This window comes from Heloderma suspectum, chromosome 5 (genome assembly GCF_057233095.1).
Source record: "Heloderma suspectum isolate Gila_16-S chromosome 5, 16-S_ref, whole genome shotgun sequence".
NCBI lineage: Eukaryota > Metazoa > Chordata > Lepidosauria > Squamata > Helodermatidae > Heloderma > Heloderma suspectum.
In genome coordinates, this window is record NC_139462.1 from 220,244,308 (window position 1) to 220,388,486 (window position 144,179).

General features: G+C 44.3%; 1 pseudogene; it reads left to right on the forward strand.

Moving 5' to 3' along the window:
• The first annotated feature begins 22,309 nt into the window (after positions 1 to 22,309).
• LOC146345177 (60S ribosome subunit biogenesis protein NIP7 homolog pseudogene) lies at positions 22,310 to 107,979 on the forward strand (annotated as a pseudogene).
• The last annotated feature ends 36,200 nt before the right edge of the window (positions 107,980 to 144,179 follow it).

Sequence of the window (144,179 nt, forward strand, 5' to 3'; positions counted from 1 at the left end):
TCCTCATCATTGCATCCTGCTTGTTAACCAGCCTCTCACTCTGGCCCAGACACTGGCAGTGGTGAGAAGGAGGAGGAGCAGACGCCATGGCCAACTTCTTCACTGGCTCCTTGCCTATCAAGCAAGCAAGCAAGCAAGCAAGTGGTAGCAGTGATGGGGAGGAGAAGGAGGACAGAACTCTTGTCCTTTAAAATGGAGAGAATTTGAGCTGGCACCATTTCTAAAGCAGATGGGGGAGAAACTGTGTGATTCCCCCCACCCCAATTTTGCAAGGTGAAGATAATGTAGAGCAGAGGTGCAGAAGCTCAGCCTGGCTGCAAACATTGCCCCTCCGGGAGTCTCAGTCTGGTCTTCCACGGGTTGCCAGAAGACCAGGCCTCCTTGCCCAAACCCACCAATCTTTGGTTGGTTTCCCAGCTTTTGTGCAGTTCCCCCCACCCCATTCTAAAAGGTTGAAATGCCTCTGCTAAGGCTTCAATACTGGCAGGAAGGGTACTATTGGGGGTTTGGCCCCGCCCCTTTTGCCTTTGGCCCCACCCACCACTGGCATGGGGCTCTAGAGAGCTTCTCTGAGATGGAATCCATCTCTCAGGCTGAAAGAGGTTCTGCTCCCCTGCTGTCGCGGCAAAGCAGGTCCAGGAATGGGGCAACTTTGTCCCACTGCCTCACCACTCATTAAGTTCTCCCACTTTTGCAAATGTGTGACAAGCCCTCAGATTTAAGTCAAAGAGCCATAGGGAGGGCAAACAGGGGCCTTGAAGTTGCCTTCCAACAGTGAGCACCTGGTCACAGTCTTCTTCAATATGGGGAGATGTAATATATTTCTAGTTGAATTAGGGCATAACCCTATGGGAATAGGCAGCCGCCTCTGAGCTTGGAGGTGCCCTCCTATCCAGTGCAGGGCAGGAAAAGCACAGAGGGAATCATTCCCTCTGCGCTTCTCCTGCCCCGCATTTGCGGCTAGACAGCCGATTTCGGCTGTCCAGCCACGGGAAGGCGGAGCGGTGGAGGAGGCTGCCGGACGACACATAAGATGTGTCGTACCAGCATTTCTGCCTTCCCCTCCCTGGAACGCCACCCAGAATGCCCCATTTTGGCTATTCTGTGCTCCTCTTCGGAGCACAGAGCATGGAAGGGGGCAAAAGTCAATTATCCGGGAACCAATCGCGGAGCGCGGGCTCCGAGGTCAGTTCCCAGAAAACCAGATATCCTATGGTCGTCTAGCCACTGACTAGCAGCCATAGGATTGCTCCCTAAGAGTAATTATTTCTAAATTTGTATCTACTGTATATGTAATCCACAATATCTTTGCATTAGATAGAAGTTCACTCTTTTCTGACAGTGTGATTCCCATCCAAATTTGCAATAACATAGAAAAGAAACAACAGAGATCAAACTTAAAAGTATATTGAAATAAAAGAAATAATTCCCATTGATACACAGAGCAGTAATACACAGTCAGGTGATAGTAATACTCTTAATATTATTGACAGGCTGGTTGCTATTGCTCCATAGCAGCAAAGAAGTCACAGTTTCTTTCAGCTGTTAACAGGTGCACATAAGAAGAAAAAACAATGAGCTCACAGTCCTTTTATAGTTGTTGCAGGGATGTCGTGAACGTTCTTTTCCAGCTTCGTGTTTGACAAGCGTCTTGCTGTTCGGCCTCCCGAACTGGAGTTCATGAACCCTCCCTCCCGCCCAACCCTGCTCGGCTGCAGTTGAGCGATCCCCCGAAATCCCGGGCGCTATGGCGCACCTGTTTGCATGTTTCCCCCAGCTCTCGCCAAGCAGCTGCTCGGCGAATGGCTCCAGCAGCTATCCCCTTACGTTTTGCGCATTTGCCCCCCCCCCAAAGTGCGCATCTGGATATATGTGCATTTTCTGTGTGGGAAAAAAAATTGAGCAGTTGCCAGGGTCCTTCTGATTTTGCACATTACTTTGATTCCATATATGCGCATTTTCTGGGTGAAAAAAATTAATTGCGCAGCTACCAGGTCCCTTCTGTTTTTGCGCATTCAATACATTGAGAAATGCCACAGCCACAGAGAGATCCAGGTGTTGTGGGGGTGGGGAGGCATCGAGGAGGGGAATAGAAAAAGATGAGAGCAAGCCCTGGCCTTCCTACCTGAATGACGGTCGTTTCATTCAGATTGAAATGGGCCATTGTCCTCAATTTCTGCATAACAATTAGAAAGTACTATTCCTTAACACTTGCAAGTTGAGAGAGCCACCGAGGAAGAAGATGTGCTATTATGGGGCAAATCTCTCCTGAAATTGAGAATTTTACTCCAACATTTGAGAGATTATGTTCAAAAGCAGAAAATACAGAAAGAAAAAGATATTTCCTTCATTCATAAATCAATATGTGCGCATGTGCTTTTCAATAGGGAAATAAAATATTGTTTTACTGTATGCTTTTTGGTTGTAATTTTTATGAACAGCGGCCCAGAGAGCTTTGGCTATTGGGCGGAATAGAAATGAAATACATACATACATACATACATACATACATAAAATAAAGGGCAGTGTGGTCTTGGTCACTTGGTTGTGGTGGCATTTAGTGTGTTTGTGTTTCGGCTTGGCCGAGGTGACCACTGGGCTGTGAGAGAACCAAAAGGACAGCCCAAGAAATATGCCCATAATGGTGATACCACTTTCACACTAGCGGGAATTATATACTATATATATCTGGAGAAATGGGAAATTCCCTTTCCAGCTGCAGCAGGCATGGTGCTAGGCTTTGCAGCAGGAGGAGACCAACATACCTACATAATTCTTTCATCCAGTGCTTCCTTCCCAGTCATGCAGACTGGAAATGTGCACAAACCTCATTTTCTGTATTTCTGCTTCTTGCATTTCTGTGTGTCTGTCGCAGTGTGTAAGCCATCAGAACCCCCCCCCCCAAGAATACACTACACAATGGAGAGTGTGCATGTGGGGGGGGGTGCTCCTTGAACACCAGTATCCCTTGTATGGCTGGCTCTGTGATGAGATCCCAGTGCAGACAGGAAAGATTGCAGGTGTGGGAAGAGCACCCAGGACAAACCAAGGAGCACAGTTATACTAATACCATTTCCAACCTGGCTCTTATTGCACTGGGATGACTGCAGTGACTTACGCTGTACACCAGTCCCATGAAACCTGTGACAACCATATAAACATAAATGCATTCAGGCAAAAGTCATGACAACAGAGTGTCTCTTTACTTTGCAAGGTCAATTAAAATATGTAGAACAGGAATATTTTAATTGTATACAACTGCTCCATTAAGACGACAAGCAATATCATACCCATAATGCAGCCTGCACGTATGCTAATTGCAGAATGGGGAAAACAAAAGGGACTGCAGTTGTGTAACAGATGGACATCACTCAAGGGCTGTTGTGCAGTGCTTGGGAGAGGGAGAACTTGAATAGAAATCGCCCAGAGGCAGAGGCGAGGCTGAAATTGCGCCCATGCAAGTTAAGCCGGTGGTTTTGTTGTGCAAGATTTGGTTTTGCATATGGAAGATTGGCCAACCTTGAGCATTGCTTCATCACCAGATCCCAAACCCCACCCATTATTACAGAAATCAATGAGCAAGGCAGGGTGATCAGTCTTTACACATCTTCCTCCAGAAGTCCATGGTTTGGGGTTGGTTTCATACCACTCTGAAATCATTAAGAAGGGTAGCAAGCCGCAGCTGCACTGCCTTCACCTGCCTCTTTGTTTCCCTAAAATTGGAGGGCAGTGTGCGCACACACTCACACACACACACACACACACACAGAGAGAGAGAAGAGTTCAAGGGGAAACCCAGCAGTGTTCATATTTGGAATTGCGTATTTATGCACAGAATGAATTCCCTGATGGATTACTAACCACTAGAGTGATGTCTGAAGTCGCATTGTTCAGGAGACAATGGGGGAGTTGAATTTTCAGAAGGGGTACAGTTTAACATTCTCAAGCAGAGGTATTGCTTGGTAGGTATAGAAAAGGAAAGGCACCTCTTCCATTCAGACACAGCAGCATGCACCTAAATCAGTCCCCCCCCCCCCCGCCCTTTCCACAGCCAGGCATGTGAATGAATATCTGACTGACAGTAGTCAACAGACATTCAGTTATATCCCCAGGCAGTCAGCTAAAGAGAATGAATGAGGTACTCAGTCACCTGCCTCAGCCCGTCCTTTATCATGGAAATGCATTCTTAAAACAAGGGAGAGGTGATTTTGCTTATTGCCCTCAGTTAGCAGATGAGCAGTATTGCTGATTTCTGAGCCAGTGGGTCTTCCAAATTCTTAACCATCTCCACTGGCCAGTCCTAGATTCTTTAGATAAAATAAGTAGCAAACACAGGCAGACCACAGCTTTGGGATGAAATGGGACAGAATAATAAGAAAACCAGAGAGAAGGAAAGGAACAGCATAACTCCCACTTGGAAATGATGTGTGGTTGGTTTTCAAGAAATCATAAAAAATGCTTGTTGTGCCTCTCATTTTCTACTGCTCCAACTTGCTCCATTATTTCTTTCCCTTGAATTTGAGAGCAAAGCACAGAGGACAAATGTTAGGGTGCAGAATTGCACATATTAAGCCCACACACTCGTCTTTTTGGTCAAGGTGTGGTGTGGTGTGTCACACAAGAGCAACAGAACAACCTATTCCAAAAATTCCCATGTCTGCTAATCTGCGATAGCACTGAACTGACCCCTGACACACACACCCCAGCATATAACTGTGCATATTCTCAGACAACAAAAGACTGATGTGCCCAGTGCCCCGGAGGCTCCTTGTCAAATGTCAATGCATTAGCAAAACAAAGGAGAGGAGAGGTGCAGCAGGCAGCATCAATGAGTGAGTCATAGAGATGACTCATCATGCTAATGGCTTGTTGTTCAGTCATTCAGTCGTGTCCGACTCTTTGTGACCCCATGGACCATAGCACGCCAGGCCTTCCTGTTCTGTGCTCTCTCCCGCAGCGTGCTCAAGTCCATATTCATTGCATCAGTGATGCTATTTAGCCATCTCATCCTCTGCCGTCCCCTCCTCCTTTTGCCTTCAGTCTTTCCCAGCATCAGGGTCTTTTCCAGAAAGTTTCTCTTCGCATTAGGTAGCCAAAATATTGGAGCTTCAGCTTCAGTATTTGTCCTTCCAATGAGCACTCAGGGTTGATTTCCTTTAGGATTGACTGATTTGACCTCCTTGCAGTCCAGGGGACTCGTAAGAGTCTTCTCCAGCACCACAGTTCGAAAGCATCGATTCTTCGGCGCTCAGCCTTCCTTATAGTCCAGCTCTCACAGCTATACGTTACTACTGGGAAAACCATAGCTTTGATTATATGGACCTTTGTTGGCAAGGTGATGTCTGTGCTTCTTACTATGCTGTCTAGGTTTGCCATAGCTTTCCTCCCAAGGAGCAAGCGTCTTTTAATTTCATGGCTACAGTCACCGTCTGCGGTGATCTTGGAGCCCAAGAAAATAAAATCTGTCACAGCTTCCATTTCTTCCCCTTCCATATGCCAGGAAGTGATGGGGCCAGATGCCATGATCTTAGGTTTTTTTAGGGATGTACGAAAGTGACTTACCTTTCCGTGGATTATGTTGATGGTGGGGGGGAGGCATTCCATTCCTCTCCCCCGGAATCCTGGCCGGCCGGCTGTGCTCCGCAGCGATTCTGCGGAGCCACCGGCCGGCTCTGCCAGCAGCCGGACATCCGGCCACTGGCTAGCAGGGACGCAAATGGTGGCGGCCATAGCCGCCGCCATTTGCGTCCCTGCAGTCAGCCGTGATAGGCTACGTAAATGTTTACGTAGCCTATCACGGCTGATATTTTTTTTAAAAAAACACGCGCGTACGCAAATGGCGGCGGCCATGGCCACCGCCATTTGCGTTGTTTATTTTGGCACGTCTTAGTCTACGTAAACATTTACGTAGACTAAGACGACGAAAATAAGGGGAACGCAAATAGCGTAGATGCTACGCTATTTGCGTTCCCCTTATTTTCGCCGTCTTAGTCTACGTAAATGTTTATGTAAAATAAGACGTGCCAAAATAAGGAACGCAAATGGAGTACGCGCGTTTGTTTGTGTGTGTTTTTTAAGTCAGCCATGATAGGCTATGTAAAGATTTACGTAGCCTATCACAGTGTTTTTTTAAAATCTAGCCATGATAGGCTACGTAAATCTTTACATAGCCTATCACGTTTTTGGTTTTTTTTAACCTGGAAATGGTGGCGGCGGCAGCCGGTCGGAAGACCGGCCGCCGCCACCGCCGCCGGAGCCACCGCCGCCAGGAAGATCTGCCCAAGGTAAGTCTCATCCTGGGGGGGGGGGACGGGCCGTTCCGCCACCAATTTCAGGGGCCTGAATGCGCTGGCATTCGGCCTCCCCGAGATCCGCGGCAGAACTTTCGTACATCCCTAGTTTTTTTAATGTTGAGTTTCAAACCAGCTTTTGCACTCTCCTCTTTCACCCTCAACAAGAGGCTCTTGAGATCCTCTTCGCTTTCTGCCATTAGGGTGGTATCGTCTGCGTATCGGAGGTTGTTGATAATTCTCCCGGCAATCTTAATTCCGACCTGTGTTTCATCCAACCCGGTGTTTCTCATGAACTAATGGCTTACAGAATGAAAAATGGTTGGATTCATTCACTACACGGAAAGATCATTGTTCAATTGGGAAACACGGGGACCTGCCTCACATCATCAGCTTCTTCTTTTAGCTTGGGGGATGGGGTGTCTGTGTCAGCAGCAGAGCAGGCACTCCAGGCAGACCCTAGCAGGAAGGTAGGCAGGGAGGCTAGAGAGGGAACAGACTTGGGAGACGGAGGCATAATGTACTTCAGGATCAATACCCCCAGTAATAAAGTTAGCTGATCCGTCCGTCCAATCCAGAAAAAAAAAAATTAGCACGTCGCAGCAACACGTCAACATTCCTCATGTCACCTCCTCCCCAAAATCACTGCAATGGCAAACAGATGATTGAGCAATACTGTATACAAATGTTGTGGAGCTGTAGCTGAAAGTGCGCATTTAAGAGATTTAAAAGCACAATTTCGAGGAAAATGTGTGTGCACATCACTTTTGTGCATATTAATCGCCAAGACAAAAAAAATCAGTGAAGCCACAACCAGTTCGTGGGGGCAATCAGTGACCGCCAATCACTGAGTGCTTCGACGAACAGGAGGAGAGGCGAGCAACGGGGAGTTCGCACATCCCTAAGTTGTTGCAGTTTTCTTGTGCAGGAATCTAAATCTTCATTCTTAGTTGCTTGTGTCCTAAAAAGACGCAAAGCAGGCTTGTGAATAACATAGAGTCTGAAGGCCTTCCCTCTGTAGCAGCTTTCTCTTCTTGAGCAAGGCTGGACCACTGGAATCTTCTCAAAGAAGCCAGCCCACCCAGAAGAGTACTTATGGACAATGCTTCAACAGCTGGTTCTAGAAAGAGAGGGGGGAGGGTAATAACACCCCCCCCCCGCCAGCAAACACAGGTATGCTAGTTGTACCATTCTTTTAACTATGCCGGGAGCAACAACTGAAGCATGGGTTACATATACATCTTTAGTTCTTATTTTTAGAGAAGCGGTTCCTCTTTTTTGGTGATGTTTAAGTGGCCACTCTAATTTCTTTCCCTCACAGACCAGCAGCTCCTGGCTCCCTCTTTCAGAATTAATGGTTGCCTTCAACTGTCCATTGGGTTCTCTTCCTGCAACTCCCCCCTGCTGTTTCTTCGACAGCCCCTCAGGCCCCATACTGTGATTCTCCATGGTCTGTGTTGTACTATCTTCTTTGATTTCTGAACTGCCATTTGAGAACAGGCCTCATCAGAGAGAGCAGCGACGGTGTGGGCTGGCACATGTATGTTGATGTTATACCAGTATCTATTGAAACTGGTTGCTCCAGAGGCATTCTCAAGGGTGTCTGGCTGTCCGTCAGATCTTCACAGTTGGATGAGCAGCGATTTTCCCAGAGATGTGGAAAGCAAACACAATCCTCTAGTTCCAAGCTACTCTCAATGCATTGACATTTCAACCTGAGTTTGGAGGTTACTTTTCTTTTATTAATTTCTAAGGAATATTATTTCCCCACCATCTTTCTAAGCCACTGAGAAATATAACGCTCCAAGATGCAAGTCGGCTTTTGAATACTTATGTGCAGGGATTTCTTTTCATTGAAACTTTTAAAGAAAAAAAAAGTGGGAAGATATATTCTCGCAGCACAATATCAAAGGCTTATGAATGTACAAAATTCTAACTTACAAGGTGCTTTGTAAAGTCATGTCTATAGCTCAGTGGTAGAGCACATGCTGTGCATACAGAAGGTCTCAGGTTCACTCTCTGCTAAAAGGATCAGGTAGGCAAAGACCTCTGCCTGGGACCCTGGAAGTCTGATGCCAGTTGGAGCAGAGAGCACTGTGCTAGACAGACATATTGACTGACCTGGGGTAAAGTAATTTCCTATATTCCAAGTGGCAGCCTGTGCTGTATGTCAAGAACTGCCATTACTTTCCAAACATTGTCATATATTTAATATAGAGGAGACCTTTTGAATTCTTTCACGCAAAGAACATCTAATGACATATTATTAACATATAATTTGCTAATTATCTTTTCTTTACTTTCTTAATCAAAAGCTGAATGCTCCAAAATGAACATCTTTACATGCCCCATGATTAATTTTGACAGGTTTCTCATCTATCTATTTGCATAATAGATTCTTGAGAGTGCAACACTTATCCTTATCCAGTCTTTTGCTTACGTGTAGTATGATTTCCTCGGGGAACCAAAGCAACCAGACTAGTCCAGAATTGAAATGGCTGCAGTTTGGTTGGCAGTTCGGCTCAACTCAAAGTGCTGATTTTGAACGGAATGGTCAGGATTCTGGGTATCTAAAGGCCCATCTTTTCCCACATGAAACTGCCCACCATTTAAAATATTCCACAGGCACCTTTCCCATACCCCAATTGTGGAAACTTTTCAGTGGTGAAAGGGCCTTTTTAGTGCTGTCCACCCCCACTCTAAATTATGGAGCTCCTTCATAAGTTTGCCTGGCACCTTCATTGTTATCTTTTAGGTGCTGGGCAAAGTCCATCCTCTTTTCACAATCCTTTGCTGGTGTTTAACCTCCTGGTGGTTCCTCATGGACCTATGGCCCGATTGGAGTCCACCCAGAGAAGAGTCTTTAGTGTGGTGGCCCCCTTTCTATGGAACTCCCTGCCTCTGGAGGTCCGGCAAGAACCAACACGGTGTTGCTTCCGGTGCTTCCTGAATTTCAGGAAGCCTTCCTTGACTAACCAGCCATGGTTTTTATCGGAATTCTGTTTTTATTATGTATATAACAATTATTATTATTATTATTATTATTATTATTATTTTAACATGGAGTTCTATTCTTTTATCTTATTTTTGTATCTTTTATTATTCACCACTATGGAATCTGTCTAGATGTGCAGTGGAATATAAATGTTGTAAATAAATAAATAAACATACTGGAGTCTCATTTGTCAGCCTTTTTATCTTGGTTTTCACTGCTGGCCTTAATGGCTCATATTTAATTGGTTTATCTGCTGCTTTTTATTCTGCTGCTTTATTATTGTGCACATTATTATACTGCATTGTCTATTTTATACTTTTATTGTAAGCAGTCTTGGCATACTTTCTGTAAATAAATAAATAATATTTTTTGCCCATAGTTTTATGCCAGAAAAGCTGATTGTGTTGAAGTATGTATCTCAGCAGGTATATGTAGTCAGGTTGTCACATAAACTAAACACACTGCAATTGTCTTTATTCCCAAAGCAATGCTCCTTTATAAAGACCTCAGCCGGTAGAATATGAGCTTTATTGATTTCAGACTGATCAAATATTTATCATACAGCAGCTTACTGAGACACACTGGGAATTCTAATGGACACTTTACTTACATTTCACAGATTCCAGAACACCGTTTTGTGCTGCTGACCAGCAGGGAATGTGGCCACCTCTGATAGTCCTGGAAGCCAATTACCCAGATAACAGTTGAATAAGTACACACACACACACACACACGTACACTTATCAATGAGTTATCACCCAATAAATCTCAATGGCTGCCTATAACTATAACCCCCTGCACCACCCATCAGACAATTTCTGACCTGTTACATTACTGTCAGGGTGATCTAAGTGGAAAAATTAGGAAGGGACAAAAGAACATTTTATTCTGACATCAATGGACCACTACTGAAATGCCAAATTAAAATACACAATCCATGCAGTGCCCTTCGGAAATAAATCCTATGAATGTTTCTTTCTTCTGTGACTATCTCAGGATTGATTGATTGATTGATTGATTGACTGACTGATTGATTTATACCCCACGTTTCCACCAAGAAAATGGTACTCAAGGTAACTAATAATCATAGGAATGAATAAATTTAAAATTTAAACTCGGTTAAAACAATAATCACACAAAACACAACAATAATAGAATAAACACAGTACCCAATCCAATGGACTGGCTTTTATGCCAAAGACTTGCTTGAATAAAACATATTTGCCTGTTGACAGAAGTCCAGCAGAGAAGGAGCCAGCCTAGTTTCCTTCAGCAGGGAGTTCCACAGCCTGGGATTAGCTACCTAGAAGGCCCTCTCTCATGTCGTTTCTCATAGCAGCAGCATAAAAAGAAGGGCTTACCCTGAATATCTTAAAAGCTAGGCAGGCTCATGTTGGAGAAGGTGGTCTTTCAGCCTGTCTAGTCACAAGCTTTATAGGTCATAACCTATAATGGTTTCCAACTAACATTACCAAAGGACTGCTTACCAGATATAACATTTGACACTATGTACTACAGAGCTCATTAACCACTGAAATCATAAACAAAAGCACAAAAAAGCTGTATGGAATACTGTATGTCGCACAAAATATGGCTGCTGTTCTTGGATTCTTATTTTTGCAGTGTGTTCCCCTGTCAGTGCTTCCCTGTCACAATGAGCAAATGCTTCTCATCTCTATGGATTTCTTCCGATGCTTTCACACTGCCACGTGTGCTGTTGTGTAATCGTGAGCAGCGCTTGGCCTGCTTCTCAATTTCTTGGTTGGGGAAGAGAAAGGAGAGAAAGCTTCTTTCCCCAAAGAAGCCAGCCCCACTGACTGGGAGCGGAATAGGAATCTGAAGACAATTGGTAAAGAAGGGAGGGGAAAAAGCACTCTTCTAAAAATGGAGGTGGAGTCAAGGGGTGCTTAAATCATTTTGTGGCCATGACTCATAACTGGAAGTGGAGTGTAAGGAGAGACTGCATTACAATCAGCTCAGGGCCAAATTAGATATGACGAAATTACATGAACACAATTAACATACAGTAATGTATTTACTGAAAATAGCTGCTGCAGGGTCAAACAGCAGCACAAGGACAGGGGTAGAGAAGAAGAGTTTGACTCCTTACTGCATTCACCAGATGAAAATCACCTCCCTGAAGCTGATATCTGGATAAATATATTTATGTATTACATTTCTATACCACCCAATAGCTGCAGTTCACAACAATTAAAGCTACAAGGTGCATCATAAAATACAATATAAAACGTAAAAGCTTAGAATTACGATATAAAAGTATAAACCAAAATAAAACCTAGCAGCAATACAGAGATTTGAAATACAATAATAGATTTAAAACAACAGAGCTAAAAGACTAAAATGCCTGGGAAAAGGTCTTCACCTGGCACCGGAAAGAGCACAATGTAGGCACCAAGTGAGCCTCTCTGGGAAGCTCATTCCAGAACCGATGGTGTGCCACAACAGAAAAGGCCTTCTTCTTGGTAGCCACTCACTTCACTTCCTTTGGTGGGGGTTCCTGAAGAAGGACTGCTGAAGATGATCTTAGGGTGCAGGCAAGTACATATGGGAGGAGACGGTCCTTCAGATTGGCATAGGGAGGGCGAAATAGTAGGCTATGGACTGCATGTTGCTTTAGTGTTCATGTGCATCCATTGACCTATACATACATGTATCCACCCTCCTACTTAGAGATTTAGCTAGTGCTGTGCCAAATCCCCTCCTGGAGAAGTTCCGCAACCTCTTTGCTTCACTGCGAATGAGGAAGTTGTTTTTCTGCTTCCCTCACAGAGATAATGAGAATTTTGGAGAAATGTCTTAGTGTGCTGTGCTTAAGGGCTTACCTTACTGTAACAAGGTGGCTGAGGTATGCGTGTGCTCTTTCTTGTGCTTTCTGAAAAGCCCCCTAGCCTAGAAGATTTATCCAGGACTTCCTCCCTTGGGGCTTTTCCTGCTGCCTACTGAGAATCTGGAGCCAGGGAGGCCACAAAGCACAGGAGAACTGGGCCTAAGTTGAAAAAGAAAGAGCGCGCACACATGCACACACACACCTCAGCCACCTCTTTACAGTAAGGTAAGCCCGTAAGCCCTGCATGCGAAGAAATTTCTCTGAAATTCTCATCCCTTCCCTCAATTTTCAGATGAAGTTTCCTCCCAACCCCCAACCCCAATTAATGGTCGAAAATGAATAGATAGAAAAATTTGGCACAGCAGTAGATTTAGCTTCTCTGGGAAGAGAGTTGAATCCTGAAATATGACAACTCTAGCCGGTCATACTAATCTATCTATCTATCTATCTATCTATCTATCTATCTATCTATCTATCTCAGGGCATCCACAAGGGCAAAGATAAGGACAGCAATTTACAAAGGAGAAGAACCCCAAAACAGAGACTTCCACTGATAAATAGTGACAGCTGGAGTGTATGAGTTACAATCACAGCTAAGCAAGCTAGGAGGAGAAGAGCTTAGGGTTGCTTGCTTTTTTATGGCCTTTAATAGATGTGCAATGAGCAGAAATTCAGTCAGTGCAGCTTTTCCTGGCATTTGACTTAAGATGAAAGCCACAAAAGTAGTGGGGGTGTCCTTTTAAAAACCACAGTTTCCCTCTACAATAAAAATTATGTTGTTTGTTGCAATGGAGGGGGGGCGTGATACTTTTGTCCAGAATGGTAAGAAGAATGGCTTCAAACTGAATACCTGCCTACAGATTTTCAGGTATCTATTTATTAAATCTAGTCCTTTGCACCAGGCTTCCTTACATGCCAGCTGGGAGCATTAAGCTTCATGTATATTTCAGATAAACATAAGCAGAAGCAGATGATTCTAATCTCACAAGCACCAATATAAACAATCATGACATTAGAACAGCAATCAAGAGGGTTGCTCCACAACCACAGATAAAACATCTAATAAGACCTTTTATGTTTTGACATTTTGATCTGTGCAGCCTTAACATCTTAATCCCTTACATTCCTGTGCTGATGTACATGTTTACAGTCAAGATGGAACCACACATTATGGGTTGGTTTCAGATTTAGTCATACTTAACAGTAGACCTATTGACTCAAGTCCCATTGATTTAGGGCACAATCCTATGAATGTTTAGACAGAAAAGTCCTACAACTCCCAGCATTCCCCAGCCAACGTGGCTGTCTGGGGAATGCTGGGAGCTGTAGGACTTTTTCTGTCTATACATGCATAGAATTGTGCCTTTAGTCATGCTTGGAGTAGACTATGGCTAAATCCATAGGCAACACAGATATTGGTTGATTGTATGTCTATATACAGTAGTAGAGCATCTGCTTTGCATGCAGAAGGCCCCAGGTTCAATCACTAGCATCTCCAGGTAGGTCTGGGAAAAACCCATGCCTGAAACCCTAGAGAGCTGCTGCCCATCAGTGTTGACAATACTGGACTAGATGGACCAATAATGTCCAGTTCCATGATTCCTTTTACAGACTCCTTCTCTGTAGAAAATGCAACCACTGAGGCTGCAATTGGAAGGGGGAGAGTGTCCCACCTCTTTTCCCCTGATGGGGTGTAATGGCCCCAGGCCTGTAACCAAGTCACCAGTAGTTTTAGAGGGGCCTAGAGATCCATAATGCTTTCTGCTTTGGTTCATTATTAATGGAATTATCTTGCTAGTGGGCCTCTTGGCTGGTAAGATGAGTCAAAGGTCGATATTGCCGCCTCAGCAAATTCCATGCTAACGAGCTCTGAACCGGCATCCGGGCCTCGGATGCAGATGAGAAGTGAGGCTCTGTTTATGCTAAGCTACAGGTGTCTGTGCTGGGAAAGTTCTGATTGTTTTCCTTCTGAACAAGCACTGTTAGTCTCTGCTGGGAAAGTAGCAAATTAACGCTCACTAACGCTTGCTTCTGTCATGCTGCCTCACTGCTAATATGTATGGTATAAAAGCCATCTTACCCCATGGCTCTGGGTTCAGAGAAGCTGTCTGATCCAACCATTGGGTATGTCTGTGTGCTGTAAGTACTCAATAAAGTCTCCTTGTAAGTAAACCCAGATCTGGCTTATCACTTTTGTGGCACCTCCAAACCTTAGCAGCCCACGGCCAGGGCATACATGGGGTTAAAGCAGCTTGTCGCAGCTTTTGTTGGGAGATCTGCATAAGGAGAAAAGGTTAAGCAGCCTCTCTCCCCTGCTCTGGTCTACCCATTCCACAATAAAATGGCAGGAAAACATCACTATGGCATAAAAGTGCAAACAGCAGAAGCCCATAAGAATTCAGATTGTCAATTCTGAGCTGAATTTTAAAAGCACCAAAATTCAGAAGCAGCTATGCTTATTGGGCATGAAATAGAATATCCCCAGGAAAGTTGAAGGTGATATGATACAGGCATCATTGACCATAGTAGGCAGGCACAACTTTTCAGCCCCACTATATCAACTCTGTCTTAATAGGTTTTGCAGGAACATCTTGTGCTTCAGAGTCTTCAACATCTGTGACTGGAGTGAAAAATATCAGAGCAACAGGAAAGTGTGTGTACACAATAGGAAATTGCACTATATGGCACTATTATACAGCCTCCAATTCTGTTAAAAACTGTTGCCTGTCTCTAGCTGTAGGTCCAAACTACACCAGACACTGAGTCACACGGTTTTCCTCTGGCATTTTCTGTGTGTTTGTGAAATGGAACACGGGTGTGGAGGCTGAAATGTGAAGTGGGAAATCCACAGAGCAAGAGGAGAGGAGGGGTTCCTAGTTCTTTCCCTTCTGTTGGTTTTTCTCTGAACACACGCATCTTTCTTTTTGCCTCTCTGTGTGTTGAGGGCCAGCCTATCATGACATAGACTGAGGACAGCAGGTGGTGGAGCAGGAAGAGTGATGAATTGCACAAACCCCCTCCTGCTCCCACTAGGAAGGCCTGCCACCGCTGCTGCACCACTATATCCAGCAGGTGCTCTCCAGAGCCCCATGGCTCTCCTGCCATGGCATTTGCTGCAATGAGAGAGTGGCTGGCCAGGCTCTCTGGAGCAGCCACTCGCATCGTGCCACCTTCCCTTTAGCTTTGTTGCAGAGCTCTGACCGACCAAGCTCTTGTGAGATCTGGCTGGCCAAGCTCTCAGGAGACCTGGCCAGCCAAATGCTGCTGACAACCTCACAACCAGGAAGGGGCACAAGGAGAAGGCAGCAGCAGAGGGAGGGGCACCAGGAGAAGGTGGAGGGAGGAGTGCCAGGCTCATGTTCTTGCCTCATGTGGCGAGAGACCTTGGGCCAAAGATGGGTGTGTGACCTGGGTGTGTGTGATTTTTTTCAGTAGAAAAAAACACAGTAGGGGAAAGGGTTAAATAGATCCTTCAGGCAGTTAAGGGAGCATCCAGATTGCTGGGAAGGAGGGAGCTCATTGAGTAATCTGAAACCCTTGTCTCACGGTAGTAATTTTAGACCTGTGAAATGCTAATTTATGACATACATGGAATAGATTTTATTCCTCCAATAACTCTTACTAGTTTACTTTTCTCTGTTTCTGTCCCTCTGAACATGTTGTTTACTGTGAATCCAGGCCTTTTAACAATTATTTGTTCTTTAACCCTGAACCAATTCAATTATTCATCTAAGCATCACTCATAGATCTGGCAATGAGAAATGGGATAAAAATTGGATAAAATGGAAGGTGCTCAGAGCTTTCTCTGAAGATGAAAAGAAATGGTAGGTAAGAAAGAGGTGAGCCACCTATGAGGAAAGGGTTTTGTCTTGTGCAGTAAAAGGAAAGGTCATGGAGATGGCAATGTAATGCTTTGTTTGGAACAGAAGGCTACTGCAGTTAATCAACTGTGCAACTCCTTCATCTTCAAATTACACACTCAGTTACACCTACAAAAGAATTGCATAATCACACTAGGAACACTTTTATTACTTGTTATGCAGCATAACGACGGAATAATTTGAACCTGGCTCTTTGGATCAAAGCTTGAGAAGTTGGAGGCTGGCATTTAGAGGAGTCTCCTACAGTCAGGGCCAGAAATATCGGAATAAGGATAACTGTTTTGGCAGTTGGCCTCTGTACACCACCACATCGAAGTTGAAAGGAAACACACCCAGATGGGAGCGAAGTCAGGACTTTCAGCTGTAATTCAAGGGGTTGGTGGCCCATAAGTAATGGAACAAACCAACATCATTTCAAACTTAAGGATTGCCTTTAGTACCTGGATGAAAATCCTTTGCAATCAATGACTGCCTGAAGTCTGGAACCCATGGACATGACCAAATGCTGAGTTTCCTCCCTCGAGATGCTTTGCCAGGCCTTCACTGCAGCTGCCTTTAGCTGCTGCTTGTTTGTGGGTCTTTCTGCCTTCAGTCTTGTCTTCAGTAAGTGAAAAGCATGCTCTGTTGGGTGGAGAGCAGGTGACTGACTTGGCCATTGAAGAACATCCCACTTCTTTGCCTGGAGCAACTCTGGGGTAGCTTTTGCTGTATGTTTTGGGTCATTATCCATCTGCAATATGAAGCGGCGCCCTATCAGTTTGGCAGCATTTGCTGAATCTGAGCAGAAAATATAGCCCTATACACTTCAGAATTCATCCTGCTGCTTTTATCAGCCGTCAGGTCATCAATAAACACCAGTGACCCAGTTCTATTGGCAGCCATACATGCCCATGCCATAACACTGCCTCCACCCTGTTTGACAGATGATGTGGTATGCTTTGGATCATGAGCTGTTCCTTTCCTTCTCCATACTTTTTTCTTCCCATCATTCTGGTACAAGTTAATCTTGGTCTCATCAGTCCAAAGAATCTTCTTCCAGAACTGGGCAGGCTTTTTTAGGGGTTTGCTGGCAAAGGCTAATCTGGCCTTTCGGTTCTTAAGCGTTACCAGTGGTTTGCACCTTGTTGTGAAGCCTCTGTATTTACATTCATAAAGCCATCTCTTGACTGTAGGGATGTACGAAAGTCACTTACCTTTTAGCGAAATTGATTCTAGGTGGGGGGGGAGGCGCGCCATCCCTCCCCCTGAAATTCTGGCTGGGGGGGGAGGCGCTCCATCCCTCCCCCCCGAAATTCTGGCCAGCCGGCTCCGCTGCGCAGGGATTCTGCGGAGCCGCCGGCCAGCTCCACCAGCGGCCGGACATCCGGCCACTGGCTTGCAGGGACGCAAATGGCGGCGGCTGTAGCCGCCGCCATTTGCGTCCCTACGGTCAGCCATAATAGGCTACGTAAATGTTCCTTATATTTGCATTCCTTATTTTGGCATGTCTTAGTCTACATAAACATTTACGTAGACTAAGATAGCGAAAATAAGGGGAACGCAAATAGCGTAGCGTCTACGCTATTTGCGTTCCCCTTATTTTTGCCATCTTAGTCTACGTAAATGTTTATGTAGACTAAGACATGCCAAAATAAGGAATGCAAATGGCGGCGCCCATGGGCGCCTCCATTTGCATACGCGTGTGTTTTTTTTTCTTTTAAATCAGCCGTGATAGGCTACGTAAATCTTTACGTAAATCTTTACGTAGCCTATCATTTTTTTTGTTTTGATTTTTTTTAAACTGGAAATGGCGGCGGCGGCAGCCGGTCAGAAGACTGGCCGCCGCCGCCGCCGCCAAACCGCCGCCGCCAAGAAGATCCACCCAAGGTAAGTCCTGTCCCGGGGGGGCGGGGGGGCAGAGCATTCCGCCACCAATTTCGGGGGGCCGAATGCACTGGCATTTGGCCTCCCCGAGATTCGTGGCGAAATTCTCTGACATCTCTACTTGACTGTAGATGTTGACAATGACATGCCTACCTCCGCAAGAGTGTTCTTGACCTTGCTAGATGTTGCGAAAGGGTTCCTCTTCACCATGAGCAGAATTCTGCGGTCATCCACTTTAGTTGTCTTCCGTGGTCTTCCAGGCATTTCGCTGTTACTGAGCTTGCCAGTTAATTCCTTCTTTTTCAGGATGTTCCAAACTGTTGTATTGGCCACTCCCAATGTTTTTGCTATCTCTCTGATGGGTTTATTTTGTTTCCTCAGCCTAATAATGGCCTCCTTCACTCACATGGACACCTCTTTGGACCTCATGTTGGGAGTTCCAATGAACAGCTACCAAATGCAAATGTAACACTCAGAACCACCTCCAGGCCTTTTATCTGTTTGATTGGTCATGGGGTGCCCAGGAAACAGGCCACACCTGGCCATGCAGCTGCTTGTCAGCCATTCGTTTCATTACTTATGTGCCACCAATAATGGGTGTGTGTGTATGCCACTGGCTATACTTCCTGAATGGTTAGTGCCCCAGTTTTGTCAAACCCCTTGAATTACAGCTGAAAGTCCTGACTTCATTCCCATCTGGGTGTGTTTCCTTTCAACTTCAATGTGGTGGTATACAGAGGCCAACTGCCAAAACAGTTATCCTTGTTCCGATATTTCTGGCCCTGGCTGTACATACTTGCCACCTAAAGATGGAACTTTGTGGTGCTGCTATAAAGGTCTTGCTCAGATCTTATGGCCAAAGGTTTTATCATATGTAATCTACATTACTCTCCTCCCACCCACCCCTGGTGACCCTCATGATCAGGGTCACAATCAGCCCTTGGAGGGGTATCTCCATGACAACAGAAGGAGAAGCAAATGGTGGTTTAACCGAGTTTTTCAAGGAGCCAGCTTTGGTCCACGCAGGGCTCCACAAACGAGTGCACTGCACCATTCTAAGTCGCTTCAAAAGAACATACTTCTGGGTGGAGTGGGGGGATTGGAGTTAACATCATCAGATTGACAGGGGCTGCTCAACCAATAAGAGAGGCTCCTCTCCCCACCAGTCCAGGCTCTACCCCCCTTTCTCCTTCCCCTGAAGCTCCCATAATGGGAAGGAGTGAAGCTTTGTATTAATTACTTCCTTATAACAACAAAGCAAACAGTAAGGACACACAGCATCGATATTTAGGGAATAAGCTTCAGTGACCACAATGGGAGTTACTTCTGAGGAGACACCTGCTTCCCCAACCTATGCCCAATTCTGCCAATTAAAAAAAAAAAAAATTCCGTTTAAAACAGCATTAGCAAGCTGCAATAGTGAGATAGGGAGTACAGTATTGCCGAACAAAAGCGCTATATCACTTTAAGGTTTTCCTTCTGTAAAAAAGTTAGAGGCTGCCTGGAGCACACCTATACTTTGTAGGGATGTCCACCAGAGTTTAGTGGTAGGCAAGGTGAAGTAAAAGCCATGAGCTAGCTTAGAACTATGCCAGCAGTGAAAGGGCAGAAAGATCGGGGAAACACAGGTGGGGAAAACATTAGGGAAACACCCCTTGACCAGGTTTGTGAGGCCATGGCCAGGTGAAAGACACACCCCTGGGCAGGGAAATCATGCCGGAGTAAATGTAGAGGGGTAGTGCACACCACAACAGAAGCACAAACAAGCTGAATTAAGAAAACCATCACAATAAAATTTGTCTCAGAAGAACCAGTTTTTCAGCGTGAAGCTCCAGAGTGGCTGCGGGATGGCAAACGTCATGTGCCCTGCATGACCACCGAACGCAGCAACCTCGCAGTAAATTGCTCATGGAGAACACCCCCCAGTGTGTCCCAAGACGGCCACACCCTTTCCCCCAATTGCCAATCATTTGATGGCTTCCCAGCTTTTGCACATTTTTTATTGAAATGCTTCTCTGAAGGCCTAGTTTCTGGCAGTCAGAGTTTTAGGGCACAATCCCATCCCTGGGAGCTGTAGGAATTGTTTCTGTCTAAACATGCACAGGATTGTGCCCTTAAACTAAAATGGTATTTTTCATATTTTGGACCCATCTCCTTTGCCTTTGGCCCCACCCCGTTTTTCTTTCAGCCACCAAGAGCTTCTCCGAAATGGAATTCAGCTCTCAGCTGAAAAAGATTCAACACCTCTTATCTCAATACCCCACACTTCAGAAATGACAGCAACCTTCAAAATTAAAGTGTCTCTTTTGGCTGGTTCTAGCCTCATGACCAAACCTTGGTTTGGCCCTCAGGAATGTGCTGGGGGACCCATGTGATCTCCCTGTCCTTCCTGATTCCTTCCTTTACTTCCTGGTTTGTGGTACCCATGGTTGGCCTGATTTGGACGTCATGAGCAACCTGTAGTTACTGTAACCATTAAATCAGCTGCTGCATGGCTTGGGGAAGGAGAGGGGGATGGTCTCAGGGAAACATTAGCAGAGGAAAATCAGTGGGCATGAGAAGGATTAGATTCACCTCTCACTTGCCAATCATTCCCTTTAAGACCCTCCCATATTCTGTAATGTCAGGAAACATGAGGTTAGGGCCATGCATATTAAGGGTCCTTAATGAAAAATGATACTATGGCACCATGTTTTCCATTCATTTCCTATGATGAAGCACTTCAAACTTTTGATAAAGTTCCAACCAAGTACAGTTGCCTACATTTTTTCTAATTAATACGCACAAGCACACAGAATGACATACACTTACTCATGCTCCTTTTGTATGTTGTATAACTTGCATTTTTACTTTAGATGTTGAGCTCCTACTTAGGGCATTTTATTGTAGATGTTCCAAAAGCATATCAGTTATAGACTAAGATTTATAATTAGTGAATTCCTACATTTCTTTAGTGGTACCAGTGTATTATTATGTACATTCTTCTTTTTGTTGCCTTTATTTTGTTAACCTTATTTCAAAATAAAATAAAATTTCATGATAAAAAAACAAATGAATGGGACCTAATTACCACTACATCTTTGATGGACTGTGTGACCTTTTGCAAAATCAAACTAGATTGAACTGTGATCATTTGGTGGTAGGGATGTCAGAGAAATCCGCTCTGGATTCAAATGACGCCGGGGTCTTTGGAATCCGGCTTCAGGAATCTGCAGCGGATCAGGACCACTTACTTCCAGCCAGAGCTGTTCGCCTCCTCCCTGTCCTTGCCTATTGCCTTTTAAAAAAATGTATTTTTAAAAAAAAGGCGATTGGGAGGATGTGCCCATAGACTTATACGCAAAATAGAGCGGTGAATCTTGCATATAAGCCGATGGACACATAGACTTATACGCAAGATTCATGATTCTATTTGCGTACAAGTCTATGGGCACATCTTCCCGATCGCCATATTTTTTTAAGACTTTTTTTTTAAGGCAATTGGCAGGGACAGGGAGGAGGCGAATGGCTCTGGCTGGCAGGAGGAAAGGTAAGCGTCCCCAAGCCAGTTTCACACACACACACAGAATCCAAGCGGAGCAGAACCGCTCTGGAGGATTCCAGGGGGGAGGAACAGATCGCTTCCCCCCCATGGATTCCCCACTGGAACAGATGGTGGGGAATCCGTACACCCCTATTTGGTGGTGACCAATACCAGGCATACAGGGCAATTTCCCACAGAGGTGTGGGGTTACGGCAACCTTGCAGGCCCATGGGCACATTTGGAAATGTGAAAAACAGCACTGGGCACAACCATAAAATGGCTGCCATGGGTGTGCTTAGCTAACTGCAAGGTCAAGTAATCTGTCTAGACACATTTATGGGAAATTAAGGGCACAATCCTATGCATGTTTGGACAGAAAAAAAAGTCCTACAAGTCCCAGCATGCCCCAGCCAGCAATGGCTGGCTGGGGCATGCTGGGACTTGTAGGACTTTTTTCTAGGGCTGTGCACCTCTTCGGCCCAAGGCCCGAACCCCAAGTCAAAGCGGGCTGCTTCGGGTCACTTTGAGCCCTTTCCGAGGCGAAGCGGAGGGGGCACGAAGTGTCCTGGAGCAGGTCAGGGGGTCTCCAATGCACTCGGTGCGCTTCAGAGCTTTGGCACCCCTGGCCGAGCTGTGCTGGTGCCTCCAGGTGCTTACCTGAGCTGCCCACCTCCTCCACCTATACTGCCGTCATTGCTGCCGCCACCATCTCCACCTCCACCGCCATCATCGCCACTGCCGCCTTCTCCTCCTCCATTGCCATTACCGCAACCACCGCTGCCACCACCGTCATCGCCACCACCAGGTACTGAAGCCTGGACATGCACCGACTCTGATTGCAGGGAGTCGCCATTTCTAAAATGGCAACTTCCAGGAACTTCCAGGAGGTTGCCATTTTTAAAATGGTGCATGTCGGTGTCGGTGCATGTCCAGGCCTCAGGAGCTGGTGGCAGTAATCTCAGTGGTGGCAATGTTGACTGCAGCAGCAAAGGTGGAGAAGGTGGCGGCGAGGAGAAGGCAGTTGTGAAAGCAAAGAAGGTGGAGAAAGTGGCAGCGAAGGGGTGAAGGCAGTGGCAGAGAAGGCGGTGGTGAGGAGAAGGCAGCAGCGGAGGTGGCAGCAGCGGCAGACGAGAAGGCGGAGGGGGCAGCGATGTAGGAGGAGAAGGCGGCGATGGTGGAGGAGGAGGCGGCAAGCTAAGGAGCTGGGTGGTTGCATGGGGTTGTCGGGGGAACCAGAAGTGGGGTTCATCATCTGAATGATGATTACTGATTGAGGTGATCTGGGCAACTTCAGATCTATTGCCAACTTTCTGTCAGCTCTCTCTTTGCACCAGCACAGGCTGCAATGGGGAAAAGGCCCATCACATGTAGCTAGGGCAAAAAAGCCAGAGGCAGAAGGCATGGCCAAATTCAGGCTGATGGTCATAACACAAGGTCAGGTAGACTGCATGGACACTCCTAGCAACAGGTTGCTCAGATTAATACACTAGGTTGGCCCCAAGGATTTTGTATGGTTGGCATGTCCTAAGTGGCTTGTAACATCAGCTGACATTGTGGAAGCTGGGGGCGGAGCAGAGGTCAACCAATTCATTTCCAGCTGGAATTGCAGCCTTTGATTCAATTTTGCTGCCTGAGGCACAGGGCAGACCCAAGTAGGAATGTCAGAGAATTTCGCCATGAATCTCAGGGAGGCCGAATGCCAGCGCATTCGGCCCCCCGAAATCGGTGGCGAAACGGTCTGCCCCCCGCTCCCCCCCCGGGACGGGACTTACCTTGTGCGAATGTTCCTGGCGGCGGCTCCGGCGGCAGTTTGGCGGCAGCGGTGGCCGGTCTTCCGACCGGCTGCCACCACCGCCATTTCCAGTAAAAAAAAAAAAAAACCAAAAAAACATGATAGGCTACGTAAAGATTTACGTAGCCTATCACGGCTAGATTTTAAAAAAAATACCATGATAGGCTACGTAAATGTTTACGTAGCCTATCACGGCTGAGTAAAAAAAAAAACTGCGCGTAAGCAAATGGCGGCGCCCATGGGAGTCGCCGTTTGCGTTCCTTATTTTGGCACGTCTAGTCTACGTAAACATTTACGTAGACTATGGCAAAAATAAGGGGAATGCAAATAGCGTAGACGCTACGCTATTTGCGTTCCCCTTATTTTCGCCGTAGTCTATGTAAATGTTTACGTAGACTAGACATGCCAAAATAAGGAACGCAAATGGCGGCGCCCATGGGCGCCGCCATTTGCATATGCACGGTTTTTTGTTTTTGTTTTTTTTACTCAGCCGTGATAGGCTACGTAAACATTTACGTAGCCTATCATGACTGATTGCGGGGACGCAAACGGCAGCGGTTACGGCTGCTGCCATTTGCGTTCCCGGCCAGGCAGGATTCACGGCGGGAGGGACAGGGCGCCTCCCCCCCGCCAGAATTTCAGGGGGGAGGGACGGGGCGCCTCCCCTCAGCCAGAATTTCCCCCCTGGCCAGAACTTTGGGGGGAGGGACGGAGCGCCTCCCCCCCACCGCGAATCAAATTTCGGACAAGGTAAGGGACTTTCGTACATCCCTAGACCCAAGTCATTTTTTCTTCCTGAGACAAGTGGCAAGACAGTGACCCCATTCCATGTACATAAGCGGATTGAATTATCAGTTGGATTTTATTTTGACACTAGTGATGGCACAACATCCCCCTGAGAGCAGCAGGATAGCTTAAGGCACAGGACAGGCTCCGTCATCAACACAGCTCTGTCCTCCAACACCTTCTCTCTGTTCCCTGCCCCCCAGCATCTGCTGCCTGAGGTGGCTGCTGCCTCACTCTGTCTAATGGTAGGGCCAGCTCTATTGAGGTGGAACAGCAAATGGCACCCCCAACACAGCCAAAAGCCTAGGCACATACTTTCTAAGGCTGACTGAGTTATTTTGGCAGCTGAGGCAGAAAATCTGCTCCCTAGCAGTAAATAATAATAATAATAATAATAATACGTTAACTTAATTATTTCTTGCCCTCTGACTAAGGATGGAGCTGGCCCAGCCTTGATCCAGATGGCCCAGTCTGCCTGGCTTTCTGAGGTACCAGGTTGCTGAACATGGAGGAGATAGGGTACCAGAGGATGGCTGATGGAGGTCTGGTTCAAGACCCACCCCAGTGCCTTACATTTATTTGCCTTCGGTGGACAAAATGATTGGTAATGATTCCAATCCAGTCACAGCATTCCAGAAGGAAAAGCATTTCCTTGACCCGTTTCATGCTGTTTCTAAGCCAGGTTGTGAGATGGAGACCACTTTTGTAATCCTGGTGGAATGCCATGTCCATGAACCAGCCTGGGAGAGTATGATCCTGTGGATTCTTCCGGTCTTTTTGGCAGCTTTTGGTATTATCGGTCATCTGGGAGCTTGGGAATTACAGGTGCAGTGATTCTTCTTATGGCTCCACTCCTACTTGGTGGAACAGTCTCAAAAGGTGGTATCAGGTGACTTCCACATTAGCCCATCAGAATTGACTTCTGAGGTATCACAAAACTCCATCACGTCACCAATATTATTTAATATCTGTATGAAGCTGCTAGGGAAAAAAATGGCCAACAGTATAAATATAAATATATGCCATATTGGTGTGGCATCACCAATATGCTGTTATGGCAGCCAGCTCTGTTTTTCATTTTCAGCTAATCCGGAAATTGCAGAGATGCACATGAATTGGTCTCTGGATACTGTAATGACCTGGATGATGATTAACATGCTGAAACTGAATCCAGATTAGGGATGTCAGAGGATTCCACCACAGATCTCAGTGAGGCCGAATGCCAGTGCATTCAGCCCCCTGAAATCCGTGGCGGAACGAAGCCCCACCACCCAGCGAAAGGCTCACGAAATGGAGCTTTTACCTGGTGCCGTTCACGCTGCTTTGCAAATGGCATCTGCATCTGCGGCCACCATTCGCTTCCCCGTTTTTGCCGTGATAGGTTACGTAAATACTTACGTAGCTTATCACAGCTAATGCAGGGACACCACTTTCATCCCTGCGGAGGACATGATAGGCTACTCTGTCATCCCTAATAGCAGCAGCCCTCAAAGGAAAGGAGCTCAGAAGTAGTCTGGAAAGAAGGACTTTCCAAAGCTTCTTGACTAAGCCTATTTTAAAACCTCTGCATTAAATACAGGATTGTTATCTTCCATGTTTCTCCTTCAATAACATATAACATTTACTTTCATGGACATGAGAAAAGGACAGAGCTCCTGTTCACAAGTTAGGCTTGCCTAGCTCTGTCTGTCTGTCTGTCTATCTATCTATCTATATTTGCAAGCTCAGGTTACAATAGCTTTTCATCAGCAGTGACACTCGGTGAGCAAAATCCTATCCTGCAAAGAAAAGGGCTTTGTTAGCGCCACCTTCCTTTTGCCCACCTCCCTGTGTTAAGAAATGGCTAATCAATCAGCAGTCCTCAAAAAATACCATTAGTCAATCAGCAGTAAAGGAAAGTTCAGCTGCATGAGCCAAGTAGATCAATAACCAAAGGAGTTGCCTATTGTATTTTCCATGTGAGCATGTGCTGCCTATCACTTGCCTAACGAGCAGCCAGCCAGCAGTGTGAGTAAGTCTCCAGGGCTAGAATGAGAGATAATTGGGAGTAATTATAAATATTAGATTTCAGATACAAAGGCAGAAGCAAAGCAGAGATGGCTCACTCCGGTGACAAAACCATTTGTCCAACCACCAAAGGAACAGCACAAGCCCAGCAGAGAAATCTGTTCCTTCTTCAGTTATTGGCCTGGTTCATACCAGGCCAATAATTGAGTATGAGCTGCAGCAAGCCTCCATAAACCCACCCCAGCACCTTTTGCTAGCTTTATTTGGGCAGAATAATTGGGGATGCCACTACACTCCAGGCAAGCCTCCATAAACCCTTCATGCACTAATATAAATTGCTTCCTTTTCATATAACGCTAAAGCAAGGTTTAGCACGGTGGTAGGTGCAGCCCCTGAAGGCTTTTCCTGTAGTCCTTGGTGGGGGGCCCTGGTGCCAAAAACGCTGCCAAATTCCCTCCTTCGCCACAGCACTTACTAATGAGGCAGCCGTTATTTAGACCACTGCTGCAGCTGCCACATCTCCGTTCCTTCTTGCCCTCCAAATCACGCCAAGTCATGGTGCTGCCTCCACTTACTGCAGCTGCTTTCAGCTCCTCTCCCTTCTGTTGCCACTTTGTCCCCCTCTCTTCCCTCACTGGGAAGAATCAGTGAGGCTAGCCTTTGCCATGGCATCTCTCCTCTTGCTGCTGCCTTTCCTAGTCTTTGCTGCTGCTGCTTTCTCCTCCTCTCTGCTACCCGGCCTTTGTTGTTGTGTCCCTCAACGTCACCGCTGCTCAAGGCCTTTGCAGCCACCCCCCGCCCAATCTTTCTCTTCCTTCCCTGTTCCTCCCACTGTTCTGCAGGCACTCTGGTCTACACTCTCACAGGGCTATGATACAAGCCAGGGGTCCTCCAAAGGCATCCAGGAAGCTCTCCCCACCCTGCCCCCTTAAAAAAAAAAGTTTTTTAAAAACCTTGGAAAATGTTTGGGCAGTCTTCTTTCTCTCCCGATCTAGCCCCTAGCCTTGCTCTTTCCCTCTCCCCCTTTGCCTTGCTATTCCCCCCTCCTTCCCAGCCTCTAGCGTCGCTATTTCTCTCTCCCCCATCTCTTGATCTCCCCATCCTAGCCTCTAGCCTTGCTCTTACTCTACCCCTTTGCCTTGCTGTTTCCCATTCCTTCCCAGCCTCTAGCTTTGCTATTTTTCTCCCCATCTCTTTACACTGCTGTTTCTTCCCCTCCCAGCCTCTAGCCTTGCTTTTTCTCTCCCCTCTCCCCCTTTGCCTTACTATTTCCCCCTTCCTCCCAGCCTTGTTATTTCTCTCTCCTGCCCCTCTTTAGCTCACTTTTGACTAGCCAGGCCCCCACGGCAACTCCCAAATGGCTGTGGGAGCCATTTTGTGGTGGGGCCTACAGCAGTTTCTCAAATTCCCAAATGTGCCCACAGGTCCAAAAAGGTTGGGGACCCTGATGCAAGCCCTCTGAGGGTGGAGGGAAGAGTGTGTTTTGCAAGGTGCTCTGTCCTGCAATCTTAGAGGGCACGAGCAAGGGCCTTCTATCCTTGCTGCTGCTGGTGGTGACTGACAGAGTTTGGAAAGCTTCTCAGAAGTAAATGTACTTCCTGGAGGAGTTGAGGGAAGGGGATGACAAATTAAATTAACTGCAGAATTACAGTAAAACGAGGTGAAAAAAATGAAACAGGAAAGGAACACTGTAGTAAAATTCTGTTAAAAATACAAAGCTGGCTACTTTTAGCAAGCACATGCAGAGAATACTGAGCCCACAGAAAGTAAAAAGAAGATGAAGATATACTTCCACTTTTTGCTCTGCCCCTGCCCAACACTGATGATGGACACCCAACATCACAGGTGGTCCTCTACCCAAAAGACATTGCCTGCCCATTCAGCATCAGAAGGATGAGACTCAGGTGTATGAACTGCTCCCTCCTCCAGTACAGCCATGAGGAGGAAATCAGAAGCTTCCATTTCTGTTTTAGACTAACCACAGTTTAGCATTACATCTGATGCCTAACCTGTGCTTAAACTTTGCTGGTAAACATTTTATGTCACCAAGTCTACTTAGGCTTCCAAAAAAAAAATGCTAGCTCTAACATAGAAGAGTTTATAACATGCTTTATGTTTACTTGGGAATGCAAATATTGAGGTATCTGCACTAGTTTTCTACTCTTAACTTTCAAGTATGGGTTCTGAGTTGCTCAGTACAGTGGATGAGAGAAGGAACACCTGTTTTATGGGTGAAATACACTTGCGTCCATCTGCTGATGGCACAGCATTCACCAGCGGAGTGGATTCCCCCTTCCCCCTACAGCCTCCTCCCCGACATCTGTTTGGGAAAGTTCTGCCAGAATCTGCTCTGGAATCTTCGAGCAGATTGGAGTGTGTGGGGGCTGCAGGGGGAAGGAGAGGGCCAGGAAGATCCTTTGCATGAACAGAAGTCTGTTTGCGCAATGCTGGAATTGAGATCCAAGAACTACATGAAGAGCATTTCCTTTCCTGCTTTTCTGCTACATAACCTCTAGGTGGCACTGTGGTATACCAGAATAGTGCAAATACACAAGTGAAAATAGCATTTTCTTTTGCTTTCTTTAAATAATACCACATTTTCCCTGCTCTAAAAAAACTTGCCGAAAGTGCTGTTTGAAAGCAGAAGTGAAACTGGAGGGTCACAACATCATCTAAAGAACCTATAAACAACCATGAATACGAAATGAGAAGCATGGGATAATGTCAGGCATGCAGATCAGAACAAGAGGGATCCATTAGGTGCAATAGAGCAGTCACATCAAACTGAAGAGAACTGATACGTTTTACTTCAAAACTCACTGTATTCATTTGTGCAGCTACTTCTGTTAAAAACGGGGGGGAAACTTGCATGAGAATATACTGGTGTGTTGAGGGGGGGGGAGGAATGACACCCTCCAATGTCATGGAGCTATCCAACCAAGAAGGTAAGTCTATGACATAGATAGATTAAAAGATAATTCTCATGAGAACCACCTAGGAAGACAAAAAGGCAATTTAACTGTGCCCCAAAGAACATCTCCATTAGAGTGAAATTTGGTTTTAACGACCACTACTTAGAGTCATCATAAGGTCTTAATGAACAATTTGTCCTTGCCAAAAACAGCTCATGTAATAATAGTAGCCACCATGTTTGATGCCCTTTTAATGGTCCATGAGTTTCATTTGTAACGATCCAATTAAGAGCCAGGGCTTGGGTGCCTCTAATCATCAACTCCTAATATTGTTTCTGTAGCATCACATTATTATTTCACACTCTGTTAGATCGCCTTCTGAACAATTGAGACTTTGCCCCACAAAAAATCAAAGGGTTTAGCAGCTCGTTAAGCCTCAGCTTGGGAATGAAGTATTGCAGAAAAGCAGAGAATACAGATCTGACACCAACAATAGAAGTGGTTGCTGCTCCAGGGTTTCATTCTCTCTTCCTTTCTTTTTTAAAAAAGTCACATTGTGTGTAAACACTTTGAAGAAGACAAGGGCAAAGGCCTTTAGAATTAGAAGCTTTCTCAGAATTAGAGATTAGAAGCTTTCTAATCTCAGATTAGAAGCTTTCTCAGAAGGGCATGAAGGAAAGCAACCCCATCCCCCAAAAACAAGCAGGAGTGCTAGTGAGCCTTCTTGCCAATGCTTTGGATGACTTTACATGTGTCTTTTTCACCTTGGGTACATGCATTGGGAAGCATCATCAGCTTTCCCAGAGAACTTCCAGCAGGCATCAGGAGAACATGAACCCCTGATGCCAACAACCTCGACTCATTCAATGTGTGCGCTAAATGTTTTTTAAAAGCACTGGAGTTGCTATCCATATATTACGGGGGGGGGGGGTCCTCCAAATGATGTTTGAGTACAACTTCCATCAGCCCCAGATGGCATAGCCAATGGTGAGGGATGATGGGAATTGCACTCCAACAACATCTGGGGGGCCAAACTTTCCCCACCCCTGATATATGAGAAAGCACATATATTGTGCTTTCCCCCCAGCATAGGTAGGAATCAAATGAAACCAAGAACAAATACACAGCATGTAGAAGGTTCTAGCAATAGGATAAGTAAAAAATTACAAACGAGAGAGGCAAGGCACTTGGGAGTAGAGCCAAGTAGATCTTCCTCCTTTTGAAGGTGGAGGCCAAGCAGGCCACCTGGGTAGCCAAATGTATCTGGCTTGTGCCTCATTCCAGGTTAGCAAGACAGAGAACAGAAGCCCATGAAAATGTGCCATTGGCACTGGTGGATTTTGTCCTTCCAATAAGATTTTCCACACTGGTGAAAAAGGAGATATAGACTGGGAAAGACCTGCAGGGAGTGATTGTTCTCTTTCCCAACAGGTACATGGAGACTGGTTATTCCCCTCTGGAGTGATTTCCAACACCTCTGTAGGATCTCCCTCAATTCTGACCTCATCTCAGCCTAAACTATTCCCTCCTGTCCCACAGAGTTCAGTCTTGTTCCCACACCTCTTACTGAGATCAGTTGAGCCCTGTGGAAGTGTTTGACTGCTCATAGAGACAAAGAGACAAAGTGGACAGGGGCAAATGGGTGTGAATGTAAGCCCTGCTGCCCCAACATCCCCGGATGCGCATTGCTCAGTAGATCTTTGCACATTGACTGTGAAGGACTGGAAAGGACTCTGTGAGCACGTTCAGCTGAACATGTCTACAGAGCTACCAAGATCATAAACCCTGTCTTCTCAGGGCTTCTGATCACAGGAGCTCTGTAAGAATGTTCAGCTGAACGCAGTTACAGTGTGTTCCCCACTTTAGCCCTAGACATGAGCAGGGCTTCCATCTCAGAAGGTCACTCCCTCATATATAGGTGGACTGGGCACATACCCTTCCCTACCCAGGGGTCCAAGCACTGTTTGTGCAGAAAGGCATTGTACAATGAGAACATGGGGCCACCTGCTTCTTGGATTCTGCAGGTATCAATGGACAACATGCAAGTCAAGCTGTCTTGGTTTACAGTCATAGAATCATAGAACTGTAGAATAGTAGGGTTGGAAGGGGCCATTGAGTCCAACCCCCTGCTCAATGCAGGAATCCAAGTCAGAGCATCCCTGACAGATGGCTGTCCAGCCTCGTCTTGAATGCCTCCAGTGTGGTAAAGCCCACCACCTCCCTAAGTAATTGGTTCCATTGCCGTATTGCTGTAACAATCAGGAAGGTTTTCCTGATGTTCAGCCAGAATCTGGCTTCCTGTAACTTGAGCCCATTATTCCATGTCCTGCACTCTAGGATGATCAAGAAGAGATCCTGGCCTTCTTCTCTCAGACAACCTTTCAAGTACTTGAAGAGCACCCCAGTTGTGGGTGTCATATCCCCTGGTTCTGATGCTCCCCATCACCCCAAGGAACACTTGGATGACTATGGGTCACAGCTTACCCCTCTTCAGGGGGAGCCCTTGGTACCCCCTTCTTTTTCCTCCTGGCCTGAGGACATAGCTCTCCTATCATCTGACTTTGAGGATGTCTCCCCCTGCTGCTTCTCCTATTCCTCAGGCATGCCAAAACAGACACCGGCCCTTTAAGAATTGCAGTCAAGATCTAGCAAAGGTGGAGCCAGTGTAAGACCAGGCTCTGCCAGCCTTCTTAAGGCATCAGTTGACTGCAGTCCTTTGCTGGGAAAACAGTCTTTCCTCTATGCTTTGGTAGCCACCGGGTTGGATTTCTGCAATGCACTGTATGTGGGGTTACCTTCAAAGAAGTATCAGAAATTTCAGTTTGTTAAAAAAAAACCTAAGTTTTAGGGACCGGCTGATACCGTCATATGATGCCAGTGCTTCATCAGCTGTTCCAGTATGTTTCCGGGACCTATTCAAAGTTTTGGTGTAGACCTTTCAAGCGCTAAATGGTGTGCAACTAGAATATCTAAAGCAAGAGTCAGCAATGCGTTGCCTGTGGGCACGGGGCACCCTCCAAGACCCCCAAGTGCACCAAACAGACCCCGCTCAACCACTTCCTTCCCACCATGGCTGCTGTGGTCTTGCCTTTCCCCCATCTTTTCTCCACACACACCCCCCCATGGCAGTTGATGCCACCACTGCATTTCCTCCCCCCCCCACCACCAGCACATTTCCTTCCCCTGTGTGGCCACTGCTGCCACCACCTCTTCTACCCTCTACCCCCACCCCATGGCTGTTGATACCTCCACCACCTTTCCTCTGTTTCTCCCTTCACCTCTGGTGATACTGCTTTTCCTTCCCTCCCGTCATGTTCCTGCAGCTCAGGAGATAAGGTGAGCACAACAGGAGTGGGGGGGGTGAATAGACAGGGGTCATGAGTAGGGGGAGAGTACAAAGGAAATAGTGAGGAGGGAAAGAGGAGGAGGAAATAGCAAGGGGGAAGTGGAGGAAGGTGCTCCCACTCACCACCCACCTTGATGGCAATTTTGGGTAGTTCCTGCGGACACATTTCAAAATGTAAAATGTGCCCATGGAGCCTTGTTTACCCCTGGTCTAAAGGAACATCTCCTCCCATATGTACCTGATTAGATCCTTAAATTTGGAGGCCCTCCTCTGGGTGCCCCTGCTGAAGGAAGTTAGGTGAGTGGGTACCAGAGAGAGAGCCTTCTCAGTGGTGGCATCCTGTTTGTGGAATGCTCTCTCTCTAAGGAGGCTTGACCAGCACCTCCACTGTTATCTTTTTGCACCAGGCGCAAACCTCTCTTTTCTTCCAAGCATTTCAGAGACTTGGTTCTTAGATTTTATGGTAGTTCTTATATATCCTGTGCTGTTCGTCATTCTGTCATATTTTATATTGTAATGTATTGTATTGTATTGTATTGTATTATTTTAACCATTCATCTTGTATCTTATTCTTTCAACCATTTGTAATCCACCTAAAAAATATTGGTTACTGGATGGATTAAAAATACATGCGAGAGGCCATACATGTTTGGCTAGAAGTTTGGCTAACTTCCCTACTCCACCTGAAAATAATTGCGGCATTCCCAGAGGAGGTGGGAGCTGGCTGTCACATGCATCTAATGAGCCCAAGCCACAAAGGGAAAAATATAAAAAAGGACCAAAGATAGAAGAAAGGGGTGGTGGAAAGAGGAGAAGACATGGAGTCCTGGGAATGCTGGGAGTTGTAGGACTTTTTTTCTGTCTAAACATGCATAGGATTGTGTACTAAACTATCTCTGAAAGACAGTATCTTTAATAGGTTATCACAATGCAATACAATACAGTACAATACAATATACACATTATGGGGGAATGCTCCAGCCAGCACTTTCTGCAATGTGCTCCCAAGGCCTGGCCTGGCCTGACATGACCCAGAACAGACAGTGACAGCCTTGCTGCAGTCCACTTCCCCTGAGTCTCATCCCTAGCCAGGACAGTGGCGGAAGATCCTCATCTTCTGTCCCCGAGGTGAACCACTGTGTGGGAGCTGCAAACTCTGTGTTGCTTTGAAGCGATTCCTGCTGGGCTGATTCTTGCACCGGGGTGCTCAAGTGTTATGAGATTGTCAACCAGGGAAGCACATAATATGGTGACAGTTCATTTCATTCTGTCTTCTAATGGCTACCACAGAGACCATAGGAGCGTGTCTTTCCAGCTGATAGCAGGTGCAGCTGCTCATTTAGTTAACTCAGCAGAGGTTTTATGGCTGGTGCTGAAATTTAGGGTGTGTAACTGTTTGCACCTTTGATTTGTAACACATGGTCCAATCCATCTCCTAGAATCCCCAGTCAATAACAATTCCAAAGGAAGCCTGGCTTTGAATCATGGAGTAGCTTTCTGAGCCTGCTATTACTGCTGTTTTTACTATGGTGGTCAGGCAATGGCTACCTTCAAGCTGAAATAAGTAGGGTGTAATTGTACATCCATCTGCTTTATTAGAACCAACCTGTGGGTGCTTAAAGGTTTTATAAAAACCAGCTGCAGAAGCATAGCTGTGATATTAGATATATTAGATTAAAAAAAAAACTATACAAGCACAAGTTTAATTGCAGCATGTAAAATCCTTGAAGTGAATTCCAAAACTGACCAATCAAAACTGGATTTTCAGGATCTGGTTATTTTCTTTTCAAATCTTGATTTTGCAGTAGGATGGACTTATCTATTAATTATTTTGACAAACATCTCAGAAAATTTTGAGTCTGGGGGGAGGGGTGAAGGATTAATGAACTGGTAACTGAAACAGGACTGATTTAATTGCTTAAACTTAATATGAAAATTGTGAGTCAGCATTTGAATTAGGTTAGACATTCCATATTTTTGTAACATCTTCAGCTCTCCTTTCATGTCTGCTTCTTCTGGACAGTGTAGCATCATCCAACACCAGTGTAACGATTGGGATGAAAATCATTTTACACATATACTTACACAGTGTAAGGATTGGAATGAACAACAAAATTATTGGTGTTGCATGGTATAAACAGAACTGTCTTATATTTTGAATTTATTCTGGACATTATAGGGTTATTTTTTTCTCTGTTCAGTGTAAAACCAAAAGGTGAAAATTTAGTTATTGTTTTACTAGGCTTTGATGCCATGACACCTGCAAAAGCAAAAGAGGTAGAGGGGTTACACTGGAGGTCCAACACATGACCAGGGAAATCAGGAGCCTGCAGAAGGATTTTGTCTACATTGTGGCTCCAAAGGGTCTGTAATTTTCTAAGATAAGTTTCAATTCTGCAAAAATGCAGAGGCTTTCACAAAAAAATCTATGCAGACTCAGCAGGAGGAATTTATGGCAAAGGTGATCCCTCCTCATTGGTCAAGAGTTGCAAGGGAATAGGCTAGCTTTAACATATAAAGGGTAGAAGCAAAAAGGCAATTTAGGTAGAGGAAGGCTGAAAGAGACAGGAAGGTTGGAAGGAAAAAAAGAATCAGAAAGAGAAAGAAAATCAGAGAGCTGCTTGGGAGAAGCCAAATGATGAGGAGAGGCTAAGTGCTAGGAAAAGCTAAGAACTCTGACAGTAAGATATTGCTGTCAGAGAAAATACAGAGCCAGTCTAGTTAGAAATAGGTAGATGTATTTTCCCTGATTATTTCCTTTTAAATAAACTTTTAAAATGTGTAAACATTGAGGTCTCTTTTCTTGTTGGGTTACCTTTGTTGTTGTTCAGTCGTTCAGTCATTCAGTCATGTCCAACTCTTCATGACCCCATGGACCATAGCATGCCAGACCTTCCCGTCCTCCACTGTCTCCCGGAGTGTGCTCAAGTCCATATTCATTGCATCAGTGATGCTATCTAGCCATCTCATCTTCTGCCATCCCCTTCTCCTTTTACCCTCAGTCTTTCCCAGCATCAGGGTCTTTTCCAGAGAGTTTTCTCTCCGCATTAGGTGGCCAAAATATTTGAGCTTCAGCTTCAGTATCTGTCCTTCCAATGAGCAGTCAGGGTTGATTTCCTTTAGGATGGACTGATTTGACCTCCTTGCAGTCCAGGGGACTCCTAAGAGTCTTCTCCAGCACCACAGTTTGAAAGCATCGATTCTTTGGCGCTCAGCCTTCCTTATAGTCCAGCTCTCACAGCCATACATTGCTACTGGGAAAACCATAGCTTTGATTAGATGGACCTTTGTCAGGGAGGTGATGTCTCTGCTTCTTACTATGCTGTCTAGGTTTGCCACAGCTTTCCTCCCAAGGAGCAAGCGTCTTTTAATTTCATGGCTACAGTCACCATCTGCGGTGATCTTGGAGCCCAAGAAAATATAAAACATTAATTAAAAACATTAAAATCAATTTAAACAACACCATAATAACAAATAGACTGGGAGGCACATTCAATCAAGGAAACGCTGGGTAAAAAAATGGGTCTTTAATTGGCACCATAGGCATGATACAGTTGGCACCTCCCAAATACCAGGGAGGCATTTTACTGGGATTCCCTCTTCTTGGCAGATCTTAAAGCAGGGAAGGAGAATATTTTGTTCTGTTGAGGGCTGCATTCCCTTGGGGGTAACCTGGCATGCAGCCTCTGACCATGATCAGCAGGGTCAGAGCCAAAAGTGGGCAGTGCCGCCCATTCTCTCTCTCTCTTTCTGCCACCCCCTTCTCTCTCTCTGCTCAGCAGATCCCAAAGGAGGCACAGATCACTCTTGCCAGAGATCTGAACTGATCACTTGCAGGGGGCTTTTGAAATTAGACTGCGAGTTGCATGAAATTAGTCTACATGTGGCCCTAGGCTGCAGGCTGTCCACCTCCACCTTAAAGAATGCTGCAGTTCCATATGGCTCTGCTCTCTCTCGCTCTCTCTTTCTCTCACTCACACTTTAATTTACCTCACTGCTTCCCCAGGACATTTAGATTCAGTTAATTATATTTAAATTCAGCATATTCAAAATAAAGACCTAAATTCCAATAGTTTGCTCTGCTATACTGCTGCTGCAATGAAAGTATACAAATATGTAAAGTGCAACCAGGCAAGCAATATGGTTTCCAAATCCTTGCCTTTTATCTTGGTTGATTGTTTCCATGGTGCCTGACATTCCCTGTCTGCACATAGAGATGGGGTTCAACCTCAAAAGGGTCGCTCAAAATACACCCAACCCAGCCATCCAAGCACCTTGCCCCATTCCTGGTCAGTTGGAACACCTGAGGGCTGCGGGGGAGGCTTGACAATCTCAGCACCCCGGGCTTCTTGTGTGCATCCCCAGAAGCTGCAAGGTATGTAAGCAGCAACACTAGTCTAGGTGAAAAAGCTCCGACTTGTGAGGGACTAATGGGTGGTTGTTTCAGCAGCTATTTCTGGGCCATGGTAATTTCCTCTGAAACTTGTCATGGCCCAGAGATTCAGAAGGAGAATGGCAGCTGGAACATCTGAAGACTGGAGAAAACTTCCCCACTGATGGTGGGTTTCCAGCTTTTGTGCAGTTTCCCCCCATTCTAAAGGTTGAAATGCCTCTGCTAAATGCCTCTTAATGCCTCTAAATGCCTCTACTAAATGCCTCTTATTGGCAGGAAGAGCTTGAAGCTAAAATATGCTGGAGGTCTGGGTCTCCTGGCACTGCCCCTTTTGTCTTCCACCCTGACCACTGGGATGCAGCCCCTGAGAGCTTCTCTGCAGTGGAATTTGACCCTGGGGCTGAAAACAGCCCTACGCCCCTGGGATAGATGGTACTGAGGCAGATGGACCTATTGGTCTAACTCGGTATAAGGCAGCTTCCTACATTCAAAGTCAGGCTTTTCCCCTTTGGGGAAAAGATGGAGGACTGGTAGGGAAATCAATCAATTTGGCTTTTTTGAATGTTTCTATTGAATGCTCACAAAGCCCCTCAAAACCCAGTTGATTTCAGTGGGATGAGGGGGGGGGGCTCATATATTGCTACTTGAACTTTTATTTATTTATTTATTATTAAATTTATTAATCGCCCATCTGGCTGGTCACCCAGCCACTCTGGGCGATGTACAACGTACAATAAAAACAGTTTAAAACAATAAAATTCGACAATAAAAACATTTTCTAAAATACCCTAACCCACCCCAAATGCCTGCCTGAACAACCACGTTTTTAATGCACGACGGAAGCTCATTAAAGAGGGGGCATGGCGGAGTTCCCTAGGGAGGGAGTTCCACAGAGTGGGGGCCACCACAGAAAAGGCCCTCTCCCTCATCCCCACCAGTCTAGCTGTCCTGGCTGATGGGACAGAGAGAAGGCCATCCGAGGCTGATCTTGTTAAGCGGCCTGTCTGGTGCTGCTGGAGGTGCTCCTTAAGATAGCGCCTCCCTTGGGGAACGGTCTTTATAGTGGTGGCCCAATTTCATAACCCTAAGAGCAGCATACTGTATCCTTTTCTCTGTTGTAGCCAGCCCTCATCCCTCCAAGATGAGGTGAGAAGGGATGCAGAGAAACAATGATGGCTGAAGTTTGCACATTAAGTCAAAATAAGATGCCAGACCTTTGGACACAAGTGTCTTGAACTTCTCATACTTGGAACTTAAGTACTAATGAACACCCTGTGGTTTGGCCGTTGCCAAGAGAGGGACAGGGGGAGCACAACCCTGTTGATTCTCTTGTACCTTTCAGTGGCTTTCAATACCATCCACCAGGTTTCCTTCATAGGTTTCCAGCACAGCATTGCAGTGGTTCCACTCCTACTTGGATGGCCAATTCCAGAAGATGGTACTGGGAGATTATTGCTCTGTGCATTGGCAGTTATGCTGTGGGGTTCCACAGGGCTCTATTCTATCCCCCATACTGTTCAACATCTACCTGAAACCACAGGGGAGGTTATCTGGAGGTGTGGGCTGAGGTGTCTTCAATATGCAGATGACATCCAGCTCTACCTCTCCCTTTCATCAACTCCAAGTTAGGCAGCAGGTGTTCTGTATCAGTGCCTGAGCACAGTAATGGATTGAATGAGGGCTAATAAACTGAGACTCAATCCAGACAAGATGGTAGTAATGATAATGGGTAGTTTGTCTGCCCAGCTAAGTGATGTTCAACCTGTTCTGGAGGGGTTTGCATTCTCCCTAAAGGATCAGTTTCATAGTCTGAGGTTGCTCTTGGATCCAGCATTGTCACTAGAGGCACAGGTGGACTTGGTGGTACAGGACACCTTTTATCAGCCGAGGCTGATTTACCAACTACATCCCTATCTGGGCAGAAACAAATCAGGACCTTGGACAGCACATACGTAAAGTGGAAGTCAAAAGCAGCCTGAAAACTCCTTGTTCGCTGCATGAACTGCACTGAAAACATGCACATGAGAAACGTCTGCAATGACAAGAATTTATTTGATAATAGAGCAACAAAAATCATTCCAGCCAACCTGCTTTCTGGCAAGGATTTTTTTAAAAATCAGTGCCACTTAAATTATTTACGTACAAGAGAGTTTGTTCATTAAAACTGTAGCCTCTTTATGACTAGAGGGTGGAATACACATTTAGCTCCATTTTTTTAAGTACTTCAGAATTCATCTTTCTTGTCATAAACAAAAAGATCAAACAAGCAAATCCCATCATCTTGCCATAATAACGAAAGTCTTTCACAACAGAAGGAAATAAAGTGTTTTTTAATTATCTAGCTAAAGAAAGGTGAGCTACTCCACCGCTATTAACATTTACATTAACACAATCAGTGGCTTTTAATTTGCACTACTTAATTATTTCTTTGCTTGAATGTTATTCTACAGGCCTATAATGAGACATTATCTATATTAAGAAGCCAAATCATAAGCCTCGCAGAAATAATCTGGAGAAAGACAACTCAGATATTCTGAGTCATTATAGCAAGGTTTCCCAGGATACAAAGTTTTCTCTCTGTGCAACAAATAAAGGAGAATCACCATTCCTACCCATGGTTGCTCCAAGAGACAGAAGTGACTGTGCTGAAAGATGCATTTTGAAAGAAATTTCCTTCCTCAGGGACTGCTTAGCTTTCTTCCAATATATCGAAAAGACTCCTTCCTATGTATCCTCTATCTTGGAAAGGAGCATTTCAGGCCCTGAGGAAGAAAATTTCTTCCAAAATGCACTGGCCAGAATAAATACTTCTTTCAGGAACCTGAAAACTTATTTTACCTCTCTTTTGTTTCATGACATATCGGTGCCTTTCCTTCTGCTGGGTTTCTGGTTCGCTTGTTTGTTGGGAGTGAGGTGTGTGAAGAAAGATGGCCCAACCTTGTAGGGATCTCTTACCAATCTCTCAAATGCAAAAGAGTTGGTGGATGAGAATTCCTGACTAGGGATGGGCAAACTCCCTGATGTCTGGTTGGGGGAGGTCTGCCACAGAGAAATCTGGGCCATTTAGGGCCCCGTGGATTACCCTGGAGCACTGACACATCTGCTGGATTTCACATGGCAGCTCTCCAGCTTTATAAAAGGCATAAACAGCTGCAATTTAGGTAAAAGTAAGTGCTGTACAGCTGCAAATAGTGTAAAATATACCAATTACAGCTATAATATTCCCATGATAGGCTAATGGTGGCCATCATTAACCTCCCCGTGTGAAATCCGGGGGATGTGCAGGTAAGGGGGTCAGTCCACTGCAGACTCTTCAGGTTGGATTTTTGGGAATCTGACCTCATTGCAGTCTATAGTGGATTTCTCCAGCATCCATAATCACAAGTCATAGGAGGCCCAAGGAATGGGTGGGTGACCCTCAGCAACACAGGGGCTCCAACCTTGTTTACATGTTCATGCTTGACATGATATATGAGCACCACCCAGTGTGTCAGGACTGCCACTAGCCTTGAAACAGGGTCCCTTGGGGAGCTGAGCACCTGGAACCCTCAGGTTTCAAACAACCCAATGTTGTTCCACTCCTTCCCTATGTGCTTGGTAGGAGTGGACACATCTGTCAACTTCTGTTTCTCTCCATTTCTCATTTTTCCATTCTTAAGTTCAGTTTGTCTAGAACTTTAGGGATTTCTCCAGTCTAAACTTTCATCCTAAACTTCATCCTAAACTTTGAGGGGGAGGGGATTAAGTTTGCATGAATATTCCTAAGCATTTTTGTATTCATTTCTCCTAACACATGCATTTTTATGCATTTTTGTATGCATTTTGCCTAATGTACAGATTTTTGCAAGCAATTTCCTCAATAAAATGTATATTTGAATATGATTTTCTCCAATGTACAAATTTTGTAAGCATTTTTTTAAAAATTGGAGAACTCCATTGCAAAATTTGGGGAAGTGTGAATTTCAAAGGATAACAATTTCAGTTCACATAATGGTTTAGTGCAAAATTAGGTGTGCATTAAAATGAGTACCGAATGAATTTCTCTCTCCTCCATCCCTAGTGATGGGTTACTGCCCTTTTCTGCTCTTATATAAACTTCTGTTTCCTGCCAGTAGACATTGTCTGTGTAGTGAAGCATACCTCTTATGAAACTCATAGGCTTTGTCATCTCAGCCCTTATGTCTGCTGCAGCTCTTTGCACAACAGCTCCCAAAGGCCTCAGTTCTTCCAGGAGTCACTGAACACTGCCAACATGCGAGTTCTTTCTATTGCGGAGTTTGTTTGTTTTTTCTGATTGAGTCATGTGACACCTGCTACATATTAGAGATCCGAAATTTCAGAGTTCACATGGCAATACATTCAGAATATTCACTGGACCAGTGTTGTCCCATGGAGAAGGGATTTGGTTTCTAAATTAAAATGAGAAATAAGACAATTATTTGAAATAAATGATTTCTCAATTATGGAGCCCTTGAAGAGAGGTTGGTGCAGGGATTTGTTTTATAAGACAGAAAGATATGGGGCTGGATCTAGACTCTGTGGCACTCTGTTTTCATTGTTTGACCTGCAAAGGGGAAAAATGATTTAGGAATGAAAAATACAGGGAGTTGGGTCTACTCATCCTTAGAGAAGAACCACTGAAATCAATAGGACTTAAGTTAGTCATGAGTAACTTAAACGCCATTGATTTTAGTGGGTCTACTCTATGTACGAGTAAATCTGGATCCAAGCCATATTGTTGTAAAGGACATTTAAAAATGTGAGAAACTACATGAGCCTATCTGCACAAATGATAGTGAACAAAGAATGGAAATAGCAAAGGATAAATAAAATAAATGGATGCTTCCTCAGCAGAAAGACCCTTGCTGTACTCCAAATTTTTTTAAAAAATGAATCTTGCAATACATCTGGGACATTATTAGCAAACTTACTGAATGATAAAGCATATAATACAAACATAAATATTCAAATGATAGTGGAGATGAAACATATAATGAGAATGAGATAGTAATTGAATTTGTCACTTAATATGAGAATTTATATAAATCTTGACAGCCTGATACAGAAAAGAGCAATATTGTTAAATGGTAGCTTGTCCACAGTAATTCGGTTACAGCAAGGTGCAAGCTAAGGTTGTCCTTTATCTCCTCCTCAAGATTTGTATAAGAACATAAGAACAGCCATGCTGGATCACACCAAGGGTCCATCCAGTCCAGCATTCTGTTCACACAGTGGCCAACCAGCTGCCCATAGAAACCCACAAGCAGGACATGAGTGCAACAGCACCCTATCTCCCATGCTCCCAGCAACTGGTGTACATAGGCACACAGCCTCTGATACTGGAGTTAGCACATGACCATCAGGACTAGTAGCCCTATCCTCCATGAATTTGTCTAATCTCCTTTTAAAGCCATCCAAGTTGGTGGCCATCACTACATCCTGTGGTAGCGAATTCCATAGTTTAACTATGCGCTGTGTGAAGAAGTCCTTCCTTTTATCTGTCCTGAATCTCCCACCAGTCAGCTTCATGGGATGACCTCTTCAAGTTCTAGCATTATGAGAGAGGAAGAAAAATGTCTGCCTCTCCACATTCTCCATACCATGCATAATTTTGTACACCTCTATCATGTCTCCCCTTACCCTCCTTTTTTCCAAGCTAAACAATCCCAGCTGTTGTAACTTTCCCTCATAGGGAGATGCTCCAGCCTCTTGATCATTTTAGTTGCCCTCCTCTGCACTTTTTCCAGCTGTACAATATCTAGGAGGCAGATCATGTTGTATTCAGATGACATTGTTTTCACTCTTCAGGATCTGATATTTATAATTATGGTTCCTGTGGATAGAATCATAGTCTTTAGTGGAGTGTCCATGTATAAGATTAAAGCAGTGAAATGAGAAATATTAGACATATATATAGAAAAGCAACAGAAAATAGATACTGAGGCACTAACAGGATCAAGATTAACAGCTTGGGGCCAGGTTACCTGAAGGATCGCCTCCTCCCATATGTGCCTGCCCGGACCTTAAGATCATCGTCAGCGGCCCTTCTCCGTGAGCCCCTGCCAAAGGAAGTGAGGCAGGTGGCTACTAGGAGGAGGGCTTTTTCTGCTGTGGCACCCCGGCTCTGGAATGAACCTCCCTAGTGAGGTTCGCCTGGCGCCTACATTGTACTCCTTTCGGCGCCAGGTGAAGACCTTTTTATTTTCCCAGGCATTTTAGCTTTCTAAATTTTTATCTTTGCTGTTTTAAATCTGTATTTTAAACTCCTGCACTGCTGCTAGATTTTATTGTGGTTGTATTGTTATATTGTGGTTTTAATGTTCTATATATTTTAAATTGTTTTATTGTGTGTTTGGTTTTAATTTTTGTGAACTGCCCAGAGAGCTTCGGCTATTGGGCGGTATAGAAATTAAATAAATAAATAAATAAATAAATAAAGATTAAAGCAAAGGGGGATTCAACACCTGCATATTAATTTGTCTAGTAATGTAGCAAATTTGGTCAAAGATCTCTCTCTTTTAGAAAAAGTTACACAAAATGTGATCAGATGGGTCAAATTACCAATATCTTGGTTAGGGTGAGTGGCAGTTACAAAAATGAATGTACTCCTAAAATAACATTTTAATCATTTCTAATAAAGCTAGCACAGCAACTTTTAAACAAATTTCAACTGTACATTAATAAATACATCTGGAAAATGTATTATTATGCCTAGAAAAAAGGCACAGATTATACAGTGGCATACTGCACATGGTCAGTTTAGTGGCAGAGGTACAATATTAGTGGCATGGGTGCAATGATTTGGGGAATAAAAAGATTCCCCATGATCGATGTTGGAACAATTTGGGAGTGATGTACCACTTTCAGACTGGTCCTGGGGCACAAAACAAGAATGCAAAGATTCAAACAAAATTAGAAAATTAATCATGAAAATCTGGGAAAGATGTAAGTTACTTTTGATCCTGGGTATTTTGCCCCCTGGTATCTTCCCACTGGTGCATGTGATAAATGGGACTGGGATCCAGAGAACAAGAAATGAAGGAGACTTTCCAACTAGAATAGTGAAAGGATCTCTAGATTTCTGCATTTCACCTCTCAGGGAGACATCATATCATATGCTCAACTAGCAGAAAGAAACTCTGGTTCTCATTTTCCATGTTATCAATACTTGCAAATTTGAGGTTGTCAAAATATTATTAGACAGGCAAATATGAGCAGATCTCTTATATTATGCCTTTTGAAAAGACTGTTATTTCAGATGGGCAAAACTGATCATTATTTCAAATACATAGCATATTACAAGGAACAGATGAGGAAAATAATACCACAAAACCTTGGTGGCAGAGGGAATGTAATGTTTATATTTCTTACTTAGAATGGGAATATATATATATGTATTTCTTCCTGAAGAATCCTCCTTTGTAATCAAGCACTTCTTCTCAAAGGAGCCCTATTGGCCTGCCTTTTGAGGTGATGATGTTCTCGGGGGTTTGGTGGTCATCCCGCCTCTGCCTCAGAGGCAGAACTCTGCTCCTCCTGTGGGGACGGGATAGCAGTGATCTCCCCTGAGTGCCCAAGTTCCCCCAGATATCCTGACATGGGTGGCTCCTTGGCATTTTCTCTCTCTGGGAGCTCTAGCTCCTCCTCAGAGGAAGGTTCCTCTAGCAGGGGCAGGGCAGTGCCTGTGGGAACTTTCCCCCCTGCCTTACAGGACTTGGGAAGCTGCAGTAATCAACCTGTGATTGGCCCTTTGAAATCTTCCATGAGTTGTCAGGGGTCTGAGCATAAAAGGAGGAGGCTTGGAGTTGCCCATTCTTCTCTGTCTATCTATGCCTACTTGCTTTCAGGCTTGTGAGCTCTTGGATCCTGGATTGGGCCCTCTCCTATTGGGAGACCCCTGCCTAGGTAACAGATAGGATAGGATTGGGTATTGCGTTGTTATTTTTTCCTGGAGAATTGTTCCAAAGGTTTTCCCTGATTCGTGCACATCTTTTTATCCCTGTCCCCTATATAAATGAATTTCATCTGTACCTCTAGCACTGTGTGTGCTTTCTTCCAGGTAAACCTCAGTACTAAATTCAGAGCCTTCTGCTTGGCTAATTGCTACTACATAAAGTTTCAGGCTCAGAGCTGGAAATAGCAGGTGCTAGCTTGTACCCTAATTTCTGCACTCTGAGTGTGTCCTGCAAGGTCTGAGAGTCCCTTGGCTCAGGCTGAGGTGGATGTAATGGGAGTGGCAGTCTACTGGGTAATTGTTTGTCCCTGCCTACACTGCAGGGAGTTTGGGCAACCCCCCTGTCTCCCTCCACTATGCTTATGAACAAAATTACAAGCTATAAACCTTTTGGGGAACGAAGAAGTAATTAAAGATCTCCTAGAGAAATTGGTCTACATTTATCCAGTACTGGACATGCTAGCAACAATGGATATCCTAACTATGAATTAGGTGTAGGGACTGGCAGGCAGAATAATACAAAGAGGAAGAAAAAGGAAAGCACAAAAAACAACAACAACACCCAATGCTATTTCAGATGCATGCATTTCCAAAACTCAGAGAAAGCATACCACTCGACTATGCCCTGGCTACCAAGCTCTGGTTTGGAGTACTATGTTATTTATAGACTGGAAAGGAGGATGATAAAGTGTTAAATCATGTGAGGAAAGGTCAAAGAAATTGAGTAAATAGATACTAAGGAAAAAAAACACTCCTAACTTAGAGTTGCCACACCCATGCGTGACAGAAGGAGGAGAAAAATTCTGCAATGCCCAGCAATATTTCACAGAAATACCTCTTCATTTCTTCATAGTAATTGCAATATTCACCTTTTGCCCCCTGGAAGCAGGAAACATCAGACATGTTGTTTGCACCATTGTCTAGAGAATAAGTTCTCTGGACCATTTCCTATCCTTGAATTGTTTAAGACCATACATTTTGCTGGAAGGGTAATCACGCTAGGGTAATGCCCAAGTCAGGGTCAGTTTCAATCTTACAGTTTTGCACTGGCAGCTATTGCACTTAAGACAAGAGCCATAGTTCACTGGGAGAGCTCCTGTTTAGCATGCAGAAGCTCCCTGATTCAACCCCTGGCATCTCCAGTTAAAAGGATGAGGTAGCCGGTGATGCCTGAAACCTTGGGGAGCTCCTGTCAGTCAAAGTAGAATAGATAGTACTGGACTGGATGGATGATGTTCACCTGACTAATATGTTCATATAATTAAAAGAGCCAAAAATAAGATTCTTCATCATGGCAAATAGGGTCTCTGTGAGCCTGACAGAGACACACAGACCTTCTGAAACCTCAAGGCCCATAAGAAGCATCTGTCAGTCTGACCTTTTTCATGTCTGGGCTTTTCATTGTAATGAAGGTTCATGCATTTAGCTGCTTTTCACTCAGTTCCACACTGAAAACTTCAAGCTGTGCACAGAGGGGGAAGTAGCATTGGAGCCAGTCCAGAGCCCAAAGCAGAAACTTGATTGCATTTGTGGGAGTATTTAGTGTATGCCCACATTATATTGTAACATATCTTCTGAGAAAATGGGGAATTGTTCATGGTATGCTAAAGTGGGGATAAGCATTGAGAAATCAGGATTAGTGTGCATGAAAATACAATGACTGTACAGCATCACCTGTGCAGCATCACTTGTACAGCATCATCTGTGATGAGTTTCTGTACAGCAGAAACTCAACACAGATTTGGCTCAGTTTGCATGTTACCATGAGAAGTGGGTTAGATGAAATGACCTTGAAATTATTATTATTATTATTATTATTATTAATATTAATTTCTCACTACAAAATAGTGTTTAAGGCAGCTAACAAAAATAAAATATGAGATAAAATTCAAATTTTCAATTAAAGCATAAAAGAAAATCTATTAAAATGTATCAATAAAAAAGAAATAAATAGCACCCACTAGTTAAAACCTACATCAGCAAACACATTGGCTTAAAAAGTTGAAAGCCTGCCTCAGTAAGAATGTATTTGCCTGCTGGTGGAAGAGCAACAAAAATGGTGCCAGCCTGACCTCCCCTAACAGGGAGCTTCAAGCCTGGGAGCAACCACCGAGAAGACCCTGTGTAATCCCATGTACTATGAAACTATCACTAAGGGCGCAATCCTATTGGGATAGTCAGCCAGCTCCGAACTCAGAAGCAGCCGACTAACCAATGCAGGGCGGGCGGAGCGCAGAGAGGATCCTCTCCTCCACCCTCCAGCTGCCCTGCATTTGTGGCTAGACAGCTGATTTTGGATGTCTAGCTGGGGATGTTGGAGCGTGGGGGTGGGGAGGCTGGTTGGCACATAGATAGCATCTTAATAACACTTCTGCAGTTTCCTCCCCTCCCCACCCCAGGAACGCCCCCTTTTAGCCCACTCTGTGCTGCGGTTACAAGCACGGAGACGGGGAAGAACCATGCTACCAACGAGTCAGCAGGGGAGGGGGAGAAGAGTGCAGTTTCTGGGAGCCGAGCTCAGAGCCTTGGCTCTGAGCTCGGTTCCCAGAAACCAAAAATCCTATGGCCATCTAGACACTGTCTAGCTGCCATAGGATTTCTCCCTAAGTGATCTATTCAACTGGTGTTCAGCTGGTGTGTCAGGACCTATTACTGGATCACAACATGATCTAAGGTGCTTTCGTGGCCAGCTGTCTGACTTTACAGAGGATTTGTTGTTGTTCAGTCATTCAGTCATGTCCAACTCTTCTGTGTGGTGTCCTCACCTATTCCCAGTGAGAATTCCTGTTCTCTAAGGCCGTTCTCACCCCAGCAGAAAACACCTTCTCACACACAATCACACTGCCAGCAGAACCTTTAAGGCTCAGGTCCAACCCCTTAATCTGTCCTCAAGCTGTGAGGTCACACTTATTTATATTATAACCTGTATTGTTTTCTTTACTACCTTCCCCTTAGGTAGCCAAGAGCAGAAGGCATAGGATTTGTATAAACCAACAAAACTTTATTAATTATCAACTCCATCTGATATGGCGGCTGCACCTCTACCTTCCCGAACATCTGCTCCCATCGGTCTCCTGTCGTTTAGACTACTATAACGTGCTCTACGTGAGGTTACCCTTGAAGGCGGTTCAGAAGCTGCAGCTGGTACAGAACGCAGCAGCTCACTTGATTAAAGGCAGCCGCTGGCGAGATCACATCACTCCAGTGCTGAAGGAGTTGCACTGGACCGTGGGAATGCTGTAGACATAATATACCTCGACCTCAGCAAAGCTTTCGACAAAGTGCCCCATGATATCCTGATGAGCTAACTAGCTCAAAGTGGGCTACATGAAACAACGATCCAGTGAATCCACAGTTGGCTACACAATCAGACTCAAAGAGTGCTTATCAATGGGACTTTCTCAAACTGGGGAGAAGTAACGAGTGGGGCTCAGTCCTGCAGTGCTCAATCCTGGGCCCGGTGCTCTTCAACATTTCTATTAATGACTTGGAGGAGGAGGTGCAGGGAATGCTGATCAAATTTGCAGATGACACAAAATTGGGCGGGATAGCTAATACTTTGGAAGACAAAAACAAAATTCAAAGTGATCTGGATAGACTGGAGCGCTGAGCAGAAAACAACAGAATGACATTTCATAGGGAGAAATGCCAAGTTCTGCACGTAGGAAAAAGAAACCAAATGCACAGTTACAAGATGGGGGATACGTGGCTCAACAACACTACAAGCGAGAAGGATCTTGGAATTGCTGTCGATCACAAGCTGAATAGGAGCCAACAATGTGATGTGGCTGCAAAAAAGGCCAGTGCTATTTTGGGCTGCATTAATAGAAGCATAGCTTCCAAATCCCGGGAAATACTAGTTCCCCTCTACTCAGCACTGGTTAGGCCTCATCTGGAGTACTGTGTCCAGTTCTGGGCACCGCGCTTGAAGAAGGATGCAGACAAGCTGGAGAGGGTTCAGAGGAGGGCAACAAAGAGGATCAGGGGACTGGAAACAAAGCCCTATGAAGAGAGACTGAAAGAACTGGGCATGTTTAGCCTTTGGAAGAAAAGGCTGAGGGGAGATATGATAGCACTCTTCAAGTACTTGAAAGGTTGTCACAGAGAGGAAGGGCAGGATCTCTTCTCGATCATCCCAGAGTGCAGGACACAGAATAATGGGCTCAAGTTACAGGAAGCCAGAAAAACTTCCTGACTGTTAGCAATACAACAATGGATCCAATGCCCTAGGGAGGTGGTGGGCTCTCCCACACTGGAGGCGTTCAAGATGAAGCTGGACAGCCTGTCAGGGATGCTTTGACTTGGATTCCTGCATTGAGCAGGGGGTTGGACTCGATGGCCTTGTAGGCCCGTTCCAACCCTACTATTCTATGATTCTATGATTCTATGGTTACCAGTTGTTTTCCGGGCCAAATTCAAGGTGTTGTTTTTGACCTTTAAAACCCTATATGGTTCTGGCCCAGCCTATCTTAAGGAGCGCCTCCAGCAATACCAGACAGCTGCTTAACAAGATCAGCCTTGGATGGCCTTCTCTCTATCCCATCAGCCAGGACAGCTAGACTGGTGGGAACAAGGGAGAGGGCCTTCTCTGCGGTGGCCCCTCTGTGGAACTCCCTCCGTAGGGAACTCATGCCCCCTCTTTAATGAGCTTCCGCCGCGCATTAAAAACCTAGTTGTTCAGGCAGGCATTTGGGGTGGGTTAGGGTATTTTTAGAAATATGGTGTTTTTACTGTACAATTGTATTGTTTTAAACTGTTTTATTATACACTTTGTACATCGCCCAGAGATTAATAAATTTAATAAATAAATAAATTACAGCAATAAGTTATTGAATAGTAAATAAGTAACTCTTAATGGTTCTATTAAGGTATGTTCTCTCTCATACACAATACTCCAGACCACACTGCCAATCAATGACTTCCCAAATCACCACAGACCTTCACTATATCTCTAACTCTGATCTAAACCCTGTCACATCAATTCCCCATCTCTGATCCCTATCAAGTCATATCCCCATCTCATCACACAAGCACAGCACCCAGCTTTCATAGCACACACTTCACTCCCCCCGGCTTCATTCACTCAGTCAAGCATCACACATATTCAAATTCACCATTCTTCCTGTCACTCATCCCACTCTCACCCTAGAGATACTCAGCATAAACGTAGATTTTTAACAGGAATATATTATTATACTTACGAACTCCTTGTACATATGGACATCTAATGTCACAGTCCTCTATTCAAAGGTGTCCTCTATTGGAAGGGCTGTCCAGTCCAAGTCCTGTTTAAAGATCAAGAACTATCAGAAGGTGGCTCAGCAGAGGCCTTGAAGTTCTCCATCAACAGTGAATACCTTGACAGCAGTCACCTGGTCAGTCTTCTCCACTATCGTGAAATGTATAGTATTTCTATTTAAATTACAATTATTTTTAAATTTGCATCTATACATACAGATTTGCATATGCAAATGTTATGCAAATTGGTGCCCTCTTTTTTGATGATACATTTCCTCTTTTTTTGGCAGTGCTTAAGTAGCCACCTGAGCCACAACCAAATTTATGGTTAAAAACAAAGAAACAAAAACAAGAACTGGGACATAAAATGCCTATTTGATCTTAAGGTAGGTATCAGCCCTGAAAAGGATAAAAATTATTCTTAACACAAAGGCATTCAACAGCTTAGTATAAGCTGTTGTAGTGGGCTCTCCCACACCGGAGGCCTTCAAGATGAAGCTGGACAGCCATCTGTCAGGGATGCTCTGACTGGGATTCCTGTACTAAGCAGGGGGGTGGACTCCGCAGTCTTGTAGACCCCTTCCAACCCTACTTTTCTATGATTCTATGATAAGCAAACTAGCATAAGCCATAGCTGAGGTTCCTTTCTTGATGCTGAACAAGATTTTCTTTTCAAGTTTTCAAGGCCGCAGATTTTCCTACCACAGAGAACATCTACAAGGAGCTGGGATCAAAGTGGAGAGGACCCTGGGATAATCTCAGAAGGGAGTTTTGACATGCAATCCCAGGTAAACTGCCACTCGGACCCTACAGGCTTACTACCGAAGGGAGCTGAAGTGATGCTTTTCTCATATCCTGATGGCAATCAGTCTAGTACAACCCCGCCCACCTTTGAAAAGCGGAAAATCGTGTGTAATTTCTTTCCCCTCCAAAAATGTTTCCTCTAGAGACTTTGCACAAGCAACTTCACCAGAACTGGCTGTCTGTATTATGAATTAATTTCATGTTATGATTTGAAGAGGAACACCCCTTAGGAAATTAAAGGAAGTGCAGCAGAAAAATCTGTTGTAATATTGCTCTGCAATAAATCGCTATTTTACTTTGCTATTTTTGTAGTTCATCTGCCACCTTGTGGCTATTGTGGAAATTGGGGGGGCATCTACACAGAACAGAATATCTGACATTTGTTAGGATGCCACAAAACTCTTGGTTGTTTTTACTCCGACACAAACTAAAACAGCTACCCCTCTGGAAACAGTGATGTTAACACCACCCTAAGAAACCAAACTGAGCTGTAGCTTCCATTATAAAACCTCGTGCTGTTTCTAATGAGAAATATCACTTCCATCTGCCTACTTAAAAATTACCATTTAATGAATATATTTAATCTATGCATTTGATTTATTGGCAAATTCTGGCAAATTGCTCAAAAGTGACAAAGGTTTGGGGCACAAGAGGGAGGGCCTGTTCACCAGCTGAGACACCTGGATGAGGCTGTGGCCAGTTCACATGACTGGTGGCAGCCACTGTGCCTTAAATAAGCCACATGGTGCCGCCCACCATTGTGAATATTCAAGCTGCAGGTGGTCACCATGGCTTCTCATAACATGCAAACCCAGGCGGGGTGGCTTGTTGCCATGGTGAACAAACCACCCCAGACCCTTACTGCAGCCCGTGGGTTCTGGGTGGCTTGTTAGCCATGGCAACAAGCCACCCTGCCCAGGTTCACAGGCCATGATAACCTGCAACAACTGCCCCCCGCAGCGTCAATAGCCACAATGGTGGCCAGCATGGCCCACAGCCCACCATGCCTGTCTCTTTCTCCCCTTCCCTCTCCATGTATTTAAAGGCTTCTCCTGGCAGAGCTGGTGTCTCCATTGTATACTGTAATTTTAACATGTGCCTGGGAAATTCACTGGATCATAAGGGGGGGGGGTGTTTCTCTATTAGTGTGGTCATGGGTAGGAGGAGGTATGGTGTTGGGGGATTAGTTGAGGAGAAGAGGGACTAGACACCTTATGCCTATCCCCTCTTCTGGTTCTTCCCCCAGCCTGACGGTTCCTGGCTGCCTTACCAGCTTGCCCTCTGGTCTCATAGTGCTGTTGTGGAATGCCTGGTCAGTCCAAACCAAAATCTCCATCATCCATGATTTAATTGTGGATGACAGGTGTGTATTACTGAGTGTGTATTACTGGTGTGTTAGTGTGTAATACTCACCTGGTGTGTATTACTGAGACCTGGTGGGGACTGGGGGGAGTCTTTCCCAGCTGTGCCCTCCTGAGTACTTGGGGCAGCACCAACATCAAGTTGAGGATCACGTGGGGGGAGGGCTGCAGTCTATATGCATTCTATCTCCCTCTTTAGGCTTCCTAGTTCCTACCCATTCAAATGCCAATCTTGAGTTCCTGTACCTTGTGTCAGGTACCCGGGAGAGATTAGGAATTGTGCTGGTGTGCCCCAACTCCATTGCCCCTCAGTCTCCCTGCCTGAGCTGATGGAGCTGGTCTCGGATTGGGTGTTGAGGGCCTCTACAATGACGATTCTGGGGATTCCAACTTCCATATCAAGGCTGCTGGGTCTGGGGCAGCTCAGGACACCATGGCTATCATGACAACCATGGGGCTGTCACAACATGTCATTAGCCCAATACATGTAGGAGGACACACACTTTATTTGATTTCCTTGACTGGGCAGGAGAATGGTGATCTGAAAGTGGGGGAATTAACATCTGTCTTATTGACATGATCAAATAACTTCCTGTTGAGTTTAGCTTCTCAGTGACCTTTCCCCTCTGCAAAGGTAAGGGACCTATGATTCACCCATGGAGGTGAATGGATTCCAGAGGGCTCTGGGGGATTTTCCTGCTGGTATGCCTGGTTCTCCTGCTGAAGACCTGGTTACTCTGTGGAATGCAGAGATGACTAGGGCAGTTGACATGATCATACCCAAGTGCCTTCTCCCTCCGAGCAGAGCCCAGGCAGCTCTTTGGTATACACCAAAGCTGAGGACAACGAAGCAAGAGGGAAGATGGCTAGAATGCAGGTGGATGAAGATTCGTGCTGAGTCCGACTGAATTCAGGCTAGAATTATCAGACTTACTATGTGGCAGTGATGGTGGCAAAAAGGGAGTTATTTTCCACCACCATTGCATCCTCTCAGCATCGTTCAGTGGAGCTTTTCTGAGTGGTCCATAGCCCACTGCCATCTGGGCCAGAGACAGATATGAGGAACCCTTGGTAACATGCTGTAATACGTTTGCATGACACTTTGAAGATAAAGTTTCTCAAATCTGTCACGACTTGGTCATCACGGTTAAGGCAGTTCCATTAGTAGAGGTGTCCAGAGCACCATGTAGTTTAGTTTTACTGGATGAGTGTCAGGTTTTGAGGCCCGAGGATGCAGAAAAGGTGCTTGTCCAAGTCTGATCAGCCACCTGTGTGCTTGACCTATGGATGTTCAGATTTTGTAGAATCCGTTCTGTGTCCATTTCATGGATTGTCAGGTGCCTTTCGTTCCGTCGTCCACTCTTTGATGGAATTGGGAGGTTTCCCCATTTCCCAAATTTGCACAAATTCACGCTTGTGCAAATTTACACTTGCAAAAATGTACAAATTCCCCCACAAATGTGCAAGTCCCCCCAAAATGCACTATTCCACACTTTAGCCTATGAGGGAAATGCACATTTTCAGCTGGTGTTTTTTTTTTAATTTCACATATTTTTCTATGACTAAATTTGCATAAAATTCTGGAAAGTTTTTTAAAAAAATGGTCCTCAGGTCCAAGGAATCCATGTCATTTAGGAAAAACTGGTCCACTCTGGGATCTGCAGGTCAGATTCATACAAATCTGAACTCATTTGATTCTGTTGCGGATTTCTCTGACATCCCTAGCTTGACCCTTGGCCTTCATGGCTTATTATATGTAATAGGGACCAGCTGGATCCAGGAGGTTATAAAGTCCTCCTCGAGAGAGGGGGCACTGCCAGCCTCTTTAAAGGGGATAGCAGTTAGGCCACTACTGAAAAGACCTGCAAGATATTAAAAACAGTTTCAAACATCCCCTTCCTGGGCAAAGTAGTTGAGTGAGTGGTTGCTGGTCAAACCCAGGCACTCTTGAATGATTATCTGGATCCATTTCATTTGGGCTTTAGGACCACTTTTGGAACAGAACCTACCTTGATCACTCTGTGGGATGACTTTTGCCAAAAGAAGGAAGGGGGAGTGTGACCTTGTTGAACAGTATGGGGGATAGAACCCCTAGGCTTGAACCTCTCGGTGGCTTTCAATTGACCATGGTATCCTTCTGGATAGGTTGTCTGGGTTGGTAGCTGGAGGCATGGCATTGCAGTGATTCCACTCCTACTTGAATGGCCAATTTCAGAAAGTGGTGCAGGGGGATTAGTGCTCTGTGCCTTCGCAGTTTTGCTGTGGGGTTCCACAGGGCTCTGTTCTATCCCCCATACTGTTCACCATCTACCTGAAACTACTGGGGGAGGTTATCTGGAGGTGTGGGCTGAGGTGTCATCAATATGCAGATGATACCCAGCTCTACCTCTCCTTTTCATCAACTCCAGGTGAGGCAGTGGGTGCCCAGGAATCAGTGGCTGGGCATAAGAATGGAGGGCCAATAAACTGAGACTCAATCCAGACAAGATGGGGGCACTGTTAGTGGGTGGTTTGTCTGCCCAGCTAAGTGATTTTCAAGCTGTTCTGGAGGAGGTTGCACTCCCCATAAAGGCTCCATTTCATAGTTTAGGGGTGCTGTTGTATCCAGCATTGTCACTAGAGGCATAGGTGGACTTGGTGGCATGGGGCTTGGGCTGATATACCACCTACATCCCTATCTGGTCAGAGATAGCCTAGCTACAGTTATCCATGCTCTGGTAACCTCTCATCTGGGTTACTGCAATGCATTATGTGTGGGGCTGCCTTTGAAAATGGTCCAGGAACTTCAGCCAGTCCAAACCAGGGTAGGAAGACTGTTAATGGGGACTGGCCAATGTGATCACATTATGCCAGTACTTTTCCATCTGCACTGGCTGCCACACTATGTCTGGGCCCAATTCAAAGTGCTGGTATTAACTTTCAAAGCCCTAAACAGCTTGAGGCCAGGTAACCTGAAGGATACTCCCCTGATACTGAAGGTATTATATAGCCATAACGGCTAGTAGACCATTGATAGGCTTATCCTCCATGAATTGGACTAACCCTGTTCTAAAGCTATCCAAACTGGTGGCTATCATGACATCTTGTAGCAGCAAATTCCATAGTTTGACTATGCACTGTATGGAGAAGTCCCCCCTTTTATCTGTCCTGATAAAATCAGCTTCATGAGCTGATCCTGGGTTCTAGTGTTATGGGAGAGGAAGAAAAACTTCTCCCTATCTACTTTAAGAACATAAGAAGAACCCTGCTGGATCAGGCCAAGGGTCCATCTAGTCCAGCCTTCTGTTCACACAGTGGTCAACCAGCTGCCCACGGGAAACCCACAAGCAGGGCATGAGTGCAACAGCACCCTCCCACCCAGGTTCCCCAGCAACTGGTGTACATAGGCATACTACCTCTGATACTGGAGATAGCATATAACATATAGCCAGTAGGAGTTAGTATAGGACTATTAGGTGGGCACTTTTCATTATATTAGGATGCAATCCTATTGTGTTGATCATAAGCCTCTGAACTTGGAAGCTTACGGCCATCCTATGCAGAGCGGGAGAAGCGGGGGGGGTGATTTTTGCCTCCCCATCCTCCCACCCTGCATTTTGTGCAAGACAGGCTTTTTTGTCCACCTAGCTGGGGCAATTTGGAGGGGGAGAGAAGGATGCTGAAGAAGCCTCAGGATAGCTCATATCCTGGCCTCTGCAGGTTCATCCCCACCCTGCCCAGTGGAACACCCACTTCTCCCTGCTCCAAGGTTGAGTTCCTGACCTCGAAGACCAGCCAGCGCAGTTCTTTCTATGCCAGCTGCAAGGGGGAGGGAGCCGAGCTATGATTCCCCCTTACAAAGTCAGAACACTGTCTCCGACCTTGGAGCTGAGATCCACAGTATCCTATGACCCTCAGACGCTGTCTAGGAGACATAGGATTGCTCCCTAAGTCTATTAACAACACAACTCGGAAGCAAATTTTCTGTTGTTGCAAAGATCAGCAAAATTTGAGTTAAGTAGTTTCTTCTAACACTTTCACAAATAGGAGAGGTAAATAAATAGTGGGGGGAGATTCACAACAACCTGAACCTCACATTTACAATTAAAATCAATATTCTAGTATTTCAATATGGGCAGCCATATGAGATTATTTATGAAGTACATTTAAGTCATCAACTAAATGACAAAGAATAATCAATTGTTTAGGAAATGATCTTTAATACATCTTCTGGATCAATATAATAATGCTAAGAAAATGAAACTTTCATACAGTGCAATTCCAATTAAAATTTGATTAAAATCGACATATTTTACCTGCCAACACCGAAGTCATGAATCACAGCCATTAATCAATTTCTGCCTTCCAAGACCACAAACCTACCCAAAAGCACTGATTGAGATCGTTGTATTAATATAAAATATTAGATTCGGATGAGGCCCAACAAATATCAGATCCAACCCTCCAACACAAAGCAATTCACACCACAAGCACCTCCTTACGCACAAATCAAACCATACCATAGATTCACTATCAGTCTATGCCTGCAATCCCAGGTCATAGAGGCAGGTGTTTTAGCTGGTGAGATATGTTGTAAGGCCCTGGGACATAACGCACTCTTCAAAGCTATCTGTCTTTCCCATGAAGCCTTGGGGTTAACCCTTTCGTTCCCTCTCCCTGACTATAACCAAGGCTAAATATGTGTAATAGCACTTATTCTCATCCATCCGTTGCTGCTATTATTATTAGTATTATTATTATTATCATCATCATCATCAACAACATTTAAATTCTACCCTTCCTCCAAACAATTTGGGGCATTATGCACAATTCTCCCCATCTTTTTATCCTCACAACAAACCTGAGAACTAGATTAGGGTAACTCATAACTGATGGTGACTGGTCCAAAGTCACCCAGAAAGCTTTGTGGCTGAGGGGAGATTTGAGCTAAGCTTTCCCTAGTCTAGGTCTAACACTGCAACTGCTACACAACTTTGCTACTTTATCCCTTCCCCTCCCTTCCCTTCCTTTTACTTCCCCACTGACAATATTTAGATTTCCATGGGTTGCATCCAGGATCTGCCTTCCACAAGAAGAAGGGCACTGCTCATGGAGAGCCCCTCCACACAATCTTTGGGGATACCCCTCCCCCACATAAACCACACCTCACCCCATTTAGTCTCCTGTCTCTCTGTGTTGCATTTTCAGGGGGCTGGAGGGGCTGCCATGGGAAGGAGTGGTCAGGGGAGTACACTTCCACCAGCACAGTTGACCCAGAGTTTGGGTTGGATCCACATTCAGTAAATCTGGATCCAACCCAACCTCTGTAGAGTCAGGGATCTGTCTTTTGGCTTTGCTGATAAAACTCTGTAAGGCACCCAAAGTTAAAAAAATTAATAATCATTATCCTCCAATGGCTTCACATATACATGAAAAATGGGGAAAGGAACAGAACACAAGCCAGAGGAATCTTTCCACCCACACCCCTTGTGTTGTTTCTCACACAGAGACAAAGCAGAGGAGGCTCAGATCAGACAGTACAGAATCTTCTACAGGTGGGCAGGCTGGCCCCAGTCCTTACGTCCTCATTGTTTTCTAAATGCAAGTCCTGGCGGTGTTATGATAGGATTTCATTCTATTATGGACCTTTCAGGAGGCGGAAGCATTTGTTTTGTCTGATGAGAAAGTACTTGTCTCTAATTGTTAGGCGGAAATCCTGCCAAGGAACAGAAAGGTAAGTGATAGCAGAGTGTTTACTAAGCCATACCAGAATCTGTGCAAACCTTGACAATACTGGTGGAAAGTGAGTGGGAGGGAAACAGAGCAAGGTAATATGTTGTCGCTAGTATTGTTTCTTCAGATGGAGAGAGGCACCAGCTTGCAGTCAGTGAATGGCATTAATGATTTGTCATTGTGGCTTCTACAGGTACATCTTTGGATTTACAGCAATGGTCTGTAATGCATTACCGGTGCTGTGGGTGTAAAGAAACCATGATCATCACTCTTTCTTCAGGCAACCGAATGGCTGAGCTGACCTGTATATTGCACATACTCAGCCATAGCAATTTCTTAATTATGAAAGGCAGAAACATGATAATGGAAAGAGAAATTCACATGAGGCTCCCTATCAGAAGAAGAGGGCAAGGTGCTTGGCCTAATTGTGAGACAGAACTGTCAGGGAATTGGGACTGGTCCACACATACGTATGTCTATACCTACATGTTTTTGTCACTTGGTCACTCAGCACTTCATAACGGTCAGGTGAATATGTGAACTGACTCCATTGGGCTGGAGATACTATAGAATAAGGTGGCCATGTGTCCACTTTTACAGAGCACTGTCCTCTGTTAGAAGGTCTGTCAGAGGACTCTCCTCTATTTTGAAGCCATCCCCTATTTGAAGGGCTGTCCAGTCCAAATCCAGGATAAAGAACCATCAGAAGAAAAAGTTAGGCCTTGAAGCTGCCCATCAAGCAAGCTCCCAGAGAGTGAGTGACCAGAGCGAGCGAACAGGAGGAGCAAACAGGAGTTGGCCAGGGGAGGCCAAAGGGGAGGCCCCTAACATTTTTTTTATTTTATTCTTTTTTCATGTTTTCATTTTTCCCCATTTTTTTATTTTATTTTATTTTTAACTAACTTTTTTTTCATTTATTTTTCTTGTAACTAAGGTTGGCGGAGAATTTCTCCCCGAAACTTTGGGGGGCCGAGTGCCAACATGTTCGGCCCCCCGAACAAGTTTCGGGGAGAAATCCTCCGAAACCCCCCCCGCCCCCGCACCCCCCCCCCCAGGATGGGACTTACCTTCACCGAATGTCCCTCCCGGTGGCTCGTCCAGCCGGCGGTTCGGCGGGTGTTCGAGCGAGGCGGGAGCGGCAGCCGGTCTTTCGATCGGCTGCCGCTGACACCATTCCAATGAAAGAAAAAAAAAACGCCCCCTGATAGGCTACGTGACGATTCACGTAGCCTATCACGGCTAGATTTGCAAAGTCAGCCGTGATAGGCTACGTCAATCGTCACGTAGCCTATCACGGGTGACTTTAAAAAAAAAAAAAAAGTGTGTACGGATAATGGCGGCCCCCATAGGGAGCCACCATTCCCGTTCCTTATTTGGTCACTGTAGTCTACGTAAAGATTTACGTAGACTACGGCGAAAATAAGGGCAACGCTATTTGCGTTGCCCTTATTTTCGCCGTAGTCTACGTAAACATTTACGTAGACTACAGCGACTAAATAAGGAACGCGAATGGCGGCTCCCTATGGGGGCCGCCATTAGCGTACGCGCTTTTTTTTTTAAGTCACCCGTGATAGGCTACGTGACGATTGACATAGCCTATCACAGCTGACTTTGCAGATCTAGCCGTGATAGGCTACGTGAATCGTCACGTAGCCTATCAGGGGGCGTTTTTTGTTTTTGTTTTTTAACTTTCGCGTTCGCGGCCGGGCGAGGCAGGAAGCCTCCTCCCCGGCCTGAATTTCGGCCGGGCCGAGGCGGGAAGCCTCCCCCCCCTGGCCTGAACTTCGCGGGGGGAGCAGCGAAGCGCCTCCCCCCCACCACGAACATCCTTCGAGGTCAGGTAAGTGACTTTCGTCCACCCCTACTTGTAACACACACTTCCACACCAGTGGGACTCTGCTTTTAACCTCTACTAAGTAGAGGAGCAGGCACAGGCTAGTCTAGAACAATCACAAAGCTAGACACAAAAAGGGAAAAGAGACAATGGAAGGACAAGACTCTCCAGTGGTGGTGACCTTCAAGGTGTGTGCAATGTTTGTTTTCTTGCCTGAGAACAACATGGCCTACACCTGCAACAAGTGCAAGTTGATCACGCTGCTGGAAGAAAAAGTAAGTGGACTGGAGCGGCGACTGTCAACCCTCCGGGGAATAAGAGAACACAAAGAGTTCTTGGACAGAATGGGGGAACTACAGCAGCAAAGGGAAGACCAGAAGCTTGAAGACCAGAAGCTTGAAGAGCAACAGCAAGATGAGGCAGTGGGCTGAGGTGAAGAAAAATGGAGTAGAGGATACTCCTTGGAAAAGGGTGACAGTTAGGAGAAGAAGAACTAGACGCCACTCCGCACCAGTGGAAGCAGTGGAGCTGTGGAACCGATTCCAGGTACTTGCGGATGAGACTGGAGGACAGCCTGCAGAGGAAGAATCACAGGGGAACCTACATGAGAGTAGGGGTGCACGAAAGTCACTTACCTGGTCTTGCAGCTTTTCGCGGTGGGGGGGAGGCGCTTCGCTGCTCTCCCCCCGAAGTTCAGGCTGGGGGGGGAGGCTTCCCGCCTCGCCCGGCTGAAATTCAGGCCGGGGAGGAGGCGCCTCGCCTCGCCCGGCCGCGAACTCAAAAGTTTTTTTTTTTTTAAACGCCCCCCTGATAGGCTACGTGACGATTAACGTAGCCTGTCACGGCTAGATCTGCAAAGTCAGCCGTGATAGGCTACGTAAATCGTCACGTAGCCTATCACGGGTGACTTAAAAAAAAAAAAAGTGCGTACGCAAATGGCAGCCCCCATAGGGAGCCGCCATTCGCGTTCCTTATTTGGTCGCTGTAGTCTACGTAAATCTTTATGTAGACTATGGCGAAAATAAGGGCAACGCAAATAGCGTTGCCCTTATTTTCGCCGTAGTCTACGTAATCTTTACGTAGACTAGACGTGCCAAAATAAGGAACGCAAATGGCGGCGCCCATGGGCCACCGCAATTTGCGTACGCGCTTTTTTTTTTCCAAAGTCACCCGTGATAGGCTACGTGACGATTAACGTAGCCTATCACGGCTGACTTTGGAAATCTAGCTGTGATAGGCTACATTAATCGTTACGTAGCCTATCATGGGGTTTGGGGTTTTTTTTTACTTTTTCTTTCGCGGCCGGGGAGACGGGGTGCTTCTCCCTGGCCTGAATTTCGGCCGGGCGAGGCGGGGCGCCTCCCCCCCCAGCCTGAATTTCGGCTGGGCGAGGCGGGATGCCTCCCCCCCCTCGCCTGAACTTCGGGGGGAGAAGCGAAGCGCCTCCCCCCACCGTAAAACACCCCTGCGAAAAGGTAAGTGACTTTCGTACATCCCTAGTGCCGATGAGAGAGATTTGGATTCTAGGACCATGGCCTATACTTCCTGGAAGATGGGCTGTTGGCAAGGGACAGGTTGCACCTCACAAAGGATGGGAAGAATGTGTTTGGCCACAGCATGAAGAACATCATCAGGAGGGCTTTAAACTGAATCCTATGGGGTAGAGAGATGTAATGTTGGGGGTAACAATAGACGTAGGCGCATGCACTGCAACGGAGAGAACAGCTCTGATAGCGCCCAATAATAGTCTTCAGACACATGTAGGAAGAAAGCCAGACTATGAAGCACATGGTCTTCGATGTCTACATACTAATGCCCAGAGTATGGGAAACAAACAGAACGAACTTGAACTCTTAATACAGGAGGGAAATTATGACTTGATACGTATAACTGAGACTTGGTGGGATGACTCTCATGACTGGAATACAGCAGTTGAAGGATATAACTTGTTCAAAAAGAACAGGAGAAACAGAAAGGGAGGCGGGGTTGCACTGTATGTGAAAAATACATATCTCTGCACAGAAATACAGGAGGAGGAGCCTGGTAGCCCCATCGAGAGCATCTGGATCAAAATAAATGGAGCAAAGAATAAAAGGAACCTGGTGGTCGGAGTCTACTACCAGCCACCCAATCAAGGAGAAGACAAGGATGAAACTTTTGAAAAGCAAATAGCCAATGTTTTAAGGAAGCATGATGTAGTAGTAATGGGAGACTTCAATTTCCCCAATATTTGTTGGGAGACAAATTCTGCAAAACATGGCCCCTCCAGGAAATTCCTGACTTGTGTGGCGCATAACTTCCTCCTACAGAAAGTAGAGGAAGGAACTAGAGGATCAGCTATCCTTGACTTGATCCTAACCAACAGAGATGACTTAGTGGATAAAGTAGCAGTTACAGGAACTTTAGGGGAGAGCAACCATGTTGTACTTTAGTTCTTGGTTCTAAGGGAAGCAAAAGCTGAGTGTAGTCAAACACGTATCCTAGATTTTAGGAAAGCTGATTTTAATAAACTCAGAACAATGATCAGTAAGGTCCCATGACAAGTGACGCTAACAAGAAAAGGAGTCCAAGATGGTTGGGAGCTTTTAAAAAAGGAAATTCTCAAGGCACAATCACAAACAATTCCAACAAGAAGAAAAGGTGGAAGTCAACAGAAGAAGCCAATGTGGCTTCACAAAAAGCTTAGGGATGACCTGAAAACAAAAAAGGACACATATAGGAAGTGGAAAGAAGGCCAAGTAACAAAGGAAGAGTACAGGCAGGTAGCACAGAATTGCAGGGATGGTGTCAGGAAGGCTAAAGCTGAGAACAAGCTGAGGTTAGCGAGGGATGCTAAAAACAACAAAAAGGCTTTCTTCAGCTACGTGCATAGTAAAAGGCAGAGGAAAGAAATGGTTGTTCAGCTATTAAATAAGGATGGCAAAACGATAACAGATGACAAAGAAAAGGCAGAGGTGCTCAATTCCTACTTTGGCTCAGTCTCCTCCCAAAAGAGGGTCCATGACCCCCCCTGGCAAAGGTGAAGTACAGGCTGAAGGGGCAAGATTGCAGCTTGAGATCGATAGGCATATGGTCAAGGAACACCTAATTACTTTGAATGAGTTCAAATCTCCAGGGCCAGATGAACTGCATCCTAGAGTCATAAAGGAACTGGCAGAAGAACTCTCAGAAATGCTGTCTATTCTCTTTGAGAAATCATGGAGAACGGGGGAAGTGCCAGATGACTGGAGGAGGGCTAATGTTGTCCCTATCTTCAAAAAGGGAAAAAAGGAGGAACCTGGGAACTACAGACCAGTCAGTCTGACATCAATCCCTGGGAAAATTCTGGAGCAGATGATAAAGCAATCCATCTGGAAGCACCTTGAAAACAATGCAGTGATTACTCGAAGCCAACATGGATTTGTCAAAAACAAGTCCTGCCAGACGAATCTGATCTCATTTTTTGATCAAGTAACCTCCCTTGTAGACCATGGGAATGCTGTAGACATCATATACCTCGACTTCAGCAAAGCTTTCGACAAAGTGCCCCATGATATCCTGATGAGCAAACTAGCTCAAAGTAGGGATGGCGGAGAATTTCTCCCCGAAACTTCGGGGGGCCGAGCGCCAACGTGTTCGGCCCCCCAAACAAGTTTCGGGGAGAAATTCTCCACACACACCCTGCCCCCGCACACCCCCCGGGACTGGACTTACCTTTGCCGAATGTCCCTCCCAGCGGCGGGTCCGGCCGGCGGTTCGGCGGGTGTTCGTCCGGGGCGGGAGCGACAGCCGGTCTTTTGACCAGCTGCCGCCGCCGCCATTCCAATCAAAGAAAAAAAAAACGCCCCCGTGATAGGCTACGTGACGATTAACGTAGCCTATCACGGCTAGATTTGCAAAGTCAGCCGTGATAGGCTACGTTAATCGTCACGTAGCCTATCACGGGTGACTTTAAAAAAAAAAAAAAGCGCATACGGATAATGGCGGCCCCCATAGGGAACCGCCATTCCCGTTCCTTATTTGGTCGCTGTAGTCTACGTAAAGATTTACGTAGACTACGGCGAAAATAAGGGTAACGCTATTTGCGTTGCCCTTATTTTCGCCGTAGTCTACGTAAATCTTTACGTAGACTACAGCGACCAAATAAGGAACGCGAATGGCGGCTCCCTATGGGGGCAGACATTTGCGTACGCGCTTTTTTTTTTTTTTTAAGTCACCCGTGATAGGCTACGTGACGATTAACATAGCCTATCACGGCTGACTTTGCAGATCTAGCCGTGATAGGCTACGTTAATCGTCACGTAGCCTATCAGGGGGGCGTTTAAAAAAAAAAAACTTTTGAGTTCGCGGCCGGGCGAGGCGAGGCGCCTCCTCCCCAGCCTGAATTTCGGCCGGGCGAGGTGGGAAGCCTCCCCCCCGGCCTGAATTTCAGCCGGGCGAGGCGGGAAGCCTCCCCCCCCGGCCTGAACTTCGCAGGGGGAGCAGTGAAGCACCTCCCCCCCACTGCGAAAAGCTTTGAGGACAGGTAAGTGAGTTTCGTCCACCCCTAGCTCAAAGTGGGCTAGATGAAACAACGATCCGGTGGATCCACAGTTGGCTACAGAATCGGACACAAAGAGTGCTTATCAATGGGACCTTCTCAAACTGGGGAGAAGTAACGACTGGGGTACCGCAAGGCTCAGTCCTGGGCCCAGTGCTCTTCAACATTTTATTAATGACTTGGAGGAGGAGGTGCAGGGAATGCTGATCAAATTTGCAGATGACACAAAATTGGGCGGGATAGCTAATACTTTGGAAGCCAGAAACAAAATTCAAAGTGATCTGGATAGACTGGAGCGCTGGGCAGAAAACAACAGAATGACATTTCATAGGGAGAAATGCCAAGTTCTGCACGTAGGAAAAACAAACCAAATGCACAGTTACAAGATGGGGGATACGTGGCTCAACAACACTACAAGCGAGAAGGATCTTGGAATTGTTGTCGATCACAAGCTGAATAGGAGCCAACAATGTGATGTGGCTGCAAAAAAGGCAAATGCTCTTTTGGCCTGCATTAATAGAAGCATCGCTTCCAAATCCCGGGAAATACTAGTTCCCCTCTACTCAGCACTGGTTAGGCCTCATCTGGAGTACTGTGTCCAGTTCTGGGCACCACACTTTAAGAAGGATGCAGACAAGCTGGAGAGGGTTCAGAGGAGGGCAACAAAGAGGATCAGGGGACTGGAAACAAAGCCCTATGAGGAGAGACTGAAAGAACTGGGCATGTTTAGCCTTGAGAAGGGAAGACTAAGGGGAGATATGATAGCACTCTTCAAGTACTTAAAAGGTTGTCACAGAGAGGAAGGCCAGGATCTCTTCTTGATCATCCCAGAGTGCAGGACAAGAAATAATGGGCTCAGATTCCGGCTGAACATCAGGAAAAACTTCCTGACTGTCAGAGCAATACGACAATGGAACCAATGACCTAGGGAGCTGGTGGGCTCTCCCACAGTGGAGGCGTTCAAGACGAGGCTGGACAGCCATCTGTCAGGGATGCTCTGACTTGGATTCCTGCATTGAGCAAGGGGTTGGACTCGATGGCCTTGTAGGCCCCTTCCAAGCCTACTATTCTATGATTCTATGATCAACAACACCTCGACAGGCGACTGAGCAAGGTCCACAGGTCACCTGGGCACAGTCTCCCACACTGTGATGAGATGTACTGGATTTTGAATTTAAATCAAATTATAGCAACTAGTTCTAAATTTGCAACTATTTTTCTAAATCGGTGTCCGCTTTGTCCCCTTTTTTTGGTGATTGGTGTTCTCTTTTTTTGGCGATTTACAAGTGGCTAGGCTAGTTCTATAGCCCTTTTCACGGGTACTCATGTGAAGGAGTCTTCACTCAGTCAAGGGCCAATGGGGCCAGCTGCACAACCCACCCACCCCTTTATCACATGGAGACTCCTTCACAGGACCAACATTGTGGTGTTAGATCAGTAAGGGCCCAGGCCTGGTCTACACAGGAAGGAAAATGTAGCCTGAAATGGTAGAGTGGATGGTACCATTTCAGTCTGCATCTAAGGAATGCTATTTTAAAATGTAAAAAATAACTCCAAAGTTAAAACAACAACAACCTGGTGCAGCAAGGACAGTGGTTCTTTCCCAACCCAATAGTCTTCTATCTGAGGGAAAGTTGCTCTTATTGGTGGTGGTGGTGGCAGTTTTAAATAAGGGAGCATCAAAATATGAGTGTTCATCAGCAGCCCGAAGTGCTGTAGTCCATTCTCCTACCTTGCAACTCTATAACCTTATTCCCAACTCAACACATGTGTAGCCAGCACCTTATTCTTGTTGGGAATATTGCAGCCTCATCAGCAAGTTGCTGGAAGGGGGCAATCGTGGAGTTAGGTAGGTAATGCATGGGAGGTTAGACCAAAGCTAGCCTTGCAATCGCTATAGTCAACAGTGTGGTTTCCTGTTCCTTCCCTTCCTCCCCCCCCCCCCGCCACTCCTCCATTGCTGGGAGCAGATGTGTTTTCACTCTCTCACTCCTGCCAGTGTTATGGAGCACAAAGAAATGGACTGAACAAACTTTTCTGAAACTCTACATTGTACCTGCATTTTTATGCAAGAATATTGTGAATAAACTATTTTACCTTTTCTTCACTAAAGAAGGGTGTGAGCTCCATGTGTGCATGTGGGACTGGAAAACACTCGTTCTGTTCTGCCTTTTGTTTTTTCTGTGCTAACTGTCTTTCTAACAAGAGGCATCAATACCAAATCATTCCTATCAATTCTCATATGAGTATTAATTTGTGAGCCATCTCTTTGTCAACCAAGAACATGATAGAAACCTGGAGGCACCAGTGCATGAGGATAACATGGTTGATTGTTTGTTTGTTTGTTTGTTTATTGCATTTCTATCCCACCTTTTTTCTTCTTGCAAGGAACTCAAGTTGGCTTACGTTATCCCCCTCCTCTCTGTTTTATCCTCACAACAACAACCCTGTGAGTTAGGTTGGGCTAAGAGTCTGTGACTGACCCAAAGTCGCCCAGTGAGGTTCTATGGCCAAGTGGGGTCCAGAACCTGGATCTCCCAGCTCCCAGTCCAGCACTCTCAACACTACACCACACTGGCTCTTAAGTTATTTAATTCTTAGATTTTCAGTGTAAATTTAATTCAAAATGCATACATGTCTGAGATGCTACAAGATATCTCTGTCCTGGGCTCTTTGGATTTCAGCAGCCAAAATGCAGTCTGGATTCCTGCTCTGCCCTCTGCCCCCATTCCTCCACACATGTATGCAAGTAGCATCTACTGCTCACAGCTGCCTTGAAACATCTTATCATGGTACCGGTGCTGACTCCGGGTTTTTGAAGGCCCTTGGGCAAACCACCCTCCATGGGTCCCCTCTCTCAATGAGTCTACCTTCTCACCACCACTGTAACTAGCTGCTATTGCTCCTCTTCCTCTTTCTCCTCATTGCTACCACTTGCTTACTTGAGAGTCAGTGGGAAGGTAGGCAGTAGCATCTTCTGCTTCTCCTTCTCACCACCACCATTGTCTGGGACAAAGCAAGAGGGAGGGGAACAAGCAGACTGTAATGGTGAAGAGTAGGGGTGTGAAGGTTTGAGGCCTACGGAGGCAAAAGGGAAAAGGGTCAGGCTTAGAGGCTAGAGTTTTCTGTTGGGAGGGGTAACCCTGAGAGGAGTAGTTTCATTTGTTAAGTTTCATTTCTTCAGGTTTGAAGCACTACTTCCAGTTTTGAGGGAGGAGGGTATATAAGGAGTGCAAAAGAGCCGGTAAGAGGAGAAACAGACAGAGCCTGAAGTGAGAGCAGAGTGAGCAGGAAGAAGCAGCCTAGAAAAGTCTAAGGACAGCTAGGGTAAAGGAACCTGCATTTTGCAACTTTTATTTTCTTTTAATGCCTTTTGTATCACTCAGCTGTATTGTGTAAATACCTTATGTTGTGATTTGTTTGCTTTAAATTTACCAGTAAATTGTTATGGTTAAACCCTGTGTCTAAAGTGTCAATCACCCCATGTCCACAGCCTGTGGGACTATTAAGGAGGTAAGAGATCCTTAAGGAGTTGCTCTCGGGGTCCAGGTCATAAGTGGAATCTTGACAAGGGGCAACTCCTCCTCTTGCTAATGGGCCCCTGTTGGGATGTAGGCCCTCAGCAAGTGCCCAACCATGCCTACCCTTAACACCAGTCCTGGGTGGTACAAGTTGTTGTTGTTTTAATTGATTAGACATGCAACTCTTCCAAGTATGAATCCAGGCACAGAACTGAAAACCTGTTTTGGCTAAATTTTTGCACTAGTGTATATTCATAGAATCCTTCAAGCAAGGATCTTGTGCATGCCAGTCTGTGTGCTTCTTTCGAGGAGGGCACTGGGACAAAGTTGAAGACACCAAGCCTTAAAACCTTTCAGTTTGTAGGCTGTTGAAACCAAAGGGCAGGTCACAGACTAAGCCCTAGTTGATACGTTGGCCTCTTAAGGAGGCATCATGCAGAAAGAAGCACCCCAGGGCTACAGTGGCCAAACCAGCTACGACAGGCAGCCGTGTGCCAAGCTTCAGGAAAGATGAGAGCTGCAGGGGCCCTCTTCTGCCCAACGCAGTGCAGTGCCTGTTGCTCTGTTTTGTTCTTTCTTTTTGAGGGAAGAAAGAAATCAAGCCAGAGCAGAGACTTCCTAGCTCCCGCTGGCCAAAAGCGGTGAGATGCTGTACTGTCATGAGGATGAATGAGCAGCAGTATGAGCCACAGGGCCAAAGCACAGGGTGACAAGAGGAGGGAGCTGGAAGGGGGAGTCTTGAGGAACAGCTGCCTGTAGCTGCTCTGCAGAACAGTGGGGGCAACCACTGCAGGCAATGGGATGCCTTGTTAAGAGACAAAATATGAACTGGGATCATTGGTTCCACTTAATGCAAATTTGGGGAAATGCCACTAATAGTGCACTCAGTGTTGGCACACGGTGCCGTCCCCCATAACTGGGGCCCTGTTTCCACAGCAACTGAAGGAGAAATGGGGAGTGGCTCACCTGCATTCTTGTAGGAGCTGCTTTTGGCCCAGGCAGGGCTCCGCAAGGGTGTACATCACACCATTCTAAATGGCTTCCCATTACTTACTTCCGGGTTGGGGGAGGGTGGAGAGAATGTCATCTGAGTGGCAGGGGCTGCTCAACCAATAAGAGAGGCTGGTGGTGTAGTGGCTAGAGTGTTGGACTGGGAGCTGGGAGATCCGGGTTCTAGTCCCCACTCAGCCATGGAAGCTTACTGGGTGGCTTTGGGCCCGTCACAGACTCTCAACCCAACCCACCTCACAGGGTTGTTGTTGTGAGGATAAAATGGAGAAGAGGAGGATAATGTAAGCCGCCTTGGGTTCCTTGCAAGAGGAAAAAAGCAGGATATAAATGCAATAATAATAATAATAATAATAATAATAATAATAAAGGCTCTATAAAGAAGGTGCTAAGTAGTTACTTCCACTTGTGCGCATTTGTAAGACAAGCCTCCCAACAAGCCCCAAGCCTCATTGAACACAATGGGTGTTACTTCTCAGTAGACACACAAATGCTTGTGTGGGAGAACACAGGGAGAACACAGAGGGAGAACACAGGGATGGGAAACCAGCCCCCTTTCTAACCAAACCAATACTGAGCAGCATCTCTGTAATGAAGCTGTGAATTAGTTACTTCCTAAGACAGTAAAGCAAACAATGGAGAATCAGAGTCTTGAGATCACACTTAGGGAACTGGGCTTTAAACTGTGCCATTCCAATTGAAGGGGATCTCTGTAAGTCCTATGGGCATTCAGAGGGCAAGCCTCAGTCAGCACAATGGGGGTTACTTCTGAGGAGACTCTAATGGGTTTGTGGTGGGAAAGATAGCAGTAAAAACAAAGACGGAAACCAGCCCCCAAACGCACAGGAAACCCCCCTTGACCAGGGTCACGGTGAAAGGCACACCCCTGGGCTGGGCTAGCATACCCAAGGTCAATGCGGGGGCTGGGGCACACAGCATCTATACCGGGGAGAACCTGACTTGAGGAATCGGACTTTAAACAGTCTCAGGAAATCCAGTTTTCCCCTGGTAAGCTCCGGGATGGATGCTAGATGGATATGTCACTTATCCCTAACGACCTCCACTCGCAGCCAGTTTGGAGTAAATCACTTGTGGAAACAGGCCCTGGTGAACAAGTCTGAATTCAGAACATTAAATATATATAATCCAGATCATTTCTCCACCTCTTACTGATGAATTCAGATGTGTTTTTGCTTTTCCAGCCCCATGGAGTGCCAGGGAAAATGACCTCCCCCTCCAACTAATACTATCCTAATGAGCCCACATCGATACCCATAGTTCATGATGAGTGTTGATCTCCTGCATTTCAAAAATTGTTATCCCAGAGCAGGACTTTAAAAGACTTTATTTTCCTCCACTGGAAATAAGCAAGAGGAGAGGATTAAGCATCCATTTGATTGGCAACCTCCTTACCTGGAAACATGCAATTAAATCATATGAAATGAAACCACAGGATCCTGGCTTGGAGATAATTTTAAAGACAGTTTGCAAAACTGCATCATAGATATATAGCCTGAAAGATGGTGAACTGCATAATGGGCATTTACATTGCTGCAGAGCTTAGCTGGCAAAAACGAAGACACACAGAAACCATAGACAGTGCAAGTGACCTGGAAACATTGCCCCCATATTCCATATGCTCAGAAGGATGGCTGTGGTGACTCAGTGGTAGGGATGTCACAGAAATCTGCAACAGATTCAAATGAGTTTGGATGTCTATGAAAATCTGCAATTTCTGCAGCAGACTGGCTTTTTCCAAGTCTTGCAGAGTCAACCGACTAGTGGACTGCTTTATTTATTTATTTATTTATTTATTTTGTACTTTTCTACCTCCAAATGGCACTCAATGCAAGGAGACTTTGGGGGAGGGTTTGCACAAATTTGCACTCATGCTAATGCGCATTAGTGCAAGTGCAAATTAGTGCAAGTGCAAATTAGCGCAAGTGCAAATTAGCGCTAATTCACTTTAGCACAAGTGGAATGAAATTCTCAAACATCCCTTAAAAAATCCAGTTACATCAACGAGTGGATGACGGAACAAAAGATGGAATCTGAGATGGAATAGATTTAACAAAATCTGTACATCCCTACCCAGTGGACAGAAATAATGAGAGAGAGAGATTCAGAAACATTCTTTTCTCGAAGTGTGCAACAAAGCAGTTGTTGTCCCAGTTAACGCATCATACCTGAAACAGAATATGCAACCCAGGGGATGACATCAAGTAGTAAAACATATTCCAGGGCCCAGGGCTGGCAATCTCCATTCAAATACAGCAATAAAATATTGTTTGGTATGCCAAAGCAGCACACCTGATAGAGCGCCTCTCCTAGAATAAACCTACCCATTTACTACATTCATCATCTAAGGCCTTTTCCAGGTGCCTCCTCCAAGAGATGCTCAGAAGATGGCAACAAGGGAGAGGGCCTTCTCAATGGTGCCCCCCACAATTATGGAACTACCTCTCCACCTGGTGCCAACATTGTTATCTTTTCTGCACCAGGATAAGATCCTTCTCTCTGGCATTTGGCAGCATAGGATAAGGTAATCGGGTCCTGGATGATCTTATTGTTGATTGTTTAAAACTGTTATCTATCTATCTATCTATCTATCTATCTATCATCTACCTACCTATATATCTGTATATCTATCTGTATATGTGTGTGTTTTGTCTGTTTACACGTTTGTATGTAAATGGTTCTTATTCTATGTATAATACTGCAGTTTGAAGGTTTTTAATCTTTGTAAACTGCCCAGAGAGCTTCAGCTATTGAGCAGTATAGAAATGTAATAAATGAAATGAAGATCCCATGTCCATCCCCTGGCATTTCCAGTTAAATGGATCAGGTGATGTAGGCGATGGGAGAGACTTCTGTCTGAGACCCAGGAGAAATCCTATCAGTCAGAGTAGACAATAATAAGTTAGATCAGGGATAGGCATTTGGTGCCCACATGTGCCCCAGACACTTTTCTTGGTGCCTGCCAAGGTGCCCTACCCCTCCTACTTTAACAACAACGACAACAACAACATATTGTATTACTGGCAGCTGGGATTGCTGTGAAATAGGTTTCTGTTGATGCTAAAAACTGTGGGTTCCAATTAGATGTTTAGTGTGATTGGGCTCAGACCCCACTTCTGCCTTGTTCTCAGTCTTTTGCACAGATGACTTGTTCTTTGCCACATCTCCCATGGCAACCATTTTGTGGTGTTTCTCAAGTTGTCAAATGTGCCCATGGCCCAGAAAGGTTGCCTACTCCTAGATTAGATGGACAAATATTCTGGCCTGGTCTATGTCAGCTTCTTATATGCCAGGTGCGTACACTTGTTCTTCTCTTGTTCTACCTCTAAAAGTAATCCACTTTCAGATAATATGTCACATTCTCTTGACAAAGGAAGAAAAACGCAATTGCATAAAGATGCTGTAGTCTATACTTCTGTAGAAGAGCACGCTAAAGATGCTTCAGGACATCACTGTCTGAGCAGTGACAGTAGTGAGTGAAATGTTCAGTATGATTTCAAGCATATCTACACCACAGACTTAAACTGCTTTGGTTTAATGGTCAGTTCTCTTCTCTGGAAACTGTAGTTTAACAAAGCTATTGTATCTTCACCGAATCACAATTTTCAGGATTATAAAGCTTATATATAAGCCTTCTCCAACCTGGTGGCCTCCAGATGTTTTGGAGTACAACTCCCAGTATGCCAGACTATTGGCCATGCTGGCTGCAGCTGGTGGGAGTTGAAGTCCGAAGCATCTGGAGGGCATCAGGTTATGGAAGGCCAATCTATACGTTAGCAGCATAGACATCCCATACAAGCACTAGTGAAATATAACTGACATTAGGAAGCATCTAGATTTTGTACAGGAGCCTAGTTCTGTCCTGCATTCAGGGAACCTGACCTGGAAGGTTTAAACAACCCATTGGCAGGAATCACCATTCTCTGGGCTCAAATACTGTGGAAGTGGAGAAAGTAACTAAACCAGCACTTTAGCATGAGAGGCATCTGTGTGCAGAGGAGAGTAGGCAGGTGAGGTGAATACACTGAATGGACAGAGGAAGCAGACTTGAGTATTGGATGTAAAGCCTCCAAGGACAAAGGAATCTTGAGATGAGATCATAAATTAGATTGCCGAAGCCATGTTTTGGTCTTGAGCAAAATAATGATATTGAACCTTTGCACCTATAAAGGCAATGAAGGGCAAAGGCTGCTCTATAATGAAATTTCCAAAGCCATTAACTACTCCTTTAATACAGGATGGTGGTGGTGGGATACAATCAACAGTAAATAAAGGAGCACTTTTTAATTAACAAGGGCAATTACTTCTAATTGCAAAACTCATACATTTTTCAAAAGGGGAGATATTTTCTCCTTAATTGCTATAGGTGCATTTGAATAGGCAATTAAAAACACATTAAAATGGGGAACCATAGATAACAAGGCTTGAATTTCTGTCCCAGGCAGATTAAGGATGAAAATGGTGGCAGTAACTCAGCTTCCACTTTAACAGTAATATGGACATTGTTGTTTTTTATTTGTTGTTTCTCTGTTCCAGGCAATGCAAACAGAATGGCTTTCCTTCTCTGTTCCAAGGGCCTGTTGCAGGTACCGGTGGGGTGGAAAGAAGCTCTTATTCTTGAGGAAAGAAATGTTGATAAAATCAGACTGGAAAACTATGCATTGTTGTATGATTTTGTTAAGAACAGGTTAAAATTGTTGGAGGGGTTTCCAACAATAACCAGTGGTGTAGTGGTATAGTATATTTTGAAGAGTGGGTGCTTGTCATGACAGCCCCCCTAGCACCCCCTGCCCCAAGGAGAGTCCCAAAATGCAGGGAACTGTGTTAATCCATATCAACAAACCAATTCTAGAAATTTTCATCTCCACCAAGAACAAGTTTTTTGTAAAGCTAAAGGGTCTTAATTGGCCATTCAAGACCAAGCCACCGCAAAATACTTTGCAGTACAACAGGGGTCAGTACTTTGTTGCTGGGAAAATTCATTTCCCCCCAGCTACTGTGAGGATTGTAGCTAAACTCAGCGGGAACCAGGAATTTTGAGGGGGTGGCATATGATGTCAGTGTCCCAGCTAATTAGGGGCGCAATCCTATCTAGATAGGTTGTTGTTCAGTCGTTCAGTCATGTCCGACTCTTCGTGACCCCAGGGACCATAGCACACCAGGCCTTCCCGTCCTGCGCTCTCTCCCGGAGTGTGCTCAAGTTCATATTCATTGCATCGGTGATACTATCTAGCCATCTCATCTTCTGCCATCCCCTTCTCCTTTTGCTTTCAGTCTTTCCCAGCATCAGGGTCTTTTCCAGGGAGTTTTCTCTTCGCATTAGGTGGCCAAAATATTTGAGCTTCAGCTTCAGTATCTTTCCTTCTAATGAGCAGTCAGGGTTGATTTCCTGTAGGATGGACTGATGTGACCTCCTTGCAGTCCAGGGGACTCGTAAGAGTCTTCTCCAGCACCACAGTTCGAAAGCATCAATTCTTCGGCGCTCAGCCTTCCTTATAGTCCAGCTCTCACAGCCATACGTTACTACTGGGAAAACCATAGCTTTGATTAGACGGACCTTTGTCGGCAAGGTGATGTCTCTGCTTCTTACTATGCTGTCTAGGTTTGCCATAGCTTTCCTCCCAAGGAGCAAGTGTCTTTTAATTTCATGGCTACAGTCACCGTCTGCAGTCATCTTGGAGCCCAGGAAAGTAAAATCTGTCACTGCTTCCATTTCTTCCCCTTCTATATGCCAGGAAGTGATGGGGCCAGATGCCATGATCTTCGTTTTTTTAATGTTGAGTTTCAAACCAGCTTTTGCACTCTCCTCTTTCACCCTCAACAAGAGGCTCTTGAGATCCTCTCCTCTTTCTGCCATTAGGGTGGTATCATCTGCATATCAGAGGTTGTTGATCATTCTCCCGGCAATCTTAATTCCGACCTGTGATTCATCCAACCCGGCGTTTCTCATGATGTACTCTGCATATAAGTTAAATAAGTAGGGTGACAATATGCAGCCTTGTTGTACTCCTTTCCCAATTTTGAACCAATCGGTTGTTCCATCTCTGGTTCTTACTGTTGCTTCTTGACCCTCGTACAGGTTTCTCAGGAGACAGGTAAGGTGGTCTGGTACCCCCATCTCTTTCAGAATTTGCCACAGTTTGTTGTGATCCACACAATCAAAGGCTTTAGCGTAGTCAATGAAGCAGAAATAGACTTTTTCTGGAATTCTCTTGCTTTCTCCATGATCCAGCGAATGTTGGCGATTTGATCTCTAGTTCCTCTGCCTCTTCGAAACCCAGCTTGTACTTCCGGTAGTTCTCGGTTCACATGCTGCTCAAGCCTAGCTTGTAGGATTTTGAGCATCACCTTGCTGGCATGTGAAATGAGCGCAATTGTGCAGTAGTTTGAACACTCTTTGCGTTGCCCTTCTTTGGAATTGGAATGTAAACTGACCTTTTCCGGTCTTGCGGCCATTGTTGAGTGTTCCAGATTTGTTGGCATATTGAATGCAGCACTTTAACAGCATCATCTTTTAGGATTTTAAATAGCTCAGCTGGAATACTGTCATCTCCGCTAGCTTTGTTGTTACTAATGCTTCCTAAGGCCCACTTGACTTCACTCTCTAGGATGTCCGGCTCAAGTTCAGTGACCGCACTATCATGGCTATCTGGGACATTCAGATCTTTCCTGTATAGTTCTTCTGTGTATTCTTGCCACCTCTTCTTAATCTCATCTGCTTCTGTTAGGTCCCTGCCTTCTTTGTCCTTTATCATGCCCATCTTTGCACAAAACTTTCCCTTGAGATCTCCAATTTTCTTGCAGAGATCTCTAGTCTTTCCCATTCTGTTGTTTTCCTCGATTTCTTTGCATTGTTCATTTAAGAAGGCCTTCTTGTCTCTCCTTGCTATTCTCTGGAACTCTGCATTCAGTTGGGTATATCTTCCCCTTTCTCCCTTGCTTTTCGCTTCCCTTCTTTCCTCAGCTACTTGTAAAGCCTCATCAGACAGCCACTTGGCTTTCTTGCATTTCTTTTTCTTTGGGACGGATTTCGTTGCTGCCTCCTGAACAATGTTACGGACCTCCGTCCATAGTTCCTCAGGCACTCTGTCTATCAGGTCTAATCCCTGAAATCTATTCCTCACCTCTACTGTATATTCATAAGGGATATGATTTAGGTCATACCTGAATGGTTTAGTGGTTTTCCCTACGTTCTTCAATTTCAGCCAAAATTTTGCAACAAGAAGCTCATGATCTGAGCCACAGTCAGCTCCAGGTCTTGTTTTTACTGACTGTATAGAGCTTCTCCATCTTTGGCTGCAAAGGACACGATCAATCTGATTTCGATATGGACCATCTGGTGATGTCCATGTGTAGAGTCGCCTCTTGTGCTGTCGGAAAAGAGTGTTTGCTATGATCAGCGTGTTCTCTTGGCAAAACTCTATTAGCTTTTGTCCTGCTTCATTTTGTACACCAAGGCCATGCCTGCCTGTTATCCCAGTGATTTCTTGACTTCCTACTTTAGCATTCCAATCCCCTATGATGAAGAGGACATATTTTTTTGGTGTTAGTTCTAGAAGGTGTTGTAGGTCTTCATAGAACCGATCAACCTCAGCTTCTTCGGCATCAGTGTTTGGGGCATAGACTTGAATTACTGTGATGTTGAATGGTTTGCCTTGGATTTGTACTGAGATCATTCTATCATTTTTAAGAGTGTACCCGGTACTGCTTTTCCCATCCTTTTGTTGACTATGAGTGCTACTCCATTTCTTCTAAGGGATTCTTGCCCACAGTAGTAGATATGATGGTCACCTGAATTAAAATTCGCCCTTGCCTGTCCATTTTACAGGGTCGGATTTTCTTTTCACCACCAGACACATCCACAGCTGAGTGTCCTTTCGGCTTTGGCCCAGCCGCTTCACTCTTTCTGGCGCTCCTTGGAAATACCCTCTGCTCTTCCCCAGTAGTATATTGGACACCTTCTGAGCTGAGGGGCTCATCTTCCGGCGTCATCTCTTTTAGCCTTGTGATACGTTCCATGGGGTTTTCTTGGCAAGAATACTGGAGTGGGTTTCCATTTCCTTCTCCAGTGGACCACATTTTGTCAGAACTCTCCGCCATGACCTGTCCATCTTGGGTGGCCCTGCATGGCACAGCTTATGGCTTCACTGAGTTACGCAAGCCCCTTCGCCACAACAAGGCAGTGATCCATGAAGGGGATCTAGATAGGTGGCCGCCTCCAAACTCGGAGGCGACCGCCTATCCAAAGCAAGGCAGGAGAAACACGGGGGAGATCATTCCCTCTGTGCCTCTCCTGCTCTGCTTTTTCTGCTAGACAGCCCTTTTTAGCTATCTAGCCACGGGGGGGCCGAGTGGGAGAGGAGGCTGCTGTATGACACATAGGATGTGTCATACAGGCAGATCCGCTCTCCCCACCCCGGAACACCCCCAGCCCCGCCCCTTTTCAGCCACTCTGCGCTCCTCTTCTGAGTGCAGAGGACAGGGCTTCTCCGTGCTGCCTCTGAGGCAGCACAGACGTGGGGGGAGGTCGGTTCTCTGGGAACCAACTTTGGAGCGCAGGCTTCAAGGTCGGTTCCCAGAAAATAGCATATCCTATGGCCATCTAACCTTGTCTACCGGCCATAGGATTGCTCCCTAAAAAAAAAAAAGGGCCAGTGCTGCATCCCTGCAAGTCCTGGCTTTACTACATCACTGACAAAAACATGTAGCAATAAGTAAGTATACATAAAGAATTATCATATATATATATATATATATATATAGCGAGAGAGAGAGAGAGAGAGAGAGAGAGTTACACGCACCCCAGTTCTCCAAGTGGTGAAGTTTGCAGGGGTGCAACTCATTCCTGTGTCTCTTCCAATCTCTCTCTGTCTGACTCAAATCTGCAGTCTTGTCCATCTGTTTTCTTTTACGCAGACACATGGCTCACCGCTCCCGCCCCCGGCCAGTGGGGGTAATAAGGATGAGACATTTTTGCCCCTCACCTATGCCTATTGGGCCATCTTAGCTCCCACTGACACACATCAGCTGAATATTATGGGCTATCAATGGTCTTTTGTCAAGAGAGCCAGTGTGGTATAGTGGCTAGAGTGTTGGACTGGGAGCCAGGAGATCTGGGTTCTAGTCCCCACATGACCATGGAAGTTCACTGGGTGACTCTAGGCCAGTCACAGACTCTCAGCCCAATCTACCTCACAGGGTTGTTTTTGTGAGGCTAAAATGGAGAGTAGGAGGATTATGTATGCCACCTTGGGTTCCTCAAAGAGGAAAATAGGTGGGATAAAAATGTAATAAATAAATAAGTCTCATAGCTTATTGTCTCATTTTGTCTCATAGCAACCCACAGTAATATTATATACAGTACATGTGAGATTGTAAGAAGGGAAGACAGTTTTTTAAAAATGAATTTATTCACAGTAGCAGAAATGATATTGGAGTCATGGATATTAGAGAAAATATGGATCCAATATCACTTTTTTTAAAAAAATCTTATTAGATTCATTTTTGTTCCAGAACCTTTGCTCTTGTTTAAGTATTCTTATTCAGGCATTTTGTGTCTTCTTGAACTTCTACTCTGTGAAACTACTTGCCTAATAATCTTTACATTATTATTTTTCCATAATCTCATAGAGGATATTAAAGGAAGCATGAAAGTAAGAGTTAGGTTCACTCTCACATTAAACTTAAATCATTCTGATTCCAGCAAAAGCATCAACTCTGACTCATGATGTAACCTTTCACTGTATTGATCGGACCTTATCCCACCTAAACATACAGGGAAAATAACATGGCTCAGATGAGGAGTTCAAAGGAAAACTACCTCACAGTAAAGATAGTATTGTTAATATTTTCTGCTTATGATGTAAATGGTTGAAGATGAGATGACATATTTTGAGGAGTGAATAGAATTCAAAGAGGTTCATGATTAAGCTAGCCCCAAAGACAATAGGGGTCCAAAGAAAGAAACTCAGATATTATTTAAAAGCAAGTATCTTGTTTTTGGAACTTAAAGGACATATATTATTTAGAAGTGCTGGTGAAAGAAATGAAAGAAATATATTACTCCCAGGTCATTGCTGGGAGTTGTTGTTGTTGTTCAGTCGTTCAGTCGTGTCCGACTCTTCGTGACCCCATGGACCATAGCACGCCAGGCCTTCCTTTCTTTCTTGGCCATCACCTATCAGCTCATCCAGAATCTTATAAATATTAGAAACAGAGTTGAGAGATTACCGAACATCTGTCCTCATCTTGGCTTCTCTTCTGCTTTGGGGACAGCTCAGAAGTATCATATGGATAAAACACTTTACTCTTTTTAAAGAAAGCCATGCTCTTTAAACAATTCTTAGAAAGCTTTTGGAAATGTGTTTTGCCTGTTATAATGGCTTTCTATTTTTTTGTATCTGTTCTATGCTCTCCTAAAGTAATTTATAATGTAAATACTGTTTGATATGGTGAATTAAATAAGTTTTTATAAAGACTATATCTCAAGCCTTTGATTTAAATATTTTTGCCAAGTACAAATACCTGCTGGACCCACAATAAAAGATAGTCAGTTTGTACTTTCTTCATAGGATAATTTATATCACCTAGTTAGCTGATAACTTAGTGTAATATAATTAACAGGGTATGAATCAATCTATCTCGTAGAGGTGAACATGACATTGGCAAAATGCTGGAAACTAATTATAGTACCAGCTGGGAAAGAATGGTTGACTAGACTTTGGGTTGTTGTTTTTTACCAATGTTATATGTTAAAATTATTGTATATTGGGAATATATTATTCAGATAATCTAAAAAATTCCATGTAATTAAGACATTACATGTCATAATTTTGTATTGTGGTAAATCTCAAAAACTACATTATAAACAAGAGTATTGTTATGATGACAACTCTGCACATCTCAACTCGAAGGTCCTTGTTTTCAACAGTAAACAAAGTACTTGGGCATAATTAAATAGCTGCAGAAGTCTAGTTTTACTTGGCTTTAGTGTTCATTGATTTCTTGTTCGTGTGATTTATGGACACACTGACATAACTTCATGCAGAGTTTCTTGCAGAATTAATAGTAGAATGAAAGGTGATGAGAAAGGCTACTTGTCCTATCACTGCTAATAAATGAGGTGTATGACTAATTACAGCTTCTGCCCATCTACCAGAAATTTAACATACTGCAAGGAGAGTGCTAAGCAAGCAGACCACGGTTTTATCGTTAGGTCAAACATTCCCAGGATCACTGTTATGGTTTAGTAATCCCCTAATTTTTGTTTAGGATGAAGACAGTGGAGCATTCTAAGAACTGTTCTTCATCCATAGCATGAACCCGACTTTGCAACGTGTACTACAGACACACATATGAGTGAATGAAACCCTGGCTGGGTTCACACAACAGGACAACCCATACTCAAGGTTAAGTATGGGTTGAGTGTGGGTTGTCATTGAACCATGGGTTGCTGTTGAAACATGGGTTGTTGTGTTGTGTGAACCCAGCCATGCTAACAAACCATGGTTTGTTAACCACGAACAACCCACAAAGAGAACCCATGGTTTGTTGTTGGGTTGAACTGTGGGTTGTTGATTATTAACAAACCATGGTTTGTTAGCACAGCTGGTTTCACACAACACAACAGCCCACATTTCAATTACAACCCACAGTTCAATGACCCGCACTCAACTCGTACTAAATCCTGAGTTTGGTTGTCATGTTGTGTGAACCCAGTCATGTATTGGCACATTGTTTCCCATGCCCAGGAAATGTACCAGCCTTCCATCCTGTCTTACAACTCATGCCTCAGGCAGTCTGCTCAACAAAGCCAAGCTCCCACCTGAATCACATATCGGGGGGGCAGTGATGAAACCTCAGCATGAAAACAAATGTTACCTGTAAAATATGATTTGAGCTCCTACTGCTCCCATGTTGCAGAGTATTATTTGTCTTTAAAAGAAAGGGGGAAAAAACCCACTGCCAACACACACTTTAGTTTGCAAGCAAACCACAGGTGTCTCATTTATGATCCATAAGTTCAAAACATTGTTCTTAAAAGCCTTGATTAATTTACATTTTATTGCACAGCATGAAGGCTGCCCACGCACTTATACTATTGCTTAGCTGAAGAATATGGGAAGATTAATCATGCACAATATTTTTTCATTATGTAAATACTGAGATGCCAACTGCATAAATTACTCCACATAAACATTTTTAATAAAAGATGAATGGGCAACAGATTTAATTTTAAAAAGGCAAGTATAGAATTATCGCTCCACAAGTAAAACATATGGGCAATAAATATCCATGCAAACAAACGCTTTACTAGTTGCCCTAAAATTATTCATCTGCACAATCCAGTTAAAACAATGAATACTCACAGGCTCCTCAGCTTTACAATTATTCCTTCTCTCAAGAGTATTATGTTATATAACTTTACGGCAAGTTTGCTCATATTTTATTACCTACATAAATCATCTTTAAGACAACTGGTGCAGTTTGAGGGCAATCCTTTTCTTTTATGGTAAGTATTGAAGCTAGACATAAAGGGCTCACCCTTAGCAGAGGCAACAGTAGCCTTAGTCTTCAAATTTAAGGCTTAAAACCTTAGGTCACGAGGGCTCAGTTGAAAAACTTGGTTTAGTGTCTGCCCTGTAATAATAGCAGTGTCTCTGATCATGATGGAGGGACAAGGGACAGTGTAAGGGACAGTGGGAGACTTTGTTAAAAAGAAAAAGAAAAAAGACCTTTCTCAAGAATCCACTAAGCATGATCACTTAACTGTGCATGATCAGTTAACTATTATCGTGCTCATGTTCCACTGATCTGAGCTCCACTGACTTCTCCGTATTCTACCAGATAACGTGGGACAGCATGGTATGGTTGTTGTTGTTCAGTTGTTCAGTCGTGTCCAGCTCTTCGTGACCCCATGGACCATACCACGCCAGGCTTTCCTGTCCTGTGCTCTCTCCCGGAGCGTGCTCAAATTCATATTCATTGCATCGGTGATGCTATCTAGCCATCCTCTGCCGTCCCCTTCTCCTTTTGCCTTCAGTCTTTCCCAGCATCAGGGTCTTTTCCAGAGAGTTTTCTCTTCACATTAGGTGGCCAAAATATTTCAGCTTCAGCTTCAGTATCTGTCCTTCCAATGAGCACTCAGGGTTGATTTCCTTTAGGATGGACTGATTTGACCTCCTTGCAAAGTCCAGGGAACTCGTAAGAGTCTTCTCCAGCACCACAGTTCAAAAGCATCAATTCTTCGGCGCTCAGCCTTCCTTATAGTCCAGCTCTCACAGCCATACATTACTACTGGGAAAACCATAGCTTTGATTAGACGGACCTTTGTCGGCAAGGTGATGTCTCTGCTTCTTACTATGCTGTCTAGGTTGGCCATAGCTTTCCTCCCAAGGAGCAAGCGTCTTTTAATTTCATGGCTACAGTCACCGTCTGCGGTGATCTTGGAGCCCAAGAAAGTAAAATCTGTCACTGCTTCCATTTCTTCCCCTTCTATATGCCAGGAAGTGATGGGGCCAGATGCCATGATCTTCGTTTTTTTAATGTTGAGTTTCAAACCAGCTTTTGCACTCTCCTCTTTCACCCTCAACAAGAGGCTCTTGAGATCCTCTTCACTTTCTGCCATTAGGGTGGTATCATCTGCATATCGGAGGTTGTTGATCATTCTCCTGGCAATCTTAATTCCGACCTGTGATTCATCCAACCCGGCATTTCTCATGATGTACTCTGCATATAAGTTAAATAAGCAGGGTGAGCATGGTATGGTAACCTTCACTATAAGGGTGTTTCCTCTCATTCAGCTATCAAGATAAGGTTGATGAATCATCATGTTTTAGTCAATGCTGATTGGATGCAAACTGTAATCGATCATAGGTGTGTAATCATATGTGACTGGTAGGCATACTTGTATGTAATGGTAGTTTCATCAACTGATTGGCTATGATTTAATTGCTGTTATAAATTGTTAACTGCCTCAGGGACCCTTTTGGGTAGAAAACCACGGGATATAAATGTTTGACATTTTATGACTTGCTAATGTATGAAAATAAGATGAATAGATTAAAAGCTTCAGGCAAGCTTTTGATCTATACACTGTTGGTTATGAATGACAATTTACTCCAGCATGGAAAGCAAATTTGCCACTGTGTCTTCCTAAAATAAATCTGGAACAAAATTCTACTCATTTTTATGCTTAGCTATAATTCTGGGCAAAGGAGAAAGATCTGTAGCTGGGAGACCACACAACTTCTGGAACCCAGTCTCTTCTCTCTGATCAACCCCAAAATACATGGGTGAAGGAAGATATGACTTCAGTCAGGCTTGAGCTCATAAAAAAGAAGGAGTGCCATCCTTGGTATAGGAGAGTGTCCCATTTGTTCCTGACGATGAGCATGTTCAGACATCTAATCAGCCTTCTGCATGGGCATCTCAAGGCCAAGACTACTCCCTCAATTTTGGAGCTCATCAGGTCTATGGACCTGCCAGGATGGGCATTAAAGGTCACTGCTGCTTTAAATTGCCTGGAAGTGGGAGCCATTTCCAGTAAAAAAAAAAAAAATGTGATAGGCTACGTAAAGATTTACGTAGCCTATCACGGCTAGATTTTTAAAAAATACCATGATAGGCTACGTAAATGTTTACGTAGCCTATCACGGCTGATTTAAAAAAACAAAAAGGTAGATAGGACAGGAGACAAGGTGCTGGTTTGACTTAAGTAAAGCTTATGGAAGGGCCATAGCAGAAGTGGAGCACACATGTGGATTGCACCCAGGTCTGATCCTGGCATTTCCACTTAAAGGAGCTTGGGTAGCAAGGGCGGCTGATGACCCCCAAAGAACAATTTTGGTATGGGCTAAATTATCTGACTGCTTAATTTACATTAATTTACACTAAACTAAATTGTCAGTATAGGGATCACTTCTCAGGCTGTGGGCAGGAATTTGGGTGTATCTCCTTTGTTATTATTTATTTGTTCATTGTTATTAGTTGCACACAGAAATTATTGGCCATGAATTTATTAATTGATGCCAAAATTCTCTGGGCCAAATATTGGAAGAATGCTGTATCCCCCTCAATATGAGAATGGTGATTAAGTATTTGGATATTGTGGAAATGGATAAGTTAATGGAGTGTATACATAGAAGTATGGGAAATTCATATGTAATTAACACTGCAGATAAACAAACATCTTTATTAGAATAGTCACTGTGATTATACAAATCTTGACAGAATACTGTTTCTGACTTAATTAGAAGATATTTGTTATGGGTTTTTTATATATAGATATTGGATTTGATAAGTTTTGTAATGGATGTTCCACAATGGAATCTGACTTGGGATAAGGTTGCCATTGTTATCAGCCAAGTGAAAGCTACAGGACAGCTCACATGGGCATCCAACTCTTCTGTGGTACATCAGATCCTTCCCACCCCATATTTACGTCATTGTTTGAACTGGGCACTTCCGATATAAGACTGTTTACACGAAAACCTGGTTTGAGCAATCCTTGCCTTTCATTGCAGGCGGGTGGGTGGAGAGGTGACTACATGAACCAAGCCTTCATTCACCTGGACCTGCATGTGCAGAGCCCAGTTCACAGGGTGGGCAGGAGTACTCAAGCCTACTTTCACCAACCACCACCACTGCAGAATAATGATCCTTAGCTGGGTCCGGTGTGTGAAACAGCTCCAAAAACAGATGCTACTGACTGCATCTGCTGGCCCTTTCAGGAATTCACTTGACCTGCATTATTTTAAAAGAGAAGACGATGTAAATGGAGGAGTGGAACTCCCTGTGGAGTTTCTGTGGAACACCCTGCCTTTGGAGGTCAGGCATGCTCCAACGTTGTGTTGCTTTCAGAGCCTCCTGAAGACATTATTATTCTGAGAGGCCTTCCCTGAGTGAGCAGCCGCAGTTTATTATGTTCAGAATCTGTTCTTTTAAAATGTTTTCATTATTTTAATTTTGGGGTTTTATTCTTTTATCTTGCTGTTCGCTGCTCCGAAATTTTTGATGTGGAGTGGTAAATAAATAAATAAGAGGAGTGGTAAATGAATAAATAAATAAAACTACAGGACATTAAAAGTCTTTCCAAAAAACCTCCCTGATCCTTGAGCCCCTCATTTTCTTATTCTCAGTGCCTGGGTCAAGATGACTGAATCCATTCTATAACATTCTTTATGGGATATTATAATTCCACTGCCCCTTCATGGATCACTGCCTTGTTGTGGCGAAGGGGCTTGCGTAACTCAGTGAAGCCATAAGCTATGCCGTGCAGGGCCACCCAAGACGGACAGGTCATGGCAGAGAGTTCTGACAAAATGTGGTCCACTGGAGAAGGAAATGGCAACCCACTCCAGTATTCTTGCCAAGAAAACCCCATGGAACGTATCACAAGGCTAAAAGAGATGACGCCGGAAGATGAGCCCCTCAGCTCAGAAGGTGTCCAATATGCTACTGGGGAAGAGCAGAGGGTATTTCCAAGTAGCGCCAGAAAGAGTGAAGCGGCTGGGCCAAACCCGAAAGGACACTCAGCTGTGGATGTGTCTGGCGGTGAAAAGAAAATCGGATGCTGTAAAGAACAATATTGTTTAGGAACCTGGAATGTCAGATCAATGAATCAAGGTAAGCTGGAGGTGGTCAAACATGAGATGGCAAGATTGAACATCGACATCTTGGGAATCAGCGAACTAAAATGGACAGGCATGGGCAAATTTAATTCAGGTGACCATCATATCTACTATTGTGGGCAAGAATCCCTTAGAAGAAATGGAGTAGCACTCATAGTCAACAAAAGGGTGGGAAAAGCAGTACTGGGGTACAATCTTAAAAATGATAGAATGATCTCAGTACAAATCCAAGGCAAACCATTCAACATCACAGTAATTCAAGTCTATGCCCCAACCACTGAGGCCGAAGAAGCTGAGGTTGATTGGTTCTATGAAGACCTACAACACCTTCTAGAACTAACACCAAAAAAAGATGTCCTCTTCATCATAGGGGATTGGAATGCTAAAGTAGGAAGTCAAGAAATCACCGGGATAACAGGCAGGCATGGCCTTGGTGTACAAAATGAAGCAGGACAAAAGCTAATAGAGTTTTGCCAAGAGAACATGCTGATCATAGCGAACACTCTTTTCCAACAGCACAAGAGGCGACTCTACACATGGACCTCACCAGATGGTCAGTATCGAAATCAGATTGATTATGTCCTTTGCAGCCAAAGATGGAGAAGCTCCATACAGTCAGTAAAAACAAGACCTGGAGCTGACTGTGGCTCAGATCATGAGCTGCTTCTTGCAAAATTTCGGCTGAAATTGAAGAACGTCGGGAAAACCACTAAACCGTTCAGGTATGACCTAAATCATATCCCTGATGAATATACAGTGGAGGTGAGGAATAGATTTCAGGGATTAGACCTGATAGACAGAGTGCCTGAGGAACTATGGACGGAGGTCCGTAACATTGTTCAGGAGGCAGCAACGAAATCCGTCCCAAAGAAAAAGAAATGCAAGAAAGCCAAGTGGCTGTCTGATGAGGCTTTACAAGTAGCTGAGGAAAGAAGGGAAGCGAAAAGCAAGGGAGAAAGGGGAAGATATACCCAACTGAATGCAGAGTTCCAGAGAATAGCAAGGAGAGACAAGAAGGCCTTCTTAAATGAACAATGCAAAGAAATCGAGGAAAACAACAGAATGGGAAAGACTAGAGATCTCTGCAAGAAAATTGGAGATCTCAAGGGAACGTTTTGTGCAAAGATGGGCATGATAAAGGACCAAGAAGGCAGGGACCTAACAGAAGCAGATGAGATTAAGAAGAGGTGGCAAGAATACACAGAAGAACTATACAGGAAAGATCTGAATGTCCCTGATAGCCATGATAGTGCGGTCACTGAACTTGAGCCGGACATCCTAGAGAGTGAAGTCAAGTGGGCCTTAGGAAGCATTAGTAACAACAAAGCTAGCGGAGATGACAGTATTCCAGCTGAGCTATTTAAAATCCTAAAAGATGATGCTGTTAAAGTGCTGCATTCAATATGCCAACAAATCTGGAACACTCAACAATGGCCGCAAGACCGGAAAAGGTCAGTTTACATTCCAATTCCAAAGAAGGGCAACGCCAAAGAGTGTTCAAACTACCGCACAATTGCGCTCATTTCACATGCCAGCAAGGTGATGCTCAAAATCCTACAAGCTAGGCTTCAGCAGTATGCGAACCGAGAACTACCAGAAGTACAAGCTGGGTTTCGAAGAGGCAGAGGAACTAGAGATCAAATCGCCAACATTCGCTGCATCATGGAGAAAGCAAGAGAATTCCAGAAAAACGTCTATTTCTGCTTCATTGACTACGCTAAAGCCTTTGATTGTGTGGATCACAACAAACTGTGGCAAATTCTTAAAGTGATGGGAGTACCAGACCACCTTACCTGTCTCCTGAGAAACCTGTACGAGGGTCAAGAAGCAACAGTAAGAACCAGAGATGGAACAACCGATTGGTTCAAAATTGGGAAAGGAGTACGACAAGGCTGCATATTGTCACCCTGCTTATTTAACTTATATGCAGAGTACATCATGAGAAATGCCGGGTTGGATGAATCACAGGTCGGAATTAAGATTGCCGGGAGAATTATCAACAACCTCCGATATGCAGACGATACCACCCTAATGGCAGAAAGCGAAGAGGATCTAAAGAGCCTCTTGTTGAGGGTGAAAGAGGAGAGTGCAAAAGCTGGTTTGAAACTCAACATTAAAAAAACGAAGATCATGGCATCTGGCCCTATCACCTCCTGGCATATAGAAGGGGAAGAAATGGAAGCAGTGACAGATTTTACTTTCTTGGGCTCCAAGATCACCGCAGACGGTGACTGTAGCCATGAAATTAAAAGACGCTTGCTCCTTGGGAGGAAAGCTATGGCCAACCTAGACAGCATAGTAAGAAGCAGAGACATCACCTTGCCGACAAAGGTCCGTCTAATCAAAGCTATGGTTTTCCCAGTAGTAATGTATGGCTGTGAGAGCTGGACTATAAGGAAGGCTGAGCGCCGAAGAATTGATGCTTTCGAACTGTGGTGCTGGAGAAGACTCTTACGAGTCCCCTGGACTGCAAGGAGGTCAAATCAGTCCATCCTAAAGGAAATCAACCCTGAGTGCTCATTGGAAGGACAGATAATGAAGCTGAAGCTCCAATATTTTGGCCACCTAATGCGAAGAGAAAACTCCCTGGAAAAGACCCTGATGCTGGGAAAGACTGAAGGCAAAAGGAGAAGGGGACGGCAGAGGATGAGATGGCTAGATAGCATCACGGATGCAATGAATATGAACTTGAGCACGCTCCGGGAGAGAGCGCAGGACAGGAAGGCCTGGCGTGCTATGGTCCCTGGGGTCACGAAGAGTCGGACACGACTGAACGACTGAACAACAACAACAACATAATTCCACTGTGGAGTTTCAGGGCTTGTGAAAATGGCACCCCAAACATAACTTCCTTAGAATGAGACATATTCATAATCTATTTTATGCATGCTTCTACAAGGAGGGGAGGGTAATCTGAGAAGGTCCAAAAAGGGATTAACCAGCAAAAACACTGGTGCAAAAGAATACATGGCCATCTTCAGAAAGTATTATCATGAAATTCCAGAAATCTTGACTCATTTATCAGGTATCAATCAAGATGAACAACTTAGAGGATATATGTATTGAATTCATAAATAAATATGTTAAATGCACAGCATTTTTCTCTATGGTTTCCACAGATCAGAGGACAAAAACAGATGAGAATTGAAAGATCATATTTCCTAACATGCTTTTATTTTAAATTAAAAGCACCTATGTGGGGCAATCAAATTGCATTGGGGGGAAGCACATCAGAAGTGGTGGCTAAGCCTCTCCTGATGCCAGCCTTCTCCAACCTGGGGCCCTCCAGATATTTTGGACTACAACTCCCAGCATTCCTGACCATTGGCCAAGCTGGCTGGGGCTGGTGGGAGCTGAAATTCAACCTGGAGGGCACTAGGTTGGGAAATGATGCATTCTGCTATTCCCTCCGCCCCCATGCTGCTCAGGTTCCCCCAAAGCTGCTATTTACATAGCAAAAACATATGCACGTTGCTTGCCTTCACATCTCCAGAGTTTTGGGATGAAACAAAGCCCTCAAGAAGCAGTCAGCATTTTGAATTTTGGAAGAGATCAAAGCCCTGCTGAGCCATTCTACTTGAGGGAATAATGAGTACGTGAGGGGGGTGGGGATGTCCATCACTGGGAAATCCAGTTCTTTTTGGACTTGATGGAGTTCTGCAGCTTCTACGTTTCCATTTGCATTCACAAGCCAAGCTGCAGGCTTTTCCCCAAATTCCAGGAACTTTTTGCGCATCCCCCCCCCCAGGTTCCGCAATTTGCACAAATGTCTGAGCAATTTGCGCAAATTACAGCCGAATTGGCCTGGGGACATGGAATTTGCTACGTAATGGCTATTAGTATTTCCATATATTTTGGCCAGAATGGGGTGCCTTTGTCATAGTGAGGACAATTTCAGTGACATATCCATGGTGAATACACATCCCATACAATTTCTCTTCCCAAAAGAATTATGTGCAGCTGCTGACCATGGTTAAGCCTGTCTGTTGGAACCAGGATTCAAGGCTAAGCAACTCTTATGAAGGCATCTGTTTTTTTTTCTTTGTTAATACAGAATATGGAGATTCTGTAGAAATTAAAAAGAGATTAAATTTATTTCTAGTTTGAGGCTTGGAAAGCCCTTTTAAAACTTGGGAATGTTGGTGTTGTTTGGCTTTTGCTTTTACTTTTTTAATTCCATTGCTTCAGCTTGATTAAACTTCTTTTTTTAAAAAAAGCTTCGGCTATCATGCCTGGAGCCGGAAGCAGGCAATACTTTTACATATGTATGCCAGAGCCGAAATGTATAAAATAAATAAATGATCACCCGAGGTGTACTGTCATGGCCTTCAAGTACTTGCCTTGACTTACTGCTTAAATAAAACATAAAGTGATTCTTAACAGCCTGCATGATTTCTTATTTCAAATAAAGTCATGCCACTGCCAGAATTCTTTTTTTTTTAAATTCGCTTATTCATAATACTTCAGTTGCAGTAACCAAGAGAACCGTCTTCTTCCCTGAGGAGTGGAGTTTGTCTAACACACATTGCACTGAGAAAGTTTAGTCTACTTTGTCATGGCTCCTGTTAGTAATTTAGCAGTACGTAAGGATTTCCAAGTAGTGCATTTATTCTTTCATGAGTTCCACCATATTAAGACTGCAATCCTATGGTCCCTAGGAGAGTGTCCCAGGCACCAAAGGATATAGCAGAACTCCCTCTCCATCCATGAAGCAGAAGGTCAGCAAGCAAAAAGGAAGCTCCACCCTCAGAAGCCTCCTTTGTGCGTGTTGACAAAGCCAGTCACTGTTGGAACTCCAATGGCAGAGAGGGTTAAAAAAAAGGGGGGGGGCATGACAAATTAATTTAAGTCCCATTGGTTTTGATGGGTCTGCTCCAAGTATTACCAAGACTGAAGTCCTGTGGTCCTTTGGAAAGTGTCCCAGGGCCCATAGGAATTTTCAGATCTCCCCCTCCCAAGGCAGGAAGAGAGGGAAGGGGAGATTCAACCTTGGATTCCCTGCTCCCAGCCTCTGTGAAAACATATGCCCCCTAATGTCAGGGCTCCGATGTTTGGACAGGCAAAAGGGGAGAAGATCAGAGGGGTGGGTGGGTGGGAGGGAGGGGCAGATCCTGCAGATCCAAAGCCCTCCCAGTCCCCAGACATGCCCCAAGCATGGGGAAAAATTATACCCCCGCCCCTGCAGCTGGTGTAAATAGTTTTTTAAAAAGAAAACCTGACAAGTATGTGAAAAATAAAACCAAATGCTTCTCTCCCACCTTTGCTTTGCCTGTCTGTATCTAACCTAATGTCAAAAGTACCTGTGTGAACACACACTGCAAAAAGCTTGCCCAAATACCAACCCTTCCCATGTTAGAATGGTAATCTGTAAATCGTGTAGTTTCTGTGTCGTCTTCATAAAAGTGAATTATGACATGATACCAAGCTAATTAAGAAGCATTAATACGATTGATCTGGGAACAAGCATTTATTACTTCTTGGTTGTATCAGCAGTTTAAGTGATGTTTCCCTGACCTACACAATCTTGGCTATCCTGATGGAAGGTCATACATACTGGGCACCCCATCCTCAGATCACATCCTAAGTGATTAAAGAGTAGTTCCATCCAAACATTTCTCTGCCCTTCCATGGCCCCATTCAGGCTGTTACACTTTCATCACCCCAATCTGCAATATCTAATTGCTTCTCTACTCAATTGCTAATTCTTCATGCACAGGTTGTCCCTTATGCATGGGATGTTATAGTTTAATGTTAGCAGATCATAGGGCTACCTCAGTCAGTAATATAGATGAGGAAGAATGGAGCCCTGAACAGGGCTCCCTGAACTGACTGCTATGAATAACTGTCTTGAATCTCTCAGCCATATATCTGTCTCACAAATATAGGCATATGGTTCCTTGACCATATGCCTATATATCTATCTGTTGTTTTTGTTGTTTTGTTTTGTTTTCCACAGTGAAGCTCTAAAACTGCTTTTCTATTGCCACAAAAAACTAAGGACTTTGGAAATATGACCCTCACCCCAAAACATGTGCGCATGCACACAGACACACACACCCGGTGTACCCTACCTATATTATGCAAACTCAAAAGTGATAAATAGCTAGGCTGACCATACGTACCATTTTAAATGGGACAGTACCATTTTTGTCATACTTCCTGACCGTCCTGCCATTTTAATATAAATGTCAATTTTGTCCCATTTTTAATTTTTTTGTAAAAAATTGAACGTGTTTATCATGAGGCTCTTTGCGAATCAATGCATGCAGTAAAACTACTAGTGTGACGAAAGAGGAAGTCCCATTTATTTTATCCAGTCAGGGCCAGGCTTCTTGAGCTAGCGACAATCAGACGCCGCCCCCTTGCTTGTCTGCAGTGGTGAGGAATTCAAGAGGTGCTCGCTAAGCCCCATTCAGTGTGCGGGAGCCAGGAGAGTGTCTTACTGTTATTTCTACCATCATTCCACCCACAGAGATTCTTTCTGCCCTACGTTCAGTTTTTCATGAATACAGAATATTACATAACCGCATCCTGTTTTTGTCATCCCAATATCCCGTTTTTGTCTCAAGGAAATATGGTCAGCCTATAAACAGCACAAGTAGAGATTAACACAAACATTTAAAATACGACAGGATCATAAATAGATATTACCCTGCTGGATCCAGCAAAGATTGATTTAGGGTGCAATTATATTGCATGGCTGGCTGGGGGATGCTGCGAGTTGTTGGACTTTTTTCTGTCGAAACATGGTTGGGTTGCATCCTTAGTCAAATGACCTTCCCTTCTACCAATGAGGACCAAACTACATGTTACGCTATTCATGCTTCTTTTTTTAAACTAGCCACTTCTATTCTAAAGAGAACTCAGCTGTGGGTGACTAGGCTGGGACATGCTTCCAGTTGGGGCACTGCATCAGTTTCCTGCTGAAAATCACCCCTCCCTGGCTGCTATTTACTGCCAAAGATAGAGTAATCAAAACATTTCATTAATCTTGAGTTCTGTTGCGCTTTAAATAATCTATTCTCTTTCTTCTGGATCTACAAAGTGGCACCCCCGCTAATGCATGGCAACAGAACCCATCAGTTAAATGATCATATAGAAGCTAGATTCAGTCAAAGTCTTTCAAGTGAGCAGCACATTCCTACTGATGTGTTGGAGCTCTCCAAGGTTGGAAGGTCAAACACATCCAAGGCCGTTCGACTGCTACACTACTGCCTGCGGGGCAGAACAGAAGAAGGAGCTTCATCTTTTCAAAATAATTGAATTCAGACCAGCACCAGAGCTAGTCAGGGCCTGTGAGGGTTTGGATACTGTAAATCCAGAGCCTCCTCTGCTCCATGCACACCCCATCACCAATCCTCCTCCTTCCCCCCTCACTCTGATGTAGGGATTTATGGATTTTGTCAAATCCATTCTGTCTGCATTTCACAGATTGTCAGGTACCTTTCATTCCATCACCCACTAATTGATGGAATCAGATTTTTCCCAATTTCCCACATTTGCGCAAATTCGCATTTGTGCAAATTCGCACTTGCAAAAATGTATAAATCCCCCCTCCTCCAAGCACAAATCCCCACAAAACATACACTTTCATGCTTTGAAAGGGGGGTGCATTTTCAGCCAGTGTGTGTGTGTGTGTGTGTGTGTGTAACATATTTTTCTACAACTACATTTGCATAAAATTCTGGAAAGTTAAAAAGGAAAACAAATGGTTCACAAGTCTGCAGAATCAAACAACTCAGGAAAAACCAATCCACTGCAGAATCTGTAGGTCAGATTCATAGAAATCCAAACTCATTTGATTCTGTTGTGGATTTCTCTAACATTCCCTACTCTGATGTCAGAGTTCTGATGTCAGAAAGGTGGGAGGAAGAAAAGGGAAATTCAAGACTGGCTCTCCTCCTCCTAAATCAGAGCTCTGTCTCTGACCTTGGAGGGGGATTTCCAAACTATTCAATGGCCCCTAGGATACCATCCCAGGCATCACATAACTGCAGACTTCCTGACCAAACCAGTTAAAAGGTTATTGGCAACATAAAATCATAGAATAGTAGGGTTGGAAGGGTCCTATAAGACCATCAAGTCCAACCCCCTGCTCATTGCAGGAATCCCAGTCAAAGCATCTCTGACAGATGGCTGTCCAGCCTCATCTTGAATGCCTGTAGTGTGGGAGAGCCCACCACCTCCCCGTAGGTAATTGGTTCCACTATTGTATTGCTCTAATAGTTAGGAAGTTTTTCCTGATGTTCAGCTGGAATCTGGCTTCCTGTAACTTGAGCCCATCATTCCATGTCCTGTACTCCAGGATGATCTAGAAGAGATCCTGGCCTTCCCCTCTGTGACAACCTTTCAGGTACTTGAAGAGCGCTATCATATCTCCCCTCAGTCTACTCTTCTCAAGGCTAAACATGCCCAGTTCTTTCAGTCTCTCCTCATAGGGCTTTATCTCCAGTCCTCTGATCATCTTTGTTGCCCTCCTCTGAACCCTCTCCAGCTTGTCTGCATCCTTCTTAAAGTGTGGTGCCCAGAACAGGACATAGTGCTCCAGATGAGGCCTAACCAGTGCTGAGTAGAAGACAACTAGTACTTCACATGATTTGGTAGCTATATTTCTATTAATGCAGGCCAAAAGAGCATTTGCCTTTTTTGCAGCCACATCACATTGTTGGCTCCTATTCAGCTTGTGATCTACAACAATTCCAAGATCCTTCTCGCTTGTAGTGTTGTTGAGCCACGTATCCCCCATCTTGTAACTGTGCATTTGCTTTCTTTTTCCTAGGGATGGCAGAGAAATCTGCCATGGATTCCAACGAGGCCGGATTCTTTGGAATCCAGCCCCCCAGAGTCCGTGGCGGAACGGACTACCCCCATCACCACCTGAAATCACCCCCGGGATGGAAACTATCTGGCGGCGGCTGGTTGAGGTCACTGTCTTTGTTCCGCAGCCATCCGCTGCCGGGCTGCAGAACAAAATGGCATCCGGCATAGCGAACGCTATTTGCGTCCCTGCCATTGGCTGTGATTGGCTACGTAAATATCAAGGCAAAGAGCAGGGAAGCAACTGGCATAGCAGATGCCATTTGCATCCCTGCCCTTTGCCGTGATTGGCTACATAAATATTTACGTAGCCAATCACGGCCAACGGCAGGGACTCAAATGGCGTCCTCTACGCCGGACGCCATTTGCGTCCGCAGACTGGCCGCAGCCGGAAGTCTGACTGCCTCCCCCTGCCTGCGGACCCCCCCCCCACGGACCCCAGGTAAGGGGATCTGTACATCCCTACTTTTTCCTAGGTGCTTGGCATTTATCCCTATTAAATTTCATTCTGTTGTTTTCAGCCCAGCACTGCAGCCTATCAAGATCACTTTGAATTTTGTTTCTGTCTTCCAAGGTATTAGCTATCCTGCCCAATTTTGTGTCATCTGCAAATTTGATCAGCATTCCCTGAACCTCCTCATCCAAGTCATTAATAAAAATGTTGAAGAGCACTGGGCCCAGGACTGAGCCCTGCAGTACCCCGCTCATTACCTCTCCCTAGTATGAGAAGTTCCCATTGATAAGCACTCTTTGAGTCCAATTCAGTAGCCAACTGTGGATCCACCAGATCGTTGTTTCATCTAGCCCACTTCTAGCTAGTTTGCTAATCAGGATGTCATGGGGCACTTTGTAGGAAGCTTTGCTGAACTCAGGGTATATTATGTCCACAGCATTCACACAGTCCACAAGGGAGGTTACTTGATAAAAAAAAATGAGATCAGATTTGTCTGGCACGATTTGTTCTTGACAAATCCATGTTGGCTTCGAGTAATCACTGCATTGTCGTCAAGGTGCTTACAGACTGATTGCTTTATCATCTGCTCCAGAATTTTCCCAGGGATTGATGTCAGACTGACTGGTCTGTAGTTCCCAGGTTCCTCTTTTTTACCCTTTTTGAAGATAGGGACAACATTAGCCCTCCTCCAGTCATCTGGTACTACCATCCTCCATGATTTCTCAAAGAGAATGGACAGTGGTTCTGAGAGTTCTTCTGCAAGTTCCTTTATAACTCTAGGATGCAGTTTATCTGGCCCAGGAGATTCAAACTCATTCAAAGTAATTAGGTGTTCCTTGACCATATGCCTATTGATCTCAAGCTGCAATCCTGCCCCTTCAGCCTGTACTTTGCCTTTGCCAGGGAGGGTCATAGGTCCTCATTCGTGAGAAGACTGAGCCAAAGTAGGAGTTGAGCACTTCTGCCTTTTCTTTGTCATCTGTTATCATGTTGCCATCCTTATTTAATAGTTGAACCACCATTTCTTTCCTCTGTCTTTTACTATGCAAGTATCTGAAGAAAGCCTTTTGGTTGCTTTTGGCATCCCTCGCTAACCTCAGCTCGTTCACAGCTTTAGCCTTCCTGATGCCATCCCTGCAATTCTGTGCTACCTGCCTGTACTATTTCTTTGTAGCTTGGCCTTCCTTCCACTCCATATATGTGTCCTTTTTTTGTTTTCAGGTCATTTCTAAGCTTTTTGTGAAGCCACAGTGGCTTCTTCTGTTGTCTTCCACCTTCTTTTCTTGTTGGAATTGTTTGTAATTGTTCCTTGAGAATTCCCTTTTTTAAAAACTCCCACCCATCTTGGACTCCTTTTCTCGCTAGCGTCGCTTGCCATGGGACCTTACTGATCATTGTTCTGAGTTTATTAAAATTGGCTTTCCTAAAATCCAGGGTACACGTTTGGCTACACTCAGCTTTTGCTTCTTTTAGAATCAAGAACTCAAGTGTAACATGGTCAGTGTCCCCCAGAGTTTCTGTAACTGCTACTTTATCCACTAAGTCATCTCTGTTGGTTAGGATCAAGTCAAGGATAGCCAGTCCTCTAGTTCCTTCCTCCACTTTCTGTAGGAGGAAGTTATCAGCAACACAAGTCAGGCATCTCTTGGGGGGGGGGCATATTTGCAGAATTTGTCTCCAAACAAATATCAGGGAAATTGAAGTCCCCCATTACTACTACATCATGCTTCCTTGAAATATTGGCAATTTGCTCTTCAAAAGTTTCATCCTCATCTTCTCCTTGATTGAGTGGCTGGTAGTAGACTCCGACCATCATGTTCCTTTTATTCTTTGCTCCATTTATTTTAACCAAGATGCTCTCGATGGTGCTACCGAGCTCATCCTCCTCTATTTCTGTGCAGAGATATGTATTTTTAACATATAGTGCAACTCCACCTCCCTTTCTGTTCCTCCGGTTCTTTTTGAACAAGTTATATCCTTCATTTGCTGTATTCCAATCATGGGAGTCATCCCACCAAGCTTCAGTTACACCTTGTTGTTGTTGTTGTTGTTCAGTCGTTCTGTTGCAGAACCCAGAGTCAGAGAGACCACAGAGTGAAGGAAAAAGAGATTCTTTATTTAACGCGTGGGCTTAAGGCTGGAATCATTTCCAAAGAGCCAGAAGCCCCGAAATACATCAGCACATTGTTTTTATAGACATTGTGACACATATGAAACGGCTCCTCCTCCCCCTCCCGTGTGGAGTTGCAGTCCTCAACATTTCTCCTCCTAGCACCATTGTTTATAATACAAGAACTGGGTTATAGGGTAGCCATGATAAGGAGAGAACAGAAGAGAACAGCAGAGAACAAGATATACGATTGTATGACCTTTGACAAGATAAGGAATTCCTGTGTCTCGTCAGCTTACAACAATATATTCAAGGGAGAAAGAGCTCAGCAAGAACATGAAGCATGAGACTGCATGAGGCTACTTAGTCTGACCCCCGATATGGCTGCTACAGTTCAGTCGTGTCCGACTCTTCGTGACCCCATGGACCATAACATGCCAGGCCTTCCTGTCCTGCGCTCTCTCCCACAGCATGCTCAAGTCCATACTCATTGCATCGGTGATGCTATCTAGCCATCTCATCCTCTGCCGTCCCCTTCTCCTTTTGCCTTCAGTCTTTCCCAGCATCAGGGTGTTTTCCAGAGAGTTTTCTCTTCGCATTAGGTGGCCAAAATATTTCAGCTTCAGCTTCAGTATCTGTCCTTCCAATGAGCACTCAGGGTTGATTTCAGTTATACCTATCAAGTCATAATTTCCTTCCCGTATTAAGAGTTCAAGTTTGTTCTGCTTGTTTCCCATGCTCTGGGCAATATAGACATCAAAGACCACATGCTTTATATTCTTGCTTTCTTCCTAGATGTTTCTGAAGGCTATTTGGGCTCTATTAGAGCTGTTCTTTCCATTGTGATGCATGAGCCTTCATCCATTGTTATCCATATGTCTCCCTCCCCTGTAAGATTCAGTTTAAAGCCCTCCTGATGAAGTTCTTCATGCTGTGGGCAAACACATTCTTCCCAGCCCTTGTGAGGTGCAACCCATCCCTTGCCAGCAGTCCATCTTCCAGGAAGTATAGCCCGTGGTCCCACAATCCAAATCTCTTGCATTGGCACCACCTTTGTAGCCAGTCTTCACCCAGAGTATTTTCCTTTCCCTTTCTTTTTGTTGTTCAGTCGTTCAGTTGTGTCCGACTCTTCGTGACCCCATGGACCATAACACGCCAGGCCCTCTTCTAACTACTGGAAGGATGGATGAGAACAGCAGTGGCACACTGGGATGACATTTTCATCGAGCTCTCCACCACAACCCAAAGATCTCTTTCCTGGTCAGTCACCACTAGCTCAGATCCCATCAGATTATACTTGATGTTGGGATAATTAATGATCAAGTTGAAAAGCATAGGTCCTAATACAGATCCCTGTGAGACACCACTATTTATTTCCCTCCTTTGGGAGAATTTACCATTTATTCCTACTCTCTGCTTTCTGTTCTTTAACCAGTTACTGATCCATAAGAGGACCTCTCCTCTTATTCTATGACTGCTACGTTTGCTCAGGAGTCTTTGGTGAGGGACTTTGTCAAAAGCCTTTGGAAGTCCAAGTAAACAATGTCTACTGGATCACCCCTGTCTACATGTCTATTGACACTCTCAAAGAACTCTAAAAGGTTAGCAAGACAGGACTTACCTTTGCAGAAACTATGTTGATTCTTTTTTAGCAGAGCTTGTGCTTCTATATGCTTATGAATTTTATCTTTAATAATGTTTTCAACCAGTTTAACAGACATTAAGCTAATTGGCCTGTAATTTCCCAGATCCCTTCTGGATCCCTTTTTTAAAAACTGGTGTCACATTGGCCATGATCCAATCCTCTGGTACAGAGGCTGATCTTAGGGATATGTTGCATATTTTGGTTAGAAGATTAGGAATTTCATATTTGAGTTCTTTGAGAACTCTAGGATGAATACCATCTGGGCCCAGTGATTTATTTGCTTTCAATTTATCGGTAAGATTGAGAACGTCATATTTTGTCACCACTATTTGCCTCAGTTCCTCAGACCCCCTTCCTGGAAACATCAGTTCAGGCACAGGTATCTGTCCTATATCTTCTGCAATGAAGACAGACGCAAAGAATTCATTCAGCTTCTCTGCAATCTCCTTATCCTCTTTTAGTACTCCTTTAGCTCCATTGTCATCCAACGGTCTAACTGCCTCCCTAGCTAGTTTTCTGCTTCTGATATATTTAAAGAATGCTTTATTGTTGGCCTTGATAGTGTTGGTGATATGCTCTTCAAAATGCTTGTTTTGCATCTCTTATTGTCTGCTTGCATCGCCTTTGTGCAAGCTTGTGCTCCCTTTTGTTTTTTCTCACTTGGGCAAGACTTCCGTTTTCTGAAGGAAGCCCTCTTTTCTCTCAGAGCTACCTTGACGCTGCTCGTTAACCATGCCAGCAACCTCTTGGACTTGGTGCTATCTTTCTTAACCTGTGGTATACATTTTAGCTGAGCTTCTATTATTGTGGTTTCGAAAAATCTCCAAGCATTTCGAAGGGATTTAGCCATCTTGACTCCCTTTTTCAACTTCCTTTTTACCAGTTACCTTGTTTTAGAGAAGTTTCCTCTTTTGAAGTCAAATTTGACAGTGTTGGACTTCCTGGGCAATTTTCCACCTAAATATATATTATATATTATTATAGCACTGTGGCTGCTGTTTCCAATTGCTTCCAACTGGCTGCCTGAGGCAAAATGTTGTTTTGCCTCAGTCAGCAAAATGTTGTGGGCCAGGCCTAGTCAGAGTAGAGAGTACTGGGCTAAATGGACCAATGGTTTGACTCATATAAGGTGGCCACTTATGGATTGTCCAAAAAAGAGGAAACGCATCACTGAAGAGGGCAAAAGAGGACACCAACTTGCATAATGCTCATGTATATGTGGAGAAATAATGACTATAGTTTAAATACAAATACAGTTCATCTTATCATAGTATGGAAAAGTGTGACCAGGTGACCTGCGTGCCTTGCTCAGTCTGCTATCCAAGTGCTGTTGATGGGGAAGTTCAAGGCTCGTCTCTTCCTTCTGATGGTTCTTCATCGTTAAACGAGACTTGGACTGGACAGCCTGTCAAGTAAAGGATGCCTTCACAATACAGGCCAGTCCTCTTGCAGACCTTCCAACAGAGGACTGTCCTCTGCAAAAGAGGACACATGGCCACCCTAAGAGGGAGATTTTTATAACTTGACTGATGCAGTGAAACAAGAATGAAGCTAAAGCCATGAAGGGGCATGTGAGAAGAGATGAAGGCACCAGCCCCCAGCATGATCAAGCAAATGCCAGAGCCCACGGTCCCGTGTTCCTTAAAAAAAATAAAAAATAAAAACATTTTTACAGAGTGATGGGTGCACTGTGATGCAAAGCACTGGCAGGGGCTGCAGCTGCCTGCCATTTTCATTTCTCCAGAACACATCTAGGCCTCACTCCGTCAGGGCCCAAAGACTTCTCAGGAAAAAAGACAGCAGGCAGCAGTAGCTGTGGTGGGCAGCAGGAGCCTTGCCAGGAACTTTGTTTCAAAACACACCTGCTGTCATAGTAGAAATGTTTTTAAAAAGAAAAAAGGGACCCCTGCCCTCTGCTTATGGGGCACCCCACCAGGGTAGTGTGGGGGCCCTGTGAAGGGCACGTTGTTCAGAGCCCCCTCAAACTGACTATGGCTCTACATCAGTTACTTGAAGGAAGCACACACAACAAATATGTATGTCCCCTCAGAGACTAGAAAATTTTACATTTTTCCCCCCTGCATGTCCTTAGGACTGCAGAGAGCTTTTTTAAAAAAAGACGATAAACTAACAGAGAGGCATTTGAGAGCTCTGAAATAACAAGAGATACAAACCCACCACCACCCCAACTCTACATCCCATAGCTTCTTTGTTGCAAAGAGAGAGAGATTTTCTATTTTGTTTTTAGTTATGTGTTGTCCGTCCATCCGTCCCGCGCAAGAGGTTCTTTATATCTAAAAAAGAAGCCGGGGGTGGGAAGAGAGAGTGAGAGTGAGAGCTGTGTTCTTCTCCTATTGTGCTCCCAACCAAGAAAATGTTCCAGCTGCATTCTGTTCAGAAAATGTTCTCAAATGCTCCACCAGACTAACTCTTGAGAGATGTCCTTGTGGCTTGATTTTTTATTCTGCAGTAGACAGTAACTGAGTATAATTTCCAGAATGCTTTACTTTCAAGAGTCTCCTTTCAGCTGTTTGTGACAGATCACAATCCAAAGAGAAACCTATGAAGCTGAGGTTTCACAGGGCTGAGGTGAACCCATTTTTTGTGGTATTCAGCGCCATTGTTTACATACAGCGGTGCAAGGGCAGTTTACAGTTGCCAAGGGCATTTCTGTCCACTCGTGGAATGTTTAGGGTAATATCTCAGAATGCAGCCAAAGCCATTTTTATACATTATTCAGGAAACACTTTTAGACCAATCGCATTAAGTACAAGAACAAGCGACCGTGTCTAAGCAATTTGACTAAGGACTACTTCAAATGTGACTTTCCATATTATTTATTCTACTGACAGTCGTCTTTGAGCCATTACAAGGATACCTGTTGGCACTTTCATTATGTATGCAAAATACAGAGCCATGATACAAAGACAGTCTGGATTTTTGGCAGAATGAACAAAATGGATATTACAGGAACGTGAACACAGTCTCGGCACAGCATCCCCTGTAAACCATGAATTTAGTCCTAGATGACCCCTTTGCTATCCTTATGAATGGGAACGTTGAACTTCATGGTGGAGAAGGGTATCACTAGTCCTGATGGCTATATGATACCTTCAGTATCAGAGGCAGAGGCGACATGCCTCTGAATACCAGCTGCTGGGGAACATGGGTAGGAGGGTGCTGTTGCACTCATATCCTGCTGGTTGGCCACTGTGTGAACAGAATGCTGGACTAGATGGACCCTTGGTCTGATCCAGAATGGCTCTTCTTATGTTCTTACAAAGCAGGACAGGGCCAGCCCATTTTTCTGCCTGAGACAGAGGATAAAATGGCAGCTCCCCATTCCATATATAGAAGTCAACCATAGCAACAGTTGAATCTCACTTCAACACTGGCATTGGGAGAGCATCTTCTGCCACACCTAAGGACAGCAGTGTAGTTTAGGGGGTGCAGGGAAGGCTACATAGCATCTATAGCTCTGTCCTCTATCACCTCACTGTTGTTCCCCCAAGCCACCTTCATTTCATCTAATGGCAGGGCCGGCCCTGAAGCAGGGTCAAGAAGCAAGCCAGGAGTCAGGACCAAAGAGTAAACACAAGTACAGAAACACAGCAGAAATTGGGAACACTTCCCCGCTAACTCAGTGGTTTATGACAGCAGTGGTGGCTGGTGACTCCAATTCCAGAGGAACCTTGGTCTGATCCAGCATGGCTCTCCTTATGTTCTAATGTAAGAGCCATGGGCCAAATCTGAACCACCTTCCCCAGAGGGCCATGTTGTTGTTGTTCAGTCATTCAGTCGTGTCCGACTCTTCGTGACTCCATGGACCATAGCACGCCAGGCCTTCCTGTCCTGCGCTCTCTCCCGGAGCGTGCTCAAGTCCATATTCCTTGCATTGGTGATGCTATCTAGCCATCTCATCCTCTGCCATCCCCTTCTCCTTTTGCCTTCAGTCTTTCCCAGCATCAGGGTCTTTTCCTGGGAGTTTTCTCTCCGCATTAGGTGGCCAAAATATTTGAGCTTCAGCTTCAGTATCTGTCCTTCCAATGAGCACTCAGGGTTGATTTCCTTTAGGATTGACTGATGTGACCTCCTTGCAGTACAGGGGACTCGTAAGAATCTTCCCCAGCACCACACTTCGGAAGCATCAATTCTTCGGCGCTCAGCCTTCCTTATAGTCCAGCTCTCACAGCCATACATTGCTACTGGGAAAACCATAGCTTTGATTATGCAGACCTTTGTCGGCAAGGTGATGTCGCTGCTTCTTACTATGCTGTCTAGGTTTGCCATAGCATTCCTCCCAAAGAGCAAGCGTCTTTTAATTTCATGGCTACAGTCACCGTCTGCGATGATCTTGGAGCCCAAGAAAATAAAATCTGTCACTGCTTCCATTTCTTCCCCTTCCATGTGCCAGGAAGTGATGGGGCCAGATGCCATGATCTTCGTTTTTTAAATGTGGAGTTTCAAACCAGCTTTTGCACTCTCCTCTTTCACCCTCAACAAGAGGCTCTTGAGATTCTCTTTGCTTTCTGCCATTAGCGTCGTATCGTCTGCATATCTGAGGTTGTTGATAATTCTCCTGGCAATCTTAATTCCGACCTGTGATTCATCCAACCTGGCGTTTCGCATGATGTACTCTGCATATAAGTTAAATAAGCAGGGCGACAATATGTAGCCTTGTCATACTCCTTTCCCAATTTTGAATCAATCGGTTGTTCCATGTCCGGTTCTTACTGTTGCTTCTTGACCCTCGTCAAGGGCTTCTTGACCCTTGACTGCACTGTCATGGCTATCAGGGACATTAAGATCTTTCCTGTATAGTTCTTCTGTGTATTCTTTCCACCTCTTCTTAAACTCATCTGCTTCTGTTAGGTCCCTGCCTTCTTTGTCCTTTATCATGCCCGTCTTTGCACAAAATGTTCCCTGATCTCTAGTCTTTCCCATTCTGTTGTTTTCCTCGATTTCTTTGCATTGTTCATTTAAAAAGGCCTTCTGGTCTCTCCTTGCTATTCTCTGGAACTCTGCATTCAGTTGGATATATCTTCCCCTTTCTCCCTTGCTTTTCACTTTCCTTCTTTCCTCAGCTACTTGTAAAGCCTCCTCAGACAGCCACTTGGCTTTCATGCATTTCTTTTTCTTTGGGATGGATTGAGTTGCTGCCTCCTGAACAATGTTACAGACCTCCGTCCATAGTTCCACACGCACTCTGTCTATCAGGTCTAATCCCTTTATTCCTCACCTCCACTGTATATGCATAAGGGATATGATTTAGGTCATACCTGAAAGGTTTAGTGGTTTTCCCGACGTTCTTCAATTTAAGCCAAAATTTTGCAACAAGAAGCTCATGATCTGAGCCACAGTCAGCTCCAGGTCTTGTTTTTACTGACTGTATAGAGCTTCTCCATCTTTGGCTGCAAAGGACACGATCAATCTGATTTCGATATGGACCATCTGGTGATGTCCATGTGTAGAGTTGCCTCTTGTGCTGTCGGAAAAGAGTGTTTGCTATGATCAGCGTGTTCTCTTGGCAAAACTCTATTAGCCTTTGTCCTGCTTCATTTTGTACACCAAGGCCATGCTTGCCCGTTATCCCGGTAATTTCTTGACTTCCTACTTTAGCATTCCAATCCCCTATGATGAAAAGGACATCTTTTTTTGGTGTTAGTTCTAGAAGGTGTTGTAGGTCTTCATAGAACTGATCAACCTCAGCTTCTTCGGCATCAGTGGTTGAGGCATAGACTTGAATTACTGTGATGTTGAATGGTTTGCCTTGGATTTGTACTGAGATCATTCTATCGTTTTTGAGGTTGTACCCCAGGACTGCTTTTCCCACCCTTTTGTTGACTATGAGTGCTACTCCATTTCTTCTAAGGGATTCTTGCCCACAGTAGTAGATATGATGGTCACCTGAATTAAATTCGCCCATGCCTGTCCATTTTAGTTTATTGATTCCCAAGATGTCGATGTTCAATCTTGCCATTTCATGTTTGACCACCTCCAGCTTACCTTGATTCATTGATCTGACATTCCAGGTTCCTAAACAATATTGTTCTTTACAGCATCCGATTTTCTTTTCACCACCAGACACATCCACAGCTGAGTGTCCTTTCGGCTTTGGCCCAGCCACTTCACTCTTTCTGGCGCTACTTGGAAATACCCTCTGCTCTTCCCCAGTAGTATATTGGACACCTTCCGACCTGAGGGGCTTATCTTCCAGCGTCATCTCTTTTAGCCTTGTGATACGTTCCATGGGGTTTTCTTGGCAAGAATACTGGAGTGGGTTGCCATTTCCTTCTCCAGTGGACCACAGTTTGTCAGAACTCTCTGCTATGACCTGTCCGTCTTGGGTGGCCCTGCACGGTATAGCTTATGGCTTCACTGAGTTATGCAAGCCCCTTCGCCACAACAAGGCAGTGATCCATGAAGGGACCAGAGGGCTATGCCCCACTCCTTTTCCACTGACTGCTGACCTTTTGCTAGTTTCCCAGCTTTTATGTGTGTTTGCCCATTCTAAAAGTTTGCAAAGCCTCTCCTAAAGCTTAGGTACTTCCAGGAAAAGCTTTAAGCTAAATATGCTGGTATTTTCACTATTTGGGCCCCTTTTGCCTTTGACTCAGCTCCCCTTTCCATATATTATGAACACATGAAGCTACCTTTTTTTACTATCAGACCACTTCAACCTCACAATGCTTCTCCAGAGTCTTGAAGCAGGGGCCTTTCCCAGTCATGCTACCTGAAATGCTTTTTGACTGGCGATACCAGGGATCAAACACCCTGCTTGTGCAAAGCATGCAGTCTGCCACTGAGCTATGACTCCTGCTTTGATGACGTGTCCACTTCAGTCCAATCAGGTTGTCAGGGTTCCCCTTATGACCTGGGCCCCCTGAGCAACTCCTTAAGGATCTCTTGCCTCCTTATGAGTCCCACCTTCCTTCTTTTAAACTTCCCCTTCCCAATAATGTCAGGTTTAGGCAGTAGACGTGGGGTGATTCACCCTCTAGCCACAGGGTTTAACCACAACAGTATACTGGTAAATTAAAGCAAGCAAATCACAACCAAAGGTATTTACATAATAGAGCTGAGTGATACAAAAGGCATTCAGAGAAAATAAAAGTTGCAAAAAGCAAGTTCCTTTACCCTAGCTGTATTTATACTTCTCCAGGCTGCTTCTTCCTGCTCCCTCTTCATGCTCTGGTCTTCCTGACTCTGCTGTCACTGGCTCTCTTGATCTCTTTATATACCCTCCTCCCTCAAAACCAAAAGTAGGCATGGCGGAGAATTTCGCCACGGATCTCGGTGAGGCTGAATGCCAGCGCATTTGGCCCCCCGAAATCCGTGGTGGAATGAAGCCCCCCACCCCCCCACCCCGCAAAATGGGCCCAGAACAGAGCCTACCTTTGTAGGCCGTTCCGGTGCTCCTCGAATGGCAGCCGCATCTGCAGCCACCATTCGCGTCTTTCGAATGGCCATGATAGGCTACATAAATACTTACGTAGCCTATCACAGCTAACGCAGGAACGCCATTTGCGTCCCTGCAGAGGCTGTGATAGGCTACATAAATATTTACGTAGCCTATCACGGCAAAGAAAGGGAACGCAAATGGCAGCTACGGTGGCTGCCATTTGCATTCCCTTTTTCACCATGATAGGCTACGTAAATATTTACATAGCCTATCACAGCTAAAAAAGGGAATGCAAATGGCGGCGCTTTTTTTTTGCCATTTGCATTCCATTTTTTTTTTTTGCCATGATAGGCTACGTAAATATTTACATAGCCTATCACAGGCCGGCGTAGGGACGCAAATGGCATCCCCTACACAGGTCGCCATTTGTGTCCACAGCAGCCCGGCATTGGCTGGAGGCCCCACTGCAGGTTGGCCTTGCTGGTGGCTCCGCGGCCTGGCCGCGGAGCGGAGCCAGCCAGACAGGATTCTGGGGGGAGGAATGGATCGCCTCCCCCCATCAAGGATTCCAGGGGAAGGAATGGATTGCCTCCCCCCACCTGCGGAACCCGGCGGAGCCAGGTAAGCAGGGTTTCGTACACCCCTAAAAGTACTGCTTCAAACCTGAAGAAATGAAACTTAACTGGGGAAATTAAATTGAAGCTTAACCAGGGAAATGAAACTACTCTTCTCAGGGAAAGCCCCTGCCAACAAAACAAAACAACCCAGGACTCTAAGCCTGACCTTTTTCCCTTTCCTTCTCTCTGTAGGCCTCAAACCTTCACACAGGTATAGGTTTTACAACAGTGGCTATAATAGATCCACTATACTGACAGACAGAAATGGTGTTTCATTTCTCTTCCAGACAGAAAGAGCTCCTTCAGATGTATTTTTCAGGCCCATTCTGAAACACAAGGGCAGCTTTAGATATAACAACCAGCTAATGACAATGAGGTTCATTCAGTAATGAATTGCTCTCAATGTTCTCTGACTTCAGCTTCCAAGAATTCAGCCAGGAGCAATCCCTCATCAGCTATATGTATTACCCTTTCCTGGATTTCCTCCACATCAGCAACATATGTATAATTATTTCTCAGTGATCTTATTATATAAAAGCCATCACAATTGACCAGGGCTTCGTGTTAACAAGATTTTGGAAGCCATACAAGGGGGGATGGAATGGTTTAATTGGACTCTATTGGACTCATTTCAGATGATGAAAGCCTTCTATAAAAACACACATGCTATGAATCCTAATCCATTTATTATTTTATTCCCCAAAACACAAGGTATATATTTTTCCACTGTAGAATTACTGCTGGGGCTACTGGGAAAAATTCAGCTGGTCAGAAAGGACAGTGTGAAGGGGCCATTATTTCAAGATATCATTCTGTTCTTTTGACATCATATGGAAGATTTTTCTGCATCTAGATGGGCAAGTCATCTGTTCATATAATCAAGGGAGCCCATTCATTCATTTTACCCAGAAGTGGGGAACCTTTTGTCTCCTGAGACCTCCATTCCTTCAGGGATAATCTGTTAGGGAAGTACATGCCACTGAGGAGTGGGGCCACCCCTTGTTCTGACACCCCCTTCTCTCTCTTTCTCTCTCTGAGGCACCCATTCTCTTTTGCCCTGTTCCTCCCACCCAGTGGGCTGCCAGGGGAGGAACAGACTGCTCTTGCCCAAGGTCTGGACCGATAGCTTCCAAAGGGCACACGCTCTTCGAGAAACTAGCCAAGTACGTCGGTGAGAACATCCAGCTCCTCATCGCCCAGCCTGGTAGGGCCTACTGCTTCCGCCTGCACAAGGACCATGTCTATTACCTCAGTGAGGAGATTGTGAAGCTTGCTACGAACATCCCCCAGGAGAATCTGGTGTCACTGGGCACCTGCTTTGGAAAGTTTACTAAGACCCAGAAGTTCTGGCTCCATGTCACTGAGCTGGATTATCTCCCCCCCTATGCCAAGTACAAAGTGTAGGTGAAGCTGGGTGCAGAACAGTCTTTCCTTTATGGGAACCACACACTGAAGTCCGGCCTGGGGTGCATCACAGAGAGCATTGCCCAGTACCAGGGAGTGGTGGTATATTCAATGGCTGATGTCCCCCTGGGCTTTGGAGTGGCAGCCAAGTCAACCCAGGAGTGCCAAAAGGTGGACCCCGTGGCAATTTTGATGTTTCACCAAGCGGATATCGGGGAATACACATGGCATGACATGAAGATAGCTTGCAGGGGGCTCTTGAAATTAGGCCAAGGGCTGCTTGGTGGCCCTTGAGGAACAGTGTGCCACCCCTGATTAGCCCAGCCACTTCTCCAAAAGGCTATTCATTATCAAAAAGTATGACAGACACTTGCCAAATCTTTTCCTTGAACAACTCTGCAGAAGGAGATCTCATAAGCTCCTAAAACAGCTTGTTCTGTAGCAGAAGTGTCCTTATAATTAGGATGTTTTCTAGTACATTTAACTTTTAACTCTCCTTCATTTAGTTCACCCCAATTGCTTATTGTCATATCTCGAGTGGAGAGAGTGAACAATTGCACTGCCTCTCCTGTCACTGTGTTTCATCCTGCACATGAAAAGTCAAGTATGAATAAATAACGCTGCCTTTCGATGAATGATGTACTGATCCCAGTTACTGAAAAAAGATGACACAGGATCAAGTTCACACATGATATTAATCACTTGACTGCAAAGTTAAGCAGCAACTTGCATTTATGAATGAGCTGTGGTAAATCAAACACCATGGATGGAACATTCACACCACCTTAGGGACAATGTTTTTATTGGAGCCCTCTTTCCTAAAGATGGGTGAGAATTTTGTTTGGGTAAGAACTTACCAAATTTGCACATTTCTTAATAAATGGGACAAATATCTTCATAAATGTAGGAGGAAAGAAAATTGACAGATTGTCCCTCCCTACGTCTTCCCTCTCCATCCTTTTCCCCACTTCTTTCTGATCTTTTAGAGTCTAAACCCAAGGACAGGAACCGTCTTGTCTAAACTCCTCTGGGAGCCATTTCAGCTGAGGAGCAAGGCAAAATATTCTTTAAACCAGCCTGCCTGAACCTGATGCCCTCCAGATGTGTTGGGCTACAATTCCCATTGGTCATGCTGGCTGGGGATGATGGGGACTGTAGTCAAACGCATCTCAAGGGCACCAGATGAGAGAAGGCTGCTTTAAACAAACAAATGGTTCATAAATTTAGTTCTCAGTGATCATGTGTAGAGGAACCAAGTGACGTGAGTGCAAGTATGAGGACCAAGCAGACAGATGGCTTTTGTTCTTCCTCTCCAAACAGCAGGATAGAAGGTGATGTTCATTCTTCTTCTTTTAAAAAAGAAAAGAAAGGAACCACACTCTTAAGAGCAGGAAGGTGTGCAATTTTAACATGTTTGTTTTCCTTCTCCACAATTACCCTTTATTATGGCATTTTGCTACAGCTGGCGCTAATTGTGTAGGAAAAGAGGGGTGGCAGCTTGATTGATTGGGTGCAGCTGCTGCTGATTGCTGCTAATTGTCTTTCATTTTAAATTGCTGTTTCACGTTTGCTGTGCTCCTTTTTAGGCGCTGAGCTCCACTTGAATTAAACAAACATCATCAACACAGGAAAGTGCATACTGACAAGTTTAGAGGCAGCATGCAAGCAAAAAAAGCAACAACAAAAAACCGGCTGGTGATCCTGTTTTGTCTGCCTCATGTGCGGACCCAAATAATTTCCAATATAATATTTTACAACCTCAAGTTGACATCCGGCTTGATCCCTGGAGGTGCATGGTATATAATAAAAACTATGCAGTCATCCACACCATCAACATCACTTATTCATATTCTATGAATTAAAACTGCTATGTTTCTCTTTGCTTTTGTTCTCTATCTATGGTGGAACCTAGGGATAGTATCCAATGTTAGTCCTACATAGAGTAGTCCATTGAAATGAATGGGACAAGTTAGTTGTGACTAACTTACCTCTCATTGATTTCAGTGGGTCTACTCTAAGTAGGACTAAGCTTGGATACTACCCAGTGTGTTTTGCCTATGGTTAGACGTAAATTCAAGTAGCTCCTGGGTTTTATGTTTTCAAAAATGGGGGCATCACCCATTACTGTTGGATTCTACCCAACAGTCCTACATGTAACCTGAAACCTGCATGACACCCAGAAGAGCCTAATCCAGACTTCTCCAATCTGGCACGCTGGACTCCATGTTTTGGACTCCAAGTCCCATCAGCCCTGCCCATTGGATATGCTGGCTGGGGCTGACAGTCAAAACCCATTTAGAAAGTACTGCACTGGGGAAGTTGGGATCATCCATTTAAGTCTGTACCTCTTCCTCCACTTCATCTTAAGATTCTAACCATGTAGAATTCAACAGCATCAATTATTCTTTCTCTCCTCTCTCCCTCCGATGCCAACTTTTGTAACATCTTGTCTGATGAAGCGATCTCAAAAGCTTGACCAGAATTTTGCGCAGTGGAGACTGGAGGCTCCAATGTCAGTGGAGGGTGCATCTGCACCAGGTTTCAGTCAGAACCAGTCAGAACTCTACAACAGCTATCTCCTTTACAGTTCTGACTGGTTCTGACTGAAACCCAAAGCACATTCACCACCCATTGACATTGGAGCCACCAGCCTCCACTGATTTTGTGGATATTTGGTTGGTCCTAATAAAGGCATTGCCTGACTGTTGATTTTTGGATTTTTCTTATGGACCAACCTGGCTTACATTGTTTTATGTGTAAGCTGAATTCAGGAAGCTTTGTGGCTTGAAACAGATAAGGGCATTTGGCTTGCGACAGGCACTGTTTTGAGATACTGGAGAACATATTGAATAATGCACAATTTAGGGTAAACAAAAGCAACTACCACTCATTAAAAGGAAATACCCCTTTTAATATTTACTAATTTTTTTCATTTATATTGTAGCAACAAACCAGAGGCAAAGTAGTTTAAAAAAAAAACAAAGATGCCTGCCCTTAAAACTGACCCTTCTGCCCACGCAGTCTCTGAATACCAGTTGTTGAAGGAAATAACAAGGGAGAGTTGTTGTTGCCTTCACTTTCCTGTTTGAAAAGAGGAAGCTGAACTGGGTGGATCCTTGGTCTGAGCCTACAGGGCTCTTCTTATGTTCTCAACTAGTTATCTACAAGCCAGGGAAAACACCCCCATTTGGTGTGCCAGGCAACTGCTAAAAGTACAGGAGCAGCTCAGCCATTTTTTATTAAAATAGCTGCTTTTCTATGTTGCACTGTGTGTTTTTCAAGCCCCTTTCACCACCAGTATCCATTTCTGAAGCCATGAGACCTGACTCCTACTTGGCCTCTGCACTGACCCCTGCCTTCCATGGCTCTCAGTGAACCCTGGAGGCAAACAAAATTGATTAAGTAGGCAATGAACTGCAGCACAAGATCCTGAAATGTTAGTTTAGTTGAGGGATGGACTGGCTGTCCGCAGGTCAGATCTATCCCCGGAAGTAAGGTTACACAGGCCCTGGCAAGCTTACCAAATTTTAATCAAGGTATGATGAAAAAAGAAACAGTTTGCCCACTGTTCGCTCAGAAAGAAAAGGAAAACATTTCCAAGCTGTAAAAGGGAATCTACCCTTTAATGTCACATTTCTCCTTGGATTTGTATCTAATGCTCCAACTATGGCTAAATTAATGTGCTCCATTACTGCTTGACTACCCATAAGGGGGTCAATTTGTGCAGGCAAATAGGCTTCCAACTCCATGGGCCACAGTCTGGAGAAAAGAATGGCACCTGACAACAAATACGCTAAGTAAATTAAAATATGCATGTTTTAGCAATCCTAATTTAAGCATTTCCAGAGGGGTAAACCATGTAAGTCTACTGCAGCAAAAATGACGAGTCATGTGTAGGGATGTACAAAAGTCACTTACCTGTTCGCGGATTATGTTGATGGTGGGGGGGAAGCATTCCGTCCCTCCCCCTGGAATCCTCGCCAGGGGGGGAGGTGCTGTGCGCCTCCCCCCCGGAATCCTGGCCGGCCGGCTCTGCTCTGAAGGGATTCTGTGAAGCCGCCGGCCGGCTCCGCCAGCAGCCGGACATCCGGCCGCTGGCTAGCAGGGACACAAATGGCGGCGGCCATAGCCGCCGCCATTTGCGTACGCACGGGTTTTTTTTTTCAAAAAGGTCAGACGTGATAGGCTACGTAAACATTTACGTAGCCTATCACAGTTTTTTTTTAAACCTAGCCGTGATAGGCTACGTAAATTTTTACATAGCCTATCATGTCTTTTTTTTTTTTTAACTGGAAATGGCGGCGGCGGCAGCCAGTCAGAAGACCGGCCGCCACAGCCGCCGCAGTCGCCGCCCGGAAGATCCGCCCCAGGTAAGTCTTGTCCCGGGGGGGCGGGGGGGCAGGCCATTCCGACACAGATTTCGGGGGGCCGAATGCACTGACATTCGGCCTCCCCGAGATCCGTGGCAGAATTCTCTGACATCCCTAGTCATGTGGCACCTTAAAGACTAACACATTTATTCTGGCATAAGCTTTCGTCGGCACTGGCCACTCTATCAGATGCAGGAGGTGTTAACTTCCGACTGGCAGATTTCTATGCACATGGGGTTGGGGGGAGGAATGTAAATAGTGTTGTCAGAATGATTTGAAATGCAAAGAAATACAGACAGTGATTATTACTTTAAAAGTTGCCATTCACAAAACATTGCTAGGTGATAACACAGACATTACTGAAATGGTGAGCCGATTAACATATGTTGTCTGATTTTTTAAAAAAAAGAAAAAAAGCATTTGTCCTTATTCAAACCACAAAAAATTGAGTTGGATTGCTTGATGAATTGTACTTCACCAATTTCATGTTGGTATCTGTCTGGAATTAGGAGTGAGCAGTGAAGTGGCCAAATTTGCAGATGGCACCAAATTATTTAGGATGGTTAAAACAAAAAGGTATTGTGAGGAGTTCCAAAAGGATCTCTCCAAACTGGGAGAATGGGCATTCCAAATGGCAAATGCGGTTCAATCTAAGCAAGTGTAAGGTGATACACATTGCAGCAAAACATCCCAACTTCAAGTATAACCTGATGGGATCTGAGCTAGCAGTAACCAACCAAGAAAGAGATCTTGGGGTTGTGGTGGACAGCTTGATAAAAAATGTCAACCCAGTGTGTGGCTGCTGTAAAAAGGCAAACTCCATGTTAGGCATAATTAGAAAAAGAATTGAAATAAAACTGCCAATAGCATACTGCCTTTATATAAAGCTATGGTGCGACCACACTTAGAATACTGTATACAGTTCTGGCCACCACACCTAAAAAGAGATATTATAGAGCTGGGAAAAGTGTAGAAAAGGGCAACTAAAATGATCAAGGGCCTGGAGCAACTCCCCTGTGAGGGAAGGTTCCAATAGCTACAATTGTTTAGCTTAGAGAAAAGGCAAGTCAGAGGAGACATCATGGAGGTATACAAAATTATGCATGGTGTGGAGAATGTGGATAGGGAGACATTTTTCTCCCTCTCTCATAATACTATAACCCAATAGGGTCATCCTATGAAGCTGATTGGTGGGAGATTCAGGACAGATAAAAGGAAGGACTTCTTCACACAGCGCATAGTTAAACTATGGAATTTGCTACCACAAGATGTACTGATGGCCACCAATTTGGATGGCGTTAAAAAATGTTTAGACAAATACATGGAGAAGGCTATCAATTGCTACTAGTCCTGATGGCTATGTGCAACCCCCAGTATCGGAAGTGGTATGCCTATGCATGCAGTTGCTGGGGAGGTTGCTGTTGCACATGTCCTGCTTGTGGGGTTTAGGTTGACACCTGGTTGGCCACTATGTGAACAGAATACCGGACTAGATGGACTCTTGGTCTGATCTGACATGGCTCTTTTTATCTTCATATGTCCTTTGAAATGCTTTTGGCCACTTTAAGGATTTTAGCCTCCTTGGAGGCTGAAATGTTCCTCCACTGGTTTCTGAACACTGCCATTCTTTAGGTCCCCATATCTACCCTGGCAACACTATTACAGGACCTAATAATGCCATCCACGATATCAGGGGTTCCCACACCTGCTCATCCTCCGGAGCAATATATGCCATCATTTGCTAGCAATGTCCTACTGCATTCTGCATAGGACAAGCAGGCCAGTCTCTAAGCAAAAGAATAAACAGACACCTATCTGACCTAAGGAATGGCCATGCTCAGAAACCAGCGGGAGAACATGTCAACCTCAAAGGACTGAGCAGGCACACTGGTCACCTAGTCCGTCTTCTCCACTGTGGTGGGATATATTGCAGTATTTCGATTTAAATTATAATTATGATCTCTAAATGTGCACGTATACATATAAATTTGCATATGCAAATGGTATGCAAAATGAGTGTCCTCTTTACTGACGATGTGTTTTCTCTTCTTTTGCGGATGTGTAAGTGGCCACCCTATAAACACTGCAGTTACCTCTTGGTAGAGCAACAAAGTGGTAAAATGTGGTTTGTCCTAATCCAGCAAAGATCTAAGTGTGTAACTGAGGCAGGTGGGTGCATATCCCTATCTGCTCGGCAATACAGGCCAAATGTCAGCACCCTACTGGGGAGACCCAGTGCCTTAAGAGGACCCAGCAGGGCTGCCTGCCCTGGGCCCCTGGCACCAAGCAGCTGGGTCTGCAAGCTGCCATTTTAAATTCCCCATGGAGTGATGCTATGCTGGAGGCAGTGTGAGAAAGATAAAATGGCGGCTCATAGCCACATGTGACCACCTCCAGGTAAGCCTGTGACTGGGAGACCACCAAAAACAAGGAGGCCAACTAGAGGGCATTTTAGTAAGGGCCCCTCAATCTTGGACTGGCCCCAACTGTGATGTTCAACTGGGCCCCACTGAGATTCATCTTTTACAGGCATAGGGATGTACATCTCCATGTAGAGCTACATGTTCTTATGTGTGGCTAGAACTAGATCAGATCCATGTTCACAAGGCTCAAATGCTATTATATATCCTTTGGCATATGCCCATGACTGATATGCAAAAATGTTTTAAGATGCATTTGGTGAACAGGGAGCACTTCAGCCTTGATCTCCATTATTTTGAGATATTGTTTATGGTTAGTAAGATATCACCTTTTTTATCATTGTCACTGAGGATCCAGAATTCTTAGAAGATAAATACTGGGGTGTATTCATTATTACAGGATAAAGCATGCAATACTTGTTCTGTTACATTTCCTAACAAATGCAATTGACTCACTGGTTTGATTTAGCCAAAATCAAATTAGGTTCAAATTTTACACTGCTATGTATTTTTCATATTCATGTTTTACAGAAAGCTCAATAGTCTGTGACAGAACAGATTGAGTTTAGTACGCATTTTTAAAAGTTGGTTTTTACTTTCAGGAAAACATAATATTCATTTTCCAGTTGAGGTGCCACTGTTGTCTTCTCAAAGCAACACAGACACACTGATGGGTGATTTGTCCTTTTCAATCTGTGTAGTTTTGCTTTAACAAAAAGATGCTGCTTTCAAACTGTGGTGCTGAAGAAGACTCTTACGAGTCCCCTGGACTGCAAGGAGGTCAAATCAGTCCATCCTATAGGAAATCAACCCTGACTGCTCATTGGAAGGACAGATACTGAAGCTGAAGCTCAAATATTTTGGCCACCTAATGCGAAGAGCAAACTCCCTGGAAAAGACCCTGATGCCGGGAAAGACTGAAGGCAAAAGGAGAAGGGGACAGCAGAGGATGAGATGGCTAGATAGCATCACCGATGCAATGAATATGAACTTGAGCACGCTCTGGCAGAGGGCAGAGGACAGGAAGGCCTGGCGTGCTATGGTCCATGGGGTCATGAAGAGTTGGACACGACTTAACGACTGAACAACAACAACAAACAAGCTAATTAATTGACTGGGGGGTGGATCTTCACGACAATGGAATGAGAAGTTCATTGGAGTATTACCCAGATTTTCATGGAATCAGCTTCGCTACATCAGGGACATACAAAGCAAAATACGCCGAGTGTACCATACCCTTAAAATCTGGTTTTGGGGGGTCACACAGCACTTTGAAGGAACATACTTCTGGGTGCAAGGGGAGTAGAACTGAACATCATCAAACTGGCAGGGGCTGCTCAACCAATGAGAGAGGCTTGCTTCCCTGCCCCTCCCTGTCCAGTCTCCCCCTTGTTACTACATTATTATGAATGGAGAGCAACTAATTTTCCCCATGTGTGCAGATTTCCCTGAAGAAGCCAAAATCCCCAGCTCTCGAGTGCAGCAGCTAAAGGGTCCCACTGACAGCTTCCCCCAACCCTAATTTCACCCCACTGCAGCAATCTGCAGTGGAGTTATTGCTCCCATCCCATTTTTCCCCATGTGAGCATTTTTGCCTTGAGAAACCAAAATCCCCAATTCTGGAGTGCAGCATCTGAAGTGCAGCATCCCCCCGCCCCAGACAGCAGCTCAGCCCCTCAATTTTGCCCCATACCAACACTCTGCCCTGGAGTTATTGCTTCCAACCCCCCCCCCCCTTCCTCCTTCTCCCTGCTTGCAATGAGAAGTTCCTGTAAACCCGAAATATCATTACTACGATAAAGCGGAGAAGGGGCTTTATATAATAACAGAGAAACAACTTGAGACTACAGAACATCAAAGAAGCACAGCATCGTAATAGTAAGAGTGCTTTAGGGTGACTTAATAAAGTTAGCCTTTAACCCTTTCACTGCAGGGGAGAAAGATTTATTTCTTACTTCTGAGTAAACATGCATAGAAAGGAGGGATATGTTAAAGATTAAAAGCAGGCTAGCTAAGGTGAATGAGTGTCCCACTACTGCAGTAATGTGCAGGATCGCTGCTGCGCTCCTGAGGATTTTCTCAATGGGAAAAACTACTTCCATTGGGGAAAGAAGAGGGAATGGGGTGTCTCATCCCCCTAACTACAGCACTGCCAGGTCACAGAGGCACACCCAGGATTTAATGCACGGGGACAGGTAAAACGACCAGGGGGCCTCTTTCAGTAAAAATGTTGACGTAAAAGGAGTTTCAGAAAATGCCGCTTTTCAAGAGGGAAGCAGCTGGTTGGAAGCAGATTGGTGTTGACATCATCTGTTGCAAAGGAACTCCGTCTGCTCTAACATCGCACTAAATTGCCCGTGAGGACAGCCTCTGGGCTTTTATTGCAGACTTCTTCAGTATAGTCAGCCGTATAAGAGGCCCCCAGCATCTGCAGGGAATAACACTGAAGCACAGTTCTTCCTAATATGAGAAAAAATATCATTTTTACTTAAATTAACAGGGCAATGAGTGACACCCAATTCTATATGAATTCTATATAAAAATTCTATATGAATTTTTATGAATTCATATATTTCATTTTTATGAATTCATTTTTATGGATTTCATCTCTGAATTTATGATTTTTATGAATGTATTGTGAATTTCTTAATGAATTTATGAATTATGAATTTATGAATTCATTTTTATAAATTTCTTTATGAATTCTATATGAATTTTTATGAATTCTATATAAAAATCATTTTTATTTAAATTAACAGGGCAATGAGTGACACACAATTCTATAGGAATTCCATATTAAAAATTCTATATGAATGTTATGAATTCTATATGAATTTTTATGGAATTCAATTTTATGGATTCCATCTATGAATTTATGAATTCATAATGTATTTATTATGAATTTCATAATGAATTTATTATGAATTTCATAATGAATTTAGGAATTATGACTTTATGAATTCGGTTTTCTGAATTTCATTTTTCTGAATTCATATAATTCATATATTTTTATGAATTCTATATGAATTTTTATGAATTCTATATAAAAGCATTTCTATTTAAATTAACAGGGCAATGAGTGACACACAATTCTATATGAATATAAGAAGTTCATAAAATCATATTTTTTTAAAAAAAGACCTTGTAATAAAAACAGCACATATAATTAAACCCTTTAACAATCACTCCTTTGCCTCATCAAGTACAATGCCTTTGGTTACAGATGTTTTGAATATCTGCCATTTTGATCCTTCAGCACTGGATGTCCAAGTGCATTTGCCATTTCTGAAGGGGTCAAAGTCTGTTCCATATCTTGTTTGTGAGCAAACACCCCTAACAAGGCTTTCTTTAGTTCTTCTCCTCCAACATGGCAACAAACTCTGACTTTGAAATCCCAGTTCTGTCTCTGGGTGTTTCTAGACAGAGGGGTCTTAGCGCTGCAGTTAGGATGCATTTTGCAGCTCTTCTGTCTTTTTCTCATCAACAGATTTTCTGCAGTAAGAAAAAAGACAGAGGAAGTGGTTGAAAAATGCAGGAGGCTTATGAATAGAAGATGATGACATATTGACCTCTCCACCCCATAAAATTTTGTGAATGAGGCAGAGTAATGATGCAATAAAAGCTTTGTCTGGAAGCACCCTCTGCCACAGCTGCCTACCGCACAGATGATTCCGTTTGTATTGCAGTAGTAACATTGTCAAAAAGGTCAGATTCATGTTTGTCCTCCCAAATCCAAAACTTGAAACTTTAGTTCCTTCTAGATTACCATCAAACAGTTACTTCTTCAACCAGCTTCAGCAAGGGCAGAAGACCTCGTTATCATCTTCCATTCTTCTCCAGACCTGCAGGCTCATAAGTAAATTCAAATTTTCATTTCATTTCATTTATCACATTTCTATACTACCCAATAGCCAAAGCTCTTTGGGTAGTTTACCAAGATTAAAACCTTAAAATACAATATTGTACATAATATAAAAATCATTTCCATACAAACATATAAAAAGTGTGTGTGTGTGTGTGTGTGTGTGTGCGCGCGCGCGTGTAACAATTTTAACAATCATCAATAAAACATCCAAGGACCCAATTAAAAACCTTATCATATGCTGCCAAATGCCTGAGAGTAGAAGAATGTCCTAACCTGATACTGAAAAGATAACAATGTTGACTCCAGGCAGGCCTCACTGAGGAGATTGTTCCACAATTGAGGGGCCACCACTGAGAATGCCATCTCCGTTGTTGCCACCTTCCAAGCTTCCCTTGAAGCAGGCACTTGGAGGAAGCCGTCTAATATTGATCATAGTGTCCAGGTAGGTTCAGGTCGGGAGAAGCTCTCCACCAGGTATCATGGTCCCAAGTTGTGTAACGTAGCTGTGTAATGTAGGACAATATCCCCATATTGTAGATGATGGCAGTGCTTAGGCTGAAAGAGAGCAGCTGAGTCAAGATTACATCTGGCAATTCTTAGTTCATAACTATTGCAGCACATTAAAGTTGGGTAGATTAGGATGAGAGGCAGCTTAATGGCTGAGCTGGTAAACCTGCTCTCTAACAGCTACATCTCACCACCTTAAATAGACATAAAGGCATTATGAGCATTCATCACACAGAAGGTCTTACGACTTAGGCTGAATAGCTTAAATATTTATGGTGCTTGGTTATTAGTAGCCTATTTGAGCTACTGTCATTCCATAAATCAGTTTCCTAAGCATACCCACTGGAAGACTTTCGTGTCACAGCTACTTTTTCTATGAGAATTAGTATTATCATAAAGGGTCTCCATTTTTAGTCACAGATTTTATTGTTCTTAAAAAGAAGTGGTGGGTTCAACAGCTTCTTTTGTCAGGTTTCCCACATTCTGAGACTGGTCACTGGTATAATCATATTAGTATTTTCAAAGAGGCCCTGAGATTATTATGAGCTGTAGATCAAGTGAAGATTTATTCTTCCTATTGTGGGAAAAAAAGGAAAAATAAGTACAATAGCAGTAAAATGAGGACTCGTCTAAATGAGTTAAAGGAAGGGCAAGTGTTGGTTTTAAACACTCAAAAGAATAGTATTAACCAATGGTCACCAGAAATATTGATACGTTGTAGCAAAAAAACCCTGTTCTAGTAGGTTTTCTTCTCGCTTTTCAAGGCTTAATTATTTGTGCTACAGTAAGAAAACAAGTTTGTAATATTACAGTAATGGGGATAAGATAGAAGTGGAATCTGTCTATGGTGAAGCTGTCTGTAGGGACACTTCAACAATAGTTGGAAGAGCCCAGAAAAGAGGCCCTCGGTGGGCCTTCTAATGCCCACCCTATCTTGCAATAGGTTAAGAGAAGGACAGGTTATCCAGAGGAGGGACAGGTTCTCCATACCTTGAGTTAAACACTTCTATCCCCTGCTAATATAAGGCCTCATCTATTCATGCAGCAGAAAAAGGTGGTAAGCAGCTGGAAGCATCCTAATGGTGCACTCCTATGCATGTTTAAACAGAAAGAAGTCCTACAATTCCCACCATTCCCCTGGACTTTTTTCTGTCTAAACATGCATAGGATTGCACCCTGAAAGTATCATGTCAGACTCTGGGTGGGGGGAATGCTCCCTTATGTAAAGATACAAAACATTAAACAATCAGAAAACTAGCACAGTACAGTTTTCAGAGATAGGTCCTTACTCCCTGATAGGCTAGACTATTATTTGCAAAGTACTTGGTATGTGACAGAGCATTCAAAAACTGCATCGTCCACCTTCAGTTCCTGAAATGGTGAAGTCCACTCTACCATCTCAGGATTTTATCACGTCATTCTGCTGCATGTGTAATCCAAGCCTTAGTGGACACACCTCCAGTGGTCACACAGGGCAAGGACACACCCTAGAACCAGCCGTGATAGGCTCCCACAAGGCAGTATTTATGGGAAGTCTTCAAAAAGATGTACAATAAAGCCATGACAGGATTAAGGCTATGGCCCAGGGCCCACAAGTATTACAAAATGCCATCCATGTTTCATGCACAGCTTTGATAGTTGGGCCCAGAATCAGGCCCTTCCATGCCACTAAGGTGATCCCACCCACTAACCTTCAGGACTGCCTAATGCCCCAGGCATTTTACTATTTGATAAAAGAAAGATAGAGGTCAGTAACTTCAGGTCCCTGGGCTAAACATCTAACATTTTGAGGGGTATTGGCTGCCCCCAATTGCCAATCCAGGGCCAAAGTGAATGGTGTGTCTGGGTAAAAAGGACATCCCACCAAGAAGACATTGGCTGTAATAACTGTGACCTTTTGGCCCTTTTCCACCCATCTCTATTCTCACAGCAGAATGTCCAGGAATACTAGATGCTAATAGGCATGGGGGGAGGGCTTAAATGTAATCATTTCAAGTTTAAACTAACAATCTTATTTTAATTTTCACCAAGAGGTCACTTTAACTACAACTGTCCCATCCTGTAGTTCCTTGAAGCTCGCAAGGAAAGCTGGTAGCTAGATCAAGGCAGGAAGGCAGATCAAGGCAGGAAGAAGTAGGACCTTGGATAGCTCTAGTGGATCCTGCTGGTTGGAACTCTCTCCTACTAGGACAATAGGAGGATGTTGTCTCACCAGGTAGCTAAAGCCAATTGAAGCCTTATGTAGGCTGACAAGACCTGTAATGTAGTCAGCTCTGCCCCTCCTGGAGGAGCTGACTTAATTGTTAAAGGGCCCTCACCTGATTTTATAGCCTGAGATTTCTGCAAGGCTGGGGAGATGGAAGTTCATCCAGGGTCTCATCCCCTGAGCCAGAAGATCATGGTAGGGCTGTGTCACCTGAACAAGGCTCCAACTGTCCCATCTCCAAGGAAGAAGCATCTGTCTTGTTCTCATCAGAATCCTCTGCTGCATGCTAAAAGGCCCAACAGCTGGGCTCATGACAGTATCCCCTTTTCTCTGATAACTGTTACAGCTTCCTCTCTCAATATCCAATGAAGACCTTATGTAAATACCGAATCCCTTCTTTCATATACCTCAGGCTCAATTGCATAATATTTCCCAGACTTTCACCTGGTTCTCTGATGGGCAGCTACCTAAGCCTGCAATGCATGTGAAATGCAATTAGACACAATTTGCAATGCAGTCTTTCAAACAGCAACTTCATGAGGGCAAGGAGGACAGCAATGCAATTTGCAACGGATATGAAATAAATCTGCGGTAATCAAAAGGATACGTTGGTTGGCAAGCAAAATAAGTGGAGATCTAATGTATTTGACAAGCAGACATATCAGCGCTAATCAGGTGCAGCTGTGTGGGGTTGAGGAGGCTACCTTGGGTTCTCAATCATTTATTAGGAACTATTTCATGGCCTGTCAGAGTATTAGCATATTTAAGGAGTCTTAATCCAGTTTCATCACTTTGATTAAAACTGCTGACAAGGATGGAAACTCCTGATAAAACAGCATGGAATTCAGAAACAGGGAGAACATAAATGCTGTTAACAACTGTAGATTATTTGGGGAAAGGCTGGTGGGTAGGTGATCCTATGCAACCCAAAACATTCCATAATTGTAGGATTGCAAGAAATTATGATCTTGACAAATTTACTCACAGAAATTTCATGTTTTAAATTAAACCATGTACAAACAACAGCTTTAAGCAGAATGGAAAAATTACACTGTACATGCACAGAAATTCAACACTGCTGTCGCTAGAATACTTCATCAAAATGGCCAGTTTTCTGCAAAGTCATAGAATCATAGCATCATAGAATAGTAGGGTTGGAAGGGGCCTATAAGGCCATCGAGTCCAAGCCCCTGCTCGATGCAGGAATCCAAGTCAGAGCATCCCCGATAGATGGCTGTCCAGCCTCATCTTGAATGCCTCCAGTGTGGGAGAGCCCACCACCTCCCTAGGGAATTGGTTCCATTGTCGTATTGCTCTAATAGTCAGGAAGTTTTTCCTGATGTTCAGCCGGAATCTGGGTTCCTGTAACTTGAGCCCATTATTCCATGTCCTGCACTCTGGGATGATGGAGAAGAGATCCTAGCCTTCCTCTCTGTGACAACCTTTCCAGTACTTGAAGAGCGCTATCATATCTCCCCTCATTCTTCTCTTCTCAAGGCTAAACATGCCCAGTTCTTTCAGTCTCTCTTCATAGGGCTTTGTTTCCAGTCCCCTGATCATCTTTGTTGCCCTCCTCTGAACCCTCTCCATCTTGTCTGCATCCTTCTTAAAGTGCGGCGCCCAGAACTGGACACAGTACTCCAGATGAGGACACAGTACTCCAGATGAGGAAGTCCCTCTTTCTTTAGAGGGACTCTAAAGAACGCTCTTCCACTGATAGCTTATTGCCTTTTAGGTAGTCATCAGGGACAATTAGAAATGTTGACAAGGACACCTCTCTGCTATGGTAATCAATATGGACCAAAGATGGAGAAATGTAAGCCAAATACTACCAGCATCACTGATGTAGCATACAAGAGCATGCGGTGCCAGCTCCAGCTTTTTGAGGGCCCTTGGGCAAGACACCCTCAATGGGCCCCTGCCCTCAGTGAATCTATCTTCTCACTGCTATTGTCACCAGCTGCTCTTGCTCTTCATCCTCTTTCTCATCATTGTTACCACTTGCTTGCATGACAGGCAGAGAACCAGTGAACAAGTAGGCAGTGGTACTGCACCTCCTTCTCACCACCACCACTGACTAGACCAGAGTGGGAGGAAAATGAACAAGCAGGTTGCAATGGTGAAGAGGAGGAACAACTCCAGGAGGCGCTTGTCAGTGGGGCCCCCCAGCATGTGCTTGACCATGCCTACCTTTGATGCCAACCCTGGATGAGCCCTTCTAACAGATTGGTGGATGTAGCCTGGAAGAATCTGGGTTAAATTCTCTGTTTAGCCATGAAGTTAACCGTGGGCTGATCATTACCTCCCAGTGTGGCCTATGTCACTGGATTGTTGTTGGGGCGGGGGGGAGATATTGTGGAGCAGGAAGCTACTCTGAGCTCCTTATAGGAAGGATGGGATACAGATATAATCATCCAACAATAAATATATACTCTGCAGTAATGGATTTCAATTGCAGTGTATACACTTAAAACCTTAGAATAGTTCCCAAAGAATTACTACATTCCTTCCCCACATGGACATGTAGAAGGATCCCTTTATCTAAGCAGATTGGAGGGGAGAGGTAGGGGGTTGAGTGACTGACAGGTCCACCTTCTAATCATAGGGCACATTTTACCAGGGGGGTCTTCAATCACTGTGCTTTTCAGGACAGCAAGGATGGGATCATGAGATGGCCATTCTTCCAATACTACCAGGCTTCACTATGAAAAAATAGCCTTAAGCTGGTTTACAGTCATCGTAACTCCCTAGCTCTTGCACCTATCCTTCTGAAACTTTGCAGGTTCCTTGCCTGGAGACACTTCTATGATGTGTGCCATTTTCATATACATTCCCCTCCCCCTAAAAATACTAGGGGTGGGAAGGGGAAGCAATAATCAACATAATCAAACTCATACCAGTCAAATAGCCCCTAACCATATATAAGGTTGTACTGAAACCTGAATTTTCTTGTTCCAATATAAAATACAGACTCAAGTTTTCTATAAACATTTTTCTTGCTAACCTTTCTTCTCTGACTCTAATCATATTAATTTCATTATATGGCCATATCCCATACCACAATCGTCAATTTTTGCATGGTCAGCTCTCTTCCACCAATAGCTTGTTGCCTTTTAGGTAGTCATCAGTAAATGAAAAGTCATTTCCACAACATCAGTTGGGACTATATTCTTAATATATCCAAACAAAAATAAAAAACACCCCTGGATAAGCCTAATTGTTTTTTAAAAATATATATTTCAATTATTTTTAGGCTGCCTTTAAGGGTGGAACCCTCTCAGGGCAATGTACAGAATTTTAAAAACATACAAAAACAATACAATAAAAATTCAATGAGTTGGATCCAGATTTAAACAGGATGAACTACACTAATGGAATTCCCCATTCCCTCCTTCCCACAACAGCCCTTCCATCCCCCTCAAATGCTACATAGAGAGTCAAGAGACCCTGCTGAACAGGATGAGCTGGGGTGGGGAGAGTTCCCCCAAAATCAGGCAGAATAAACTTTTGTAAGCGAACCTTCTTCTCATGGAAGGCCCCTTCCTCTTGAGCAAGACAGATTCTGGATCCAACCCTCTAAATACACGTTCAGTAGGAAAATCAATCAAAACAGGAGTTACCAATAAAACGAGTAGCCAAAGAACTATAGAAAGGCCAGCAAAAATAGGAGGTATGCCTGATGAAGATCTAAGCTGATGAGGATCTCCTCTGCACACACATGATCAAAATAAGCCACTGTGTCTTATTTAAATCGCAGCATGTGCTAGGCACGATTTCCATAACCACCCCCCAGGCACAGCTTGTCATTTCATCCGAACCCTGGCAGCATGGCTTGTTAGACGGGGGAAACAATCATCCAATAATCCATGGGCTGTTGTAGGGTTATTGGAGGATTGTTTCCTCTTCCAACAAGCCATGCCATCCAGGTTGAAGCGACATAACAACTCATGCCCAGGTGGTGATTATGGAAACTGTACCCCACATGCTGCAATTTCAATAAACCACGGGGACATGACAATAAGCCATGGTTGTAACAATATGGAGGAACTACTGAGCTCAGCCTGAGTGGGTTGTGCTTCCGGGGAAGAACCACAAAGTAGTTGAGGGCAACACCCACTGCTTCTGGCCTGGGGAGAGAGCCTGAGAGCGCTCTGTAGAAAAGCCTCTTGTATAAATAAAACCTAAATGTGTGTTTATAAAACAGAGTGTCTAACTCTATATGGTGCAGTCCAGCGACTCTGAACAACAGTGGCTTATTTTGATCATGCAAACCAGGTTACAGAGTCGCATATAGAAGGGAACAGCTCAACTTCCATATTTTAATCACAGTTAACTTTGTCTATGGAAGGAAAATATGTTTAGAAAAAGAATCAGTTCTAGGCCACGATACTTCAGCCACCATACATCAATTCTAGGCCACTATGTTGTTGTTGTTCAGTCGTTCAGTCGTGTCCGACTCTTCGTGACCCCATGGACCATAGCACGCCAGGCCTTCCTGTCCTGCGCTCTCTCCCGGAGCGTGCTCAAGTTCATATTCATTGCATCCGTGATGCTATCTAGCCATCTCATCCTCTGCCGTCCCCTTCTCCTTTTGCCTTCAGTCTTTCCCAGCATCAGGGTCTTTTCCAGGGACTTTTCTCTTCGCATTAGGTGGCCAAAATATTGGAGCTTCAGCTTCATTATCTGTCCTTCCAATGAGCACTCAGGGTTGATTTCCTTTAGGATGGACTGATTTGACCTCACTGTTCCTATGTAGGTCTCACACTAAAAAAAAAAGAAACCTAGGGGGGATCAATTATATTGAGTCCATACAGCTGAGAGCAATTTGGCAATTATCAGGAATACGTATTTTTACTGTAATGGCTTTGATGAGTTCTTCTAACCCTGCTCATACCCCTGGAATCAGGAAAACTTCCACTAAAGCTTTTAGAAAACAAACAAAAAACAAACCTGAATTACTGCAATAAAAGATAATATAATACAAGTCTATATAAAATTTATGGAGCACCTTTTATGAAAACTTCCCAAAGGCGTTCAAAGCAACAGCTATAGAACAGTCAAACACATTGTGGCACAGATTTTATTTGTAAAGTTGTGTGTGTGTGTGTGTGTGTGTGTGTAGAAATATATATACAATTTACGATCAGTAGTCTTCATTGGAAGCTATTATGGGTTGGACCCAAGGGTGTCATTCCACTGGCAGAACTGCTTTTGTCTGCAAAACCAGGAAGGGGATGAACATGAACATACACACAGCCCCCCACACGCCCTCAGAATTGTCTCCGGAGGGCTTGGAAACCTTTGGGAGCATATTTTTGGGTAGTGCAGAGGATTGTAGGGGAGAGGAGAGGGGGGGAACTTCCTGCTCTGCTAGTGGCTGTCTGCTACTGTTGCACTGAATCTATCCCTATCAGTACTAAAGCTCATCTAGTGAAAGCTGTCAAACAATCACCTAGTGTCCAAATACACTGAATACACCTAGTGTCCAAATACATGTTCAATGGTCTACATTTGCTCTCTGTATTGGAAGTAGCAATGTATACAACTACTATCCGCAAAGATTAGGGACTTGAAATTGGCAGCCCCTGGCTAACCTGACCTTCCAGTCTTCTAATTTCCAATATAAAGACAGGAGATGTGCATATAGGGGGCAGCAGCTCTGCCCATGAGGCTCTTTAGAAAAGGGAGTGGGTGAGTGTCCACGTTTCTCATGGGAGGGGTATGTTGAAGCACCCCTCTTCCATCATTTCCATTAAGACGCTATACTCAAGCAAGTGTTGGATGCAATAAATTTTGTTTACTGAGTACTGCAAGCTACATCACTAGTCAGTCAACCACCATCACCACCCAAAGTATTTCCCTTCCAAGGGAAGTAGTTAAGCCTCTCACTCCTGGCTGAGGGGTCAGGTAAATATACGTTATTATTTATTATCCTTTTATTTTTATTTATTTCATTTCATTTCCATACTGCCCAATTGCTGAAGTTGTCTGGGCAGTTCACAAAAAAAATACACATCATAATACAAAATAATAAAAACATAATATAGAAGTTCTAACACACAAATCATGGAATCATAGAAAAGTAGGGTTGGAAGGGGCGTACAAATCCATCAAGTCCAACCCCCTGCTCAATGCAGGAATCCAAGACAGAGCATCCCTGACAGATGGCTGTCCAGCCTCTACTTGAATGCCTCCAGTGTGGGAGAGCCCACTATGTAAAACAATTTAGAGCGCAATCCAGTTGAGGTAGTCTGCAGCCTCCAAAGTCAGAGGCTGCAGAGTATCCAAAGCAGGGCAGCCAGAGGACAGAGGCAGTCCTCACCTCCATGCTCTACCCACCCTGTATTTTTGGCTAGACAGCTGATTTTGGATATCTAGCTACAGCTTTAGGGAGGGGGAGGGAAGGAGGCGGTGCGGTACATAGGAAGCTGCATAATGCGGCTTCCACAGTCTCCTCCCCTCCCTGCCCCCCAGGACTGCTCCCTTTTCCCATCTCCACGCACCATTTTCAAGCACAGAGACGCAGCCGGTGCAGAGAGAACCATGCCAGCTATGAGGGGGAGGGGGAGGGGAGCGCAGTTTCTAGAAACCACATTCAGAGCCCTGGCTATGACCTCAACTCCCAGAAACTGAAAAATCCCATGGCCCTCTAGACAGTGGCCACAGGATTGCCCTCTCCAAAAGCTGAAAACATTTACCATAGGGAAATATGGCCTTCGTTATGGTCTTCATCTGGGGAATAAGGAGTTGGGAGCCACCCCTTTTTTTGGCTTCTCCATCTCCTGTTTCTCCCACAGGCACTTTAAAGCCCAATGCTTATCACTGCCCACTCTGCGTCTAGGCCCTGCAGGTGTGAGTACATGGATTTCAGTGTAGGATCCCTGGAGCTGAGGGAAGTAGCTATCTGAGGCGGTCAGCCCAAGTCCCTCTTCCTCCGTTTCCACCATGATTGGCCAGAGCTGCTCTTGTCCACCTGTCCCTACTGACTGCTTTTACCTTCCAGCATAGGCCTCAGAGGTCCTTCACCTCCTCCTTTCCACTTGCCTCTCTGCTCTTCTCTCTGTGTCTCTCTACTATGTGGTCAGCTTATCACTTGCCTGTCCATCCAGCAGCCGCCGCTGCCGCCGCCGCCACCACCTCCTCCTCTGGACTCTTTGACCATTCTTGGCTTGGCCTTTCCTTCCTCTTTTGATTCCTCCTGGGCTCTGCAGGGTTACCTCTGCTCTGCCCTTTCTACTCTGCCTCAGCCCCATCCTACTCGATGAGCTGCAGCTGTGGTGTTTCTGCCCAGCCTGCCAGTCTGATGAGCCAGACTGGCGTGTTTCCTGCCAGCACTTGGAGCCTTGAGGAGCCGGTGAGTCCTGGCAGAGGCAGGGCCCTCCACAGCGGTCTTCAGGTAAATGCAGTTGCTAACTGGAGACGGAGGTGATCAAAACCTGAGGATGAGTCCTTACTGTACAAATACTCAGAAATGCACTCTTAGTTCCTTCCCATTAAAAAACAGAGCCTTGTCATGGATATAGCACACACCTGCCATACAAACCAGGATGAGCCCCTGTAGTCTCAGCTTCCCAAGGCTTAACATCTGATTCTACTGAGTTGTGAAATCAGCAAAACATACTGTCTCAGCTATGCCTGTGATGAATGAGGAACAATTTATTAACATACATAGCTGCTCTGGATGGATCTAGGGCAGATGTTCGTAATGTGTGCGTTCAACTAATGAAGGGGCTGCCTATCCACTAGAAAACTTTGCACTTGAGCCTGCATCAGTGACCCTGTTCACACTTAATGCTAAGCCACCATGGTTAGCAACGTTAAGTGAACCACAGTGGCTTAGAGTGTTGTGTGGGGGGAGAAAATCCCTACAGCTATGGTTAGTAAACCACCCCAGGTAACCACCCCCCTGCAGCAGGATTAAGGAGCCCTGGGGTGGCTTACCGTTACATGTGGTGAGCTCTCCAGTGGTTGAAATGGGCTCCAGGTAGTTTCTAAGCTGCAATCATAGAGACGGAGGCCTAGAGCATCCCGCACTCCTAGGAATGCTCTACGCATCACGGCCGGGCTCTATGGTCACCATCACATAGCGACAGATGGAACAGCTGGTGCACATGTTTTCCTGGCGCAACAGCTGCTGGGACAAGTGGCAGCAGTGGCGGGAGGCCAGGGAACTACCTACTCCCCAGGGATGGGTAGGTAAACCATGGCATGCTGCGCAGTTCCTGATCGTGTGACAGGCACGTGCATCATGGTTTTCCTACTCACCCCCTCATTGTAGTTCCATTAACCACACTTTCCTGAGTCATGTCTGAATAGGGCCAGTGATTCTGTGTTTGCAAACGTGGCTTAAGTGCTCAAACTTCTTAAATAGGTTTGGCTTCCTTAGGTAAAATAGTGGCCAAGTCCCTTTCCTTTTGTTAAGGAGATTTTTCTGTATAGATGCAGAGGTCTGGGAGTAGAGAGTCTTTTGGGGATCAGGGCTTAGCTTTCACTTACACACACACACACACACACACACACCCTGTGGGTGATGATGTCATCAAGTCTTTTGTGAAGAAACTGCAGGTTTAGCTTTTGAGGCAGAGTTGCAGCTGAGTAAGTCTAAGAAAAGATCAGACCTGGTAGGTTTCTTTGAAACTCTGAAGGAACTGGGCAGCCACTGCCACCCCCACCCCCCAAACAATCTGATGGGGGTGCGTTGTCTATTGGAGTGAGTTTAAGCTGTGAGCTTCCATCTATTTGTAAATAAATGCAACTATTGCAACAAACCTGAAGTCATCAGATGAGGCAATCCTGATGGTTCCACATGGAATTGCAGCTTGGAGTCCACTCGGAGTAGAGCCTTCAGCGTATTGGCTCCCTCTCTGTGGAATTCCCTGTCCATGTCAGACAGACACTGACATTATTTTGTTTTGGTGCCTTCACCGACTGACCAGACATGGTTTTATTGGCATAATTTGACTTCAGATATTTTAATTCTGTATTTTGATGCTTTTTTCTTTTTTTATATTGTTCACCGCTTCGGAATCTTATTAGATAAGGCTGAGCGGCGAAGAATTGATGCTTTCGAACTGTGGTGCTGGAGAAGACTCTTACGAGTCCCCTGGACTGCAAGGAGGTCAAATCAGGCCATCCTAAAGGAAATCAACCCTGAGTGCTCATTGGAAGGACAGATAATGAAGCTGAAGCTCCAATATTTTGGCCACCTAATGCGAAGAGAAAACTCCCTGGAAAAGACCCTGATGCTGGGAAAGACTGAAGGCAAAAGGAGAAGGGGACGGCAGAGGATGAGATGGCTAGATAGCATCACGGATGCAATGAATATGAACTTGAGCACGCTCCGGGAGAGAGCGCAGGACAGGAAGGCCTGGCGTGCTATGGTCCATGGGGTCACGAAGAGTCGGACACGACTGAACGACTGAACAACAACAACAAGTATATCAATCCTGTACGTAAATAAATAAATAAGCCTGCAGTTACCTCATTCAAAAGAAATCACCCCCTCAGTAAATGCTGGACCCCTGAAACTCGACCTCTCAAAATGGGGTGCACGTGTATAGGTGTACACTTTAAAATGTGTAACAGTTTTCACACCTAACCTTCAAAGTGCTTTTGCCACATAGGGGAGTTTAAAGAGAATTTGCAGGTCAGTTTCGGGAGCAAGCATTACAGATATTGCATAAAAGACTTACAGTGCAGCCCTGTACATGCCTACTCAGAAATAAGCCCCATTGAGTTCAATGGGACTTACTCCCAAGCAAGTGTGTATAAGACTGAGGCCTAAAAGAGGAGAAAAGGATGCGACTCCCTGCCTCTTTATTTAGTTATTGCATTTCTATACCGCCCCATAGCCGAAGCTCTCTGGGCAGTTTACAAAAGTTAAAACATTAAAATACAATATACGAAGTTTAAAAACCATTTACATAAAAACATACAGACAAACAACATATAACTAAAAACAACTTTGAACTAAAAACAATTTTTAAAAAATCCAACAATAAAACACAGCTTAAAACAACACTGCTTAAAAACAGTATAAAAAGTCAGCAAAAGGAACAAGAGTTCTAAAAAGGGAAGGCCCGCCAGATAACAGAGTATTTAATGCCTGCTTTAGAACCTTCAAGGAGGTCAGTAGGTGCATTTCAACCAGCAGGTTGTTCCACAACTGCGGGGCAGCAAAGGAAAAGGTCCTCTGGCGTGTGGCTGCCGGGCTTGCATTAGGCAGCCGCAGCAGATCTTTAGATCCTAGCTTCTAAGACCAAGCAGATGCTTGCGTGGAATACTTTTGCCAATATTACTGAGTGGAGACAGGGAAAGGTTGCTCTCCAAACAACCTTACATACCACGTAGCCTTGGAATACTAAGTAGCCTTTGGCTAGGGAACCAAAGAGATACACTCAGCTCCCATGGGTTCTTTGCTACAGAGGTATTTTTCTGCTGAATCTGGCTGTAAGCCTTTTTAAATTAGAGCCAGCACTGGAAAGTTTAATAGCAGGCTTTGACTGCAGCTACTGCAAATGAGTTGTTTGAAGGGAGATAAGCGAAGCATGATACAACACAAAATTAATAGGCTGCATGAATTATAAACTGACCTCAGGGAATAAAAAGAATATGGATGAAGAGAAGAGCTGTCTGGTTTTTAGTGCTTCGATATTTTAAAAAGGAACTGGGGAAGGAGAGAGGGTGGGCTGATACTCAAGCACCAAAAGACCTAAAGCAGCAGGAACCTAAAGTCATGTGAAATAGCCAGAATTACACGTGTTACTGGCAGTAAAGCTTCAGCAATGAATAAGAGTGCAAATAAAGCCCTTAACATGCCTTCACTTGCAAGCAATTGAATGGGCAGAGGGGGCTGATTATGGTGGTGCAGTGTTTTCAGTGCCCCTGTTTGCATGGACACCCAACTGCCCATAGGGTCCTATATTTGTGATCCAGCGCTCTGGAAAATGGTGGGTCCTGGATCATGCACAAGCTCCATGAGAATATGAGCCTTCAGCACATGGAGGTCTAGCGCAGTGCCAATAATTGTGACTCCCATAAGCACTCTCCATAAGTGCAGAAAGATAATGTGGTGCAGCAGCTCAAATTATGGGCCTGGGTTTGGGAAGTCCAGGTTCAAAATCCTGTTAAGCTGTGGAGCTCTGTGCAGTGTGCTTGAGCTAATTCAGAAGCATCATTCAATTGTGCTGAAATGCCACCCCAAAGCTGCACAGATTTCAGATTCATCAAATTGTTTGCAATCATGATATTCTAGGGATGGAGAAATCTGTCAGTTTCTTTCAGTTTTTCAGTTTTCAATCTTAAATTGGGTTCATCTCAAACTTTGAGACTATCTCAAGTCTTACATTCAGTTGGTCCTGAACCTTGAGAATGTTTAAAGTTTGCATGAAAATTAATAAGCATTTTTGTGCACATTTCTCCTAATACATGTATTTTTGTATGCATTTTTGCCTAATATATACAACTTTTGCAAGCAATTTTCCTAATTTAACGCATTTTGGAATGTTATTTCCCTTAATATATGCATTATTGCACCTATTTTTTTAGAACTGGAGAATGCCATTGTAAAATTCAGACAAGTGCGAATTTCAAAGGATAACTAAGTTTCAGTTTGCATAGTGGTTTGAAACTGTGAAATTAAACAGATTTCTTCCTCATCCCTATAACATTGTAATTCATACAAGGGAATGGTTAAAGGTGCTGCAAAACTCTGTTTGCAGGTGCAAAAACTTTGGCAATCATCATATGACAAAGATTCATGTGAAGGTGTTCATCATACACCTGGGAATTCTTCTGCTAGGCAAGATTTATGGTTCAGAAGCACCTGTCTGAATAGCCTCTCCTCCACAGCTCCTTAACCTCATGGGCTTTCTGGACCTGGAATGGCCAACTGGCAGTACATGAGCTGGGCCTAGTCATAGGAAACTGAGGGCTAAACTAAACACTACACTAAATACATGGCATGCAGCTGAGCCTCAGTTTCTTTTTCACTTCCCCATAAGCATGTAGGCCTTGATCTGGACTGGGACCATGACACATGGGGAGGGGACAGTTAAACTCTCCCACTCAGCCGCTGTTGTCCTCTAAATCCCCCACCCCCACATGCATGTGCCAATGGAGGGTGGAGGGTTTTTTACCATCTATGTGTGGTATGAAGGGAGAATTTAGGGGGGAGTGGCTAACTAGGGTAGGAGAGTTATATCTCCCCTACCTGCATACAGTGGGACCTCTCTGGACTGGAGCCCCACACACTTACTTAAAAGTAAAAAAGTGAGGCTCATCTGCATGCTAGTATTTAAGGCAGCATTATGATATCTAATTTTCCCATTAGATATCATAAGAAGGTGCCTTGTACTGAGGCACACCACTGGTTCATCTAGCTAGTATTGTCTACACTGATTGGTAGTGGCATCCCAAGGTCTTTTCCAGCCCTACCTGGAGATGCCAGGGATGGATTGAACCTGGGACTTCCTGTATGCGACGCATTGTTCTACTGCTGAGCTATGGCCCTAAGGCTGCAATCCTACACTCAACCAGTAGTAAGTTCCACTCAATGGCCTGGTTTGCATGTAACGACAACCCAGAGTATGGGTTGAATATTGTTTGTTGTTGAATCATGGGTGGTTGTTATATGTGAACCCTGCACTATGGTTTAACTATGGATTGTTAACCACAAACAACCCAGGAAGAGAACTCATGGTTTGTTGTTGGGTTGTGAACACTTTCAGCAGCCACCAACTACAACCATCCCCTCTAGGGAGGCAGCATCCACCAAGCAGTGGCAAGACCTCGGCTGCCCCCACAGGTGGCAACAATCAAGTATTAAAAAGTAACGGTAGCTGATGTCCCAGCACCCAACAATAAGCTCGCCAAAACTTTTCAAAACCTTCTTCCTGCCTGAAATTGCCCCCAATTTCGGGTGCCCCTCCCTTTCACCCCCAACAAAAAAAATCAAACTTTCAGCTCAGCAATACAATGAATCTTCATATGTATTTTATTATTTTATTTACTTTATTAAATATATTTCTGAATCACCCTTGCACACAATGACTGCACAAGGCAATTACAATAAAACCATAAAAGCTAAAATGCAACAATTCCAAACAAAGCTGATAAAATTGCAATAAACAATTGCAATTGTCTAGATAAACATCAGATTACACGGTAAAATTGTTCCTAGACTGTACCACTTCAGACCACGGACAGAGGGTTACATGACGGAATTTATTCCTGCAAGGGGAAAAGGGAGTCTACATCAGCTTTCCCCAACCTGGTGCCCTCTAGATGTTTTGGACTTCAACTCCTATCAGGCCAGCCAGCATGGTCAATGGACAGGAATGCTGGGAGTTGTAGTCCAAAACATCTGGAGGACACCAGGTTGGGAAAGGCTGTTCTCCATGCAGAATGCAAGATGACAGGGAGAGGACTAGAACCCTTCTTCATGACAGTCCCCTGCACAGTTTTTTAGACGTAGGCAAGCATTCAAATACTCAGCATTCCACCTGCAGTTTTAAGTTGTATGCTGTAGTGTAGTGGCTAAGAGACTGAGCTGAGAAAAAAGAAGTCCCCAATTCAAATCTCGCCTCTGCCATGATGAACTCACAAGGTGGACTTAGGAAAGGCTCTCTCTCAGTCTCTCTCTCTCAGCCTCAGGCCCCATGCCCCACCCAAACTACAATATGGGGAATTATAATACTGACTTATCTTACAGGGTTGTTCTAAAGGATTACAACTATATAATGGATGTGGAGTGCTTGGAACACATGAAAGCCCAACTCCAATTTTATTTGTATTATTAGTTTAGCAACAATTTTACTATGGGATCAGTTCTTTGTATAACAGTTTCCCACCTGTAAAATGGGAATGAGAGAGACCCACCTTATAGGACTGCTGCGAAGATTAATTAAATGAAGAAATATTTTTTATTGTTTTTATTGTAGAATTTTATTGTTTCAAATCATTCTGTTATATACTTTGTACATCGCCCAGAGTGGCTGGGTGACCAGCCAGATAGGCAATGAATAAATTTAATTAATAAATAATTAAATAAAGTAAGTAAGTTAGCAACCCTGAACTTTTGGGATGGGGTGGAATATAAAATGAATACACAAAAGCTACAGAAACTCATCCATATCCTCCCACAGCTGGTGTATGGAAACATAAGCCACAGAGGTGCTAAAAGGAGGATGAAGCAGAATGTGAGACCTGAGAAGGTTTCAAATTCCCCTTCACCCAAAACAGTGCAATTCCAGTCATCTTCCTTTAAGTAATATGCTCACAATTAAGCTGTCCAATTATTTACTGAATGGACACCACAGTGATATCAACCTCACCAGGTGAGGTTTGGGCTTTGATCTCCCTGAGATGTAACAGCAAAGCTCCACATGAGTAAAATTGTCAGATAATTATATCACCCAGCAGGCTTAATAATTCTGGCTGATCTGAAAGCTGTAAATGAATGAATAAAATTGGTATGTTTTACAAAGATGGGTAAGTAATCAAAGCCCTGCAGTACAGGACTGATCAACTCAGGAACACACCCGAGGCAAAAGCTCCTTATGGCGTAAATCCTCAGCCCTTGAAAAAGCCAGTTGTAAAATCCTTTAATCAAACCTAATAACCTGGGATAATCTTAAAAATAATGACTGCAAAGGAATAGCCACTGACTATTTCCGATTACCTATAAAGGTTCCTGGAGCTCAGAAAATTGATTCCCATCCTCTCTCATTTGCTTTGCAATCTCTAAATTCTGTTTACTGAAATTTTGGCTGATGCATAAACATTAACCAACTCAAGGCAAACATGGTAATAGGGAAACGTTATTGCAGATTCATACTGAATTAAGGCCGATGTAAGGAATGACGACAGTACTGTGACTCCTGTTCTGATAAGAATGAATGAAATGGACACAGCTGCACATCACCTGTGTTTCTAATCCCTACTCCTTTTCATATTGAAACTTTGGTACCAATAGTAAGCACTACAGAATCTTGGCAGGGGCAGTAATAATTGATAAATAATAGAACTTTCTTCCACTGAAATCAGTGGGACTTTAAAGTGTTTTAATTATGACTGCATTTGTGCCTTATATATTTTATAGAGGTTCTTGTGTATGGTCAGTTTGCATTCAGTGATTTCTAACTGGTTTGGGGCCAGGTGCTTTTAATACCTGCCAAGTATTAAGATTGGCCACTGATGCCCTGCACTGAGTCCCTGCATTTTTTGAGGTGAGGTTGGTAGCAACAGGAGACAGGGCCTTTTCTGTTGTGGCACCCCATCTCTTGAATTCCCTTCTCAAGGAGCTTCACCTGGCATATCTTTGTTTCCTTTTCCAATGGTCAGGGATTATGAGAGTTGTAGTCCAAAACATCTGGAGGGCACCAGGTTGCCTGCTCTTGATTTATACTTTAATGGGTGGTTTAAATATTGTATATATGTATATATCACACACACACACATAGATATATAATTTATTTATAAATAATACTTGTGTACCACTTTAATGGCGAAGAGAAAAGTCACTGGAAAAGACCCTGATGCTGGGAAAGATTGAAGGCAAAAGGAGAAGGGGACAGCAAAGGATGAGATGGCTAGATAGCATCACCGATGCAATGAATATGAACTTGAGCACACTCCGGGAGAGAGCGGGGGACAGGAAGACCTGGTGTGCTATGGTCCATGGGGTCACAAAGAGTCGGACATGACTTAACAACTGAACAACAACAACCGCTTTAATAACAAAACCTCTAAGCAGTTTACATGCTAAAATATTTTTAAATATCACTATTAAAATACTCAGTTAATGAACAAATACAGGTACAACAAAATAAATAAGTAACAAAAACATTTAGAAAGTAATAGAAAGCAATCAAACTGAGTGGCATCCTGGTATCAATTACAAGCCAGGGAAAGCTTGCATAAATACGTACATTTTCAAAGGGTGTTTAAAACTGATCACATTTTCTGCCTCCAAACCACACAAAGGAGGGAGTTCCAGGGGGTGGTTAGGGTACCACTGCTGAGAAGGCCTGCTTTCTTGATGTCATGTGTTGACAATAGCTTGGTCACAGAATGACCAGCAAGGTCTCCTCTGAAGATCTTAACAGTCAGCTGGATGTACAGGGGAAGGTGGTCTGCTTCGTAACCTGGTCCCACATTGTTTAAGGCTTTGTATTCTTTTTTATACATATAAAAGTGTGCATGCATGCATATATATATATGCGTGTGCATGTGTGTGCATTCTTTTTAAACTATTGCTTCTTTAATAATTGTACATTTTGGTCTAAGTTGTAGTATACAACATGTATAAAAATAAATAAATCAGCCAATTTTCATCCCTGTGGCTTAAAATATTGTTCTAGTGCTATCAGACATCCATGACATTGGCTCCTTAAAGCCATGCAGCTCGCTATACCCATCTTACTAACTGGACAGTGAAAACCTTTTAATATCACCATAACATTTAATATTTCACATTTAATTTTTACAGCTGATATAAACCAAATCTTTTACCAAAAACAACAACAACCCTCATTGCCAGTAAAAATGAAAAATGATCCTCACATAGGTTAGTACTGTACATCTCTCTCAGACTGCATTTTTATACCTGCTTTCCTAGGAGCAGGCCTCCTTGAACTCAGTGGAACTTAACTTCTGAATGGACGATTGTGCCATCATGGTCCCTGTAGAGGCAGACTCTTGTATGCATGTTTACACCTTTAAGACTGAATTTCTCTGTGACAAGGTAACTCTTTACACCTAGTGGGAATATACCCCTTCCGCATGTGAAAAGGCTGGGTGCTTAGGCATTGTTGTGGACTGAACCAGGAGGGAGAGCTCAACAAAAGCCCTATTCAGACATATGCCTGAACACCTGGTGAGCTAAACTGAATAGGGGTGTGTGCTTTGACAGGGGTTGTGTGTGTTATGTGCTTTGGCCGGGGCTCTTTTTTTTCTTTTTTCTTTTTTGAGTGGGGGGTTGGAGTGATGTTTTCTTTGCCAGGGCTTTGTGAGTGTGTGTTTTGCCTGGGTTTCGCGCGTGTGTGTGTGTGTGTGTGTGTGTATGTTTCTCTTAGCATCAGAAGTTTGCCTCTCCTGGAATTATTTATTTATTTAAAGGATTTTTAACCCTGCCTTTCATCCTAGGATATCAGGCCAGTATACAAGAGGCATTAAAAAAACAACAACCCTAAAATAAGCCACAATATAATACAATCCCATCATTAAAAACAGTTCACTATAAAAACAAAATAAAAGCATGAAAACAGCAGAGTAAACTAGACAAACCAGCAGTATACTTTAACAGGCCAGGGCAAATAGCGAAGTTTGAACCTGGCGCCAAAATGATAACAGCCAAGCTTTGACTGGAAGGGCATTCCACAGAGGAGCTGCCACCACAGGGAAGGCCCTCTGCCTAGTTCCTACACAACAAGGTTGCCCTGGGAAAAGAACCGAAAAGCCTCCTGGATGCCGTTTGCAGCCCTGTTTTTTCATGTGATAGGCTACACAAATATTTGCGTAGCCTATCGCGTGAATGAACAGCATGGACGTGAATGGCATCCTGGACGCCATTTGCGTCCGTAAAGGTCTTAGTTTAAGTTAAATGCAACCATTTACGGATGCCATTTCCATCCGCAGTCAGTCCCCTTCAGCCAGTGATAAGGCATGGCAGCCGTATCGCTGGAAATCCGGAGCCAGAGGATCCAGCCGAAGAGGATTCTGCGGGGAGGTGGAGGTAAGTGTTCCATTACGCCGCAGACTCCAGGGGGCTGGATTCTTTAAAATCTAGCCTCATTGGAGTCTGTGGTGGAATTCTCCGCCATCCCTACATTTAGATGCCCATTCTCCCAGTTTGGAGAAATCCTTTTGGAACTCTTCACAATCCCTTTTTGTTTTAACCACCCTAAATAATTTGGTGTCATCTGCAAACATGGCCACTTCACTGCTCACTCCTAATTCCAGATCATTTATGAACATGATGAAAAGCATTGGTCCTAATACAGATCCCTGTGAGACCCCACTATTTACATCCCTCCATTGGGAGAACTTAGCATTTATTCCTACTCTCTGCTTTCTGTTCGTTTACCAGTTACTGATCCATAAGAGGACCTGTCCTCTTATTCCATAGCTGCTAAGTTTGCTTAGGAGTCTTTGGTGAGGGACTTTGTCAAAAGCCTTTGGAAGTCCAAGTAAACAATGTCTACCAGATCACCCCTGTCTACATGTTTATTGACAGTCTCAAAGAACTCTAAAAGGTTAGTGAGACAGGACTTACCTTTGCAGAAGCCATGCTGATTCTTTTTCAGCAGGGCTTGTCCTTCTATAAGCTTACTAATTTTATCTTTAATAATGCCTTCAACCAATTCAATCAGAACAGACATTACACTAACAGGCCTGTAATTTCCTGGACCCCCCTGAATCCTTTTTTAAAAACTGGTGTTACATTGGTGTTATAGAGGCTGATTGTCAGGACATGTTGCATATTTTGGTTAGAAGATCAGCAACTTCATATCTGAGTTCTTTGAGAACTCTAGGATGAATACCATCTGGGCCCAGTGATTTATTTGCTTTCAGTTTATCAGTAAGGTTGAGAACTTAATCTTTTGTCGTCACTGTTTGCCTCAGTTCCTCAGACTCCCTTCCTGAAAACATCAGTTCAAGTACAGGTATCTGTCCTATATCTTCTGCAGTGAAGACGGATGAAAAGAATTCATTCAGCTTCTCTGCAATCTCCTTATCCTCCTTCACTACTCCTTTAACTTCATGGTCATCCAATGGTCCAACTGCCTCCCTAGCTGGTTTTCTGCTTCTGATATATTTAAAGAATTCTTTATTGTTGGCCTTGATAGTGTTGGCGATATGCTCTTCAAAATGCTTTTTTGCAACTCTTATTGTCTGTTTGCATCGCCTTTGTGCAAGCTTGTGCTCCCTTTTGTTTTCTTCACTTGGGCAAGACTTCCATTTTCTGAAGGAAGCTCTCTTTTCTCTAAGAGCTCCCTTAACACAGCTCGTTAACCAAGCAGGCAACTTCTTGGACTTGGTGCTATCTTTCCTAACCTGTGGTATACATTTTAGCTGGGCTTATATTATTGTGTTTTTGAGTAATCTCCAAGCATTCTGAAGGGATTTAATCCTCTTGACTCCCCCTTTCAACTTCCTTTTTACCAGTTCCCTCATTTTAAAGAAGTTTCCTCTTTTGAAGTCAAATGTGACTGTGTTGGACTTCCTGAGCAATTTCCCACTTAAATATATATATTAAATCTGATAGCACCGTAATCACTGTTTCCAAGTGGTTCAACAACATGTACATCTTGTACTAGGTCCTGGGTGACACCATTTAGGATTAAATCCAAGGTCCCCTCCCCTCTGGTCAGTTCTAGGGCACAATCATCTAGGGCATTGAGAAATTTAACCTCTTTGTCATGGCTGGAACATGCATTTATCCAATCAATGTGGGGGTAATTGAAGTCACCCGTTTTTACAACACCGTCTTGTTTGGAGGCCTTCCTGGTTTCATTTTCCATCTCAAGGTCACTCTGAGCATTCTGGTCTGGGAGACGATAGCATGTTCCTAGCACTAGATTATTTTGGAGCCTGGTATTGTCAACCACAGTGCTTCTGTGGAAGAGCCTATCCCTTTTAGGTGTTCTAGTCTGCTCGACACTATGCCCTCTTTGACGTACAGGGCAGCACCTCCCCCAGTACACCCTTTCCTGTCCTTCCTATAGAGTTTATATCCAGAGATTACCATATCCCACTGGTTCTGTCCACTCCACCAGGTTTCTGTAATGCCCACTATATCCAGATTTTCCTTTAAAATCAAGCACTCCAATTCTCCCATTTTGGCTCAGAGGCTTCTAGCATTTGCATAAAAACACCTATACACGGTATCCTGCCCCAGATGCCTCTGGCGTGTGCATTTTTTGCTATGAGACGTTGGCCCCTTTGGTTGGTTATTATATTCTGCCATGTACTCCTGGCCTATTTCCTCCCCTGCCACATTTGGGCAATCAAAAACTTAGGTTCTTGGGTTTTTTTTCTGTTTTATTGCCCTATCTTTTCCCAAATTTGTCCCAAATATTTAGATCCATTTTTTGAGAAAAGGTTCATCTGGTCCAATTCAGAGAGAATTTTTGTTTGTTTGTTTACATGTCGTAATAAGACAATTCTCCTGGCACTGGCCAGTTTTGCCCTTGCAGCCCAAAGCTATAGATATTTTTTTTGACCTTGCAGAATTATTAAAAATGTGTAACATATGTTTTATGATCTGATTTTTATCCATCTATGTTTTTGGTATGCTTGTTGTAACCATTGATTGAAATAATAAAAGCTTTATTATCTATCATAGGTTCTTGGGCAAGTTACTTTTCTTTTAGTCTTACTAATTGCCTTCTGGGAAATGAGTGTTTTGTGTCTGCCCATGCTCACAATGACAGACATTTTAGGAATGGGTTAGCCCGCCCACCCCAGCAGCCATTTTGTGGGAGGACCCATGTCACACTCCCAAATGTGCCCACCAACCAAAGGAGATTGGGGGTCCCTGATATAGCATATTAAAATCAAGTATAACAATCAAATGGCATATAACAAAGCTTTTTTTAAAAATGACAATAAAGCAACTTTAGACCCAAAAAGGAAGTTATAATATCAGAAATAAAATTATCTGCTAAAACTCTGGAAGATTTTTAAGCCTTTACCTGCCACTGAAAATACAGCATAACTGTGACTTTTCCCTAAAGTGGCCAGAGTTTGAAGAGAAGTTCAGCTTTTCTGAGTCACGGGCTATTACTATTGTGAGTACATGTTAACAATGAGTTTGCTTTGTCAAGGAAACAACTGTTGAAGCTTCTCCAGGGGTAAAAAGAAAGAAAGGCAAAAGAAAGGCAGTTTGTCTTGTGATGTTCACAGATGAGGAAGGGAAAAGACATTATTGACAATGGAAAAATAAAGCCAGACTCAAAGAACACTATAGCAGCATGGAGGCATAAATAGAATTAATGACTTGTGAAATGATCATAAATTGAGAAGAGGATAATGAGCTCCCTCTAGGCCTCCATTGTGCTTCCCAGGTGCCATTATCTACTAAAATCACTTTCTGTGGAAAGAAAAATCTAGATTAAAGTAAAATCATGTGGCCTAAAATGAATGTAAATATCACTGTAATTAACAAAATATTTCAGGGTAGTAGTATGCAGCATTATTAGGTGGAAGCAGATGAAGTTCACACAGCTACAGAGAAGAATTGTGTTATGCATTTAATATTTTGGATAGCAATAATGAAGGTGTTCCGCTCTGTACTGTATACATTTCCCTTGTTTCTGTTGGAAGAATTACTTTCTTAGAAGTCTCCCAACACTCGGTGTGGAAAAGAGATACTACCACAAGAAATAAAACGTATGTTTTCAGTGGTTGTGTTTAGAGATCGTGAAGAAATTACTTCAGTCCATGTTTTAATTTCACATTTCAAACCAACACACGAACCCAAACTCAGTTATCCTTCAAAATTCACACTTCCCTGAATTTTGCAGTGGCGTTCTCCAAGCAAAAACTGTGTAGAGAAATAAGTATATCAGGGAAAAGTGCACACAAAAATGTGTGTATTAATGAAAATAACACTAAAATGCATTATATTAGAAAAACTGCTTGCACAAAATGTATGTTTTAGGAAAAATTGCATACAAAAATACATCTATTAGGAGAAGTGCACACAACAATGCCCATGAATTTTTATGCAAACTTTAAAAAAAAAAAACCTCAAAGTTTGGGATGAACTTTAAAATTGGAAAAGTTCTCAGAGTTCAGGATGAACAGAATTTAAGATTGGAAAAATGAGAAACTGAGAAAAACCCAGATTTGTCCATCCCTAGTTGTGTTTCCTTTGGCTTAGGGATGGACGGACTCACCCGAGTCCGCGCTTGGTGGGCACTTGAAGAGCTGCTCCTGCAGCTTGCCCACACAAGCCAGGCCACGCGAGCCCCGGAGGGCTCGGCGAGTGGTCCAGGAGCACTCTGTGGCCACCCGCTGCTCCATGCGAGCCACCATTTTTACAAAAAATTGAGACTCTAGATTTTCATATATGTAATGTTGCACACAATGGTGGCCATCAAGGGCCATTTCTGCAACATTAGATATATGGAAAGGGAGGAAATGGCCTTTTATGGCCGCTGTTGTGCACAACATTAGATACACAAAAATCTAGAGCTCCCATCATCCATAAAAATGGTAGCTCACATGGGGGACAGGCAGCTGCCGGCCATGAGGAGACGGGTCTGATAAGTCCTGGGCCGCTCACATGGCTCCACGGGTGGGGGCAGCAGCTCACCAAGCCGGATTTGGAGGGCTAAGCAAGGGGGAGTCCAACACTCCTGGACCCAGTTGGGCACCCGTAACATCCCTACTCTGGCCACATCTCAGTTTCACCATAGGAGTAGGGGTTTGGGGGCATGCATAAGAAAAAGTAACTACAGAAGTGCAAAGAAATGTCACCTCTTGGTGAAGTTTCCTTATAGCACACCAATTCACCCTTAGCAGCAAGGAAATTTGAAATGTTTGTTTCACCCCTTCATTCTGAGTTCTGCTAGTTAGGCTCAATTAACTTAATCAAAAAATACATTCTGTTCTGACACCTTGCTTTTGGAAGACCCAAGTCGCTTATGAGGGTTTCTCATGCAAAAGAGGATCTTATGTTGTTATGGATCATTCAAGTGAAATAGAATTTTAGAAGATGTTATTTCCTAACTTAGTGTTTCAGATACAGTAGCCTGAGCTTTTCATGAAATACCAGCATGCTTCGTATTTCTTTGTTTAGTTCATTGTTCCTTTCTTCTGCGAGGTAAATTGAATATTTTCTGGAGGCTCAGACTTTTGTTGCAAAAATAAGATTCAATAATGTAAAAGTCTTTTTATTGTCCATGATACAATGGAATGCCAATAGTGCCCTAATGGGCGCACGCACATACATACACACACACACACACACACACACCATTATGGTTGAAGTTCTCAGTTATGCTAAACTGACAGATTCTCTCAAATTCTTGCCGTGCTACAAATGTATGTCAGTTTTATATAGTGCTATGCCAAACCCTGCCCTCTACTTTCACAAAATTCTTCCCTCCCTTGAAAGA